This window comes from Aulonocara sp. 'chitande type north' Nkhata Bay, linkage group LG1 (assembly GCF_057382095.1).
Source record: "Aulonocara sp. 'chitande type north' Nkhata Bay isolate Kocher_YH1m ecotype deep benthic linkage group LG1, A_spYH_male_GT1.1, whole genome shotgun sequence".
In the NCBI taxonomy this organism is placed as follows: Eukaryota; Metazoa; Chordata; class Actinopteri; order Cichliformes; family Cichlidae; genus Aulonocara; species Aulonocara sp. 'chitande type north' Nkhata Bay.
This window is the reverse complement of record NC_141344.1, coordinates 42,728,086-42,854,088: the sequence shown is the minus strand read 5'-3', so window position 1 is coordinate 42,854,088 and position 126,003 is coordinate 42,728,086. Positions and strand designations below refer to the sequence as shown.

The 126,003-nt window shown below is 42.3% G+C and overlaps 12 protein-coding genes across 17 annotated transcripts in view; 10 read left to right on the top strand and 2 right to left on the bottom strand.

Moving 5' to 3' along the window:
- Positions 1-29,951: 29,951 nt before the first annotated feature.
- Positions 29,952-33,671, top strand: LOC147339656 (uncharacterized). The gene is made up of 2 exons (XM_086297352.1): positions 29,952-30,779; positions 31,795-33,671. The coding sequence occupies exons 1-2, from the start codon at positions 30,688-30,690 to the stop codon at positions 32,798-32,800; spliced, it is 1,098 nt and encodes a 365-aa protein (XP_086153478.1). The 5' UTR covers positions 29,952-30,687; the 3' UTR covers positions 32,801-33,671.
- On the top strand, positions 33,663-38,739 carry LOC147339655 (uncharacterized). Its single transcript, XM_086297347.1, has 2 exons — positions 33,663-35,847; positions 36,863-38,739. The coding sequence occupies exons 1-2, from the start codon at positions 35,756-35,758 to the stop codon at positions 37,866-37,868; spliced, it is 1,098 nt and encodes a 365-aa protein (XP_086153473.1). The 5' UTR covers positions 33,663-35,755; the 3' UTR covers positions 37,869-38,739.
- LOC147339654 (uncharacterized) lies at positions 38,731-43,809 on the top strand. The gene is made up of 2 exons (XM_086297339.1): positions 38,731-40,915; positions 41,931-43,809. The coding sequence occupies exons 1-2, from the start codon at positions 40,824-40,826 to the stop codon at positions 42,934-42,936; spliced, it is 1,098 nt and encodes a 365-aa protein (XP_086153465.1). The 5' UTR covers positions 38,731-40,823; the 3' UTR covers positions 42,937-43,809.
- Positions 43,801-48,516, top strand: LOC147339653 (uncharacterized). The gene is made up of 2 exons (XM_086297356.1): positions 43,801-45,985; positions 47,001-48,516. The coding sequence occupies exons 1-2, from the start codon at positions 45,894-45,896 to the stop codon at positions 48,004-48,006; spliced, it is 1,098 nt and encodes a 365-aa protein (XP_086153482.1). The 5' UTR covers positions 43,801-45,893; the 3' UTR covers positions 48,007-48,516.
- A 5,417-nt stretch (positions 48,517-53,933) lies between these two features.
- Positions 53,934-59,010, top strand: LOC147339652 (uncharacterized). The gene is made up of 2 exons (XM_086297322.1): positions 53,934-56,118; positions 57,134-59,010. The coding sequence occupies exons 1-2, from the start codon at positions 56,027-56,029 to the stop codon at positions 58,137-58,139; spliced, it is 1,098 nt and encodes a 365-aa protein (XP_086153448.1). The 5' UTR covers positions 53,934-56,026; the 3' UTR covers positions 58,140-59,010.
- LOC147339651 (uncharacterized) lies at positions 59,002-64,078 on the top strand. Its single transcript, XM_086297307.1, has 2 exons — positions 59,002-61,186; positions 62,202-64,078. The coding sequence occupies exons 1-2, from the start codon at positions 61,095-61,097 to the stop codon at positions 63,205-63,207; spliced, it is 1,098 nt and encodes a 365-aa protein (XP_086153433.1). The 5' UTR covers positions 59,002-61,094; the 3' UTR covers positions 63,208-64,078.
- LOC147339650 (uncharacterized) lies at positions 64,070-69,145 on the top strand. Its single transcript, XM_086297293.1, has 2 exons — positions 64,070-66,254; positions 67,270-69,145. Exons 1-2 carry the CDS (start codon positions 66,163-66,165, stop codon positions 68,273-68,275), a joined length of 1,098 nt encoding a protein of 365 aa, XP_086153419.1. The 5' UTR covers positions 64,070-66,162; the 3' UTR covers positions 68,276-69,145.
- On the top strand, positions 69,137-74,216 carry LOC147339649 (uncharacterized). Its single transcript, XM_086297284.1, has 2 exons — positions 69,137-71,321; positions 72,337-74,216. The coding sequence occupies exons 1-2, from the start codon at positions 71,230-71,232 to the stop codon at positions 73,340-73,342; spliced, it is 1,098 nt and encodes a 365-aa protein (XP_086153410.1). The 5' UTR covers positions 69,137-71,229; the 3' UTR covers positions 73,343-74,216.
- LOC147339648 (uncharacterized) lies at positions 74,208-79,289 on the top strand. Its single transcript, XM_086297333.1, has 2 exons — positions 74,208-76,392; positions 77,408-79,289. Exons 1-2 carry the CDS (start codon positions 76,301-76,303, stop codon positions 78,411-78,413), a joined length of 1,098 nt encoding a protein of 365 aa, XP_086153459.1. The 5' UTR covers positions 74,208-76,300; the 3' UTR covers positions 78,414-79,289.
- Positions 79,290-86,917: 7,628 nt separating this feature from the next.
- On the top strand, positions 86,918-89,139 carry LOC147339647 (uncharacterized). The gene has a single exon (XM_086300074.1). The coding sequence runs from the start codon at positions 87,319-87,321 to the stop codon at positions 89,068-89,070; it is 1,752 nt and encodes a 583-aa protein (XP_086156200.1). The 5' UTR covers positions 86,918-87,318; the 3' UTR covers positions 89,071-89,139.
- Positions 89,140-93,322: 4,183 nt separating this feature from the next.
- Positions 93,323-95,262, bottom strand: LOC147339646 (uncharacterized). Its single transcript, XM_086300061.1, has 2 exons — positions 94,436-95,262; positions 93,323-93,763 (listed from the first exon to the last, which is right to left on the bottom strand). Exons 1-2 carry the CDS (start codon positions 94,877-94,879, stop codon positions 93,443-93,445), a joined length of 765 nt encoding a protein of 254 aa, XP_086156187.1. The 5' UTR covers positions 94,880-95,262; the 3' UTR covers positions 93,323-93,442.
- Positions 95,263-120,347: 25,085 nt separating this feature from the next.
- The window catches only part of celf1 (cugbp, Elav-like family member 1), a 48,888-nt gene continuing 43,232 nt past the window's right edge, over positions 120,348-126,003 (bottom strand). For all 6 annotated transcript variants that reach the window (XM_086297217.1, XM_086297236.1, XM_086297201.1 and 3 more), the window contains one exon: positions 120,348-121,113. The gene's annotated coding sequence lies outside the window, so the exon portion shown is untranslated. The remainder of the gene's footprint in view (positions 121,114-126,003) is intronic.

Genomic DNA, 126,003 nt, shown 5'->3' with positions numbered 1-126,003 from the left:
GAAACGCACTTTGTTCTCCCATGGAAGGCTAAATTGGATAATTGAACCAGGGAGTGAGGAACTTACGCTTCCCACTTTTATTTAAACCTTTTTAAACGCAAATCAGCGGGAATAAGCAAGTTAGCCCTCCCGACTGAGAGTTTTAATATAGAGTTGGGAATAAGCAAGTCTAGCCCTCCCTACTCATATTTCTTAAAGGTTTTTTTAGTGGGATGAAGCAGAATTAGCCCTCCCGGTTTTTAAGATTAACCTCTGGGGGAGAGGAGGAGAGATTTTTATTCTTTTAGCCCTTTTAATTTTCTGGATTTTAAGAGGGGAACTCCAATGTTTTTTTACCTGTAATATATCCTGTATGGCATAAAGAGTTTGCAGCGTGTGTATGAACCATAGTCAACTACGACCTCCACAAAAACGAGACTGTGTGAAGGAGCAACAGTAAGAAGAGACTTGGTTCAGAGACACTTAAAAAGTACACCACCCTGCTCACAGACCCTGGAACAGCAAATAAAGACTATTCTAACAAGATCCAGTGGAAAGCCTAACCGCAGATGTAAAGGCAGGTGAGTTCCCCGGTAAGACTTTTTAATCTTGGAATCCAGAATGATGAGGGTTTTAGGAGAAGGCTCAAAGACTGGTCTGGGAGGGGAGGTGAGGCCTGGGGGAGACAGGGACATATGTTTTGACGTTCTAATAGGAATTTTAAACCAAGTGGGCTGCTAACATATAACACATAGTTTGAATATGGTCAGGTGTTGTTTTAATTTTTATGGTTTGAGGAGAAGGGAGGGAAGGAAAATAATGAGGGTGGGATTAAGTGGATTGTGTTTTAAATAGATCGCTTTATTGAAGAGATTTTTTGGTCTTATTGGTCTCTTTTAACTTTGTTCTTTTTATCTGGCCTGGCTCGACAGGGACATCCACTCCACATGACAGGATATATAGCTACAGCCGAAACAGGCAGTACATTGGGGAGATGATGAGAAATGGCCCAAACTGGGCCAATGCGGTCCACATAGGAGTAAATACTTCATGTGACTGCACAGATCCCCATTCATTTTAATATATCAGTAAAAAGTGAGGCTTGATTTGAGGCGGCGTAGTTTAAAGTAACACTGCTGCCAATGAAAAAAATCATATCACATAGTCATGTGGAGGCATAGGTTAGTTAAAATGGATGCACTTGGGAGCGGGCTGGATACTTTTAAGGATGAAAAATTAGCTGACCTTAGGACCACCCAGGATGAAGAGAATTTTAATATAAATGTCATCCTGTGGGTTCTTAGTATTTGTTAGCTTCATTGAGCTGGTCTTTTAAATCCACTTCGGATAGCCTGGCGGTCAGTGGAATGGCCTCGGTTTTTATTTTTTTTATTATAATTCCCTGGGTAAATGTTATGTTTAGCTCATTTATGTAAATTTTAACATTGTGAGAGGGGGAATAGGTTGTGCTTTTCGGTTTTTTAGGTATTATTATTTATTTATTTTTTATAGTAGATCCAACCCAAACAAGGGGATCAAGAAATATACTGATATGTCAGCAGATCTTCCTTAGCCTCCAAAAAATGTACTAACAGGATGTGTAAATAAAAGTTTTGAAAAATAATTGATTGTGTTTGCTGGTTTCCACAACAGCTGCATGTATTATTATATTTACTAATTCCAAAAATTAAATTAATTTCTTATATAAACGGGTGAGATTTCCCCTATGGAGGTGTGGGAGGGTCTGTTCACATGTTAGTTTTTAATTAAGCCTATTTTTTATTAAGACCTGAGCACTTTTAGCCATTTCCCTGGATAAACATAATCAAACAGGGATTATATATTGGAGAGGACAAGCACTTATACAACACTATAAGATCACAAGGAGATTGAGGGTCCAGTCAACCGCTAGGACCGTGCAACCTAGCTCCAGGTGGAGACAACAAAGACACAATCTCCTAATACCTAACCAGCCTGTGCCAGTGGTTTGTTATGCTGGACCCCTCCGGACGTTGATCTGAAATAAAGTGTGGAATGAACTTAAATTGAGAAAGTGCTTTGTGGACCTTGGACTTTGATGGATACAGGCTATCCTATATAAGGACATGATTGAAATGATATGAGCTACAATGTAAACCCTTGATGTGTGGAAATCAGATTCTGATAACCTGACCTGGACATAAGGCCCTGACCTTAACCATGAGAGGGCCGTGATATGAACCCTGACCCAGGATCAGTTGCCCTAAACATAACCCGTGAGGGTGGGAGCCCTAACCTTAATTTTAAGATGGGCTATGCTTAAATGTTATGAACAATCATGTAAGCCTCTCACTGGCTGCCAGGCAGGTCCTCAGAAGAGGGTGGAATTCCTTCCCTCCTCCTCCTCCTTTTAACTTGATCTTAATAAAGGTTTTAATTGAGGATATATTGTTTTAAACAGCTTTTATTTTATTTTTTAGAATTTACATCTGTCCTTTTCTTATGTGTTTTGAAATGTATTTTATAGCCTGTGGATAATAGAACGTACATGATTAAGAAAGTGATTGTGAATGCACCATGGGAGGAACACGATCATGTGACCCGGTGCGACCTATCCTGAGGAGGGCCCACACAGGTGGGCGTCCCTCAGAGAATCATTTAAACTGTTGTTTTGTCTCTCCTGGCCTCACTTGCGCTGTTCCCTCTGAAGAAGCGAGAGTATCGCGAAACGTAAGGGATGCCTCTCAGACCGGCATGAGCAAGGATTTTTACCTCCCCCAGAACAAGGTGATTGAGATCTTAATAGCCTTTTTTAGCCTTAGTTTTTAGTGGGAGTGAAACGCACTTTGTTCTCCCATGGAAGGCTAAATTGGATAATTGAACCAGGGAGTGAGGAACTTACGCTTCCCACTTTTATTTAAACCTTTTTAAACGCAAATCAGCGGGAATAAGCAAGTTAGCCCTCCCGACTGAGAGTTTTAATATAGAGTTGGGAATAAGCAAGTCTAGCCCTCCCTACTCATATTTCTTAAAGGTTTTTTTAGTGGGATGAAGCAGAATTAGCCCTCCCGGTTTTTAAGATTAACCTCTGGGGGAGAGGAGGAGAGATTTTTATTCTTTTAGCCCTTTTAATTTTCTGGATTTTAAGAGGGGAACTCCAATGTTTTTTTACCTGTAATATATCCTGTATGGCATAAAGAGTTTGCAGCGTGTGTATGAACCATAGTCAACTACGACCTCCACAAAAACGAGACTGTGTGAAGGAGCAACAGTAAGAAGAGACTTGGTTCAGAGACACTTAAAAAGTACACCACCCTGCTCACAGACCCTGGAACAGCAAATAAAGACTATTCTAACAAGATCCAGTGGAAAGCCTAACCGCAGATGTAAAGGCAGGTGAGTTCCCCGGTAAGACTTTTTAATCTTGGAATCCAGAATGATGAGGGTTTTAGGAGAAGGCTCAAAGACTGGTCTGGGAGGGGAGGTGAGGCCTGGGGGAGACAGGGACATATGTTTTGACGTTCTAATAGGAATTTTAAACCAAGTGGGCTGCTAACATATAACACATAGTTTGAATATGGTCAGGTGTTGTTTTAATTTTTATGGTTTGAGGAGAAGGGAGGGAAGGAAAATAATGAGGGTGGGATTAAGTGGATTGTGTTTTAAATAGATCGCTTTATTGAAGAGATTTTTTGGTCTTATTGGTCTCTTTTAACTTTGTTCTTTTTATCTGGCCTGGCTCGACAGGGACATCCACTCCACATGACAGGATATATAGCTACAGCCGAAACAGGCAGTACATTGGGGAGATGATGAGAAATGGCCCAAACTGGGCCAATGCGGTCCACATAGGAGTAAATACTTCATGTGACTGCACAGATCCCCATTCATTTTAATATATCAGTAAAAAGTGAGGCTTGATTTGAGGCGGCGTAGTTTAAAGTAACACTGCTGCCAATGAAAAAAATCATATCACATAGTCATGTGGAGGCATAGGTTAGTTAAAATGGATGCACTTGGGAGCGGGCTGGATACTTTTAAGGATGAAAAATTAGCTGACCTTAGGACCACCCAGGATGAAGAGAATTTTAATATAAATGTCATCCTGTGGGTTCTTAGTATTTGTTAGCTTCATTGAGCTGGTCTTTTAAATCCACTTCGGATAGCCTGGCGGTCAGTGGAATGGCCTCGGTTTTTATTTTTTTTATTATAATTCCCTGGGTAAATGTTATGTTTAGCTCATTTATGTAAATTTTAACATTGTGAGAGGGGGAATAGGTTGTGCTTTTCGGTTTTTTAGGTATTATTATTTATTTATTTTTTATAGTAGATCCAACCCAAACAAGGGGATCAAGAAATATACTGATATGTCAGCAGATCTTCCTTAGCCTCCAAAAAATGTACTAACAGGATGTGTAAATAAAAGTTTTGAAAAATAATTGATTGTGTTTGCTGGTTTCCACAACAGCTGCATGTATTATTATATTTACTAATTCCAAAAATTAAATTAATTTCTTATATAAACGGGTGAGATTTCCCCTATGGAGGTGTGGGAGGGTCTGTTCACATGTTAGTTTTTAATTAAGCCTATTTTTTATTAAGACCTGAGCACTTTTAGCCATTTCCCTGGATAAACATAATCAAACAGGGATTATATATTGGAGAGGACAAGCACTTATACAACACTATAAGATCACAAGGAGATTGAGGGTCCAGTCAACCGCTAGGACCGTGCAACCTAGCTCCAGGTGGAGACAACAAAGACACAATCTCCTAATACCTAACCAGCCTGTGCCAGTGGTTTGTTATGCTGGACCCCTCCGGACGTTGATCTGAAATAAAGTGTGGAATGAACTTAAATTGAGAAAGTGCTTTGTGGACCTTGGACTTTGATGGATACAGGCTATCCTATATAAGGACATGATTGAAATGATATGAGCTACAATGTAAACCCTTGATGTGTGGAAATCAGATTCTGATAACCTGACCTGGACATAAGGCCCTGACCTTAACCATGAGAGGGCCGTGATATGAACCCTGACCCAGGATCAGTTGCCCTAAACATAACCCGTGAGGGTGGGAGCCCTAACCTTAATTTTAAGATGGGCTATGCTTAAATGTTATGAACAATCATGTAAGCCTCTCACTGGCTGCCAGGCAGGTCCTCAGAAGAGGGTGGAATTCCTTCCCTCCTCCTCCTCCTTTTAACTTGATCTTAATAAAGGTTTTAATTGAGGATATATTGTTTTAAACAGCTTTTATTTTATTTTTTAGAATTTACATCTGTCCTTTTCTTATGTGTTTTGAAATGTATTTTATAGCCTGTGGATAATAGAACGTACATGATTAAGAAAGTGATTGTGAATGCACCATGGGAGGAACACGATCATGTGACCCGGTGCGACCTATCCTGAGGAGGGCCCACACAGGTGGGCGTCCCTCAGAGAATCATTTAAACTGTTGTTTTGTCTCTCCTGGCCTCACTTGCGCTGTTCCCTCTGAAGAAGCGAGAGTATCGCGAAACGTAAGGGATGCCTCTCAGACCGGCATGAGCAAGGATTTTTACCTCCCCCAGAACAAGGTGATTGAGATCTTAATAGCCTTTTTTAGCCTTAGTTTTTAGTGGGAGTGAAACGCACTTTGTTCTCCCATGGAAGGCTAAATTGGATAATTGAACCAGGGAGTGAGGAACTTACGCTTCCCACTTTTATTTAAACCTTTTTAAACGCAAATCAGCGGGAATAAGCAAGTTAGCCCTCCCGACTGAGAGTTTTAATATAGAGTTGGGAATAAGCAAGTCTAGCCCTCCCTACTCATATTTCTTAAAGGTTTTTTTAGTGGGATGAAGCAGAATTAGCCCTCCCGGTTTTTAAGATTAACCTCTGGGGGAGAGGAGGAGAGATTTTTATTCTTTTAGCCCTTTTAATTTTCTGGATTTTAAGAGGGGAACTCCAATGTTTTTTTACCTGTAATATATCCTGTATGGCATAAAGAGTTTGCAGCGTGTGTATGAACCATAGTCAACTACGACCTCCACAAAAACGAGACTGTGTGAAGGAGCAACAGTAAGAAGAGACTTGGTTCAGAGACACTTAAAAAGTACACCACCCTGCTCACAGACCCTGGAACAGCAAATAAAGACTATTCTAACAAGATCCAGTGGAAAGCCTAACCGCAGATGTAAAGGCAGGTGAGTTCCCCGGTAAGACTTTTTAATCTTGGAATCCAGAATGATGAGGGTTTTAGGAGAAGGCTCAAAGACTGGTCTGGGAGGGGAGGTGAGGCCTGGGGGAGACAGGGACATATGTTTTGACGTTCTAATAGGAATTTTAAACCAAGTGGGCTGCTAACATATAACACATAGTTTGAATATGGTCAGGTGTTGTTTTAATTTTTATGGTTTGAGGAGAAGGGAGGGAAGGAAAATAATGAGGGTGGGATTAAGTGGATTGTGTTTTAAATAGATCGCTTTATTGAAGAGATTTTTTGGTCTTATTGGTCTCTTTTAACTTTGTTCTTTTTATCTGGCCTGGCTCGACAGGGACATCCACTCCACATGACAGGATATATAGCTACAGCCGAAACAGGCAGTACATTGGGGAGATGATGAGAAATGGCCCAAACTGGGCCAATGCGGTCCACATAGGAGTAAATACTTCATGTGACTGCACAGATCCCCATTCATTTTAATATATCAGTAAAAAGTGAGGCTTGATTTGAGGCGGCGTAGTTTAAAGTAACACTGCTGCCAATGAAAAAAATCATATCACATAGTCATGTGGAGGCATAGGTTAGTTAAAATGGATGCACTTGGGAGCGGGCTGGATACTTTTAAGGATGAAAAATTAGCTGACCTTAGGACCACCCAGGATGAAGAGAATTTTAATATAAATGTCATCCTGTGGGTTCTTAGTATTTGTTAGCTTCATTGAGCTGGTCTTTTAAATCCACTTCGGATAGCCTGGCGGTCAGTGGAATGGCCTCGGTTTTTATTTTTTTTATTATAATTCCCTGGGTAAATGTTATGTTTAGCTCATTTATGTAAATTTTAACATTGTGAGAGGGGGAATAGGTTGTGCTTTTCGGTTTTTTAGGTATTATTATTTATTTATTTTTTATAGTAGATCCAACCCAAACAAGGGGATCAAGAAATATACTGATATGTCAGCAGATCTTCCTTAGCCTCCAAAAAATGTACTAACAGGATGTGTAAATAAAAGTTTTGAAAAATAATTGATTGTGTTTGCTGGTTTCCACAACAGCTGCATGTATTATTATATTTACTAATTCCAAAAATTAAATTAATTTCTTATATAAACGGGTGAGATTTCCCCTATGGAGGTGTGGGAGGGTCTGTTCACATGTTAGTTTTTAATTAAGCCTATTTTTTATTAAGACCTGAGCACTTTTAGCCATTTCCCTGGATAAACATAATCAAACAGGGATTATATATTGGAGAGGACAAGCACTTATACAACACTATAAGATCACAAGGAGATTGAGGGTCCAGTCAACCGCTAGGACCGTGCAACCTAGCTCCAGGTGGAGACAACAAAGACACAATCTCCTAATACCTAACCAGCCTGTGCCAGTGGTTTGTTATGCTGGACCCCTCCGGACGTTGATCTGAAATAAAGTGTGGAATGAACTTAAATTGAGAAAGTGCTTTGTGGACCTTGGACTTTGATGGATACAGGCTATCCTATATAAGGACATGATTGAAATGATATGAGCTACAATGTAAACCCTTGATGTGTGGAAATCAGATTCTGATAACCTGACCTGGACATAAGGCCCTGACCTTAACCATGAGAGGGCCGTGATATGAACCCTGACCCAGGATCAGTTGCCCTAAACATAACCCGTGAGGGTGGGAGCCCTAACCTTAATTTTAAGATGGGCTATGCTTAAATGTTATGAACAATCATGTAAGCCTCTCACTGGCTGCCAGGCAGGTCCTCAGAAGAGGGTGGAATTCCTTCCCTCCTCCTCCTCCTTTTAACTTGATCTTAATAAAGGTTTTAATTGAGGATATATTGTTTTAAACAGCTTTTATTTTATTTTTTAGAATTTACATCTGTCCTTTTCTTATGTGTTTTGAAATGTATTTTATAGCCTGTGGATAATAGAACGTACATGATTAAGAAAGTGATTGTGAATGCACCATGGGAGGAACACGATCATGTGACCCGGTGCGACCTATCCTGAGGAGGGCCCACACAGGTGGGCGTCCCTCAGAGAATCATTTAAACTGTTGTTTTGTCTCTCCTGGCCTCACTTGCGCTGTTCCCTCTGAAGAAGCGAGAGTATCGCGAAACGTAAGGGATGCCTCTCAGACCGGCATGAGCAAGGATTTTTACCTCCCCCAGAACAAGGTGATTGAGATCTTAATAGCCTTTTTTAGCCTTAGTTTTTAGTGGGAGTGAAACGCACTTTGTTCTCCCATGGAAGGCTAAATTGGATAATTGAACCAGGGAGTGAGGAACTTACGCTTCCCACTTTTATTTAAACCTTTTTAAACGCAAATCAGCGGGAATAAGCAAGTTAGCCCTCCCGACTGAGAGTTTTAATATAGAGTTGGGAATAAGCAAGTCTAGCCCTCCCTACTCATATTTCTTAAAGGTTTTTTTAGTGGGATGAAGCAGAATTAGCCCTCCCGGTTTTTAAGATTAACCTCTGGGGGAGAGGAGGAGAGATTTTTATTCTTTTAGCCCTTTTAATTTTCTGGATTTTAAGAGGGGAACTCCAATGTTTTTTTACCTGTAATATATCCTGTATGGCATAAAGAGTTTGCAGCGTGTGTATGAACCATAGTCAACTACGACCTCCACAAAAACGAGACTGTGTGAAGGAGCAACAGTAAGAAGAGACTTGGTTCAGAGACACTTAAAAAGTACACCACCCTGCTCACAGACCCTGGAACAGCAAATAAAGACTATTCTAACAAGATCCAGTGGAAAGCCTAACCGCAGATGTAAAGGCAGGTGAGTTCCCCGGTAAGACTTTTTAATCTTGGAATCCAGAATGATGAGGGTTTTAGGAGAAGGCTCAAAGACTGGTCTGGGAGGGGAGGTGAGGCCTGGGGGAGACAGGGACATATGTTTTGACGTTCTAATAGGAATTTTAAACCAAGTGGGCTGCTAACATATAACACATAGTTTGAATATGGTCAGGTGTTGTTTTAATTTTTATGGTTTGAGGAGAAGGGAGGGAAGGAAAATAATGAGGGTGGGATTAAGTGGATTGTGTTTTAAATAGATCGCTTTATTGAAGAGATTTTTTGGTCTTATTGGTCTCTTTTAACTTTGTTCTTTTTATCTGGCCTGGCTCGACAGGGACATCCACTCCACATGACAGGATATATAGCTACAGCCGAAACAGGCAGTACATTGGGGAGATGATGAGAAATGGCCCAAACTGGGCCAATGCGGTCCACATAGGAGTAAATACTTCATGTGACTGCACAGATCCCCATTCATTTTAATATATCAGTAAAAAGTGAGGCTTGATTTGAGGCGGCGTAGTTTAAAGTAACACTGCTGCCAATGAAAAAAATCATATCACATAGTCATGTGGAGGCATAGGTTAGTTAAAATGGATGCACTTGGGAGCGGGCTGGATACTTTTAAGGATGAAAAATTAGCTGACCTTAGGACCACCCAGGATGAAGAGAATTTTAATATAAATGTCATCCTGTGGGTTCTTAGTATTTGTTAGCTTCATTGAGCTGGTCTTTTAAATCCACTTCGGATAGCCTGGCGGTCAGTGGAATGGCCTCGGTTTTTATTTTTTTTATTATAATTCCCTGGGTAAATGTTATGTTTAGCTCATTTATGTAAATTTTAACATTGTGAGAGGGGGAATAGGTTGTGCTTTTCGGTTTTTTAGGTATTATTATTTATTTATTTTTTATAGTAGATCCAACCCAAACAAGGGGATCAAGAAATATACTGATATGTCAGCAGATCTTCCTTAGCCTCCAAAAAATGTACTAACAGGATGTGTAAATAAAAGTTTTGAAAAATAATTGATTGTGTTTGCTGGTTTCCACAACAGCTGCATGTATTATTATATTTACTAATTCCAAAAATTAAATTAATTTCTTATATAAACGGGTGAGATTTCCCCTATGGAGGTGTGGGAGGGTCTGTTCACATGTTAGTTTTTAATTAAGCCTATTTTTTATTAAGACCTGAGCACTTTTAGCCATTTCCCTGGATAAACATAATCAAACAGGGATTATATATTGGAGAGGACAAGCACTTATACAACACTATAAGATCACAAGGAGATTGAGGGTCCAGTCAACCGCTAGGACCGTGCAACCTAGCTCCAGGTGGAGACAACAAAGACACAATCTCCTAATACCTAACCAGCCTGTGCCAGTGGTTTGTTATGCTGGACCCCTCCGGACGTTGATCTGAAATAAAGTGTGGAATGAACTTAAATTGAGAAAGTGCTTTGTGGACCTTGGACTTTGATGGATACAGGCTATCCTATATAAGGACATGATTGAAATGATATGAGCTACAATGTAAACCCTTGATGTGTGGAAATCAGATTCTGATAACCTGACCTGGACATAAGGCCCTGACCTTAACCATGAGAGGGCCGTGATATGAACCCTGACCCAGGATCAGTTGCCCTAAACATAACCCGTGAGGGTGGGAGCCCTAACCTTAATTTTAAGATGGGCTATGCTTAAATGTTATGAACAATCATGTAAGCCTCTCACTGGCTGCCAGGCAGGTCCTCAGAAGAGGGTGGAATTCCTTCCCTCCTCCTCCTCCTTTTAACTTGATCTTAATAAAGGTTTTAATTGAGGATATATTGTTTTAAACAGCTTTTATTTTATTTTTTAGAATTTACATCTGTCCTTTTCTTATGTGTTTTGAAATGTATTTTATAGCCTGTGGATAATAGAACGTACATGATTAAGAAAGTGATTGTGAATGCACCATGGGAGGAACACGATCATGTGACCCGGTGCGACCTATCCTGAGGAGGGCCCACACAGGTGGGCGTCCCTCAGAGAATCATTTAAACTGTTGTTTTGTCTCTCCTGGCCTCACTTGCGCTGTTCCCTCTGAAGAAGCGAGAGTATCGCGAAACGTAAGGGATGCCTCTCAGACCGGCATGAGCAAGGATTTTTACCTCCCCCAGAACAAGGTGATTGAGATCTTAATAGCCTTTTTTAGCCTTAGTTTTTAGTGGGAGTGAAACGCACTTTGTTCTCCCATGGAAGGCTAAATTGGATAATTGAACCAGGGAGTGAGGAACTTACGCTTCCCACTTTTATTTAAACCTTTTTAAACGCAAATCAGCGGGAATAAGCAAGTTAGCCCTCCCGACTGAGAGTTTTAATATAGAGTTGGGAATAAGCAAGTCTAGCCCTCCCTACTCATATTTCTTAAAGGTTTTTTTAGTGGGATGAAGCAGAATTAGCCCTCCCGGTTTTTAAGATTAACCTCTGGGGGAGAGGAGGAGAGATTTTTATTCTTTTAGCCCTTTTAATTTTCTGGATTTTAAGAGGGGAACTCCAATGTTTTTTTACCTGTAATATATCCTGTATGGCATAAAGAGTTTGCAGCGTGTGTATGAACCATAGTCAACTACGACCTCCACAAAAACGAGACTGTGTGAAGGAGCAACAGTAAGAAGAGACTTGGTTCAGAGACACTTAAAAAGTACACCACCCTGCTCACAGACCCTGGAACAGCAAATAAAGACTATTCTAACAAGATCCAGTGGAAAGCCTAACCGCAGATGTAAAGGCAGGTGAGTTCCCCGGTAAGACTTTTTAATCTTGGAATCCAGAATGATGAGGGTTTTAGGAGAAGGCTCAAAGACTGGTCTGGGAGGGGAGGTGAGGCCTGGGGGAGACAGGGACATATGTTTTGACGTTCTAATAGGAATTTTAAACCAAGTGGGCTGCTAACATATAACACATAGTTTGAATATGGTCAGGTGTTGTTTTAATTTTTATGGTTTGAGGAGAAGGGAGGGAAGGAAAATAATGAGGGTGGGATTAAGTGGATTGTGTTTTAAATAGATCGCTTTATTGAAGAGATTTTTTGGTCTTATTGGTCTCTTTTAACTTTGTTCTTTTTATCTGGCCTGGCTCGACAGGGACATCCACTCCACATGACAGGATATATAGCTACAGCCGAAACAGGCAGTACATTGGGGAGATGATGAGAAATGGCCCAAACTGGGCCAATGCGGTCCACATAGGAGTAAATACTTCATGTGACTGCACAGATCCCCATTCATTTTAATATATCAGTAAAAAGTGAGGCTTGATTTGAGGCGGCGTAGTTTAAAGTAACACTGCTGCCAATGAAAAAAATCATATCACATAGTCATGTGGAGGCATAGGTTAGTTAAAATGGATGCACTTGGGAGCGGGCTGGATACTTTTAAGGATGAAAAATTAGCTGACCTTAGGACCACCCAGGATGAAGAGAATTTTAATATAAATGTCATCCTGTGGGTTCTTAGTATTTGTTAGCTTCATTGAGCTGGTCTTTTAAATCCACTTCGGATAGCCTGGCGGTCAGTGGAATGGCCTCGGTTTTTATTTTTTTTATTATAATTCCCTGGGTAAATGTTATGTTTAGCTCATTTATGTAAATTTTAACATTGTGAGAGGGGGAATAGGTTGTGCTTTTCGGTTTTTTAGGTATTATTATTTATTTATTTTTTATAGTAGATCCAACCCAAACAAGGGGATCAAGAAATATACTGATATGTCAGCAGATCTTCCTTAGCCTCCAAAAAATGTACTAACAGGATGTGTAAATAAAAGTTTTGAAAAATAATTGATTGTGTTTGCTGGTTTCCACAACAGCTGCATGTATTATTATATTTACTAATTCCAAAAATTAAATTAATTTCTTATATAAACGGGTGAGATTTCCCCTATGGAGGTGTGGGAGGGTCTGTTCACATGTTAGTTTTTAATTAAGCCTATTTTTTATTAAGACCTGAGCACTTTTAGCCATTTCCCTGGATAAACATAATCAAACAGGGATTATATATTGGAGAGGACAAGCACTTATACAACACTATAAGATCACAAGGAGATTGAGGGTCCAGTCAACCGCTAGGACCGTGCAACCTAGCTCCAGGTGGAGACAACAAAGACACAATCTCCTAATACCTAACCAGCCTGTGCCAGTGGTTTGTTATGCTGGACCCCTCCGGACGTTGATCTGAAATAAAGTGTGGAATGAACTTAAATTGAGAAAGTGCTTTGTGGACCTTGGACTTTGATGGATACAGGCTATCCTATATAAGGACATGATTGAAATGATATGAGCTACAATGTAAACCCTTGATGTGTGGAAATCAGATTCTGATAACCTGACCTGGACATAAGGCCCTGACCTTAACCATGAGAGGGCCGTGATATGAACCCTGACCCAGGATCAGTTGCCCTAAACATAACCCGTGAGGGTGGGAGCCCTAACCTTAATTTTAAGATGGGCTATGCTTAAATGTTATGAACAATCATGTAAGCCTCTCACTGGCTGCCAGGCAGGTCCTCAGAAGAGGGTGGAATTCCTTCCCTCCTCCTCCTCCTTTTAACTTGATCTTAATAAAGGTTTTAATTGAGGATATATTGTTTTAAACAGCTTTTATTTTATTTTTTAGAATTTACATCTGTCCTTTTCTTATGTGTTTTGAAATGTATTTTATAGCCTGTGGATAATAGAACGTACATGATTAAGAAAGTGATTGTGAATGCACCATGGGAGGAACACGATCATGTGACCCGGTGCGACCTATCCTGAGGAGGGCCCACACAGGTGGGCGTCCCTCAGAGAATCATTTAAACTGTTGTTTTGTCTCTCCTGGCCTCACTTGCGCTGTTCCCTCTGAAGAAGCGAGAGTATCGCGAAACGTAAGGGATGCCTCTCAGACCGGCATGAGCAAGGATTTTTACCTCCCCCAGAACAAGGTGATTGAGATCTTAATAGCCTTTTTTAGCCTTAGTTTTTAGTGGGAGTGAAACGCACTTTGTTCTCCCATGGAAGGCTAAATTGGATAATTGAACCAGGGAGTGAGGAACTTACGCTTCCCACTTTTATTTAAACCTTTTTAAACGCAAATCAGCGGGAATAAGCAAGTTAGCCCTCCCGACTGAGAGTTTTAATATAGAGTTGGGAATAAGCAAGTCTAGCCCTCCCTACTCATATTTCTTAAAGGTTTTTTTAGTGGGATGAAGCAGAATTAGCCCTCCCGGTTTTTAAGATTAACCTCTGGGGGAGAGGAGGAGAGATTTTTATTCTTTTAGCCCTTTTAATTTTCTGGATTTTAAGAGGGGAACTCCAATGTTTTTTTACCTGTAATATATCCTGTATGGCATAAAGAGTTTGCAGCGTGTGTATGAACCATAGTCAACTACGACCTCCACAAAAACGAGACTGTGTGAAGGAGCAACAGTAAGAAGAGACTTGGTTCAGAGACACTTAAAAAGTACACCACCCTGCTCACAGACCCTGGAACAGCAAATAAAGACTATTCTAACAAGATCCAGTGGAAAGCCTAACCGCAGATGTAAAGGCAGGTGAGTTCCCCGGTAAGACTTTTTAATCTTGGAATCCAGAATGATGAGGGTTTTAGGAGAAGGCTCAAAGACTGGTCTGGGAGGGGAGGTGAGGCCTGGGGGAGACAGGGACATATGTTTTGACGTTCTAATAGGAATTTTAAACCAAGTGGGCTGCTAACATATAACACATAGTTTGAATATGGTCAGGTGTTGTTTTAATTTTTATGGTTTGAGGAGAAGGGAGGGAAGGAAAATAATGAGGGTGGGATTAAGTGGATTGTGTTTTAAATAGATCGCTTTATTGAAGAGATTTTTTGGTCTTATTGGTCTCTTTTAACTTTGTTCTTTTTATCTGGCCTGGCTCGACAGGGACATCCACTCCACATGACAGGATATATAGCTACAGCCGAAACAGGCAGTACATTGGGGAGATGATGAGAAATGGCCCAAACTGGGCCAATGCGGTCCACATAGGAGTAAATACTTCATGTGACTGCACAGATCCCCATTCATTTTAATATATCAGTAAAAAGTGAGGCTTGATTTGAGGCGGCGTAGTTTAAAGTAACACTGCTGCCAATGAAAAAAATCATATCACATAGTCATGTGGAGGCATAGGTTAGTTAAAATGGATGCACTTGGGAGCGGGCTGGATACTTTTAAGGATGAAAAATTAGCTGACCTTAGGACCACCCAGGATGAAGAGAATTTTAATATAAATGTCATCCTGTGGGTTCTTAGTATTTGTTAGCTTCATTGAGCTGGTCTTTTAAATCCACTTCGGATAGCCTGGCGGTCAGTGGAATGGCCTCGGTTTTTATTTTTTTTATTATAATTCCCTGGGTAAATGTTATGTTTAGCTCATTTATGTAAATTTTAACATTGTGAGAGGGGGAATAGGTTGTGCTTTTCGGTTTTTTAGGTATTATTATTTATTTATTTTTTATAGTAGATCCAACCCAAACAAGGGGATCAAGAAATATACTGATATGTCAGCAGATCTTCCTTAGCCTCCAAAAAATGTACTAACAGGATGTGTAAATAAAAGTTTTGAAAAATAATTGATTGTGTTTGCTGGTTTCCACAACAGCTGCATGTATTATTATATTTACTAATTCCAAAAATTAAATTAATTTCTTATATAAACGGGTGAGATTTCCCCTATGGAGGTGTGGGAGGGTCTGTTCACATGTTAGTTTTTAATTAAGCCTATTTTTTATTAAGACCTGAGCACTTTTAGCCATTTCCCTGGATAAACATAATCAAACAGGGATTATATATTGGAGAGGACAAGCACTTATACAACACTATAAGATCACAAGGAGATTGAGGGTCCAGTCAACCGCTAGGACCGTGCAACCTAGCTCCAGGTGGAGACAACAAAGACACAATCTCCTAATACCTAACCAGCCTGTGCCAGTGGTTTGTTATGCTGGACCCCTCCGGACGTTGATCTGAAATAAAGTGTGGAATGAACTTAAATTGAGAAAGTGCTTTGTGGACCTTGGACTTTGATGGATACAGGCTATCCTATATAAGGACATGATTGAAATGATATGAGCTACAATGTAAACCCTTGATGTGTGGAAATCAGATTCTGATAACCTGACCTGGACATAAGGCCCTGACCTTAACCATGAGAGGGCCGTGATATGAACCCTGACCCAGGATCAGTTGCCCTAAACATAACCCGTGAGGGTGGGAGCCCTAACCTTAATTTTAAGATGGGCTATGCTTAAATGTTATGAACAATCATGTAAGCCTCTCACTGGCTGCCAGGCAGGTCCTCAGAAGAGGGTGGAATTCCTTCCCTCCTCCTCCTCCTTTTAACTTGATCTTAATAAAGGTTTTAATTGAGGATATATTGTTTTAAACAGCTTTTATTTTATTTTTTAGAATTTACATCTGTCCTTTTCTTATGTGTTTTGAAATGTATTTTATAGCCTGTGGATAATAGAACGTACATGATTAAGAAAGTGATTGTGAATGCACCATGGGAGGAACACGATCATGTGACCCGGTGCGACCTATCCTGAGGAGGGCCCACACAGGTGGGCGTCCCTCAGAGAATCATTTAAACTGTTGTTTTGTCTCTCCTGGCCTCACTTGCGCTGTTCCCTCTGAAGAAGCGAGAGTATCGCGAAACGTAAGGGATGCCTCTCAGACCGGCATGAGCAAGGATTTTTACCTCCCCCAGAACAAGGTGATTGAGATCTTAATAGCCTTTTTTAGCCTTAGTTTTTAGTGGGAGTGAAACGCACTTTGTTCTCCCATGGAAGGCTAAATTGGATAATTGAACCAGGGAGTGAGGAACTTACGCTTCCCACTTTTATTTAAACCTTTTTAAACGCAAATCAGCGGGAATAAGCAAGTTAGCCCTCCCGACTGAGAGTTTTAATATAGAGTTGGGAATAAGCAAGTCTAGCCCTCCCTACTCATATTTCTTAAAGGTTTTTTTAGTGGGATGAAGCAGAATTAGCCCTCCCGGTTTTTAAGATTAACCTCTGGGGGAGAGGAGGAGAGATTTTTATTCTTTTAGCCCTTTTAATTTTCTGGATTTTAAGAGGGGAACTCCAATGTTTTTTTACCTGTAATATATCCTGTATGGCATAAAGAGTTTGCAGCGTGTGTATGAACCATAGTCAACTACGACCTCCACAAAAACGAGACTGTGTGAAGGAGCAACAGTAAGAAGAGACTTGGTTCAGAGACACTTAAAAAGTACACCACCCTGCTCACAGACCCTGGAACAGCAAATAAAGACTATTCTAACAAGATCCAGTGGAAAGCCTAACCGCAGATGTAAAGGCAGGTGAGTTCCCCGGTAAGACTTTTTAATCTTGGAATCCAGAATGATGAGGGTTTTAGGAGAAGGCTCAAAGACTGGTCTGGGAGGGGAGGTGAGGCCTGGGGGAGACAGGGACATATGTTTTGACGTTCTAATAGGAATTTTAAACCAAGTGGGCTGCTAACATATAACACATAGTTTGAATATGGTCAGGTGTTGTTTTAATTTTTATGGTTTGAGGAGAAGGGAGGGAAGGAAAATAATGAGGGTGGGATTAAGTGGATTGTGTTTTAAATAGATCGCTTTATTGAAGAGATTTTTTGGTCTTATTGGTCTCTTTTAACTTTGTTCTTTTTATCTGGCCTGGCTCGACAGGGACATCCACTCCACATGACAGGATATATAGCTACAGCCGAAACAGGCAGTACATTGGGGAGATGATGAGAAATGGCCCAAACTGGGCCAATGCGGTCCACATAGGAGTAAATACTTCATGTGACTGCACAGATCCCCATTCATTTTAATATATCAGTAAAAAGTGAGGCTTGATTTGAGGCGGCGTAGTTTAAAGTAACACTGCTGCCAATGAAAAAAATCATATCACATAGTCATGTGGAGGCATAGGTTAGTTAAAATGGATGCACTTGGGAGCGGGCTGGATACTTTTAAGGATGAAAAATTAGCTGACCTTAGGACCACCCAGGATGAAGAGAATTTTAATATAAATGTCATCCTGTGGGTTCTTAGTATTTGTTAGCTTCATTGAGCTGGTCTTTTAAATCCACTTCGGATAGCCTGGCGGTCAGTGGAATGGCCTCGGTTTTTATTTTTTTTATTATAATTCCCTGGGTAAATGTTATGTTTAGCTCATTTATGTAAATTTTAACATTGTGAGAGGGGGAATAGGTTGTGCTTTTCGGTTTTTTAGGTATTATTATTTATTTATTTTTTATAGTAGATCCAACCCAAACAAGGGGATCAAGAAATATACTGATATGTCAGCAGATCTTCCTTAGCCTCCAAAAAATGTACTAACAGGATGTGTAAATAAAAGTTTTGAAAAATAATTGATTGTGTTTGCTGGTTTCCACAACAGCTGCATGTATTATTATATTTACTAATTCCAAAAATTAAATTAATTTCTTATATAAACGGGTGAGATTTCCCCTATGGAGGTGTGGGAGGGTCTGTTCACATGTTAGTTTTTAATTAAGCCTATTTTTTATTAAGACCTGAGCACTTTTAGCCATTTCCCTGGATAAACATAATCAAACAGGGATTATATATTGGAGAGGACAAGCACTTATACAACACTATAAGATCACAAGGAGATTGAGGGTCCAGTCAACCGCTAGGACCGTGCAACCTAGCTCCAGGTGGAGACAACAAAGACACAATCTCCTAATACCTAACCAGCCTGTGCCAGTGGTTTGTTATGCTGGACCCCTCCGGACGTTGATCTGAAATAAAGTGTGGAATGAACTTAAATTGAGAAAGTGCTTTGTGGACCTTGGACTTTGATGGATACAGGCTATCCTATATAAGGACATGATTGAAATGATATGAGCTACAATGTAAACCCTTGATGTGTGGAAATCAGATTCTGATAACCTGACCTGGACATAAGGCCCTGACCTTAACCATGAGAGGGCCGTGATATGAACCCTGACCCAGGATCAGTTGCCCTAAACATAACCCGTGAGGGTGGGAGCCCTAACCTTAATTTTAAGATGGGCTATGCTTAAATGTTATGAACAATCATGTAAGCCTCTCACTGGCTGCCAGGCAGGTCCTCAGAAGAGGGTGGAATTCCTTCCCTCCTCCTCCTCCTTTTAACTTGATCTTAATAAAGGTTTTAATTGAGGATATATTGTTTTAAACAGCTTTTATTTTATTTTTTAGAATTTACATCTGTCCTTTTCTTATGTGTTTTGAAATGTATTTTATAGCCTGTGGATAATAGAACGTACATGATTAAGAAAGTGATTGTGAATGCACCATGGGAGGAACACGATCATGTGACCCGGTGCGACCTATCCTGAGGAGGGCCCACACAGGTGGGCGTCCCTCAGAGAATCATTTAAACTGTTGTTTTGTCTCTCCTGGCCTCACTTGCGCTGTTCCCTCTGAAGAAGCGAGAGTATCGCGAAACGTAAGGGATGCCTCTCAGACCGGCATGAGCAAGGATTTTTACCTCCCCCAGAACAAGGTGATTGAGATCTTAATAGCCTTTTTTAGCCTTAGTTTTTAGTGGGAGTGAAACGCACTTTGTTCTCCCATGGAAGGCTAAATTGGATAATTGAACCAGGGAGTGAGGAACTTACGCTTCCCACTTTTATTTAAACCTTTTTAAACGCAAATCAGCGGGAATAAGCAAGTTAGCCCTCCCGACTGAGAGTTTTAATATAGAGTTGGGAATAAGCAAGTCTAGCCCTCCCTACTCATATTTCTTAAAGGTTTTTTTAGTGGGATGAAGCAGAATTAGCCCTCCCGGTTTTTAAGATTAACCTCTGGGGGAGAGGAGGAGAGATTTTTATTCTTTTAGCCCTTTTAATTTTCTGGATTTTAAGAGGGGAACTCCAATGTTTTTTTACCTGTAATATATCCTGTATGGCATAAAGAGTTTGCAGCGTGTGTATGAACCATAGTCAACTACGACCTCCACAAAAACGAGACTGTGTGAAGGAGCAACAGTAAGAAGAGACTTGGTTCAGAGACACTTAAAAAGTACACCACCCTGCTCACAGACCCTGGAACAGCAAATAAAGACTATTCTAACAAGATCCAGTGGAAAGCCTAACCGCAGATGTAAAGGCAGGTGAGTTCCCCGGTAAGACTTTTTAATCTTGGAATCCAGAATGATGAGGGTTTTAGGAGAAGGCTCAAAGACTGGTCTGGGAGGGGAGGTGAGGCCTGGGGGAGACAGGGACATATGTTTTGACGTTCTAATAGGAATTTTAAACCAAGTGGGCTGCTAACATATAACACATAGTTTGAATATGGTCAGGTGTTGTTTTAATTTTTATGGTTTGAGGAGAAGGGAGGGAAGGAAAATAATGAGGGTGGGATTAAGTGGATTGTGTTTTAAATAGATCGCTTTATTGAAGAGATTTTTTGGTCTTATTGGTCTCTTTTAACTTTGTTCTTTTTATCTGGCCTGGCTCGACAGGGACATCCACTCCACATGACAGGATATATAGCTACAGCCGAAACAGGCAGTACATTGGGGAGATGATGAGAAATGGCCCAAACTGGGCCAATGCGGTCCACATAGGAGTAAATACTTCATGTGACTGCACAGATCCCCATTCATTTTAATATATCAGTAAAAAGTGAGGCTTGATTTGAGGCGGCGTAGTTTAAAGTAACACTGCTGCCAATGAAAAAAATCATATCACATAGTCATGTGGAGGCATAGGTTAGTTAAAATGGATGCACTTGGGAGCGGGCTGGATACTTTTAAGGATGAAAAATTAGCTGACCTTAGGACCACCCAGGATGAAGAGAATTTTAATATAAATGTCATCCTGTGGGTTCTTAGTATTTGTTAGCTTCATTGAGCTGGTCTTTTAAATCCACTTCGGATAGCCTGGCGGTCAGTGGAATGGCCTCGGTTTTTATTTTTTTTATTATAATTCCCTGGGTAAATGTTATGTTTAGCTCATTTATGTAAATTTTAACATTGTGAGAGGGGGAATAGGTTGTGCTTTTCGGTTTTTTAGGTATTATTATTTATTTATTTTTTATAGTAGATCCAACCCAAACAAGGGGATCAAGAAATATACTGATATGTCAGCAGATCTTCCTTAGCCTCCAAAAAATGTACTAACAGGATGTGTAAATAAAAGTTTTGAAAAATAATTGATTGTGTTTGCTGGTTTCCACAACAGCTGCATGTATTATTATATTTACTAATTCCAAAAATTAAATTAATTTCTTATATAAACGGGTGAGATTTCCCCTATGGAGGTGTGGGAGGGTCTGTTCACATGTTAGTTTTTAATTAAGCCTATTTTTTATTAAGACCTGAGCACTTTTAGCCATTTCCCTGGATAAACATAATCAAACAGGGATTATATATTGGAGAGGACAAGCACTTATACAACACTATAAGATCACAAGGAGATTGAGGGTCCAGTCAACCGCTAGGACCGTGCAACCTAGCTCCAGGTGGAGACAACAAAGACACAATCTCCTAATACCTAACCAGCCTGTGCCAGTGGTTTGTTATGCTGGACCCCTCCGGACGTTGATCTGAAATAAAGTGTGGAATGAACTTAAATTGAGAAAGTGCTTTGTGGACCTTGGACTTTGATGGATACAGGCTATCCTATATAAGGACATGATTGAAATGATATGAGCTACAATGTAAACCCTTGATGTGTGGAAATCAGATTCTGATAACCTGACCTGGACATAAGGCCCTGACCTTAACCATGAGAGGGCCGTGATATGAACCCTGACCCAGGATCAGTTGCCCTAAACATAACCCGTGAGGGTGGGAGCCCTAACCTTAATTTTAAGATGGGCTATGCTTAAATGTTATGAACAATCATGTAAGCCTCTCACTGGCTGCCAGGCAGGTCCTCAGAAGAGGGTGGAATTCCTTCCCTCCTCCTCCTCCTTTTAACTTGATCTTAATAAAGGTTTTAATTGAGGATATATTGTTTTAAACAGCTTTTATTTTATTTTTTAGAATTTACATCTGTCCTTTTCTTATGTGTTTTGAAATGTATTTTATAGCCTGTGGATAATAGAACGTACATGATTAAGAAAGTGATTGTGAATGCACCATGGGAGGAACACGATCATGTGACCCGGTGCGACCTATCCTGAGGAGGGCCCACACAGGTGGGCGTCCCTCAGAGAATCATTTAAACTGTTGTTTTGTCTCTCCTGGCCTCACTTGCGCTGTTCCCTCTGAAGAAGCGAGAGTATCGCGAAACGTAAGGGATGCCTCTCAGACCGGCATGAGCAAGGATTTTTACCTCCCCCAGAACAAGGTGATTGAGATCTTAATAGCCTTTTTTAGCCTTAGTTTTTAGTGGGAGTGAAACGCACTTTGTTCTCCCATGGAAGGCTAAATTGGATAATTGAACCAGGGAGTGAGGAACTTACGCTTCCCACTTTTATTTAAACCTTTTTAAACGCAAATCAGCGGGAATAAGCAAGTTAGCCCTCCCGACTGAGAGTTTTAATATAGAGTTGGGAATAAGCAAGTCTAGCCCTCCCTACTCATATTTCTTAAAGGTTTTTTTAGTGGGATGAAGCAGAATTAGCCCTCCCGGTTTTTAAGATTAACCTCTGGGGGAGAGGAGGAGAGATTTTTATTCTTTTAGCCCTTTTAATTTTCTGGATTTTAAGAGGGGAACTCCAATGTTTTTTTACCTGTAATATATCCTGTATGGCATAAAGAGTTTGCAGCGTGTGTATGAACCATAGTCAACTACGACCTCCACAAAAACGAGACTGTGTGAAGGAGCAACAGTAAGAAGAGACTTGGTTCAGAGACACTTAAAAAGTACACCACCCTGCTCACAGACCCTGGAACAGCAAATAAAGACTATTCTAACAAGATCCAGTGGAAAGCCTAACCGCAGATGTAAAGGCAGGTGAGTTCCCCGGTAAGACTTTTTAATCTTGGAATCCAGAATGATGAGGGTTTTAGGAGAAGGCTCAAAGACTGGTCTGGGAGGGGAGGTGAGGCCTGGGGGAGACAGGGACATATGTTTTGACGTTCTAATAGGAATTTTAAACCAAGTGGGCTGCTAACATATAACACATAGTTTGAATATGGTCAGGTGTTGTTTTAATTTTTATGGTTTGAGGAGAAGGGAGGGAAGGAAAATAATGAGGGTGGGATTAAGTGGATTGTGTTTTAAATAGATCGCTTTATTGAAGAGATTTTTTGGTCTTATTGGTCTCTTTTAACTTTGTTCTTTTTATCTGGCCTGGCTCGACAGGGACATCCACTCCACATGACAGGATATATAGCTACAGCCGAAACAGGCAGTACATTGGGGAGATGATGAGAAATGGCCCAAACTGGGCCAATGCGGTCCACATAGGAGTAAATACTTCATGTGACTGCACAGATCCCCATTCATTTTAATATATCAGTAAAAAGTGAGGCTTGATTTGAGGCGGCGTAGTTTAAAGTAACACTGCTGCCAATGAAAAAAATCATATCACATAGTCATGTGGAGGCATAGGTTAGTTAAAATGGATGCACTTGGGAGCGGGCTGGATACTTTTAAGGATGAAAAATTAGCTGACCTTAGGACCACCCAGGATGAAGAGAATTTTAATATAAATGTCATCCTGTGGGTTCTTAGTATTTGTTAGCTTCATTGAGCTGGTCTTTTAAATCCACTTCGGATAGCCTGGCGGTCAGTGGAATGGCCTCGGTTTTTATTTTTTTTATTATAATTCCCTGGGTAAATGTTATGTTTAGCTCATTTATGTAAATTTTAACATTGTGAGAGGGGGAATAGGTTGTGCTTTTCGGTTTTTTAGGTATTATTATTTATTTATTTTTTATAGTAGATCCAACCCAAACAAGGGGATCAAGAAATATACTGATATGTCAGCAGATCTTCCTTAGCCTCCAAAAAATGTACTAACAGGATGTGTAAATAAAAGTTTTGAAAAATAATTGATTGTGTTTGCTGGTTTCCACAACAGCTGCATGTATTATTATATTTACTAATTCCAAAAATTAAATTAATTTCTTATATAAACGGGTGAGATTTCCCCTATGGAGGTGTGGGAGGGTCTGTTCACATGTTAGTTTTTAATTAAGCCTATTTTTTATTAAGACCTGAGCACTTTTAGCCATTTCCCTGGATAAACATAATCAAACAGGGATTATATATTGGAGAGGACAAGCACTTATACAACACTATAAGATCACAAGGAGATTGAGGGTCCAGTCAACCGCTAGGACCGTGCAACCTAGCTCCAGGTGGAGACAACAAAGACACAATCTCCTAATACCTAACCAGCCTGTGCCAGTGGTTTGTTATGCTGGACCCCTCCGGACGTTGATCTGAAATAAAGTGTGGAATGAACTTAAATTGAGAAAGTGCTTTGTGGACCTTGGACTTTGATGGATACAGGCTATCCTATATAAGGACATGATTGAAATGATATGAGCTACAATGTAAACCCTTGATGTGTGGAAATCAGATTCTGATAACCTGACCTGGACATAAGGCCCTGACCTTAACCATGAGAGGGCCGTGATATGAACCCTGACCCAGGATCAGTTGCCCTAAACATAACCCGTGAGGGTGGGAGCCCTAACCTTAATTTTAAGATGGGCTATGCTTAAATGTTATGAACAATCATGTAAGCCTCTCACTGGCTGCCAGGCAGGTCCTCAGAAGAGGGTGGAATTCCTTCCCTCCTCCTCCTCCTTTTAACTTGATCTTAATAAAGGTTTTAATTGAGGATATATTGTTTTAAACAGCTTTTATTTTATTTTTTAGAATTTACATCTGTCCTTTTCTTATGTGTTTTGAAATGTATTTTATAGCCTGTGGATAATAGAACGTACATGATTAAGAAAGTGATTGTGAATGCACCATGGGAGGAACACGATCATGTGACCCGGTGCGACCTATCCTGAGGAGGGCCCACACAGGTGGGCGTCCCTCAGAGAATCATTTAAACTGTTGTTTTGTCTCTCCTGGCCTCACTTGCGCTGTTCCCTCTGAAGAAGCGAGAGTATCGCGAAACGTAAGGGATGCCTCTCAGACCGGCATGAGCAAGGATTTTTACCTCCCCCAGAACAAGGTGATTGAGATCTTAATAGCCTTTTTTAGCCTTAGTTTTTAGTGGGAGTGAAACGCACTTTGTTCTCCCATGGAAGGCTAAATTGGATAATTGAACCAGGGAGTGAGGAACTTACGCTTCCCACTTTTATTTAAACCTTTTTAAACGCAAATCAGCGGGAATAAGCAAGTTAGCCCTCCCGACTGAGAGTTTTAATATAGAGTTGGGAATAAGCAAGTCTAGCCCTCCCTACTCATATTTCTTAAAGGTTTTTTTAGTGGGATGAAGCAGAATTAGCCCTCCCGGTTTTTAAGATTAACCTCTGGGGGAGAGGAGGAGAGATTTTTATTCTTTTAGCCCTTTTAATTTTCTGGATTTTAAGAGGGGAACTCCAATGTTTTTTTACCTGTAATATATCCTGTATGGCATAAAGAGTTTGCAGCGTGTGTATGAACCATAGTCAACTACGACCTCCACAAAAACGAGACTGTGTGAAGGAGCAACAGTAAGAAGAGACTTGGTTCAGAGACACTTAAAAAGTACACCACCCTGCTCACAGACCCTGGAACAGCAAATAAAGACTATTCTAACAAGATCCAGTGGAAAGCCTAACCGCAGATGTAAAGGCAGGTGAGTTCCCCGGTAAGACTTTTTAATCTTGGAATCCAGAATGATGAGGGTTTTAGGAGAAGGCTCAAAGACTGGTCTGGGAGGGGAGGTGAGGCCTGGGGGAGACAGGGACATATGTTTTGACGTTCTAATAGGAATTTTAAACCAAGTGGGCTGCTAACATATAACACATAGTTTGAATATGGTCAGGTGTTGTTTTAATTTTTATGGTTTGAGGAGAAGGGAGGGAAGGAAAATAATGAGGGTGGGATTAAGTGGATTGTGTTTTAAATAGATCGCTTTATTGAAGAGATTTTTTGGTCTTATTGGTCTCTTTTAACTTTGTTCTTTTTATCTGGCCTGGCTCGACAGGGACATCCACTCCACATGACAGGATATATAGCTACAGCCGAAACAGGCAGTACATTGGGGAGATGATGAGAAATGGCCCAAACTGGGCCAATGCGGTCCACATAGGAGTAAATACTTCATGTGACTGCACAGATCCCCATTCATTTTAATATATCAGTAAAAAGTGAGGCTTGATTTGAGGCGGCGTAGTTTAAAGTAACACTGCTGCCAATGAAAAAAATCATATCACATAGTCATGTGGAGGCATAGGTTAGTTAAAATGGATGCACTTGGGAGCGGGCTGGATACTTTTAAGGATGAAAAATTAGCTGACCTTAGGACCACCCAGGATGAAGAGAATTTTAATATAAATGTCATCCTGTGGGTTCTTAGTATTTGTTAGCTTCATTGAGCTGGTCTTTTAAATCCACTTCGGATAGCCTGGCGGTCAGTGGAATGGCCTCGGTTTTTATTTTTTTTATTATAATTCCCTGGGTAAATGTTATGTTTAGCTCATTTATGTAAATTTTAACATTGTGAGAGGGGGAATAGGTTGTGCTTTTCGGTTTTTTAGGTATTATTATTTATTTATTTTTTATAGTAGATCCAACCCAAACAAGGGGATCAAGAAATATACTGATATGTCAGCAGATCTTCCTTAGCCTCCAAAAAATGTACTAACAGGATGTGTAAATAAAAGTTTTGAAAAATAATTGATTGTGTTTGCTGGTTTCCACAACAGCTGCATGTATTATTATATTTACTAATTCCAAAAATTAAATTAATTTCTTATATAAACGGGTGAGATTTCCCCTATGGAGGTGTGGGAGGGTCTGTTCACATGTTAGTTTTTAATTAAGCCTATTTTTTATTAAGACCTGAGCACTTTTAGCCATTTCCCTGGATAAACATAATCAAACAGGGATTATATATTGGAGAGGACAAGCACTTATACAACACTATAAGATCACAAGGAGATTGAGGGTCCAGTCAACCGCTAGGACCGTGCAACCTAGCTCCAGGTGGAGACAACAAAGACACAATCTCCTAATACCTAACCAGCCTGTGCCAGTGGTTTGTTATGCTGGACCCCTCCGGACGTTGATCTGAAATAAAGTGTGGAATGAACTTAAATTGAGAAAGTGCTTTGTGGACCTTGGACTTTGATGGATACAGGCTATCCTATATAAGGACATGATTGAAATGATATGAGCTACAATGTAAACCCTTGATGTGTGGAAATCAGATTCTGATAACCTGACCTGGACATAAGGCCCTGACCTTAACCATGAGAGGGCCGTGATATGAACCCTGACCCAGGATCAGTTGCCCTAAACATAACCCGTGAGGGTGGGAGCCCTAACCTTAATTTTAAGATGGGCTATGCTTAAATGTTATGAACAATCATGTAAGCCTCTCACTGGCTGCCAGGCAGGTCCTCAGAAGAGGGTGGAATTCCTTCCCTCCTCCTCCTCCTTTTAACTTGATCTTAATAAAGGTTTTAATTGAGGATATATTGTTTTAAACAGCTTTTATTTTATTTTTTAGAATTTACATCTGTCCTTTTCTTATGTGTTTTGAAATGTATTTTATAGCCTGTGGATAATAGAACGTACATGATTAAGAAAGTGATTGTGAATGCACCATGGGAGGAACACGATCATGTGACCCGGTGCGACCTATCCTGAGGAGGGCCCACACAGGTGGGCGTCCCTCAGAGAATCATTTAAACTGTTGTTTTGTCTCTCCTGGCCTCACTTGCGCTGTTCCCTCTGAAGAAGCGAGAGTATCGCGAAACGTAAGGGATGCCTCTCAGACCGGCATGAGCAAGGATTTTTACCTCCCCCAGAACAAGGTGATTGAGATCTTAATAGCCTTTTTTAGCCTTAGTTTTTAGTGGGAGTGAAACGCACTTTGTTCTCCCATGGAAGGCTAAATTGGATAATTGAACCAGGGAGTGAGGAACTTACGCTTCCCACTTTTATTTAAACCTTTTTAAACGCAAATCAGCGGGAATAAGCAAGTTAGCCCTCCCGACTGAGAGTTTTAATATAGAGTTGGGAATAAGCAAGTCTAGCCCTCCCTACTCATATTTCTTAAAGGTTTTTTTAGTGGGATGAAGCAGAATTAGCCCTCCCGGTTTTTAAGATTAACCTCTGGGGGAGAGGAGGAGAGATTTTTATTCTTTTAGCCCTTTTAATTTTCTGGATTTTAAGAGGGGAACTCCAATGTTTTTTTACCTGTAATATATCCTGTATGGCATAAAGAGTTTGCAGCGTGTGTATGAACCATAGTCAACTACGACCTCCACAAAAACGAGACTGTGTGAAGGAGCAACAGTAAGAAGAGACTTGGTTCAGAGACACTTAAAAAGTACACCACCCTGCTCACAGACCCTGGAACAGCAAATAAAGACTATTCTAACAAGATCCAGTGGAAAGCCTAACCGCAGATGTAAAGGCAGGTGAGTTCCCCGGTAAGACTTTTTAATCTTGGAATCCAGAATGATGAGGGTTTTAGGAGAAGGCTCAAAGACTGGTCTGGGAGGGGAGGTGAGGCCTGGGGGAGACAGGGACATATGTTTTGACGTTCTAATAGGAATTTTAAACCAAGTGGGCTGCTAACATATAACACATAGTTTGAATATGGTCAGGTGTTGTTTTAATTTTTATGGTTTGAGGAGAAGGGAGGGAAGGAAAATAATGAGGGTGGGATTAAGTGGATTGTGTTTTAAATAGATCGCTTTATTGAAGAGATTTTTTGGTCTTATTGGTCTCTTTTAACTTTGTTCTTTTTATCTGGCCTGGCTCGACAGGGACATCCACTCCACATGACAGGATATATAGCTACAGCCGAAACAGGCAGTACATTGGGGAGATGATGAGAAATGGCCCAAACTGGGCCAATGCGGTCCACATAGGAGTAAATACTTCATGTGACTGCACAGATCCCCATTCATTTTAATATATCAGTAAAAAGTGAGGCTTGATTTGAGGCGGCGTAGTTTAAAGTAACACTGCTGCCAATGAAAAAAATCATATCACATAGTCATGTGGAGGCATAGGTTAGTTAAAATGGATGCACTTGGGAGCGGGCTGGATACTTTTAAGGATGAAAAATTAGCTGACCTTAGGACCACCCAGGATGAAGAGAATTTTAATATAAATGTCATCCTGTGGGTTCTTAGTATTTGTTAGCTTCATTGAGCTGGTCTTTTAAATCCACTTCGGATAGCCTGGCGGTCAGTGGAATGGCCTCGGTTTTTATTTTTTTTATTATAATTCCCTGGGTAAATGTTATGTTTAGCTCATTTATGTAAATTTTAACATTGTGAGAGGGGGAATAGGTTGTGCTTTTCGGTTTTTTAGGTATTATTATTTATTTATTTTTTATAGTAGATCCAACCCAAACAAGGGGATCAAGAAATATACTGATATGTCAGCAGATCTTCCTTAGCCTCCAAAAAATGTACTAACAGGATGTGTAAATAAAAGTTTTGAAAAATAATTGATTGTGTTTGCTGGTTTCCACAACAGCTGCATGTATTATTATATTTACTAATTCCAAAAATTAAATTAATTTCTTATATAAACGGGTGAGATTTCCCCTATGGAGGTGTGGGAGGGTCTGTTCACATGTTAGTTTTTAATTAAGCCTATTTTTTATTAAGACCTGAGCACTTTTAGCCATTTCCCTGGATAAACATAATCAAACAGGGATTATATATTGGAGAGGACAAGCACTTATACAACACTATAAGATCACAAGGAGATTGAGGGTCCAGTCAACCGCTAGGACCGTGCAACCTAGCTCCAGGTGGAGACAACAAAGACACAATCTCCTAATACCTAACCCTAACCCTAACCCTAACCCTAACTATCCTCAGCAGGAGGATGTGTCAATCATAAAAATTATTAATAATAATTTTATGGCTTTGAATTGTATTGTCATGGGTTTTGTTTTTATATTTTTTTACATTTTTCTATGGTTAATTTTATTCTTTTTTTTATCAATTTCATATGATATTTTAAATGGGTTTTTTTATTCTCATTTTTTATCTTGTTGTTGTTTTTTTAGAGAGAGGCCTGGACACCTTTTATTATTGGGGAGGGATTTGGTGACATGAAACCCATGTGACCTATGATTACCAATCCTGGGAGGGGCCCAGGACTTGGGCATCTCCCAGGAAATGTGTTTAAATGCCTCGCTCCTTCCGGACACCTAGTAGCATGTATCCCTCTGAAGAAGCGGTAACTCCGCGAAACGTCAGGGACGCTAGACCAAACTTATTGGAAGAAAGGCGACTTTTTTAGCCCTTCCAGAAATGGGCGACAAGTAACTTTGTTTAGCCCAGTCACATGAAAGACTATTTTAATTGACAAACTTTTTACAACTGTAAAGTGGGGAGTTTTTATTCGCCTGTAGCAAAGTGACCGTGAACTCTAAACGGGTAGTGAGAGGTGGCGTTGGATCTGAGCGAGGCATCGGTTTGTGCACCTAAACCCTCTTGTCTTTTGAGTCTTCACCGACCAACAGACACTGACGCGGGGACGCCCGTGGTCGGTGGGACTACCATATTTTTCGGGTCCAGGATGGAGGCACACCGGTCGGAAACGCCACGACTGCCAGAAAACGACATGCAGGATGGCGGATGGACGTTTCCACGCCACCAGCGAAGAGCACGGAGGAGGCAGAGATCACTGAGCCTGAACCGAGTGGTCCAACAAACACAAAGAAACTCAGGTGAGCTCCCCACTGACAAATATAAGGTACAAAACAATAACTTTGAAACCTTAGGTGAAAGTTTGTCTGGTGATGGTCTGGCTACGCATGCTGGGGGTCGGGAGGGGACGAGGCACGGGGAGGGATGGGGTCGCCCGAACATGAGACGTGTCAGACAACAAGGAGGACAAGATGCTCCCGCACCAAAGCGTGCACTTGATGCCGACACAAGGAAGAGTGCGAAGAATATATTTAAATTAATACGGACAGTACACCATAAAAGTGTGATTGTAGAGGCACGCGACACGGGCTTATACCCCAGGGGTATGATAAAACAGGTGTCCAGGCTCTCTAGTTTTATAAAACCGGCTGTGCCCACAGAACAAGTTAGGAGGCAACTTGATCAAAACACAGACTCTTGGATGTCTAAAAATTTAGATATTCTTTATGATCATTATGCCACTATCATTGAATCTTTAAAAGAAACTAGAAAGACTGAGGTGTCATTTCAGGTGGCAAAGACGTGGGCTTTTAAAAGATACGGGGCTCGCTTACGTGTTTCTACAATGTCAACAGTTGAAACTCTGCTTAAATCGTCAGGGGAAGAGGGTGGAGGGAGGGCCCGTTCGGAGGCCGGCCACACACGGGAACAGAACACAGTACAGAGGGGGGGAAGATCGGGGGTAATGCCGATTGATCTGAGAGATGATAATGAATTTCCGCCCTTACCTACAGTGGTTAAAAACCAGACTGCTAGCAGCAGTAATATACAAAATGTTTCCTATCAGAAAAACCTATCGTTGGGAAAAAGGAAAACTATTGTAGAAGAGCTGAATGAGCTTCAGACTGTGAATGCCCGTGCGCCGGCCACCGCGGGAGCTCTCCCGAAGGGGAGAAATGGAGATGGGGGGAAGACGGGAGAGGGTGGGAGTAGGGTGGAGACAACAGCCAGAATTAGATCAAACGTGGTGGTTGATTTAGATGAAACCGATGACATTCTGCCTGCCTCTTTGTGCTCTCCCCCTGTGCGTCCTAGAAATATTGTGCGCTGTGACTTGCCCTTAACGGCCGCGAACAGGTTGACATCTGAGCCTGCCACCCCTTCAGTTTCCTGCTCCACGTCTCGCGCAGGAGACCGGACGAATGGTCCGGACCCTATAATGAAACAACAAAAGCGAGTAAAAATCCAAACCTCTGCTAAAACAGGTGACAAGGTAGTGGGTGAAATGACGATTGAGGCCCTGCAACAGCAGGAGCCGGCGGGAAACCTGAGCAGTGACTCATTGGACCGCACTGATCCCCACTATTATAATATTAAGAGTAATTTTCACCTGAATGAGGAGGATAATGAGAGCGAGGGCTCGGTGGCAGAATTTAAAACCGTGCGGCAAATAAAGCAGAGGGAGTCTCATAGCGGGCGCGGGCTTACGGGAAAGGGAGAGCCGGTCGGGGCGGAGGCGGAGACGAGGGGCGCAGAGGGGGGTTACCATACACCTACTTACCATCGGGCGAGACCTAGTAGGAAATTACAGGATTGGAGAATCAAAGTTGATAAACCGGTAGTTTTCTTGGGGGACTCCAATCTAAATAGAATACCCCCCTTCGAGAATGATCAGATTCAGGTGGAGAGCTACCCGGGTGCGAACTTTTACCATTTCTTCAACCTGTTGGAAATGACGCCGGTGTGTGAAATTGCGGAAATGGTGATCTTGTCTGTAGGCCTTAATAATAAGGATCAGGACCCTCAGAAAACCTCAATTAAACAACTACGAAAGGTGGTGAATGGGGCGAAAGCCGTGTTTCCGAATGCGGACATTTTTGTAGCCCACATTCACTTTTCCAGATCACTATCCAAACTCCAACAGTCAAATCTCACTATGATCAATAACTTCATCAGTACACATTATAATTATTTACCGTGTATACCTCAACAATACTTCCATACCACAGCTGATGGCATTCATTGGACGAGTGAGACGGCTAAAAGTATCTTTGACAGCTGGTGTGAAGGCCTGCGACTCAGCGTGGGTCTTACGATGTAGTATTAGGGGCTAATGTATGTGGGGGGAATTTGGGCCTGTTTGGGAGCGCGCTTGCAGCAACACCGGCATGCCACACGGGCAGATCAGCTGCGCTCCACAGTGGCCACTCACTTCAGGGAACGCACAGAGGAGGCCCTGAGCATCGTGAGCCTACAGGCCAACCCGGGCTGGTCGGTCGGTCAGCGGAGTAGGATGGAGAGAGTTTTGATGTCAGGATGTTATTGTCATCTTTAAATATTTCTTTTGTGGGTGTAGAATTTTTAGTACAATTGGTATTTCTTTGATGTTGTCAATATTAAATATATGCAGTATATGGTTTGGAATAATTAATTAAGACTCCAATGTCTGAGGGAGGGAGAATCCTTAGAATTACAGGTCAGGCTTTGAAAGTATGGTGAGAAATAAAGAAAGCTCAAAAAGAAAAAATGGTCTGGAAACCTGTTGTTTGTTTCATAACATAGAAGTTCTGTGAACAGATCATATTTGTATTTCTAAGCAAAATGTCACCGAAAAAAAAAAAAAAAAAAAAAAAAAAAAAAAAAAAAAAAAATATACAAAGACTACTTGTCAATATTGAGTATGTTTCCCTGATTGCCATAAGTCCCCATGACAGAACTGCATGGAGGTTGTTTTGAACAGAGTGTAACACTAACAGTGTGAGGTTTCATTATAATTACTAACTGCATGGAAGTGTGATTATTGTTGAAAATGAATAAGAAAATCAAAAACGATAAAAAACCCTTTCTCTTGGAGGTCACATCCCCTCCAGGGAATCATGGGAGAAATATGGCTTTGGGACCTTTTTTAGTACTGGTGACAGTGCTGGAACTTTCAATGAGTCTGCCTTATGGCCTGGGGGGAATAAAGACATTGGGGGATGGTTTTTATGATTGACAACATATGGAAGAAGGTACAAGACGCACCCAAGAAGAAGAGGAGTATGCTGGAGAGAAGGAGAAGAGCGGAGTAAGTGGAGATGGGATGCTTCAGTAATTCCTAGGACCGTGCACCAAAGTTTGAATTAAAAAACATCTAAGCTATAGTTTCCTAATACCTAACTAGCCTGTGCCAGGAATTTGTATCTGACATCCATCCACGATTCCTAAAAGGACCTCTTAGTAAACAGACTGACTACTCCTTGAAACATAAAACAGCATCTCCTTGGGACAAATGGAGATTACTGAGTTTATTGAATTGTTTTTTTTCAAAAAGATCTAATAATCTGAATTTAACAATTTCTTTATTCGTATCTTCATTGTGTATAACATGTGGGATAAGCCTACCCAGGCCACTGGATCCTAAACTTAACCATTTTGCCTTAAAGAAAGAGTCCCTAGAATGTGGATAATTTGGAGGATGGTCTTAACTAGACACATGGCCCTAAACCTAACCACTTTGGCTTGGCAGATATTATTAGAAATGGAGAATTAAAAGGGAAGATGACCCTGCCCAGGCCGCATGACCCTATAATTAACCTCTTGGGGGAAATATTAACAGTTGATAACTGCATTTGGGAAACTTAAACCCTAAGTGGGAAGTTAATATCTAAAAATGCCAAGCATTTGGGTTGAGGTGGCCATGAAATAAGACTTAATTTGTCCTCTTATCTATGTTGAGGCCTCTGCTGACCGACTGACCGTTTACCTGATTTCGTTATAGTGATGTCTTCCCCCCATCATTTACTGGGGAGTATAATGGCTGTCCTAGTGCAATAGGAAAAAGCAGCCTTTCAAGTTGTGGTTTTCGTGGATTGCTTGTTCAATTACTCTTAAAAGCCATTCTTAATATTGGATTCTTATTATTATGGGTTGTCTTACATAGCCTTTTTAGTTTTGGAATGAAGGTGAATATGGGTTGATTGTTTATTTAGTTTTTGCAGATTTTTTTATGTATTTTCTTTTTCCTTTCTTTCCCTGTTTTTCACGTTCCTGCTCCGGATGTTACCCGTTGTCGGGTTCTCCCCCTGGTCCGCGACAGCCCTAAGACTCCCTCCGGACCCCACTCCCTTACCTAGTTTTTTATTATAATTTTCCTTTCCATCCCCATTTGATTATATTTGTCTTAACTTTAGCTTTGTTCTTTTTCATCCCTCTTGCTTTTCAGAGATATTTTTTTGTGTTCACCTTCTTTCTTAAAAAATAAGGTCTTTTTTTATATATGTATACATATATTTTATTAAACTATCCTCAGCAGGAGGATGTGTCAATCATAAAAATTATTAATAATAATTTTATGGCTTTGAATTGTATTGTCATGGGTTTTGTTTTTATATTTTTTTACATTTTTCTATGGTTAATTTTATCCTTTTTTTTATCAATTTCATATGATATTTTAAATGGGTTTTTTTATTCTCATTTTTTATCTTGTTGTTGTTTTTTTAGAGAGAGGCCTGGACACCTTTTATTATTGGGGAGGGATTTGGTGACATGAAACCCATGTGACCTATGATTACCAATCCTGGGAGGGGCCCAGGACTTGGGCATCTCCCAGGAAATGTGTTTAAATGCCTCGCTCCTTCCGGACACCTAGTAGCATGTATCCCTCTGAAGAAGCGGTAACTCCGCGAAACGTCAGGGACGCTAGACCAAACTTATTGGAAGAAAGGCGACTTTTTTAGCCCTTCCAGAAATGGGCGACAAGTAACTTTGTTTAGCCCAGTCACATGAAAGACTATTTTAATTGACAAACTTTTTACAACTGTAAAGTGGGGAGTTTTTATTCGCCTGTAGCAAAGTGACCGTGAACTCTAAACGGGTAGTGAGAGGTGGCGTTGGATCTGAGCGAGGCATCGGTTTGTGCACCTAAACCCTCTTGTCTTTTGAGTCTTCACCGACCAACAGACACTGACGCGGGGACGCCCGTGGTCGGTGGGACTACCATATTTTTCGGGTCCAGGATGGAGGCACACCGGTCGGAAACGCCACGACTGCCAGAAAACGACATGCAGGATGGCGGATGGACGTTTCCACGCCACCAGCGAAGAGCACGGAGGAGGCAGAGATCACTGAGCCTGAACCGAGTGGTCCAACAAACACAAAGAAACTCAGGTGAGCTCCCCACTGACAAATATAAGGTACAAAACAATAACTTTGAAACCTTAGGTGAAAGTTTGTCTGGTGATGGTCTGGCTACGCATGCTGGGGGTCGGGAGGGGACGAGGCACGGGGAGGGATGGGGTCGCCCGAACATGAGACGTGTCAGACAACAAGGAGGACAAGATGCTCCCGCACCAAAGCGTGCACTTGATGCCGACACAAGGAAGAGTGCGAAGAATATATTTAAATTAATACGGACAGTACACCATAAAAGTGTGATTGTAGAGGCACGCGACACGGGCTTATACCCCAGGGGTATGATAAAACAGGTGTCCAGGCTCTCTAGTTTTATAAAACCGGCTGTGCCCACAGAACAAGTTAGGAGGCAACTTGATCAAAACACAGACTCTTGGATGTCTAAAAATTTAGATATTCTTTATGATCATTATGCCACTATCATTGAATCTTTAAAAGAAACTAGAAAGACTGAGGTGTCATTTCAGGTGGCAAAGACGTGGGCTTTTAAAAGATACGGGGCTCGCTTACGTGTTTCTACAATGTCAACAGTTGAAACTCTGCTTAAATCGTCAGGGGAAGAGGGTGGAGGGAGGGCCCGTTCGGAGGCCGGCCACACACGGGAACAGAACACAGTACAGAGGGGGGGAAGATCGGGGGTAATGCCGATTGATCTGAGAGATGATAATGAATTTCCGCCCTTACCTACAGTGGTTAAAAACCAGACTGCTAGCAGCAGTAATATACAAAATGTTTCCTATCAGAAAAACCTATCGTTGGGAAAAAGGAAAACTATTGTAGAAGAGCTGAATGAGCTTCAGACTGTGAATGCCCGTGCGCCGGCCACCGCGGGAGCTCTCCCGAAGGGGAGAAATGGAGATGGGGGGAAGACGGGAGAGGGTGGGAGTAGGGTGGAGACAACAGCCAGAATTAGATCAAACGTGGTGGTTGATTTAGATGAAACCGATGACATTCTGCCTGCCTCTTTGTGCTCTCCCCCTGTGCGTCCTAGAAATATTGTGCGCTGTGACTTGCCCTTAACGGCCGCGAACAGGTTGACATCTGAGCCTGCCACCCCTTCAGTTTCCTGCTCCACGTCTCGCGCAGGAGACCGGACGAATGGTCCGGACCCTATAATGAAACAACAAAAGCGAGTAAAAATCCAAACCTCTGCTAAAACAGGTGACAAGGTAGTGGGTGAAATGACGATTGAGGCCCTGCAACAGCAGGAGCCGGCGGGAAACCTGAGCAGTGACTCATTGGACCGCACTGATCCCCACTATTATAATATTAAGAGTAATTTTCACCTGAATGAGGAGGATAATGAGAGCGAGGGCTCGGTGGCAGAATTTAAAACCGTGCGGCAAATAAAGCAGAGGGAGTCTCATAGCGGGCGCGGGCTTACGGGAAAGGGAGAGCCGGTCGGGGCGGAGGCGGAGACGAGGGGCGCAGAGGGGGGTTACCATACACCTACTTACCATCGGGCGAGACCTAGTAGGAAATTACAGGATTGGAGAATCAAAGTTGATAAACCGGTAGTTTTCTTGGGGGACTCCAATCTAAATAGAATACCCCCCTTCGAGAATGATCAGATTCAGGTGGAGAGCTACCCGGGTGCGAACTTTTACCATTTCTTCAACCTGTTGGAAATGACGCCGGTGTGTGAAATTGCGGAAATGGTGATCTTGTCTGTAGGCCTTAATAATAAGGATCAGGACCCTCAGAAAACCTCAATTAAACAACTACGAAAGGTGGTGAATGGGGCGAAAGCCGTGTTTCCGAATGCGGACATTTTTGTAGCCCACATTCACTTTTCCAGATCACTATCCAAACTCCAACAGTCAAATCTCACTATGATCAATAACTTCATCAGTACACATTATAATTATTTACCGTGTATACCTCAACAATACTTCCATACCACAGCTGATGGCATTCATTGGACGAGTGAGACGGCTAAAAGTATCTTTGACAGCTGGTGTGAAGGCCTGCGACTCAGCGTGGGTCTTACGATGTAGTATTAGGGGCTAATGTATGTGGGGGGAATTTGGGCCTGTTTGGGAGCGCGCTTGCAGCAACACCGGCATGCCACACGGGCAGATCAGCTGCGCTCCACAGTGGCCACTCACTTCAGGGAACGCACAGAGGAGGCCCTGAGCATCGTGAGCCTACAGGCCAACCCGGGCTGGTCGGTCGGTCAGCGGAGTAGGATGGAGAGAGTTTTGATGTCAGGATGTTATTGTCATCTTTAAATATTTCTTTTGTGGGTGTAGAATTTTTAGTACAATTGGTATTTCTTTGATGTTGTCAATATTAAATATATGCAGTATATGGTTTGGAATAATTAATTAAGACTCCAATGTCTGAGGGAGGGAGAATCCTTAGAATTACAGGTCAGGCTTTGAAAGTATGGTGAGAAATAAAGAAAGCTCAAAAAGAAAAAATGGTCTGGAAACCTGTTGTTTGTTTCATAACATAGAAGTTCTGTGAACAGATCATATTTGTATTTCTAAGCAAAATGTCACCGAAAAAAAAAAAAAAAAAAAAAAAAAAAAAAAAAAAAAAAAATATACAAAGACTACTTGTCAATATTGAGTATGTTTCCCTGATTGCCATAAGTCCCCATGACAGAACTGCATGGAGGTTGTTTTGAACAGAGTGTAACACTAACAGTGTGAGGTTTCATTATAATTACTAACTGCATGGAAGTGTGATTATTGTTGAAAATGAATAAGAAAATCAAAAACGATAAAAAACCCTTTCTCTTGGAGGTCACATCCCCTCCAGGGAATCATGGGAGAAATATGGCTTTGGGACCTTTTTTAGTACTGGTGACAGTGCTGGAACTTTCAATGAGTCTGCCTTATGGCCTGGGGGGAATAAAGACATTGGGGGATGGTTTTTATGATTGACAACATATGGAAGAAGGTACAAGACGCACCCAAGAAGAAGAGGAGTATGCTGGAGAGAAGGAGAAGAGCGGAGTAAGTGGAGATGGGATGCTTCAGTAATTCCTAGGACCGTGCACCAAAGTTTGAATTAAAAAACATCTAAGCTATAGTTTCCTAATACCTAACTAGCCTGTGCCAGGAATTTGTATCTGACATCCATCCACGATTCCTAAAAGGACCTCTTAGTAAACAGACTGACTACTCCTTGAAACATAAAACAGCATCTCCTTGGGACAAATGGAGATTACTGAGTTTATTGAATTGTTTTTTTTCAAAAAGATCTAATAATCTGAATTTAACAATTTCTTTATTCGTATCTTCATTGTGTATAACATGTGGGATAAGCCTACCCAGGCCACTGGATCCTAAACTTAACCATTTTGCCTTAAAGAAAGAGTCCCTAGAATGTGGATAATTTGGAGGATGGTCTTAACTAGACACATGGCCCTAAACCTAACCACTTTGGCTTGGCAGATATTATTAGAAATGGAGAATTAAAAGGGAAGATGACCCTGCCCAGGCCGCATGACCCTATAATTAACCTCTTGGGGGAAATATTAACAGTTGATAACTGCATTTGGGAAACTTAAACCCTAAGTGGGAAGTTAATATCTAAAAATGCCAAGCATTTGGGTTGAGGTGGCCATGAAATAAGACTTAATTTGTCCTCTTATCTATGTTGAGGCCTCTGCTGACCGACTGACCGTTTACCTGATTTCGTTATAGTGATGTCTTCCCCCCATCATTTACTGGGGAGTATAATGGCTGTCCTAGTGCAATAGGAAAAAGCAGCCTTTCAAGTTGTGGTTTTCGTGGATTGCTTGTTCAATTACTCTTAAAAGCCATTCTTAATATTGGATTCTTATTATTATGGGTTGTCTTACATAGCCTTTTTAGTTTTGGAATGAAGGTGAATATGGGTTGATTGTTTATTTAGTTTTTGCAGATTTTTTTATGTATTTTCTTTTTCCTTTCTTTCCCTGTTTTTCACGTTCCTGCTCCGGATGTTACCCGTTGTCGGGTTCTCCCCCTGGTCCGCGACAGCCCTAAGACTCCCTCCGGACCCCACTCCCTTACCTAGTTTTTTATTATAATTTTCCTTTCCATCCCCATTTGATTATATTTGTCTTAACTTTAGCTTTGTTCTTTTTCATCCCTCTTGCTTTTCAGAGATATTTTTTTGTGTTCACCTTCTTTCTTAAAAAATAAGGTCTTTTTTTATATATGTATACATATATTTTATTAAACTATCCTCAGCAGGAGGATGTGTCAATCATAAAAATTATTAATAATAATTTTATGGCTTTGAATTGTATTGTCATGGGTTTTGTTTTTATATTTTTTTACATTTTTCTATGGTTAATTTTATCCTTTTTTTTATCAATTTCATATGATATTTTAAATGGGTTTTTTTATTCTCATTTTTTATCTTGTTGTTGTTTTTTTAGAGAGAGGCCTGGACACCTTTTATTATTGGGGAGGGATTTGGTGACATGAAACCCATGTGACCTATGATTACCAATCCTGGGAGGGGCCCAGGACTTGGGCATCTCCCAGGAAATGTGTTTAAATGCCTCGCTCCTTCCGGACACCTAGTAGCATGTATCCCTCTGAAGAAGCGGTAACTCCGCGAAACGTCAGGGACGCTAGACCAAACTTATTGGAAGAAAGGCGACTTTTTTAGCCCTTCCAGAAATGGGCGACAAGTAACTTTGTTTAGCCCAGTCACATGAAAGACTATTTTAATTGACAAACTTTTTACAACTGTAAAGTGGGGAGTTTTTATTCGCCTGTAGCAAAGTGACCGTGAACTCTAAACGGGTAGTGAGAGGTGGCGTTGGATCTGAGCGAGGCATCGGTTTGTGCACCTAAACCCTCTTGTCTTTTGAGTCTTCACCGACCAACAGACACTGACGCGGGGACGCCCGTGGTCGGTGGGACTACCATATTTTTCGGGTCCAGGATGGAGGCACACCGGTCGGAAACGCCACGACTGCCAGAAAACGACATGCAGGATGGCGGATGGACGTTTCCACGCCACCAGCGAAGAGCACGGAGGAGGCAGAGATCACTGAGCCTGAACCGAGTGGTCCAACAAACACAAAGAAACTCAGGTGAGCTCCCCACTGACAAATATAAGGTACAAAACAATAACTTTGAAACCTTAGGTGAAAGTTTGTCTGGTGATGGTCTGGCTACGCATGCTGGGGGTCGGGAGGGGACGAGGCACGGGGAGGGATGGGGTCGCCCGAACATGAGACGTGTCAGACAACAAGGAGGACAAGATGCTCCCGCACCAAAGCGTGCACTTGATGCCGACACAAGGAAGAGTGCGAAGAATATATTTAAATTAATACGGACAGTACACCATAAAAGTGTGATTGTAGAGGCACGCGACACGGGCTTATACCCCAGGGGTATGATAAAACAGGTGTCCAGGCTCTCTAGTTTTATAAAACCGGCTGTGCCCACAGAACAAGTTAGGAGGCAACTTGATCAAAACACAGACTCTTGGATGTCTAAAAATTTAGATATTCTTTATGATCATTATGCCACTATCATTGAATCTTTAAAAGAAACTAGAAAGACTGAGGTGTCATTTCAGGTGGCAAAGACGTGGGCTTTTAAAAGATACGGGGCTCGCTTACGTGTTTCTACAATGTCAACAGTTGAAACTCTGCTTAAATCGTCAGGGGAAGAGGGTGGAGGGAGGGCCCGTTCGGAGGCCGGCCACACACGGGAACAGAACACAGTACAGAGGGGGGGAAGATCGGGGGTAATGCCGATTGATCTGAGAGATGATAATGAATTTCCGCCCTTACCTACAGTGGTTAAAAACCAGACTGCTAGCAGCAGTAATATACAAAATGTTTCCTATCAGAAAAACCTATCGTTGGGAAAAAGGAAAACTATTGTAGAAGAGCTGAATGAGCTTCAGACTGTGAATGCCCGTGCGCCGGCCACCGCGGGAGCTCTCCCGAAGGGGAGAAATGGAGATGGGGGGAAGACGGGAGAGGGTGGGAGTAGGGTGGAGACAACAGCCAGAATTAGATCAAACGTGGTGGTTGATTTAGATGAAACCGATGACATTCTGCCTGCCTCTTTGTGCTCTCCCCCTGTGCGTCCTAGAAATATTGTGCGCTGTGACTTGCCCTTAACGGCCGCGAACAGGTTGACATCTGAGCCTGCCACCCCTTCAGTTTCCTGCTCCACGTCTCGCGCAGGAGACCGGACGAATGGTCCGGACCCTATAATGAAACAACAAAAGCGAGTAAAAATCCAAACCTCTGCTAAAACAGGTGACAAGGTAGTGGGTGAAATGACGATTGAGGCCCTGCAACAGCAGGAGCCGGCGGGAAACCTGAGCAGTGACTCATTGGACCGCACTGATCCCCACTATTATAATATTAAGAGTAATTTTCACCTGAATGAGGAGGATAATGAGAGCGAGGGCTCGGTGGCAGAATTTAAAACCGTGCGGCAAATAAAGCAGAGGGAGTCTCATAGCGGGCGCGGGCTTACGGGAAAGGGAGAGCCGGTCGGGGCGGAGGCGGAGACGAGGGGCGCAGAGGGGGGTTACCATACACCTACTTACCATCGGGCGAGACCTAGTAGGAAATTACAGGATTGGAGAATCAAAGTTGATAAACCGGTAGTTTTCTTGGGGGACTCCAATCTAAATAGAATACCCCCCTTCGAGAATGATCAGATTCAGGTGGAGAGCTACCCGGGTGCGAACTTTTACCATTTCTTCAACCTGTTGGAAATGACGCCGGTGTGTGAAATTGCGGAAATGGTGATCTTGTCTGTAGGCCTTAATAATAAGGATCAGGACCCTCAGAAAACCTCAATTAAACAACTACGAAAGGTGGTGAATGGGGCGAAAGCCGTGTTTCCGAATGCGGACATTTTTGTAGCCCACATTCACTTTTCCAGATCACTATCCAAACTCCAACAGTCAAATCTCACTATGATCAATAACTTCATCAGTACACATTATAATTATTTACCGTGTATACCTCAACAATACTTCCATACCACAGCTGATGGCATTCATTGGACGAGTGAGACGGCTAAAAGTATCTTTGACAGCTGGTGTGAAGGCCTGCGACTCAGCGTGGGTCTTACGATGTAGTATTAGGGGCTAATGTATGTGGGGGGAATTTGGGCCTGTTTGGGAGCGCGCTTGCAGCAACACCGGCATGCCACACGGGCAGATCAGCTGCGCTCCACAGTGGCCACTCACTTCAGGGAACGCACAGAGGAGGCCCTGAGCATCGTGAGCCTACAGGCCAACCCGGGCTGGTCGGTCGGTCAGCGGAGTAGGATGGAGAGAGTTTTGATGTCAGGATGTTATTGTCATCTTTAAATATTTCTTTTGTGGGTGTAGAATTTTTAGTACAATTGGTATTTCTTTGATGTTGTCAATATTAAATATATGCAGTATATGGTTTGGAATAATTAATTAAGACTCCAATGTCTGAGGGAGGGAGAATCCTTAGAATTACAGGTCAGGCTTTGAAAGTATGGTGAGAAATAAAGAAAGCTCAAAAAGAAAAAATGGTCTGGAAACCTGTTGTTTGTTTCATAACATAGAAGTTCTGTGAACAGATCATATTTGTATTTCTAAGCAAAATGTCACCGAAAAAAAAAAAAAAAAAAAAAAAAAAAAAAAAAAAAAAAAAAATATACAAAGACTACTTGTCAATATTGAGTATGTTTCCCTGATTGCCATAAGTCCCCATGACAGAACTGCATGGAGGTTGTTTTGAACAGAGTGTAACACTAACAGTGTGAGGTTTCATTATAATTACTAACTGCATGGAAGTGTGATTATTGTTGAAAATGAATAAGAAAATCAAAAACGATAAAAAACCCTTTCTCTTGGAGGTCACATCCCCTCCAGGGAATCATGGGAGAAATATGGCTTTGGGACCTTTTTTAGTACTGGTGACAGTGCTGGAACTTTCAATGAGTCTGCCTTATGGCCTGGGGGGAATAAAGACATTGGGGGATGGTTTTTATGATTGACAACATATGGAAGAAGGTACAAGACGCACCCAAGAAGAAGAGGAGTATGCTGGAGAGAAGGAGAAGAGCGGAGTAAGTGGAGATGGGATGCTTCAGTAATTCCTAGGACCGTGCACCAAAGTTTGAATTAAAAAACATCTAAGCTATAGTTTCCTAATACCTAACTAGCCTGTGCCAGGAATTTGTATCTGACATCCATCCACGATTCCTAAAAGGACCTCTTAGTAAACAGACTGACTACTCCTTGAAACATAAAACAGCATCTCCTTGGGACAAATGGAGATTACTGAGTTTATTGAATTGTTTTTTTTCAAAAAGATCTAATAATCTGAATTTAACAATTTCTTTATTCGTATCTTCATTGTGTATAACATGTGGGATAAGCCTACCCAGGCCACTGGATCCTAAACTTAACCATTTTGCCTTAAAGAAAGAGTCCCTAGAATGTGGATAATTTGGAGGATGGTCTTAACTAGACACATGGCCCTAAACCTAACCACTTTGGCTTGGCAGATATTATTAGAAATGGAGAATTAAAAGGGAAGATGACCCTGCCCAGGCCGCATGACCCTATAATTAACCTCTTGGGGGAAATATTAACAGTTGATAACTGCATTTGGGAAACTTAAACCCTAAGTGGGAAGTTAATATCTAAAAATGCCAAGCATTTGGGTTGAGGTGGCCATGAAATAAGACTTAATTTGTCCTCTTATCTATGTTGAGGCCTCTGCTGACCGACTGACCGTTTACCTGATTTCGTTATAGTGATGTCTTCCCCCCATCATTTACTGGGGAGTATAATGGCTGTCCTAGTGCAATAGGAAAAAGCAGCCTTTCAAGTTGTGGTTTTCGTGGATTGCTTGTTCAATTACTCTTAAAAGCCATTCTTAATATTGGATTCTTATTATTATGGGTTGTCTTACATAGCCTTTTTAGTTTTGGAATGAAGGTGAATATGGGTTGATTGTTTATTTAGTTTTTGCAGATTTTTTTATGTATTTTCTTTTTCCTTTCTTTCCCTGTTTTTCACGTTCCTGCTCCGGATGTTACCCGTTGTCGGGTTCTCCCCCTGGTCCGCGACAGCCCTAAGACTCCCTCCGGACCCCACTCCCTTACCTAGTTTTTTATTATAATTTTCCTTTCCATCCCCATTTGATTATATTTGTCTTAACTTTAGCTTTGTTCTTTTTCATCCCTCTTGCTTTTCAGAGATATTTTTTTGTGTTCACCTTCTTTCTTAAAAAATAAGGTCTTTTTTTATATATGTATACATATATTTTATTAAACTATCCTCAGCAGGAGGATGTGTCAATCATAAAAATTATTAATAATAATTTTATGGCTTTGAATTGTATTGTCATGGGTTTTGTTTTTATATTTTTTTACATTTTTCTATGGTTAATTTTATCCTTTTTTTTATCAATTTCATATGATATTTTAAATGGGTTTTTTTATTCTCATTTTTTATCTTGTTGTTGTTTTTTTAGAGAGAGGCCTGGACACCTTTTATTATTGGGGAGGGATTTGGTGACATGAAACCCATGTGACCTATGATTACCAATCCTGGGAGGGGCCCAGGACTTGGGCATCTCCCAGGAAATGTGTTTAAATGCCTCGCTCCTTCCGGACACCTAGTAGCATGTATCCCTCTGAAGAAGCGGTAACTCCGCGAAACGTCAGGGACGCTAGACCAAACTTATTGGAAGAAAGGCGACTTTTTTAGCCCTTCCAGAAATGGGCGACAAGTAACTTTGTTTAGCCCAGTCACATGAAAGACTATTTTAATTGACAAACTTTTTACAACTGTAAAGTGGGGAGTTTTTATTCGCCTGTAGCAAAGTGACCGTGAACTCTAAACGGGTAGTGAGAGGTGGCGTTGGATCTGAGCGAGGCATCGGTTTGTGCACCTAAACCCTCTTGTCTTTTGAGTCTTCACCGACCAACAGACACTGACGCGGGGACGCCCGTGGTCGGTGGGACTACCATATTTTTCGGGTCCAGGATGGAGGCACACCGGTCGGAAACGCCACGACTGCCAGAAAACGACATGCAGGATGGCGGATGGACGTTTCCACGCCACCAGCGAAGAGCACGGAGGAGGCAGAGATCACTGAGCCTGAACCGAGTGGTCCAACAAACACAAAGAAACTCAGGTGAGCTCCCCACTGACAAATATAAGGTACAAAACAATAACTTTGAAACCTTAGGTGAAAGTTTGTCTGGTGATGGTCTGGCTACGCATGCTGGGGGTCGGGAGGGGACGAGGCACGGGGAGGGATGGGGTCGCCCGAACATGAGACGTGTCAGACAACAAGGAGGACAAGATGCTCCCGCACCAAAGCGTGCACTTGATGCCGACACAAGGAAGAGTGCGAAGAATATATTTAAATTAATACGGACAGTACACCATAAAAGTGTGATTGTAGAGGCACGCGACACGGGCTTATACCCCAGGGGTATGATAAAACAGGTGTCCAGGCTCTCTAGTTTTATAAAACCGGCTGTGCCCACAGAACAAGTTAGGAGGCAACTTGATCAAAACACAGACTCTTGGATGTCTAAAAATTTAGATATTCTTTATGATCATTATGCCACTATCATTGAATCTTTAAAAGAAACTAGAAAGACTGAGGTGTCATTTCAGGTGGCAAAGACGTGGGCTTTTAAAAGATACGGGGCTCGCTTACGTGTTTCTACAATGTCAACAGTTGAAACTCTGCTTAAATCGTCAGGGGAAGAGGGTGGAGGGAGGGCCCGTTCGGAGGCCGGCCACACACGGGAACAGAACACAGTACAGAGGGGGGGAAGATCGGGGGTAATGCCGATTGATCTGAGAGATGATAATGAATTTCCGCCCTTACCTACAGTGGTTAAAAACCAGACTGCTAGCAGCAGTAATATACAAAATGTTTCCTATCAGAAAAACCTATCGTTGGGAAAAAGGAAAACTATTGTAGAAGAGCTGAATGAGCTTCAGACTGTGAATGCCCGTGCGCCGGCCACCGCGGGAGCTCTCCCGAAGGGGAGAAATGGAGATGGGGGGAAGACGGGAGAGGGTGGGAGTAGGGTGGAGACAACAGCCAGAATTAGATCAAACGTGGTGGTTGATTTAGATGAAACCGATGACATTCTGCCTGCCTCTTTGTGCTCTCCCCCTGTGCGTCCTAGAAATATTGTGCGCTGTGACTTGCCCTTAACGGCCGCGAACAGGTTGACATCTGAGCCTGCCACCCCTTCAGTTTCCTGCTCCACGTCTCGCGCAGGAGACCGGACGAATGGTCCGGACCCTATAATGAAACAACAAAAGCGAGTAAAAATCCAAACCTCTGCTAAAACAGGTGACAAGGTAGTGGGTGAAATGACGATTGAGGCCCTGCAACAGCAGGAGCCGGCGGGAAACCTGAGCAGTGACTCATTGGACCGCACTGATCCCCACTATTATAATATTAAGAGTAATTTTCACCTGAATGAGGAGGATAATGAGAGCGAGGGCTCGGTGGCAGAATTTAAAACCGTGCGGCAAATAAAGCAGAGGGAGTCTCATAGCGGGCGCGGGCTTACGGGAAAGGGAGAGCCGGTCGGGGCGGAGGCGGAGACGAGGGGCGCAGAGGGGGGTTACCATACACCTACTTACCATCGGGCGAGACCTAGTAGGAAATTACAGGATTGGAGAATCAAAGTTGATAAACCGGTAGTTTTCTTGGGGGACTCCAATCTAAATAGAATACCCCCCTTCGAGAATGATCAGATTCAGGTGGAGAGCTACCCGGGTGCGAACTTTTACCATTTCTTCAACCTGTTGGAAATGACGCCGGTGTGTGAAATTGCGGAAATGGTGATCTTGTCTGTAGGCCTTAATAATAAGGATCAGGACCCTCAGAAAACCTCAATTAAACAACTACGAAAGGTGGTGAATGGGGCGAAAGCCGTGTTTCCGAATGCGGACATTTTTGTAGCCCACATTCACTTTTCCAGATCACTATCCAAACTCCAACAGTCAAATCTCACTATGATCAATAACTTCATCAGTACACATTATAATTATTTACCGTGTATACCTCAACAATACTTCCATACCACAGCTGATGGCATTCATTGGACGAGTGAGACGGCTAAAAGTATCTTTGACAGCTGGTGTGAAGGCCTGCGACTCAGCGTGGGTCTTACGATGTAGTATTAGGGGCTAATGTATGTGGGGGGAATTTGGGCCTGTTTGGGAGCGCGCTTGCAGCAACACCGGCATGCCACACGGGCAGATCAGCTGCGCTCCACAGTGGCCACTCACTTCAGGGAACGCACAGAGGAGGCCCTGAGCATCGTGAGCCTACAGGCCAACCCGGGCTGGTCGGTCGGTCAGCGGAGTAGGATGGAGAGAGTTTTGATGTCAGGATGTTATTGTCATCTTTAAATATTTCTTTTGTGGGTGTAGAATTTTTAGTACAATTGGTATTTCTTTGATGTTGTCAATATTAAATATATGCAGTATATGGTTTGGAATAATTAATTAAGACTCCAATGTCTGAGGGAGGGAGAATCCTTAGAATTACAGGTCAGGCTTTGAAAGTATGGTGAGAAATAAAGAAAGCTCAAAAAGAAAAAATGGTCTGGAAACCTGTTGTTTGTTTCATAACATAGAAGTTCTGTGAACAGATCATATTTGTATTTCTAAGCAAAATGTCACCGAAAAAAAAAAAAATATACAAAGACTACTTGTCAATATTGAGTATGTTTCCCTGATTGCCATAAGTCCCCATGACAGAACTGCATGGAGGTTGTTTTGAACAGAGTGTAACACTAACAGTGTGAGGTTTCATTATAATTACTAACTGCATGGAAGTGTGATTATTGTTGAAAATGAATAAGAAAATCAAAAACGATAAAAAACCCTTTCTCTTGGAGGTCACATCCCCTCCAGGGAATCATGGGAGAAATATGGCTTTGGGACCTTTTTTAGTACTGGTGACAGTGCTGGAACTTTCAATGAGTCTGCCTTATGGCCTGGGGGGAATAAAGACATTGGGGGATGGTTTTTATGATTGACAACATATGGAAGAAGGTACAAGACGCACCCAAGAAGAAGAGGAGTATGCTGGAGAGAAGGAGAAGAGCGGAGTAAGTGGAGATGGGATGCTTCAGTAATTCCTAGGACCGTGCACCAAAGTTTGAATTAAAAAACATCTAAGCTATAGTTTCCTAATACCTAACTAGCCTGTGCCAGGAATTTGTATCTGACATCCATCCACGATTCCTAAAAGGACCTCTTAGTAAACAGACTGACTACTCCTTGAAACATAAAACAGCATCTCCTTGGGACAAATGGAGATTACTGAGTTTATTGAATTGTTTTTTTTCAAAAAGATCTAATAATCTGAATTTAACAATTTCTTTATTCGTATCTTCATTGTGTATAACATGTGGGATAAGCCTACCCAGGCCACTGGATCCTAAACTTAACCATTTTGCCTTAAAGAAAGAGTCCCTAGAATGTGGATAATTTGGAGGATGGTCTTAACTAGACACATGGCCCTAAACCTAACCACTTTGGCTTGGCAGATATTATTAGAAATGGAGAATTAAAAGGGAAGATGACCCTGCCCAGGCCGCATGACCCTATAATTAACCTCTTGGGGGAAATATTAACAGTTGATAACTGCATTTGGGAAACTTAAACCCTAAGTGGGAAGTTAATATCTAAAAATGCCAAGCATTTGGGTTGAGGTGGCCATGAAATAAGACTTAATTTGTCCTCTTATCTATGTTGAGGCCTCTGCTGACCGACTGACCGTTTACCTGATTTCGTTATAGTGATGTCTTCCCCCCATCATTTACTGGGGAGTATAATGGCTGTCCTAGTGCAATAGGAAAAAGCAGCCTTTCAAGTTGTGGTTTTCGTGGATTGCTTGTTCAATTACTCTTAAAAGCCATTCTTAATATTGGATTCTTATTATTATGGGTTGTCTTACATAGCCTTTTTAGTTTTGGAATGAAGGTGAATATGGGTTGATTGTTTATTTAGTTTTTGCAGATTTTTTTATGTATTTTCTTTTTCCTTTCTTTCCCTGTTTTTCACGTTCCTGCTCCGGATGTTACCCGTTGTCGGGTTCTCCCCCTGGTCCGCGACAGCCCTAAGACTCCCTCCGGACCCCACTCCCTTACCTAGTTTTTTATTATAATTTTCCTTTCCATCCCCATTTGATTATATTTGTCTTAACTTTAGCTTTGTTCTTTTTCATCCCTCTTGCTTTTCAGAGATATTTTTTTGTGTTCACCTTCTTTCTTAAAAAATAAGGTCTTTTTTTATATATGTATACATATATTTTATTAAACTATCCTCAGCAGGAGGATGTGTCAATCATAAAAATTATTAATAATAATTTTATGGCTTTGAATTGTATTGTCATGGGTTTTGTTTTTATATTTTTTTACATTTTTCTATGGTTAATTTTATTCTTTTTTTTATCAATTTCATATGATATTTTAAATGGGTTTTTTTATTCTCATTTTTTATCTTGTTGTTGTTTTTTTAGAGAGAGGCCTGGACACCTTTTATTATTGGGGAGGGATTTGGTGACATGAAACCCATGTGACCTATGATTACCAATCCTGGGAGGGGCCCAGGACTTGGGCATCTCCCAGGAAATGTGTTTAAATGCCTCGCTCCTTCCGGACACCTAGTAGCATGTATCCCTCTGAAGAAGCGGTAACTCCGCGAAACGTCAGGGACGCTAGACCAAACTTATTGGAAGAAAGGCGACTTTTTTAGCCCTTCCAGAAATGGGCGACAAGTAACTTTGTTTAGCCCAGTCACATGAAAGACTATTTTAATTGACAAACTTTTTACAACTGTAAAGTGGGGAGTTTTTATTCGCCTGTAGCAAAGTGACCGTGAACTCTAAACGGGTAGTGAGAGGTGGCGTTGGATCTGAGCGAGGCATCGGTTTGTGCACCTAAACCCTCTTGTCTTTTGAGTCTTCACCGACCAACAGACACTGACGCGGGGACGCCCGTGGTCGGTGGGACTACCATATTTTTCGGGTCCAGGATGGAGGCACACCGGTCGGAAACGCCACGACTGCCAGAAAACGACATGCAGGATGGCGGATGGACGTTTCCACGCCACCAGCGAAGAGCACGGAGGAGGCAGAGATCACTGAGCCTGAACCGAGTGGTCCAACAAACACAAAGAAACTCAGGTGAGCTCCCCACTGACAAATATAAGGTACAAAACAATAACTTTGAAACCTTAGGTGAAAGTTTGTCTGGTGATGGTCTGGCTACGCATGCTGGGGGTCGGGAGGGGACGAGGCACGGGGAGGGATGGGGTCGCCCGAACATGAGACGTGTCAGACAACAAGGAGGACAAGATGCTCCCGCACCAAAGCGTGCACTTGATGCCGACACAAGGAAGAGTGCGAAGAATATATTTAAATTAATACGGACAGTACACCATAAAAGTGTGATTGTAGAGGCACGCGACACGGGCTTATACCCCAGGGGTATGATAAAACAGGTGTCCAGGCTCTCTAGTTTTATAAAACCGGCTGTGCCCACAGAACAAGTTAGGAGGCAACTTGATCAAAACACAGACTCTTGGATGTCTAAAAATTTAGATATTCTTTATGATCATTATGCCACTATCATTGAATCTTTAAAAGAAACTAGAAAGACTGAGGTGTCATTTCAGGTGGCAAAGACGTGGGCTTTTAAAAGATACGGGGCTCGCTTACGTGTTTCTACAATGTCAACAGTTGAAACTCTGCTTAAATCGTCAGGGGAAGAGGGTGGAGGGAGGGCCCGTTCGGAGGCCGGCCACACACGGGAACAGAACACAGTACAGAGGGGGGGAAGATCGGGGGTAATGCCGATTGATCTGAGAGATGATAATGAATTTCCGCCCTTACCTACAGTGGTTAAAAACCAGACTGCTAGCAGCAGTAATATACAAAATGTTTCCTATCAGAAAAACCTATCGTTGGGAAAAAGGAAAACTATTGTAGAAGAGCTGAATGAGCTTCAGACTGTGAATGCCCGTGCGCCGGCCACCGCGGGAGCTCTCCCGAAGGGGAGAAATGGAGATGGGGGGAAGACGGGAGAGGGTGGGAGTAGGGTGGAGACAACAGCCAGAATTAGATCAAACGTGGTGGTTGATTTAGATGAAACCGATGACATTCTGCCTGCCTCTTTGTGCTCTCCCCCTGTGCGTCCTAGAAATATTGTGCGCTGTGACTTGCCCTTAACGGCCGCGAACAGGTTGACATCTGAGCCTGCCACCCCTTCAGTTTCCTGCTCCACGTCTCGCGCAGGAGACCGGACGAATGGTCCGGACCCTATAATGAAACAACAAAAGCGAGTAAAAATCCAAACCTCTGCTAAAACAGGTGACAAGGTAGTGGGTGAAATGACGATTGAGGCCCTGCAACAGCAGGAGCCGGCGGGAAACCTGAGCAGTGACTCATTGGACCGCACTGATCCCCACTATTATAATATTAAGAGTAATTTTCACCTGAATGAGGAGGATAATGAGAGCGAGGGCTCGGTGGCAGAATTTAAAACCGTGCGGCAAATAAAGCAGAGGGAGTCTCATAGCGGGCGCGGGCTTACGGGAAAGGGAGAGCCGGTCGGGGCGGAGGCGGAGACGAGGGGCGCAGAGGGGGGTTACCATACACCTACTTACCATCGGGCGAGACCTAGTAGGAAATTACAGGATTGGAGAATCAAAGTTGATAAACCGGTAGTTTTCTTGGGGGACTCCAATCTAAATAGAATACCCCCCTTCGAGAATGATCAGATTCAGGTGGAGAGCTACCCGGGTGCGAACTTTTACCATTTCTTCAACCTGTTGGAAATGACGCCGGTGTGTGAAATTGCGGAAATGGTGATCTTGTCTGTAGGCCTTAATAATAAGGATCAGGACCCTCAGAAAACCTCAATTAAACAACTACGAAAGGTGGTGAATGGGGCGAAAGCCGTGTTTCCGAATGCGGACATTTTTGTAGCCCACATTCACTTTTCCAGATCACTATCCAAACTCCAACAGTCAAATCTCACTATGATCAATAACTTCAAATCTCACTATGATCAATAACTTCATCAGTACACATTATAATTATTTACCGTGTATACCTCAACAATACTTCCATACCACAGCTGATGGCATTCATTGGACGAGTGAGACGGCTAAAAGTATCTTTGACAGCTGGTGTGAAGGCCTGCGACTCAGCGTGGGTCTTACGATGTAGTATTAGGGGCTAATGTATGTGGGGGGAATTTGGGCCTGTTTGGGAGCGCGCTTGCAGCAACACCGGCATGCCACACGGGCAGATCAGCTGCGCTCCACAGTGGCCACTCACTTCAGGGAACGCACAGAGGAGGCCCTGAGCATCGTGAGCCTACAGGCCAACCCGGGCTGGTCGGTCGGTCAGCGGAGTAGGATGGAGAGAGTTTTGATGTCAGGATGTTATTGTCATCTTTAAATATTTCTTTTGTGGGTGTAGAATTTTTAGTACAATTGGTATTTCTTTGATGTTGTCAATATTAAATATATGCAGTATATGGTTTGGAATAATTAATTAAGACTCCAATGTCTGAGGGAGGGAGAATCCTTAGAATTACAGGTCAGGCTTTGAAAGTATGGTGAGAAATAAAGAAAGCTCAAAAAGAAAAAATGGTCTGGAAACCTGTTGTTTGTTTCATAACATAGAAGTTCTGTGAACAGATCATATTTGTATTTCTAAGCAAAATGTCACCGAAAAAAAAAAAAAAAAAAAAAAAAAAAAATAAATAAATAAATATACAAAGACTACTTGTCAATATTGAGTATGTTTCCCTGATTGCCATAAGTCCCCATGACAGAACTGCATGGAGGTTGTTTTGAACAGAGTGTAACACTAACAGTGTGAGGTTTCATTATAATTACTAACTGCATGGAAGTGTGATTATTGTTGAAAATGAATAAGAAAATCAAAAACGATAAAAAACCCTTTCTCTTGGAGGTCACATCCCCTCCAGGGAATCATGGGAGAAATATGGCTTTGGGACCTTTTTTAGTACTGGTGACAGTGCTGGAACTTTCAATGAGTCTGCCTTATGGCCTGGGGGGAATAAAGACATTGGGGGATGGTTTTTATGATTGACAACATATGGAAGAAGGTACAAGACGCACCCAAGAAGAAGAGGAGTATGCTGGAGAGAAGGAGAAGAGCGGAGTAAGTGGAGATGGGATGCTTCAGTAATTCCTAGGACCGTGCACCAAAGTTTGAATTAAAAAACATCTAAGCTATAGTTTCCTAATACCTAACTAGCCTGTGCCAGGAATTTGTATCTGACATCCATCCACGATTCCTAAAAGGACCTCTTAGTAAACAGACTGACTACTCCTTGAAACATAAAACAGCATCTCCTTGGGACAAATGGAGATTACTGAGTTTATTGAATTGTTTTTTTTCAAAAAGATCTAATAATCTGAATTTAACAATTTCTTTATTCGTATCTTCATTGTGTATAACATGTGGGATAAGCCTACCCAGGCCACTGGATCCTAAACTTAACCATTTTGCCTTAAAGAAAGAGTCCCTAGAATGTGGATAATTTGGAGGATGGTCTTAACTAGACACATGGCCCTAAACCTAACCACTTTGGCTTGGCAGATATTATTAGAAATGGAGAATTAAAAGGGAAGATGACCCTGCCCAGGCCGCATGACCCTATAATTAACCTCTTGGGGGAAATATTAACAGTTGATAACTGCATTTGGGAAACTTAAACCCTAAGTGGGAAGTTAATATCTAAAAATGCCAAGCATTTGGGTTGAGGTGGCCATGAAATAAGACTTAATTTGTCCTCTTATCTATGTTGAGGCCTCTGCTGACCGACTGACCGTTTACCTGATTTCGTTATAGTGATGTCTTCCCCCCATCATTTACTGGGGAGTATAATGGCTGTCCTAGTGCAATAGGAAAAAGCAGCCTTTCAAGTTGTGGTTTTCGTGGATTGCTTGTTCAATTACTCTTAAAAGCCATTCTTAATATTGGATTCTTATTATTATGGGTTGTCTTACATAGCCTTTTTAGTTTTGGAATGAAGGTGAATATGGGTTGATTGTTTATTTAGTTTTTGCAGATTTTTTTATGTATTTTCTTTTTCCTTTCTTTCCCTGTTTTTCACGTTCCTGCTCCGGATGTTACCCGTTGTCGGGTTCTCCCCCTGGTCCGCGACAGCCCTAAGACTCCCTCCGGACCCCACTCCCTTACCTAGTTTTTTATTATAATTTTCCTTTCCATCCCCATTTGATTATATTTGTCTTAACTTTAGCTTTGTTCTTTTTCATCCCTCTTGCTTTTCAGAGATATTTTTTTGTGTTCACCTTCTTTCTTAAAAAATAAGGTCTTTTTTTATATATGTATACATATATTTTATTAAACTATCCTCAGCAGGAGGATGTGTCAATCATAAAAATTATTAATAATAATTTTATGGCTTTGAATTGTATTGTCATGGGTTTTGTTTTTATATTTTTTTACATTTTTCTATGGTTAATTTTATCCTTTTTTTTATCAATTTCATATGATATTTTAAATGGGTTTTTTTATTCTCATTTTTTATCTTGTTGTTGTTTTTTTAGAGAGAGGCCTGGACACCTTTTATTATTGGGGAGGGATTTGGTGACATGAAACCCATGTGACCTATGATTACCAATCCTGGGAGGGGCCCAGGACTTGGGCATCTCCCAGGAAATGTGTTTAAATGCCTCGCTCCTTCCGGACACCTAGTAGCATGTATCCCTCTGAAGAAGCGGTAACTCCGCGAAACGTCAGGGACGCTAGACCAAACTTATTGGAAGAAAGGCGACTTTTTTAGCCCTTCCAGAAATGGGCGACAAGTAACTTTGTTTAGCCCAGTCACATGAAAGACTATTTTAATTGACAAACTTTTTACAACTGTAAAGTGGGGAGTTTTTATTCGCCTGTAGCAAAGTGACCGTGAACTCTAAACGGGTAGTGAGAGGTGGCGTTGGATCTGAGCGAGGCATCGGTTTGTGCACCTAAACCCTCTTGTCTTTTGAGTCTTCACCGACCAACAGACACTGACGCGGGGACGCCCGTGGTCGGTGGGACTACCATATTTTTCGGGTCCAGGATGGAGGCACACCGGTCGGAAACGCCACGACTGCCAGAAAACGACATGCAGGATGGCGGATGGACGTTTCCACGCCACCAGCGAAGAGCACGGAGGAGGCAGAGATCACTGAGCCTGAACCGAGTGGTCCAACAAACACAAAGAAACTCAGGTGAGCTCCCCACTGACAAATATAAGGTACAAAACAATAACTTTGAAACCTTAGGTGAAAGTTTGTCTGGTGATGGTCTGGCTACGCATGCTGGGGGTCGGGAGGGGACGAGGCACGGGGAGGGATGGGGTCGCCCGAACATGAGACGTGTCAGACAACAAGGAGGACAAGATGCTCCCGCACCAAAGCGTGCACTTGATGCCGACACAAGGAAGAGTGCGAAGAATATATTTAAATTAATACGGACAGTACACCATAAAAGTGTGATTGTAGAGGCACGCGACACGGGCTTATACCCCAGGGGTATGATAAAACAGGTGTCCAGGCTCTCTAGTTTTATAAAACCGGCTGTGCCCACAGAACAAGTTAGGAGGCAACTTGATCAAAACACAGACTCTTGGATGTCTAAAAATTTAGATATTCTTTATGATCATTATGCCACTATCATTGAATCTTTAAAAGAAACTAGAAAGACTGAGGTGTCATTTCAGGTGGCAAAGACGTGGGCTTTTAAAAGATACGGGGCTCGCTTACGTGTTTCTACAATGTCAACAGTTGAAACTCTGCTTAAATCGTCAGGGGAAGAGGGTGGAGGGAGGGCCCGTTCGGAGGCCGGCCACACACGGGAACAGAACACAGTACAGAGGGGGGGAAGATCGGGGGTAATGCCGATTGATCTGAGAGATGATAATGAATTTCCGCCCTTACCTACAGTGGTTAAAAACCAGACTGCTAGCAGCAGTAATATACAAAATGTTTCCTATCAGAAAAACCTATCGTTGGGAAAAAGGAAAACTATTGTAGAAGAGCTGAATGAGCTTCAGACTGTGAATGCCCGTGCGCCGGCCACCGCGGGAGCTCTCCCGAAGGGGAGAAATGGAGATGGGGGGAAGACGGGAGAGGGTGGGAGTAGGGTGGAGACAACAGCCAGAATTAGATCAAACGTGGTGGTTGATTTAGATGAAACCGATGACATTCTGCCTGCCTCTTTGTGCTCTCCCCCTGTGCGTCCTAGAAATATTGTGCGCTGTGACTTGCCCTTAACGGCCGCGAACAGGTTGACATCTGAGCCTGCCACCCCTTCAGTTTCCTGCTCCACGTCTCGCGCAGGAGACCGGACGAATGGTCCGGACCCTATAATGAAACAACAAAAGCGAGTAAAAATCCAAACCTCTGCTAAAACAGGTGACAAGGTAGTGGGTGAAATGACGATTGAGGCCCTGCAACAGCAGGAGCCGGCGGGAAACCTGAGCAGTGACTCATTGGACCGCACTGATCCCCACTATTATAATATTAAGAGTAATTTTCACCTGAATGAGGAGGATAATGAGAGCGAGGGCTCGGTGGCAGAATTTAAAACCGTGCGGCAAATAAAGCAGAGGGAGTCTCATAGCGGGCGCGGGCTTACGGGAAAGGGAGAGCCGGTCGGGGCGGAGGCGGAGACGAGGGGCGCAGAGGGGGGTTACCATACACCTACTTACCATCGGGCGAGACCTAGTAGGAAATTACAGGATTGGAGAATCAAAGTTGATAAACCGGTAGTTTTCTTGGGGGACTCCAATCTAAATAGAATACCCCCCTTCGAGAATGATCAGATTCAGGTGGAGAGCTACCCGGGTGCGAACTTTTACCATTTCTTCAACCTGTTGGAAATGACGCCGGTGTGTGAAATTGCGGAAATGGTGATCTTGTCTGTAGGCCTTAATAATAAGGATCAGGACCCTCAGAAAACCTCAATTAAACAACTACGAAAGGTGGTGAATGGGGCGAAAGCCGTGTTTCCGAATGCGGACATTTTTGTAGCCCACATTCACTTTTCCAGATCACTATCCAAACTCCAACAGTCAAATCTCACTATGATCAATAACTTCATCAGTACACATTATAATTATTTACCGTGTATACCTCAACAATACTTCCATACCACAGCTGATGGCATTCATTGGACGAGTGAGACGGCTAAAAGTATCTTTGACAGCTGGTGTGAAGGCCTGCGACTCAGCGTGGGTCTTACGATGTAGTATTAGGGGCTAATGTATGTGGGGGGAATTTGGGCCTGTTTGGGAGCGCGCTTGCAGCAACACCGGCATGCCACACGGGCAGATCAGCTGCGCTCCACAGTGGCCACTCACTTCAGGGAACGCACAGAGGAGGCCCTGAGCATCGTGAGCCTACAGGCCAACCCGGGCTGGTCGGTCGGTCAGCGGAGTAGGATGGAGAGAGTTTTGATGTCAGGATGTTATTGTCATCTTTAAATATTTCTTTTGTGGGTGTAGAATTTTTAGTACAATTGGTATTTCTTTGATGTTGTCAATATTAAATATATGCAGTATATGGTTTGGAATAATTAATTAAGACTCCAATGTCTGAGGGAGGGAGAATCCTTAGAATTACAGGTCAGGCTTTGAAAGTATGGTGAGAAATAAAGAAAGCTCAAAAAGAAAAAATGGTCTGGAAACCTGTTGTTTGTTTCATAACATAGAAGTTCTGTGAACAGATCATATTTGTATTTCTAAGCAAAATGTCACCGAAAAAAAAAAAAAAAAAAAAAAAAAAAAAAAAAAAAAAAAATATACAAAGACTACTTGTCAATATTGAGTATGTTTCCCTGATTGCCATAAGTCCCCATGACAGAACTGCATGGAGGTTGTTTTGAACAGAGTGTAACACTAACAGTGTGAGGTTTCATTATAATTACTAACTGCATGGAAGTGTGATTATTGTTGAAAATGAATAAGAAAATCAAAAACGATAAAAAACCCTTTCTCTTGGAGGTCACATCCCCTCCAGGGAATCATGGGAGAAATATGGCTTTGGGACCTTTTTTAGTACTGGTGACAGTGCTGGAACTTTCAATGAGTCTGCCTTATGGCCTGGGGGGAATAAAGACATTGGGGGATGGTTTTTATGATTGACAACATATGGAAGAAGGTACAAGACGCACCCAAGAAGAAGAGGAGTATGCTGGAGAGAAGGAGAAGAGCGGAGTAAGTGGAGATGGGATGCTTCAGTAATTCCTAGGACCGTGCACCAAAGTTTGAATTAAAAAACATCTAAGCTATAGTTTCCTAATACCTAACTAGCCTGTGCCAGGAATTTGTATCTGACATCCATCCACGATTCCTAAAAGGACCTCTTAGTAAACAGACTGACTACTCCTTGAAACATAAAACAGCATCTCCTTGGGACAAATGGAGATTACTGAGTTTATTGAATTGTTTTTTTTCAAAAAGATCTAATAATCTGAATTTAACAATTTCTTTATTCGTATCTTCATTGTGTATAACATGTGGGATAAGCCTACCCAGGCCACTGGATCCTAAACTTAACCATTTTGCCTTAAAGAAAGAGTCCCTAGAATGTGGATAATTTGGAGGATGGTCTTAACTAGACACATGGCCCTAAACCTAACCACTTTGGCTTGGCAGATATTATTAGAAATGGAGAATTAAAAGGGAAGATGACCCTGCCCAGGCCGCATGACCCTATAATTAACCTCTTGGGGGAAATATTAACAGTTGATAACTGCATTTGGGAAACTTAAACCCTAAGTGGGAAGTTAATATCTAAAAATGCCAAGCATTTGGGTTGAGGTGGCCATGAAATAAGACTTAATTTGTCCTCTTATCTATGTTGAGGCCTCTGCTGACCGACTGACCGTTTACCTGATTTCGTTATAGTGATGTCTTCCCCCCATCATTTACTGGGGAGTATAATGGCTGTCCTAGTGCAATAGGAAAAAGCAGCCTTTCAAGTTGTGGTTTTCGTGGATTGCTTGTTCAATTACTCTTAAAAGCCATTCTTAATATTGGATTCTTATTATTATGGGTTGTCTTACATAGCCTTTTTAGTTTTGGAATGAAGGTGAATATGGGTTGATTGTTTATTTAGTTTTTGCAGATTTTTTTATGTATTTTCTTTTTCCTTTCTTTCCCTGTTTTTCACGTTCCTGCTCCGGATGTTACCCGTTGTCGGGTTCTCCCCCTGGTCCGCGACAGCCCTAAGACTCCCTCCGGACCCCACTCCCTTACCTAGTTTTTTATTATAATTTTCCTTTCCATCCCCATTTGATTATATTTGTCTTAACTTTAGCTTTGTTCTTTTTCATCCCTCTTGCTTTTCAGAGATATTTTTTTGTGTTCACCTTCTTTCTTAAAAAATAAGGTCTTTTTTTATATATGTATACATATATTTTATTAAACTATCCTCAGCAGGAGGATGTGTCAATCATAAAAATTATTAATAATAATTTTATGGCTTTGAATTGTATTGTCATGGGTTTTGTTTTTATATTTTTTTACATTTTTCTATGGTTAATTTTATCCTTTTTTTTATCAATTTCATATGATATTTTAAATGGGTTTTTTTATTCTCATTTTTTATCTTGTTGTTGTTTTTTTAGAGAGAGGCCTGGACACCTTTTATTATTGGGGAGGGATTTGGTGACATGAAACCCATGTGACCTATGATTACCAATCCTGGGAGGGGCCCAGGACTTGGGCATCTCCCAGGAAATGTGTTTAAATGCCTCGCTCCTTCCGGACACCTAGTAGCATGTATCCCTCTGAAGAAGCGGTAACTCCGCGAAACGTCAGGGACGCTAGACCAAACTTATTGGAAGAAAGGCGACTTTTTTAGCCCTTCCAGAAATGGGCGACAAGTAACTTTGTTTAGCCCAGTCACATGAAAGACTATTTTAATTGACAAACTTTTTACAACTGTAAAGTGGGGAGTTTTTATTCGCCTGTAGCAAAGTGACCGTGAACTCTAAACGGGTAGTGAGAGGTGGCGTTGGATCTGAGCGAGGCATCGGTTTGTGCACCTAAACCCTCTTGTCTTTTGAGTCTTCACCGACCAACAGACACTGACGCGGGGACGCCCGTGGTCGGTGGGACTACCATATTTTTCGGGTCCAGGATGGAGGCACACCGGTCGGAAACGCCACGACTGCCAGAAAACGACATGCAGGATGGCGGATGGACGTTTCCACGCCACCAGCGAAGAGCACGGAGGAGGCAGAGATCACTGAGCCTGAACCGAGTGGTCCAACAAACACAAAGAAACTCAGGTGAGCTCCCCACTGACAAATATAAGGTACAAAACAATAACTTTGAAACCTTAGGTGAAAGTTTGTCTGGTGATGGTCTGGCTACGCATGCTGGGGGTCGGGAGGGGACGAGGCACGGGGAGGGATGGGGTCGCCCGAACATGAGACGTGTCAGACAACAAGGAGGACAAGATGCTCCCGCACCAAAGCGTGCACTTGATGCCGACACAAGGAAGAGTGCGAAGAATATATTTAAATTAATACGGACAGTACACCATAAAAGTGTGATTGTAGAGGCACGCGACACGGGCTTATACCCCAGGGGTATGATAAAACAGGTGTCCAGGCTCTCTAGTTTTATAAAACCGGCTGTGCCCACAGAACAAGTTAGGAGGCAACTTGATCAAAACACAGACTCTTGGATGTCTAAAAATTTAGATATTCTTTATGATCATTATGCCACTATCATTGAATCTTTAAAAGAAACTAGAAAGACTGAGGTGTCATTTCAGGTGGCAAAGACGTGGGCTTTTAAAAGATACGGGGCTCGCTTACGTGTTTCTACAATGTCAACAGTTGAAACTCTGCTTAAATCGTCAGGGGAAGAGGGTGGAGGGAGGGCCCGTTCGGAGGCCGGCCACACACGGGAACAGAACACAGTACAGAGGGGGGGAAGATCGGGGGTAATGCCGATTGATCTGAGAGATGATAATGAATTTCCGCCCTTACCTACAGTGGTTAAAAACCAGACTGCTAGCAGCAGTAATATACAAAATGTTTCCTATCAGAAAAACCTATCGTTGGGAAAAAGGAAAACTATTGTAGAAGAGCTGAATGAGCTTCAGACTGTGAATGCCCGTGCGCCGGCCACCGCGGGAGCTCTCCCGAAGGGGAGAAATGGAGATGGGGGGAAGACGGGAGAGGGTGGGAGTAGGGTGGAGACAACAGCCAGAATTAGATCAAACGTGGTGGTTGATTTAGATGAAACCGATGACATTCTGCCTGCCTCTTTGTGCTCTCCCCCTGTGCGTCCTAGAAATATTGTGCGCTGTGACTTGCCCTTAACGGCCGCGAACAGGTTGACATCTGAGCCTGCCACCCCTTCAGTTTCCTGCTCCACGTCTCGCGCAGGAGACCGGACGAATGGTCCGGACCCTATAATGAAACAACAAAAGCGAGTAAAAATCCAAACCTCTGCTAAAACAGGTGACAAGGTAGTGGGTGAAATGACGATTGAGGCCCTGCAACAGCAGGAGCCGGCGGGAAACCTGAGCAGTGACTCATTGGACCGCACTGATCCCCACTATTATAATATTAAGAGTAATTTTCACCTGAATGAGGAGGATAATGAGAGCGAGGGCTCGGTGGCAGAATTTAAAACCGTGCGGCAAATAAAGCAGAGGGAGTCTCATAGCGGGCGCGGGCTTACGGGAAAGGGAGAGCCGGTCGGGGCGGAGGCGGAGACGAGGGGCGCAGAGGGGGGTTACCATACACCTACTTACCATCGGGCGAGACCTAGTAGGAAATTACAGGATTGGAGAATCAAAGTTGATAAACCGGTAGTTTTCTTGGGGGACTCCAATCTAAATAGAATACCCCCCTTCGAGAATGATCAGATTCAGGTGGAGAGCTACCCGGGTGCGAACTTTTACCATTTCTTCAACCTGTTGGAAATGACGCCGGTGTGTGAAATTGCGGAAATGGTGATCTTGTCTGTAGGCCTTAATAATAAGGATCAGGACCCTCAGAAAACCTCAATTAAACAACTACGAAAGGTGGTGAATGGGGCGAAAGCCGTGTTTCCGAATGCGGACATTTTTGTAGCCCACATTCACTTTTCCAGATCACTATCCAAACTCCAACAGTCAAATCTCACTATGATCAATAACTTCATCAGTACACATTATAATTATTTACCGTGTATACCTCAACAATACTTCCATACCACAGCTGATGGCATTCATTGGACGAGTGAGACGGCTAAAAGTATCTTTGACAGCTGGTGTGAAGGCCTGCGACTCAGCGTGGGTCTTACGATGTAGTATTAGGGGCTAATGTATGTGGGGGGAATTTGGGCCTGTTTGGGAGCGCGCTTGCAGCAACACCGGCATGCCACACGGGCAGATCAGCTGCGCTCCACAGTGGCCACTCACTTCAGGGAACGCACAGAGGAGGCCCTGAGCATCGTGAGCCTACAGGCCAACCCGGGCTGGTCGGTCGGTCAGCGGAGTAGGATGGAGAGAGTTTTGATGTCAGGATGTTATTGTCATCTTTAAATATTTCTTTTGTGGGTGTAGAATTTTTAGTACAATTGGTATTTCTTTGATGTTGTCAATATTAAATATATGCAGTATATGGTTTGGAATAATTAATTAAGACTCCAATGTCTGAGGGAGGGAGAATCCTTAGAATTACAGGTCAGGCTTTGAAAGTATGGTGAGAAATAAAGAAAGCTCAAAAAGAAAAAATGGTCTGGAAACCTGTTGTTTGTTTCATAACATAGAAGTTCTGTGAACAGATCATATTTGTATTTCTAAGCAAAATGTCACCGAAAAAAAAAAAAAAAAAAAAAAAAAAAAAAAAAAAAAAAAATATACAAAGACTACTTGTCAATATTGAGTATGTTTCCCTGATTGCCATAAGTCCCCATGACAGAACTGCATGGAGGTTGTTTTGAACAGAGTGTAACACTAACAGTGTGAGGTTTCATTATAATTACTAACTGCATGGAAGTGTGATTATTGTTGAAAATGAATAAGAAAATCAAAAACGATAAAAAACCCTTTCTCTTGGAGGTCACATCCCCTCCAGGGAATCATGGGAGAAATATGGCTTTGGGACCTTTTTTAGTACTGGTGACAGTGCTGGAACTTTCAATGAGTCTGCCTTATGGCCTGGGGGGAATAAAGACATTGGGGGATGGTTTTTATGATTGACAACATATGGAAGAAGGTACAAGACGCACCCAAGAAGAAGAGGAGTATGCTGGAGAGAAGGAGAAGAGCGGAGTAAGTGGAGATGGGATGCTTCAGTAATTCCTAGGACCGTGCACCAAAGTTTGAATTAAAAAACATCTAAGCTATAGTTTCCTAATACCTAACTAGCCTGTGCCAGGAATTTGTATCTGACATCCATCCACGATTCCTAAAAGGACCTCTTAGTAAACAGACTGACTACTCCTTGAAACATAAAACAGCATCTCCTTGGGACAAATGGAGATTACTGAGTTTATTGAATTGTTTTTTTTCAAAAAGATCTAATAATCTGAATTTAACAATTTCTTTATTCGTATCTTCATTGTGTATAACATGTGGGATAAGCCTACCCAGGCCACTGGATCCTAAACTTAACCATTTTGCCTTAAAGAAAGAGTCCCTAGAATGTGGATAATTTGGAGGATGGTCTTAACTAGACACATGGCCCTAAACCTAACCACTTTGGCTTGGCAGATATTATTAGAAATGGAGAATTAAAAGGGAAGATGACCCTGCCCAGGCCGCATGACCCTATAATTAACCTCTTGGGGGAAATATTAACAGTTGATAACTGCATTTGGGAAACTTAAACCCTAAGTGGGAAGTTAATATCTAAAAATGCCAAGCATTTGGGTTGAGGTGGCCATGAAATAAGACTTAATTTGTCCTCTTATCTATGTTGAGGCCTCTGCTGACCGACTGACCGTTTACCTGATTTCGTTATAGTGATGTCTTCCCCCCATCATTTACTGGGGAGTATAATGGCTGTCCTAGTGCAATAGGAAAAAGCAGCCTTTCAAGTTGTGGTTTTCGTGGATTGCTTGTTCAATTACTCTTAAAAGCCATTCTTAATATTGGATTCTTATTATTATGGGTTGTCTTACATAGCCTTTTTAGTTTTGGAATGAAGGTGAATATGGGTTGATTGTTTATTTAGTTTTTGCAGATTTTTTTATGTATTTTCTTTTTCCTTTCTTTCCCTGTTTTTCACGTTCCTGCTCCGGATGTTACCCGTTGTCGGGTTCTCCCCCTGGTCCGCGACAGCCCTAAGACTCCCTCCGGACCCCACTCCCTTACCTAGTTTTTTATTATAATTTTCCTTTCCATCCCCATTTGATTATATTTGTCTTAACTTTAGCTTTGTTCTTTTTCATCCCTCTTGCTTTTCAGAGATATTTTTTTGTGTTCACCTTCTTTCTTAAAAAATAAGGTCTTTTTTTATATATGTATACATATATTTTATTAAACTATCCTCAGCAGGAGGATGTGTCAATCATAAAAATTATTAATAATAATTTTATGGCTTTGAATTGTATTGTCATGGGTTTTGTTTTTATATTTTTTTACATTTTTCTATGGTTAATTTTATCCTTTTTTTTATCAATTTCATATGATATTTTAAATGGGTTTTTTTATTCTCATTTTTTATCTTGTTGTTGTTTTTTTAGAGAGAGGCCTGGACACCTTTTATTATTGGGGAGGGATTTGGTGACATGAAACCCATGTGACCTATGATTACCAATCCTGGGAGGGGCCCAGGACTTGGGCATCTCCCAGGAAATGTGTTTAAATGCCTCGCTCCTTCCGGACACCTAGTAGCATGTATCCCTCTGAAGAAGCGGTAACTCCGCGAAACGTCAGGGACGCTAGACCAAACTTATTGGAAGAAAGGCGACTTTTTTAGCCCTTCCAGAAATGGGCGACAAGTAACTTTGTTTAGCCCAGTCACATGAAAGACTATTTTAATTGACAAACTTTTTACAACTGTAAAGTGGGGAGTTTTTATTCGCCTGTAGCAAAGTGACCGTGAACTCTAAACGGGTAGTGAGAGGTGGCGTTGGATCTGAGCGAGGCATCGGTTTGTGCACCTAAACCCTCTTGTCTTTTGAGTCTTCACCGACCAACAGACACTGACGCGGGGACGCCCGTGGTCGGTGGGACTACCATATTTTTCGGGTCCAGGATGGAGGCACACCGGTCGGAAACGCCACGACTGCCAGAAAACGACATGCAGGATGGCGGATGGACGTTTCCACGCCACCAGCGAAGAGCACGGAGGAGGCAGAGATCACTGAGCCTGAACCGAGTGGTCCAACAAACACAAAGAAACTCAGGTGAGCTCCCCACTGACAAATATAAGGTACAAAACAATAACTTTGAAACCTTAGGTGAAAGTTTGTCTGGTGATGGTCTGGCTACGCATGCTGGGGGTCGGGAGGGGACGAGGCACGGGGAGGGATGGGGTCGCCCGAACATGAGACGTGTCAGACAACAAGGAGGACAAGATGCTCCCGCACCAAAGCGTGCACTTGATGCCGACACAAGGAAGAGTGCGAAGAATATATTTAAATTAATACGGACAGTACACCATAAAAGTGTGATTGTAGAGGCACGCGACACGGGCTTATACCCCAGGGGTATGATAAAACAGGTGTCCAGGCTCTCTAGTTTTATAAAACCGGCTGTGCCCACAGAACAAGTTAGGAGGCAACTTGATCAAAACACAGACTCTTGGATGTCTAAAAATTTAGATATTCTTTATGATCATTATGCCACTATCATTGAATCTTTAAAAGAAACTAGAAAGACTGAGGTGTCATTTCAGGTGGCAAAGACGTGGGCTTTTAAAAGATACGGGGCTCGCTTACGTGTTTCTACAATGTCAACAGTTGAAACTCTGCTTAAATCGTCAGGGGAAGAGGGTGGAGGGAGGGCCCGTTCGGAGGCCGGCCACACACGGGAACAGAACACAGTACAGAGGGGGGGAAGATCGGGGGTAATGCCGATTGATCTGAGAGATGATAATGAATTTCCGCCCTTACCTACAGTGGTTAAAAACCAGACTGCTAGCAGCAGTAATATACAAAATGTTTCCTATCAGAAAAACCTATCGTTGGGAAAAAGGAAAACTATTGTAGAAGAGCTGAATGAGCTTCAGACTGTGAATGCCCGTGCGCCGGCCACCGCGGGAGCTCTCCCGAAGGGGAGAAATGGAGATGGGGGGAAGACGGGAGAGGGTGGGAGTAGGGTGGAGACAACAGCCAGAATTAGATCAAACGTGGTGGTTGATTTAGATGAAACCGATGACATTCTGCCTGCCTCTTTGTGCTCTCCCCCTGTGCGTCCTAGAAATATTGTGCGCTGTGACTTGCCCTTAACGGCCGCGAACAGGTTGACATCTGAGCCTGCCACCCCTTCAGTTTCCTGCTCCACGTCTCGCGCAGGAGACCGGACGAATGGTCCGGACCCTATAATGAAACAACAAAAGCGAGTAAAAATCCAAACCTCTGCTAAAACAGGTGACAAGGTAGTGGGTGAAATGACGATTGAGGCCCTGCAACAGCAGGAGCCGGCGGGAAACCTGAGCAGTGACTCATTGGACCGCACTGATCCCCACTATTATAATATTAAGAGTAATTTTCACCTGAATGAGGAGGATAATGAGAGCGAGGGCTCGGTGGCAGAATTTAAAACCGTGCGGCAAATAAAGCAGAGGGAGTCTCATAGCGGGCGCGGGCTTACGGGAAAGGGAGAGCCGGTCGGGGCGGAGGCGGAGACGAGGGGCGCAGAGGGGGGTTACCATACACCTACTTACCATCGGGCGAGACCTAGTAGGAAATTACAGGATTGGAGAATCAAAGTTGATAAACCGGTAGTTTTCTTGGGGGACTCCAATCTAAATAGAATACCCCCCTTCGAGAATGATCAGATTCAGGTGGAGAGCTACCCGGGTGCGAACTTTTACCATTTCTTCAACCTGTTGGAAATGACGCCGGTGTGTGAAATTGCGGAAATGGTGATCTTGTCTGTAGGCCTTAATAATAAGGATCAGGACCCTCAGAAAACCTCAATTAAACAACTACGAAAGGTGGTGAATGGGGCGAAAGCCGTGTTTCCGAATGCGGACATTTTTGTAGCCCACATTCACTTTTCCAGATCACTATCCAAACTCCAACAGTCAAATCTCACTATGATCAATAACTTCATCAGTACACATTATAATTATTTACCGTGTATACCTCAACAATACTTCCATACCACAGCTGATGGCATTCATTGGACGAGTGAGACGGCTAAAAGTATCTTTGACAGCTGGTGTGAAGGCCTGCGACTCAGCGTGGGTCTTACGATGTAGTATTAGGGGCTAATGTATGTGGGGGGAATTTGGGCCTGTTTGGGAGCGCGCTTGCAGCAACACCGGCATGCCACACGGGCAGATCAGCTGCGCTCCACAGTGGCCACTCACTTCAGGGAACGCACAGAGGAGGCCCTGAGCATCGTGAGCCTACAGGCCAACCCGGGCTGGTCGGTCGGTCAGCGGAGTAGGATGGAGAGAGTTTTGATGTCAGGATGTTATTGTCATCTTTAAATATTTCTTTTGTGGGTGTAGAATTTTTAGTACAATTGGTATTTCTTTGATGTTGTCAATATTAAATATATGCAGTATATGGTTTGGAATAATTAATTAAGACTCCAATGTCTGAGGGAGGGAGAATCCTTAGAATTACAGGTCAGGCTTTGAAAGTATGGTGAGAAATAAAGAAAGCTCAAAAAGAAAAAATGGTCTGGAAACCTGTTGTTTGTTTCATAACATAGAAGTTCTGTGAACAGATCATATTTGTATTTCTAAGCAAAATGTCACCGAAAAAAAAAAAAAAAAAAAAAAAAAAAAAAAAAAAAAAAATATACAAAGACTACTTGTCAATATTGAGTATGTTTCCCTGATTGCCATAAGTCCCCATGACAGAACTGCATGGAGGTTGTTTTGAACAGAGTGTAACACTAACAGTGTGAGGTTTCATTATAATTACTAACTGCATGGAAGTGTGATTATTGTTGAAAATGAATAAGAAAATCAAAAACGATAAAAAACCCTTTCTCTTGGAGGTCACATCCCCTCCAGGGAATCATGGGAGAAATATGGCTTTGGGACCTTTTTTAGTACTGGTGACAGTGCTGGAACTTTCAATGAGTCTGCCTTATGGCCTGGGGGGAATAAAGACATTGGGGGATGGTTTTTATGATTGACAACATATGGAAGAAGGTACAAGACGCACCCAAGAAGAAGAGGAGTATGCTGGAGAGAAGGAGAAGAGCGGAGTAAGTGGAGATGGGATGCTTCAGTAATTCCTAGGACCGTGCACCAAAGTTTGAATTAAAAAACATCTAAGCTATAGTTTCCTAATACCTAACTAGCCTGTGCCAGGAATTTGTATCTGACATCCATCCACGATTCCTAAAAGGACCTCTTAGTAAACAGACTGACTACTCCTTGAAACATAAAACAGCATCTCCTTGGGACAAATGGAGATTACTGAGTTTATTGAATTGTTTTTTTTCAAAAAGATCTAATAATCTGAATTTAACAATTTCTTTATTCGTATCTTCATTGTGTATAACATGTGGGATAAGCCTACCCAGGCCACTGGATCCTAAACTTAACCATTTTGCCTTAAAGAAAGAGTCCCTAGAATGTGGATAATTTGGAGGATGGTCTTAACTAGACACATGGCCCTAAACCTAACCACTTTGGCTTGGCAGATATTATTAGAAATGGAGAATTAAAAGGGAAGATGACCCTGCCCAGGCCGCATGACCCTATAATTAACCTCTTGGGGGAAATATTAACAGTTGATAACTGCATTTGGGAAACTTAAACCCTAAGTGGGAAGTTAATATCTAAAAATGCCAAGCATTTGGGTTGAGGTGGCCATGAAATAAGACTTAATTTGTCCTCTTATCTATGTTGAGGCCTCTGCTGACCGACTGACCGTTTACCTGATTTCGTTATAGTGATGTCTTCCCCCCATCATTTACTGGGGAGTATAATGGCTGTCCTAGTGCAATAGGAAAAAGCAGCCTTTCAAGTTGTGGTTTTCGTGGATTGCTTGTTCAATTACTCTTAAAAGCCATTCTTAATATTGGATTCTTATTATTATGGGTTGTCTTACATAGCCTTTTTAGTTTTGGAATGAAGGTGAATATGGGTTGATTGTTTATTTAGTTTTTGCAGATTTTTTTATGTATTTTCTTTTTCCTTTCTTTCCCTGTTTTTCACGTTCCTGCTCCGGATGTTACCCGTTGTCGGGTTCTCCCCCTGGTCCGCGACAGCCCTAAGACTCCCTCCGGACCCCACTCCCTTACCTAGTTTTTTATTATAATTTTCCTTTCCATCCCCATTTGATTATATTTGTCTTAACTTTAGCTTTGTTCTTTTTCATCCCTCTTGCTTTTCAGAGATATTTTTTTGTGTTCACCTTCTTTCTTAAAAAATAAGGTCTTTTTTTATATATGTATACATATATTTTATTAAACTATCCTCAGCAGGAGGATGTGTCAATCATAAAAATTATTAATAATAATTTTATGGCTTTGAATTGTATTGTCATGGGTTTTGTTTTTATATTTTTTTACATTTTTCTATGGTTAATTTTATCCTTTTTTTTATCAATTTCATATGATATTTTAAATGGGTTTTTTTATTCTCATTTTTTATCTTGTTGTTGTTTTTTTAGAGAGAGGCCTGGACACCTTTTATTATTGGGGAGGGATTTGGTGACATGAAACCCATGTGACCTATGATTACCAATCCTGGGAGGGGCCCAGGACTTGGGCATCTCCCAGGAAATGTGTTTAAATGCCTCGCTCCTTCCGGACACCTAGTAGCATGTATCCCTCTGAAGAAGCGGTAACTCCGCGAAACGTCAGGGACGCTAGACCAAACTTATTGGAAGAAAGGCGACTTTTTTAGCCCTTCCAGAAATGGGCGACAAGTAACTTTGTTTAGCCCAGTCACATGAAAGACTATTTTAATTGACAAACTTTTTACAACTGTAAAGTGGGGAGTTTTTATTCGCCTGTAGCAAAGTGACCGTGAACTCTAAACGGGTAGTGAGAGGTGGCGTTGGATCTGAGCGAGGCATCGGTTTGTGCACCTAAACCCTCTTGTCTTTTGAGTCTTCACCGACCAACAGACACTGACGCGGGGACGCCCGTGGTCGGTGGGACTACCATATTTTTCGGGTCCAGGATGGAGGCACACCGGTCGGAAACGCCACGACTGCCAGAAAACGACATGCAGGATGGCGGATGGACGTTTCCACGCCACCAGCGAAGAGCACGGAGGAGGCAGAGATCACTGAGCCTGAACCGAGTGGTCCAACAAACACAAAGAAACTCAGGTGAGCTCCCCACTGACAAATATAAGGTACAAAACAATAACTTTGAAACCTTAGGTGAAAGTTTGTCTGGTGATGGTCTGGCTACGCATGCTGGGGGTCGGGAGGGGACGAGGCACGGGGAGGGATGGGGTCGCCCGAACATGAGACGTGTCAGACAACAAGGAGGACAAGATGCTCCCGCACCAAAGCGTGCACTTGATGCCGACACAAGGAAGAGTGCGAAGAATATATTTAAATTAATACGGACAGTACACCATAAAAGTGTGATTGTAGAGGCACGCGACACGGGCTTATACCCCAGGGGTATGATAAAACAGGTGTCCAGGCTCTCTAGTTTTATAAAACCGGCTGTGCCCACAGAACAAGTTAGGAGGCAACTTGATCAAAACACAGACTCTTGGATGTCTAAAAATTTAGATATTCTTTATGATCATTATGCCACTATCATTGAATCTTTAAAAGAAACTAGAAAGACTGAGGTGTCATTTCAGGTGGCAAAGACGTGGGCTTTTAAAAGATACGGGGCTCGCTTACGTGTTTCTACAATGTCAACAGTTGAAACTCTGCTTAAATCGTCAGGGGAAGAGGGTGGAGGGAGGGCCCGTTCGGAGGCCGGCCACACACGGGAACAGAACACAGTACAGAGGGGGGGAAGATCGGGGGTAATGCCGATTGATCTGAGAGATGATAATGAATTTCCGCCCTTACCTACAGTGGTTAAAAACCAGACTGCTAGCAGCAGTAATATACAAAATGTTTCCTATCAGAAAAACCTATCGTTGGGAAAAAGGAAAACTATTGTAGAAGAGCTGAATGAGCTTCAGACTGTGAATGCCCGTGCGCCGGCCACCGCGGGAGCTCTCCCGAAGGGGAGAAATGGAGATGGGGGGAAGACGGGAGAGGGTGGGAGTAGGGTGGAGACAACAGCCAGAATTAGATCAAACGTGGTGGTTGATTTAGATGAAACCGATGACATTCTGCCTGCCTCTTTGTGCTCTCCCCCTGTGCGTCCTAGAAATATTGTGCGCTGTGACTTGCCCTTAACGGCCGCGAACAGGTTGACATCTGAGCCTGCCACCCCTTCAGTTTCCTGCTCCACGTCTCGCGCAGGAGACCGGACGAATGGTCCGGACCCTATAATGAAACAACAAAAGCGAGTAAAAATCCAAACCTCTGCTAAAACAGGTGACAAGGTAGTGGGTGAAATGACGATTGAGGCCCTGCAACAGCAGGAGCCGGCGGGAAACCTGAGCAGTGACTCATTGGACCGCACTGATCCCCACTATTATAATATTAAGAGTAATTTTCACCTGAATGAGGAGGATAATGAGAGCGAGGGCTCGGTGGCAGAATTTAAAACCGTGCGGCAAATAAAGCAGAGGGAGTCTCATAGCGGGCGCGGGCTTACGGGAAAGGGAGAGCCGGTCGGGGCGGAGGCGGAGACGAGGGGCGCAGAGGGGGGTTACCATACACCTACTTACCATCGGGCGAGACCTAGTAGGAAATTACAGGATTGGAGAATCAAAGTTGATAAACCGGTAGTTTTCTTGGGGGACTCCAATCTAAATAGAATACCCCCCTTCGAGAATGATCAGATTCAGGTGGAGAGCTACCCGGGTGCGAACTTTTACCATTTCTTCAACCTGTTGGAAATGACGCCGGTGTGTGAAATTGCGGAAATGGTGATCTTGTCTGTAGGCCTTAATAATAAGGATCAGGACCCTCAGAAAACCTCAATTAAACAACTACGAAAGGTGGTGAATGGGGCGAAAGCCGTGTTTCCGAATGCGGACATTTTTGTAGCCCACATTCACTTTTCCAGATCACTATCCAAACTCCAACAGTCAAATCTCACTATGATCAATAACTTCATCAGTACACATTATAATTATTTACCGTGTATACCTCAACAATACTTCCATACCACAGCTGATGGCATTCATTGGACGAGTGAGACGGCTAAAAGTATCTTTGACAGCTGGTGTGAAGGCCTGCGACTCAGCGTGGGTCTTACGATGTAGTATTAGGGGCTAATGTATGTGGGGGGAATTTGGGCCTGTTTGGGAGCGCGCTTGCAGCAACACCGGCATGCCACACGGGCAGATCAGCTGCGCTCCACAGTGGCCACTCACTTCAGGGAACGCACAGAGGAGGCCCTGAGCATCGTGAGCCTACAGGCCAACCCGGGCTGGTCGGTCGGTCAGCGGAGTAGGATGGAGAGAGTTTTGATGTCAGGATGTTATTGTCATCTTTAAATATTTCTTTTGTGGGTGTAGAATTTTTAGTACAATTGGTATTTCTTTGATGTTGTCAATATTAAATATATGCAGTATATGGTTTGGAATAATTAATTAAGACTCCAATGTCTGAGGGAGGGAGAATCCTTAGAATTACAGGTCAGGCTTTGAAAGTATGGTGAGAAATAAAGAAAGCTCAAAAAGAAAAAATGGTCTGGAAACCTGTTGTTTGTTTCATAACATAGAAGTTCTGTGAACAGATCATATTTGTATTTCTAAGCAAAATGTCACCGAAAAAAAAAAAAAAAAAAAAAAAAAAAAAAAAAAAAAAAAAAAATATACAAAGACTACTTGTCAATATTGAGTATGTTTCCCTGATTGCCATAAGTCCCCATGACAGAACTGCATGGAGGTTGTTTTGAACAGAGTGTAACACTAACAGTGTGAGGTTTCATTATAATTACTAACTGCATGGAAGTGTGATTATTGTTGAAAATGAATAAGAAAATCAAAAACGATAAAAAACCCTTTCTCTTGGAGGTCACATCCCCTCCAGGGAATCATGGGAGAAATATGGCTTTGGGACCTTTTTTAGTACTGGTGACAGTGCTGGAACTTTCAATGAGTCTGCCTTATGGCCTGGGGGGAATAAAGACATTGGGGGATGGTTTTTATGATTGACAACATATGGAAGAAGGTACAAGACGCACCCAAGAAGAAGAGGAGTATGCTGGAGAGAAGGAGAAGAGCGGAGTAAGTGGAGATGGGATGCTTCAGTAATTCCTAGGACCGTGCACCAAAGTTTGAATTAAAAAACATCTAAGCTATAGTTTCCTAATACCTAACTAGCCTGTGCCAGGAATTTGTATCTGACATCCATCCACGATTCCTAAAAGGACCTCTTAGTAAACAGACTGACTACTCCTTGAAACATAAAACAGCATCTCCTTGGGACAAATGGAGATTACTGAGTTTATTGAATTGTTTTTTTTCAAAAAGATCTAATAATCTGAATTTAACAATTTCTTTATTCGTATCTTCATTGTGTATAACATGTGGGATAAGCCTACCCAGGCCACTGGATCCTAAACTTAACCATTTTGCCTTAAAGAAAGAGTCCCTAGAATGTGGATAATTTGGAGGATGGTCTTAACTAGACACATGGCCCTAAACCTAACCACTTTGGCTTGGCAGATATTATTAGAAATGGAGAATTAAAAGGGAAGATGACCCTGCCCAGGCCGCATGACCCTATAATTAACCTCTTGGGGGAAATATTAACAGTTGATAACTGCATTTGGGAAACTTAAACCCTAAGTGGGAAGTTAATATCTAAAAATGCCAAGCATTTGGGTTGAGGTGGCCATGAAATAAGACTTAATTTGTCCTCTTATCTATGTTGAGGCCTCTGCTGACCGACTGACCGTTTACCTGATTTCGTTATAGTGATGTCTTCCCCCCATCATTTACTGGGGAGTATAATGGCTGTCCTAGTGCAATAGGAAAAAGCAGCCTTTCAAGTTGTGGTTTTCGTGGATTGCTTGTTCAATTACTCTTAAAAGCCATTCTTAATATTGGATTCTTATTATTATGGGTTGTCTTACATAGCCTTTTTAGTTTTGGAATGAAGGTGAATATGGGTTGATTGTTTATTTAGTTTTTGCAGATTTTTTTATGTATTTTCTTTTTCCTTTCTTTCCCTGTTTTTCACGTTCCTGCTCCGGATGTTACCCGTTGTCGGGTTCTCCCCCTGGTCCGCGACAGCCCTAAGACTCCCTCCGGACCCCACTCCCTTACCTAGTTTTTTATTATAATTTTCCTTTCCATCCCCATTTGATTATATTTGTCTTAACTTTAGCTTTGTTCTTTTTCATCCCTCTTGCTTTTCAGAGATATTTTTTTGTGTTCACCTTCTTTCTTAAAAAATAAGGTCTTTTTTTATATATGTATACATATATTTTATTAAACTATCCTCAGCAGGAGGATGTGTCAATCATAAAAATTATTAATAATAATTTTATGGCTTTGAATTGTATTGTCATGGGTTTTGTTTTTATATTTTTTTACATTTTTCTATGGTTAATTTTATCCTTTTTTTTATCAATTTCATATGATATTTTAAATGGGTTTTTTTATTCTCATTTTTTATCTTGTTGTTGTTTTTTTAGAGAGAGGCCTGGACACCTTTTATTATTGGGGAGGGATTTGGTGACATGAAACCCATGTGACCTATGATTACCAATCCTGGGAGGGGCCCAGGACTTGGGCATCTCCCAGGAAATGTGTTTAAATGCCTCGCTCCTTCCGGACACCTAGTAGCATGTATCCCTCTGAAGAAGCGGTAACTCCGCGAAACGTCAGGGACGCTAGACCAAACTTATTGGAAGAAAGGCGACTTTTTTAGCCCTTCCAGAAATGGGCGACAAGTAACTTTGTTTAGCCCAGTCACATGAAAGACTATTTTAATTGACAAACTTTTTACAACTGTAAAGTGGGGAGTTTTTATTCGCCTGTAGCAAAGTGACCGTGAACTCTAAACGGGTAGTGAGAGGTGGCGTTGGATCTGAGCGAGGCATCGGTTTGTGCACCTAAACCCTCTTGTCTTTTGAGTCTTCACCGACCAACAGACACTGACGCGGGGACGCCCGTGGTCGGTGGGACTACCATATTTTTCGGGTCCAGGATGGAGGCACACCGGTCGGAAACGCCACGACTGCCAGAAAACGACATGCAGGATGGCGGATGGACGTTTCCACGCCACCAGCGAAGAGCACGGAGGAGGCAGAGATCACTGAGCCTGAACCGAGTGGTCCAACAAACACAAAGAAACTCAGGTGAGCTCCCCACTGACAAATATAAGGTACAAAACAATAACTTTGAAACCTTAGGTGAAAGTTTGTCTGGTGATGGTCTGGCTACGCATGCTGGGGGTCGGGAGGGGACGAGGCACGGGGAGGGATGGGGTCGCCCGAACATGAGACGTGTCAGACAACAAGGAGGACAAGATGCTCCCGCACCAAAGCGTGCACTTGATGCCGACACAAGGAAGAGTGCGAAGAATATATTTAAATTAATACGGACAGTACACCATAAAAGTGTGATTGTAGAGGCACGCGACACGGGCTTATACCCCAGGGGTATGATAAAACAGGTGTCCAGGCTCTCTAGTTTTATAAAACCGGCTGTGCCCACAGAACAAGTTAGGAGGCAACTTGATCAAAACACAGACTCTTGGATGTCTAAAAATTTAGATATTCTTTATGATCATTATGCCACTATCATTGAATCTTTAAAAGAAACTAGAAAGACTGAGGTGTCATTTCAGGTGGCAAAGACGTGGGCTTTTAAAAGATACGGGGCTCGCTTACGTGTTTCTACAATGTCAACAGTTGAAACTCTGCTTAAATCGTCAGGGGAAGAGGGTGGAGGGAGGGCCCGTTCGGAGGCCGGCCACACACGGGAACAGAACACAGTACAGAGGGGGGGAAGATCGGGGGTAATGCCGATTGATCTGAGAGATGATAATGAATTTCCGCCCTTACCTACAGTGGTTAAAAACCAGACTGCTAGCAGCAGTAATATACAAAATGTTTCCTATCAGAAAAACCTATCGTTGGGAAAAAGGAAAACTATTGTAGAAGAGCTGAATGAGCTTCAGACTGTGAATGCCCGTGCGCCGGCCACCGCGGGAGCTCTCCCGAAGGGGAGAAATGGAGATGGGGGGAAGACGGGAGAGGGTGGGAGTAGGGTGGAGACAACAGCCAGAATTAGATCAAACGTGGTGGTTGATTTAGATGAAACCGATGACATTCTGCCTGCCTCTTTGTGCTCTCCCCCTGTGCGTCCTAGAAATATTGTGCGCTGTGACTTGCCCTTAACGGCCGCGAACAGGTTGACATCTGAGCCTGCCACCCCTTCAGTTTCCTGCTCCACGTCTCGCGCAGGAGACCGGACGAATGGTCCGGACCCTATAATGAAACAACAAAAGCGAGTAAAAATCCAAACCTCTGCTAAAACAGGTGACAAGGTAGTGGGTGAAATGACGATTGAGGCCCTGCAACAGCAGGAGCCGGCGGGAAACCTGAGCAGTGACTCATTGGACCGCACTGATCCCCACTATTATAATATTAAGAGTAATTTTCACCTGAATGAGGAGGATAATGAGAGCGAGGGCTCGGTGGCAGAATTTAAAACCGTGCGGCAAATAAAGCAGAGGGAGTCTCATAGCGGGCGCGGGCTTACGGGAAAGGGAGAGCCGGTCGGGGCGGAGGCGGAGACGAGGGGCGCAGAGGGGGGTTACCATACACCTACTTACCATCGGGCGAGACCTAGTAGGAAATTACAGGATTGGAGAATCAAAGTTGATAAACCGGTAGTTTTCTTGGGGGACTCCAATCTAAATAGAATACCCCCCTTCGAGAATGATCAGATTCAGGTGGAGAGCTACCCGGGTGCGAACTTTTACCATTTCTTCAACCTGTTGGAAATGACGCCGGTGTGTGAAATTGCGGAAATGGTGATCTTGTCTGTAGGCCTTAATAATAAGGATCAGGACCCTCAGAAAACCTCAATTAAACAACTACGAAAGGTGGTGAATGGGGCGAAAGCCGTGTTTCCGAATGCGGACATTTTTGTAGCCCACATTCACTTTTCCAGATCACTATCCAAACTCCAACAGTCAAATCTCACTATGATCAATAACTTCATCAGTACACATTATAATTATTTACCGTGTATACCTCAACAATACTTCCATACCACAGCTGATGGCATTCATTGGACGAGTGAGACGGCTAAAAGTATCTTTGACAGCTGGTGTGAAGGCCTGCGACTCAGCGTGGGTCTTACGATGTAGTATTAGGGGCTAATGTATGTGGGGGGAATTTGGGCCTGTTTGGGAGCGCGCTTGCAGCAACACCGGCATGCCACACGGGCAGATCAGCTGCGCTCCACAGTGGCCACTCACTTCAGGGAACGCACAGAGGAGGCCCTGAGCATCGTGAGCCTACAGGCCAACCCGAGCTGGTCGGTCGGTCAGCGGAGTAGGATGGAGAGAGTTTTGATGTCAGGATGTTATTGTCATCTTTAAATATTTCTTTTGTGGGTGTAGAATTTTTAGTACAATTGGTATTTCTTTGATGTTGTCAATATTAAATATATGCAGTATATGGTTTGGAATAATTAATTAAGACTCCAATGTCTGAGGGAGGGAGAATCCTTAGAATTACAGGTCAGGCTTTGAAAGTATGGTGAGAAATAAAGAAAGCTCAAAAAGAAAAAATGGTCTGGAAACCTGTTGTTTGTTTCATAACATAGAAGTTCTGTGAACAGATCATATTTGTATTTCTAAGCAAAATGTCACCGAAAAAAAAAAAAAAAAAAAAAAAAAAAAAAAAAAAAAAAAAAAAAATATACAAAGACTACTTGTCAATATTGAGTATGTTTCCCTGATTGCCATAAGTCCCCATGACAGAACTGCATGGAGGTTGTTTTGAACAGAGTGTAACACTAACAGTGTGAGGTTTCATTATAATTACTAACTGCATGGAAGTGTGATTATTGTTGAAAATGAATAAGAAAATCAAAAACGATAAAAAACCCTTTCTCTTGGAGGTCACATCCCCTCCAGGGAATCATGGGAGAAATATGGCTTTGGGACCTTTTTTAGTACTGGTGACAGTGCTGGAACTTTCAATGAGTCTGCCTTATGGCCTGGGGGGAATAAAGACATTGGGGGATGGTTTTTATGATTGACAACATATGGAAGAAGGTACAAGACGCACCCAAGAAGAAGAGGAGTATGCTGGAGAGAAGGAGAAGAGCGGAGTAAGTGGAGATGGGATGCTTCAGTAATTCCTAGGACCGTGCACCAAAGTTTGAATTAAAAAACATCTAAGCTATAGTTTCCTAATACCTAACCCTAACCCCCTAACCCTAACCCTAACCCCTAACCCTAACCCTACCCTAACCCTGACCCTGGAACAGCAAATAAAGACTATTCTAACAAGATCCAGTGGAAAGCCTAACCGCAGATGTAAAGGCAGGTGAGTTCCCCGGTAAGACTTTTTAATCTTGGAATCCAGAATGATGAGGGTTTTAGGAGAAGGCTCAAAGACTGGTCTGGGAGGGGAGGTGAGGCCTGGGGGAGACAGGGACATATGTTTTGACGTTCTAATAGGAATTTTAAACCAAGTGGGCTGCTAACATATAACACATAGTTTGAATATGGTCAGGTGTTGTTTTAATTTTTATGGTTTGAGGAGAAGGGAGGGAAGGAAAATAATGAGGGTGGGATTAAGTGGATTGTGTTTTAAATAGATCGCTTTATTGAAGAGATTTTTTGGTCTTATTGGTCTCTTTTAACTTTGTTCTTTTTATCTGGCCTGGCTCGACAGGGACATCCACTCCACATGACAGGATATATAGCTACAGCCGAAACAGGCAGTACATTGGGGAGATGATGAGAAATGGCCCAAACTGGGCCAATGCGGTCCACATAGGAGTAAATACTTCATGTGACTGCACAGATCCCCATTCATTTTAATATATCAGTAAAAAGTGAGGCTTGATTTGAGGCGGCGTAGTTTAAAGTAACACTGCTGCCAATGAAAAAAATCATATCACATAGTCATGTGGAGGCATAGGTTAGTTAAAATGGATGCACTTGGGAGCGGGCTGGATACTTTTAAGGATGAAAAATTAGCTGACCTTAGGACCACCCAGGATGAAGAGAATTTTAATATAAATGTCATCCTGTGGGTTTTTAGTATTTGTTAGCTTCATTGAGCTGGTCTTTTAAATCCACTTCGGATAGCCTGGCGGTCAGTGGAATGGCCTCGGTTTTTATTTTTATTATAATTCCCTGGGTAAATGTTATGTTTAGCTCATTTATGTAAATTTTAACATTGTGAGAGGGGGAATAGGTTGTGCTTTTCGGTTTTTTTAGGTATTATTATTTATTTATTTTTTATAGTAGATCCAACCCAAACAAGGGGATCAAGAAATATACTGATATGTCAGCAGATCTTCCTTAGCCTCCAAAAAATGTACTAACAGGATGTGTAAATAAAAGTTTTGAAAAATAATTGATTGTGTTTGCTGGTTTCCACAACAGCTGCATGTATTATTATATTTACTAATTCCAAAAATTAAATTAATTTCTTATATAAACGGGTGAGATTTCCCCTATGGAGGTGTGGGAGGGTCTGTTCACATGTTAGTTTTTAATTAAGCCTATTTTTTATTAAGACCTGAGCACTTTTAGCCATTTCCCTGGATAAACATAATCAAACAGGGATTATATATTGGAGAGGACAAGCACTTATACAACACTATAAGATCACAAGGAGATTGAGGGTCCAGTCAACCGCTAGGACCGTGCAACCTAGCTCCAGGTGGAGACAACAAAGACACAATCTCCTAATACCTAACCCTAACCCCCCTAACCCTAACCCTAACCCTTCTATTTCAGGTTCTTAGATGACATCATAGGGGCGTGGCCCCATGGTGAACATAAATTCACTGAATTTATCAACATCCTGAATAGTCATCATCCCTCCATTAAAGTCAAATATGAAATACATCCAATACAGGTCAACTTCTTGGACACGACAGTATTTTTAGAACAACTGGGTCAAAATCTGAAAATTTCCACTAAGGTTTATTTTAAACCTACAGATTGCCATGCTCTCTTGCACAAGAGCAGCTACCATCCCAAACACACCTTCAAGGGTATCATAAAGTCCCAAATCATTAGGTTCTATAGAATTTCTTCAAAGGAATCAGATCTTCAGGAGGCAATCGGCATATTGTTCCGGAGCCTCAGGAAGAGGGGATATTCTAGTAGGTTCCTTAGAACAATTAAGAGCAGCACCCTTGCTGGACTAAACTCTAATACAATGAGGGGAAATCAGACTCAAAATCAGATACAACAGGGAGAACAGAACAGACTTATGCCACTAGTTACCACTTACTCGCGTTCTTATCTACCATTGCATCATCAACTCAAAACAAATTTTAAGAAATACACCTCTGGTTTGACACGACTCCAAGACTGCAGAGTGATTTCAGCCCACAGGAGGAACAAGAATCTGAGAGATATGCTCGTTAGGGCCAAGTTGCCAGAACAGATGAGACGTATAAGATCGGGGAAACCCAATCATTGGGCCTTTAAACCGAAACGGTTCTTGTATAATCCTTATGGGAAAATAGGGGCACCCATCTTACAGAGAATGTCCCTAAACACGAGCAACATCGTTTATTGCATCTGTTGCGAAGAATGCTGTTTACTCTATGTGGGTGAAACAGGTCAAACTCTGTTGGAGAGGTTAAAACAACATATCTACAATATTGAGAGGAATGGACTGGACACTCCACTAGTATTGCATTTCCAAATTCACACATTACAACATCTGAGTATAACGGGACTTCAAACCTGTGCGACATGGACGGAGGGCCAGAGGAGGAGATATGAGAGATTGTGGATTTCCAGACTGCGAACTCAACATCCACGGGGCCTGAACGCAGTCTGAATCGCTCCCTCTCAATTGTATTGACAATTATTGCTGTTTTGTGAGACTCTTGACATGACAATAAAAGCTGGAGAGGTACATGCTGGGGCAAAAAAATGAATATTGTGTCTTTAATTAAATTTTTCTTCCTCTAATGAGAGTGATAATAGACTGGTTTGCCACAAGGGGTGAGACATGAGTGACAGTGACCAGGCAGCTGTTGCCAGTGCACCGGACTCACAACAGTGACTGTACAAGATCAATAGGCCCCTAACCTAACCCTAACCTTATCTTTGATGCCCAGCCCTGAATTCAATCCTGACCCTAACCACCTTGAACCCTATATTGGTTTGACCCTTGACCCCAAAAACCCTCTTCTCCTTCCCCCCCCCCCCCCCCTCCCCTTTCTCCCTCTCCCTCACCCTTTTCTCTCGCTCTCCCTCCCTCCCTCCTCCCCTCCCTCCCCATCTGGAGGCCTCATGCTCAGGATGCTAAAACAATCCCTTTTCAGGGCACCAAATCGGGGACATGGTTCCTTGAGCCGGGAGCAAGGATGGCCTGTGCATTGGGACCCAATCGGGCCCCCACCTTACCTTCTCCTAACCAGCCACAATCCTGGCCCTAATCCTAGCCCCATCCATGGTGCAGCCCTAACCTTAACCTCAAGGAACAGAACCCTAAGTAAAATTCAAAATGAAGGCCAAGAGACAAAGAAATAAACAAAAATGACGGCCATGTATGAAATTAGGAAAGGAGGGTATGTAAACCAAAGGAAAGGAAGCAGGAATTAGGAGTAAAAGGAAACAGAAGGCAAAGCAAGGGTAGGAAAGGAGAAAGGAAAGGAAAAGGATAGGGTTAAGCCAAAGAAAGTAGAGTAAGAAAACTAAAAAGAAAACCAAAAAAGGAAAAACACAAAGCACCGTAGGGAGGAGTCAAAAAAGCCTATAAAAGGAGGGGCAGAGAGAAGTCTCCTTTATTTGAATTTGGCCACTGATGCATGAGCACAGCCTGAAGAAGGCACAACACTGCCGAAAGCTAGCGCAAGCCATGCATCACTAAAAATGTTTTGTTTGTTGTTTTAGTTTGTTATTTTAGTTTGTTATTTTTGGGGGAGGTTTATTTAAATTTTATTCATTTTCATGTTTCTTAACGGCCTAAAAACTAATTTAAAACCTAAGATTGGGAATTCATAAAAACAACACGGAGACAAAAATCATTGGGAAAATAGAAAATTTATTATAAACACCGTAAAAACAATTAAAAACAATTGACAACCTAAAAGAAAAAGGAAAAATTAGAACAATTTGGTTAATAAAACAATTAAAATGTGGTACTTACCTGAGAAGCCTAATTAAGGACGGTACTTACCTGAATTTGGACCTGGAGAGTGACGGACACGGAAGACGGGGTGGCGATAACGTGGTGGGCCGCGGGAAGGGTCACGGTATGGCCCGTGCACCACTCCTGCCCTCCTCGTGCAGGGAGGAGTTTCATTCCCCTTCCTTAACCATTTTTAACCCTATGTTGGAATTGTAAACCTCATGTCCAGGATACTAACATAATCCCTTTTTCAGGGCACCAAGTTTGGGTCATGGTTCCTTGAGCCGGGAGCAGGGATGGCCTGTGCATTGAGACCCGATTGCCTTCGGCAATCGAGCCCTCATCTTACCTTCTCCTAACCGCCTAGAGCCCTATTTGGACGTTGGGCCCTAACTTCAACCCCCATTTTCTTCTGGCCTTAAACCTAACCTCTGGATTTCCTAAGCCTGGGAGTCTTCTCTCACCCCCGTTCTCTGCAGCCTGCTGGAGCAGGGGGGCTAGGAGGAGTTGGCCATCCGACTGCGGTCTGGGGTGTGGGGCCTCCCTGCTGCTGCGGAGTCGGGGCGGTCTGCCTCTCCCCACCGCAGGGAAAAGGGTAACACCACCTGGGTCTGGGTGCAGTTCCCCCCTCCAGGGGCAAGGGTACCTAGACCCGGTTCGTAGAGTACGCTTGGGGAGTGTGATCGTGTGTACAGCGTCTCTTTTTGTCTGTCTCCACGTTGGATGAGTGTGGAGTAAGTGCATATGAGAGCATGAGGGTGGGAATGGATGTTTGTATCTGTGTGTCAGGTTGGGTATCAGACGCCACCTCTCTGGGGACATCTCAGGCCCTCCAAGGTTTGGAGGCCTATCTCCACCCACCACCACTTCCCCTGCCAGTGGCGGACTCCCTCAGGTGTCGGTGCGTTGGTGATTCTTTGTGTCCGGGGGTGGGCGTCCAGGTACACACCGGCTCACTCCTTGGCGGCCGCTTATCGGGGCCTGGAGCCTGGGGCTCGCTCGGGCCACTTCGGAGGTGGGGTGCCCCCGGCCTCTCGGCCTGGGGCTCGGTCACTCAGGCACGGCTGGCTGCCGGCGGAGCTCACGGGCGTGTCACTGCAACTCCCCCTGGCTTCTGCTCCGCGGCTGCTGAGTGAGCCCTCATCTGGGACTCTCCTCAGCTCTTACTGGGACAGTGGTGCGGCTGCCCCTCTGTTGGTCTTCCTTGGTCTCTTGTGTTCTGGGGGCCTCTGGATGGCTGGAGTTTTGATCTCCTCCATACCTGCTTCATACCCTGGAGGACGGGGCTGTGGCTCCCCACACTCCCTAGCAGATCGTTACATGGAGAAACCTTTGGAATGCAAGCATGCTGATCCACACAGGTATGCACACAGGTGTACACACGGGTATTCACAGACGCGGACTACAGCTTTCTTGGCTGCTGCCTAGAAGCACATTGTGCGCTGTCTATCTTGCGTGCTGCACAATATCGTTTATTATTTAGTATCTACTGATATCTACTGCTAGCTAGTTTATTATGATGGTGCTGTTTTTTTTTATTATGTTGCTCTTTGTTGTTTGCTTTCTCTTCTGTTTTTTTTCTCCATACAGGTGACCCAGGTGTTTTGTTTTTTTTGTTTGCTTTTTTTTTTCTTTCTTTTTTTTCTTTCTTCCCCCCCTTCTCACCGTCTCTTCTCCCCTTTGGTTTTCTTTCTCTCCCTCTCTTCATTCTTTCTCCCTGTCCTATCCCCCAGTCATGTCTGTCCCGTACGGAAGAGGATTAGGGCCACTGGAAAAAAAAAAAGAATTCTGACTTTAATCTCAGAATTCTGAGAATAAAGTCAGAATTCTGACTTCATTCTCAGAATTCTGACTTTATTCTCAGAATTCTGACTTTTTTCTCAGAATTTTGAGGTGGGCACCTGCAGGCTTCCAGCTTCAGTGACAGAGATGTGTCCAGTTTGGCAGGTGGAGAACTAATTCACTAAATATGGTGGATATAAGTGACTTTTTGCGTGGCCGAGGGGTCCCCGAAGATGCTATTTTATTAATGGAAGAGCAGAAGGTGAGTAACAAAAAGAGCAATAGTTTGGTGTCTCCTATTTTTACAGGAAAACAGTTACAGTACAGTTACGGTTAGCTGTTAGCATGCTTGTTAGCTTATAATGTTATATAGGAATGAACGTGTTTCACGATGTTACAGTATACTAGGTGAATTGACGTTTTAACTGTTGTTGATCGCAGGATCATCCCAGATGGGTTCGTTGCATTTTATTTTATTGTTCTACTATTTCAGAGTTTTTCAAGGCAGTTAAGCGGAGCTGTGTTACAGATGCTAGCCGCCTGCCAATATCACTGATATATTTGATGTGTACAAGTAAGTTACACTTAGTACAGCGGAGGGGAGAAGCTGTAACGAATGTTTATGCGGATATTTCACTCAGAAAAATGGGTGGCGTTCATACACAGCCACCGACACAGCCCCGGTTGTTGTTCTGACGGTGGCCGACTGACGATCCCCTCACAACATGTTAGCTAACACAAGCTAATGTAGTGCATGTAACTGTGTATACGTTAGTGGTACAGTGTCGGAAGAAATGAGCAAACTGTTTATAATGTCAGAATGAAATCATCTTTCTCCTATATATAAAAGTGCTGGCTGAGGAGCGCTGCCGTGTTGAACTTTGACCTCGGAGTGACGTGACGTTTGTTCGCACAACCAATAGAAGTGCAGAAAGTCGCAAATCAGGCATATTGTTCGCATAAACACAAAAATAAATAAATAAATAACGAAATAATCCCGATATTGTGCCAAAGACTGATTTACAATGTTACTTTGTGTTCTATGTGTAATACCTTTGCTTAAATGACTAAATGGACTGTGTATTTATGACTCTGCGTTATAGTCTTACATACATAAGTAACATTCATATGTACAGATAAAAATGTACAGAGATATGTACACAAGCGTGTACACAAAAGTCTACTGCTGATCGAGCTGCTCAGTGGTCGTACAGTCTCATGCAGAGAGCGTGGAGGTGTTGTCCATGGTGGATGTTAGCTTAGACAACATCCTCTCCTCCCCAGTCTGCTCAATGGACTTTAGCAGACCGCTAAAGCTGGCCCTCCCGACCAGTTTGTTAAGTTTCCCCCTGTCCCTCTCTGCCATTCCACCACTCCAGCAGACCACAACATAAAAGACAGCAGACGCCACCACAGTGTCGTAGAACATCCTTAGAAGACGTACTACCTACATCATAACCAATCAAGTCCCACTTTTTTTTAAATACAGAAGAGGATTTATTATTTACTGAAAGGCTATGCCTTAGTTTGCTTCTTTCATTATTGTGTTTTGCCCTGCATAAAATAGATAGCTTTTCTGATAACTACAGTCAATACTCTCCTACTGGCATTAGTGGTGACCTAAGAGGCTTAACTACAGAATAATATTGCTTTGCAGTGTAAATGTTGCAGAAAATGACTGTCTTTTCTTTCTTCTTGTGTGCAGATTGACTGTGACGTCTGTTACGTTTTGGTGTTGTCGGTGTGTTGTTTTTGGCGTGACTGTTATGTGTTTCCTGTTTTACTTTGAAAGTCTGTGTTATCTTAGTGTTTTCAGTTTACGTTTCCCTGTCTCGTCAGTTCTAATTTGCCCCAGCTGTGTTTCCCTCCTGTTGTCCATTTTCCTGATTGCTCCCTCTATGTATTTAAACCCTGTGTTTCAGTGTGTCATGGTCGCGATCTCCCCCGTGTTGTAAATAGTTTGGTGTTTTGTTGTAAATAAATAGTTTGTTGTAAATAGCTGTAAAATAGATTTGTCGATACTTTCGTTTTGGGATTTTGGTGGTGAGCTTTAGTGGGGTTTTTTTGTGTTTTTTTTTTCTTTATTTTTACTTTTTTTCGTGTTGCACTCCGGTTGCCTAGGCCGGGGTGTAACACGTCATAGCGCTGATGGATGACGCAACTTTGGCAAACTACATTCCCTCGTACGGAGACCGAATTGCCCTCTTCAATTTCTGCAAAAGCAAGCAACCACTGTCAAAAAGAAAACTAGGACTTCTGCAAAAACTTCGTGAGAAAATGAAAACCAGAAAAGAAAGTCCAAAGGAGAACACTTCACATACAGATGCAGGAATAAGACAGACAAAGAAGCAAAAAGCAACACGCAATGTTGAGATAGGATGGATACACAGTGATGGAAAAATAGCCAAACAGGTGAGAGCGAAGCAGGGAGGTGGCACTAGAAAAATTCAAATGGCCACTGATGCTGGATTAAAAGATATTCTTCAGGAAGGAAAGAAACTTTTTTTTCCTAATGGCATATCTCCTAAGGGATGTGAAACAGATTTTAAGTTTGAGGTTTGGGACTTTAAACAGAACCACCTTACTGATGATACCTGCCAGTCTATTGGCAATATGTATGAGGCAGCGAGACTGACAATGTTACGCTTCTACATTGCAACAAAACCAAAAGATCCTGAAGAAGATGCCAGCGAGACATCTGAAGTGGTGTTTGTCTCAGAAAGCAGTGGCAGTGATATTAATCCATTGCAAGTGGGGGAAGTCAGGGGTAATTTTGATGAAGTCATCGCTGGTTCAGAAATTTTAGATGATCCAGAAATTACTTTTGGTCCAATTTTTGATGCTGAAGAAGATACAGAAGACACATTAGTCTATGAGGGTTTTCTTGTACCCCTCAGTCCACCTAATTCAGAGAACATAATAACAATCACCATACGTCATACTGACACTTTACATGACATGATTACTGCTTTCTCTGATGAGGAGATTTTGACCAAAACACTGAATGTGAAGCGCATACTTCCAGACAACACAGAAGAACCAGGCACTGGATCAGGAATACTAAGAGATGTACTCACATGCTTCTGGCATGAATTTTATGAGCGATGCACCCTAGGTGCAACCGTTAAAGTGCCATTCATTCGCCATGATTTTCCTGCTGAAAAATGGAAGGCAGTTGGGCGAATACTCCTGAAAGGTTACCAAGAATGTCAGTATTTTCCAAATAAACTTGCAATCCCTTTTCTGGAACAAGTGCTTTTCAGTGGTGTTTACAGTGATCTTAAAGCACACTTTCTACAGTTTGCCAGCAGCCAAGAATGTGATGTTTTGATGGAAGCAGTAAAAGATTTCTCTGCAGTTGACTTGGATGATCTTGTGGAAGTTCTTGACAGTTATGGCTGTAGAAAAAGAATCACTGCTGAGACTCTTCCTACAATCCTTGATGAAATAGCACACAAAGAGCTTGTCCAAAAACCAATGTTTGTTATTGACTGCTGGCGGGAGATCATCGACCCCCATATCTCCCTCAGTCCGGAGGGACTGACCAAGTTATTCTCTGAACTGCAACCAACTTCAAAAAAAGTGTGCCAGCTGCTGAAATTTGCTGTGGATTTGACTCCACAACAAAAAGAAGTGAAAAATCATCTCAAAAGATTCATCAGAGAGCTGGATAACATTAAACTTCAGAAATTTATGCGTTTCTGCACCGGATCTGACCTTATAGTAACAAACAGTATTTATGTGGAATTTCAAGATATGACAGAGTTTACAAGAAGACCAGTCGGACGCACGTGTGGGAATGTTCTGCAGCTAGCTAACAGCTATGAAAACTTCCCAGATTTTCGTTCTGAATTTAATGCAGTTCTTGAAAGTAATGTCTGGGTGATGGACATTGTTTAGACTCTCACAGCAATGCGCTACATTTGAACTGCTCATGCACACTAGAGCATAACTGTAAAGAGATGTTAGGAATATGTATTTTTATGTATTTTGAACTTATACAGTATACTTATTTTAATTAGAGAGAAGTTTCTCATCTCTGTTAGAAGCCTAGTTTTGGCTAATATTTCATTTTCTTTTATCATTTTGAGTTTTACATAATACAGTCACAAAACAAAACGAACAGGTACACTGTTTACTACCATATCCAGAGCTGTCTTCACCAAATCCAAGCTTTCCAGCTGTAAGACAGAAACCTTCAGCAAAAGCATGAAGAAAGATTACTAAAGATCTATAAACTATAATTAAACTGCTCTTAAACGTTCTTTAATGCACCATGTGTGGTGTGAGAGCTCAGCACAGTCAAATACTTTTGTAAGTAATTAGTAGTAAGACTAATTCATTCAGATGGTATTTTCTTATTAGGTCAGGGCTAAAACTGAACATAGTTATAACGTAAACGTAATGCTGTTATGCAACACTGTATTGTAAAAGGAATAAGTACAATTTTATACTTTAGCATTTGTCATGTCTGAAAACATTTTGCTCTACAGTATATGCAATTTTTAGTTAAGGTAGGTTAAGGTATCAAAGTTTGGCATTTGTTGTTGATTACAAAGGTTCCATTTAAAGTTGGTGAAAATTCCAGTATTTTCTTAATGTCATATTGTTTCTAAGCATACCTGTTATTCATCCATCAAATTGATTCAAGCTGCTTAAAGGATTCAGTCTGTTTTGAAGACGGTTATTCATTACTGAGATCAGAAATAAACACTGTACACTTCAGTGCAGTGGTCAAGTACTGTGATTATTCAGGCATCCTTTTGTAATGCCAAATTGTCATGTTCTCAGATATAGTATTAATCTTAACACCTGAAAAAATGTCTTGTTACTGCCAGAAATTATGCATTTTTATTTGTATGCATGTATGTTCTCAGTAATTCACACTTGTTTTTATTTCTATACCATAGATGACACTGAAGGAATATGTGATACCACAATAGCCAGTGTTCATGGCCTTTACAGTAAGTCACTGATGTATACTGATGCATAACAAGACTGTATGAGATCTATAAGTTTGTTTTAAAAGTTGAGTCATTCTTGTTACAGGGCAGCTTATACGGTTATGAGTTTTAGCCATGTTATTGGCATTGGCAAGAACAGGTTTCTTGTAAACTTTTTCCAATAAAATGTTACTGTACACAGTACATTTGTATTGTTGTTTTGAATATGTTCATCAAACTCCATATCTATTTGAACATGCCAGAATTCAAGAGACTGCCACACATGAGCTCAGTAACATGGAAGAATACCATTTATTTTTAATTTCAAATATTTCATAAAGATACACAAATATAAATGTAAAACATGTTGCACTTAATGGGACAATAACTTGGTTCCACTTGCAGGAACTGTTTTGTTGCATTGTTGCTGGGATACTACAAATAAAAGTCAAAATATTTTTGGTATGTTTCTTATAATTTTAGGATTCATATCATAAAGGAGCCTTGTATACAACAGCTAACACTGAATCAGTATAGCAATGATTCATGGTCATTTTACATGAAAACCAGCTAAAATATCTTACAACTAACAGAAGTGAAATACATTAATAATTAAGTGATGGATCTTCATATGGGTAAATGATTATAATAGCTTTGCTTTAATATAATTGCACTAAAAGCTCCCCAAAAGGCATAACGACTTTAAATATTAAGAATGATACGTTTATAGAAACATGCTGTTGTCAAGACCTAGAATTGTTAATGCTACTATGGTTTGCTGAAACATACCACAGATAACCCGGGCACTTAGCATATCATATGCTGGTGCCTGGGTTTCCATCCATGAATATTAAGAGTAAAGGTTGATACAGAAAACAATGAGCAGGGAGCTGGTCAGTTTATATTTTATATACTATGCACATGTCTGGCAACAAAACACAGAAATTTATATTGCAATTTACTGGCAGGCAGGTTTACACCACTTATGATTCAATCAAAAATATAACATTTGTAAATGCAGTTTAATGTATGGCCTTTTAAAAGGATTGACATGTGTTTCATAACTGATTGATAATATCACAATATTCAGCTTTTTCAAGTAATATATAAACATTTCTGTTTAATGGTAGTCAAATCAAATCAAATCAAATCACTTTTATTGTCACATCACATGTGCAGGTACATTGGTACAGCACATGTGAGTGAAATTCTTGTGTGCGAGCTTCACAAGCAACAGAGTTGTGCAAAATACAGTAATGTAAACAAGCAAAATACAAGAATGGCTACATCTGAAACTAATAAATATATGTACAATATATAATAGTATATGCATTTCTGGATGTGTATACTAAATATTTTCCTACGTGTGTGTGTGTGTGTGTGTGTGTGTGTGTGTGTGTGTGTGTGTGTGTGTGTGTGTGTACACACATATTTTACAAATTAAATAGAGTAAACAATAAGTAGAATATTTAAAATAAATAAAATAAAATATACAGAGTGAGAGATGTGCAAAACAGTGGCATTACTGTACAGTATGGAGTGCATAATGTTAAAGTTCCAGTAGTGAAGCTGAGGTGTCTATGACGTGTTCAGCAGTCTGATGGCCTGGTGGAAGAAGCTGTCTCTCAGTCTGCTGGTACGGGACCGGATGCTGCAGAACCTCCTTCCTGATGAAAGTAGTCTGAACAGTTTATGGCTGGGGTGACTGGAGTCCTTGATGATCCTCCCCGCTTTCCTCAGGCAGCGCTTCCTGTAGATGTCTTGGAGGGAGGGAAGCTCACCTCCAATTATCCGTTCAGAGCACCGCACTACTCGCTGGAGAGCTTTGCAGTTGTAGGCGGTGCTGTTGCCATACCAGGTGGTGATGCATCCAGTGAGGATGCTCTCAATGGCACAGTGATAGAAGGTCCTGAGGATGCGGGGGCTCATGCCGAATCTTTTCAGTCTCCTGAGAAAGAAGAGGCGCTGCTGCGCCTTCTTCACTGTTTTGTTTGTGTGTACTGACCATGTAAGATCCTCAGCCAGGTGTACGCCAAGGAACTGGAAGCTGCTCACTCTCTCCACAGCAGCGCGGTTGATGGTGATGGGGGTGTGTACTTCTCTGCACCTCCGGAAGTCCACTATCAACTCCTTTGTCTTTGCGACGTTGAGGGTGAGATGGTTGTCTTGACACCAGTGGGTCAGGGCGCTGACCTCCTCCCTGTAAGCCGTCTCATCACCGTTGGTGATAAGACCCACCACTGTAGTGTCGTCCGCAAACTTCACAATGATGTTGGAGTTGTTAGTGGCCGTGCAGTCGTAGGTGTAGAGTGAGTACAGGAGAGGGCTCAGTACACACCCCTGTGGAGCACCAGTGTTCAGTGTGACGGGGGATGAGGTGATGCTGCCCAGTCTGACCACTTGGCGTCTGTCAGACAGGAAGCTAAGGATCCAGCTGCAGAGGGAGCTGCTCAGTCCTAGATCCTGCAGTTTCCTGTCCAGCTTCGAGGGAACGATGGTATTGAATGCTGAGCTGTAATCTACAAACAGCATTCTCACATACGTGTCTCTCTTCTCCAGGTGTGACAGGGCAGTGTGTAGTGTCAGGGCTATGGCATCATCAGTGGACCTGTTGTGGCGGTATGCGAACTGTAGAGGGTCCAGTGAGTCGGGTAGTGCAGAGCAGATGAAGTCCCTGACCAGCTTCTCGAAGCATTTGCTTACGATGGGGGTCAGGGCTACAGGTCGCCAGTCGTTCAATGAGGAGATGGTGGAGGATTTGAGTACAGGGACGATGGTGGCCATTTTGAAGCAGGCTGGGACTACAGACAGAGAGAGGGAAAGGTTGAAGATGTGCGTGAACACTCCAGCCAGCTGAGCCGCGCATGACTTGAGGACGCGGCCGGGAATCCCGTCTGGACCAGTAGCTTTGCGTGCGTTCACCTTCCTGAAGCACTTCCGCACATCCTCCTCAGACACAGTGTGCGCACTGACGTCATCCGCGGTGCGCGGATGTGAATGTAGAAAAACAATCAAATTGGGGGGGGGGGGGGGGGATACCAACCAAACTGTATTTATTACTATGATCAACATAAAATGATACTAGTTGGTGCTGACCTCCTATCAGCACTCTGAATTTACATTACAGCAGAAATAAACAGCAATATTCTGAGAGAATGACCTGAAAAATGGCATGTTCGGTCACACCTTAAAGATGTCTTTCATTTAATGCAGTGCAGAAATACCTGCATAAAAGGTACCTGTAAGACATGGCACCTACTATCAAATCACGTTATCAAGATAAAGAGAAATATTTTGTATTTATTTGTACATTTACACACTGAAGTTCCTTAAATACTTTGCAGTATTTCTTCTCTTAACCTAATATACAGATCCGCAGCACCAAGTGGATCTCCTGGGGCATCCCATTCATTTTCTACCATAAGCAGACAACACAGTTCAAAGACTGTTTCATCACAGGGGTGTTGACCTTTTGGGCTACACTCTTCCATACACAAAGTGATATCCTCCATAGAAATAGGCTTCAGTCTATCCTCAGCACTGTGCAGCTCTGGAAATGAGTACATTACTACTGGTCGACCCGATGCTGCACTACCACTTGGCCGGATTTTGTGCGCGTTCCATGTGTTCACAACTTCATCAAGTTCATCCTACATGAAAAACAACACAATATAAGTACCGGTATATGAAACAGACCATGTACCAGTAGATTTAGCCAAAGTTGAGGCTTATTAACTCATTAATCAACAGACATAGAAACTGACCTCTAATTAATGTAAAACCAAGCAGCAACAACAAAAGAGCACTTTCACTAAACAGCACATGGACACAGAATGGTGCTGCATGATTCTGCTGTTGAATAGATAGCCCAACACTTTATACTCAGTGTGCAATGATTCTACAATATATTTTCAATAGAGAATTAACCAAATGATAGGATTGCTTTCTGAAACCGTGCCCAAAGGACCACTAGGTAACAGACTCCATAGTAATTTAAACCATGTGGCAATAAAAAAAAAATGCTCCATGCACCTGTGCTGAGAAAGGTGCAGTTACTTCCACTGATAACATGAATACAATTCCATCAAAGTATTAAAATGGAATCCCAAAAAGTTGATTCTGTTCATCTGGATGTAGCGTTTTCAGTGTGAGAAATGTTCTGTCAAAAAACATTCCTTACCTGGCTGATTGAGCATGCATCAAGACATATTAAAATGGAAATAAAATTCATATTTAATTTAAAGAAAAAAAATGTTATAACCATATTTATATTTTCTATTTATGCAGCTAAGACATTACATAGCATGAGCACATGCTTTTACCTGAATAAGATTGAGAAAGCAGAATTGGATAAGACTTTTGTCCAAAAAATCCCCTGTGAAGTGGCCATCATCCTGAAAAGTTTGAAATAAGTTCATCCAAAATTGTGCACTCTGTTTGCGTAGGGTAGCCCACCATCCTTCTATACGTTGGTTGGCCGTACTTCTTCCGTAAAGGAAACTTTTCTCACCTGCAAAACTGTCTGTGTGGTTTCTCTGTAAAAACATCTGCATTTGTTCGACACAACCATTTTCGGTACCTCGGTCAGCACGTAACCTTTCTGGACATCCGCTGATGCATGAAACTGTTTTCAGAAAATAACTTGCAATCAATTTAGGGTCATTGTTTGTAGTATAAGCCTCCATCCATAAAACATAGCGGCTAAAACCATCTATGCAGCCACTGATAGCAATACCATATGGTTTCAACTTGTCATAGCCATCCATGTGCCAGAGAGCATTTGGCCCTCTGCAGCTGTACTGTCGTCTTCTCAACCGTCGAGCTCATCTCAGTTCCACACCTTGAGGGTCAACCAATTTGATTATGCATCTTACAGTATCTTGTGACACCACAAATCCATGTTGAATTGCACGTAGATGTAGCCAACGATAACCTTGCATCTGTCCATTTGTCATGATCTCTTGTTGGACAAAGGCTAGCACTTCCTCCAAGTTTGATTGATTCTTCCTTCTAAAAAGCCCAAGTCTTTTACAAATTCTCTTTAGAGTTCGAACACTTATAATTGTCTGATGACTATGTGCTAAAATTGAAAGTATTTCTTTGTTACTGAAAGAAAGTCTGAAATACAGTCTTATTAAGTCATCCAAATCTGACATGTCTGTCACGGTCGCAGTGGCAGACCGTGTGGAGAGTGTGTTGAGGACCCAGGTGCGAACACAAGTGAGGATACAGGGGTGCACTTAAACAAAAGCGAGCCTTTTATTGTGGCTGATGATCAGGAAAGAAACAAACAAGAATGAGGGCAGCACAAGAGCAGTAACTAAACAAATCTAAACTGGGAACAAACTATGCTATGGCTGGTGATACAAAAGACTGGGCATGGAAACACGCAGGGTGGGAACACAGGCGACGCGACACAGACTGTAAGAAACACAGAGACTAAATACACATGAGGGATGATCAGGGGAAGTGGCCACACATGGGAACGCCGCTGACACACATGAACTTAACGATAGGACAGGAGGAGTGAAACTGAATACACTGACAGTGAATGCAGGCCTTCAAAGTAAAACAGGAAACATGAGACATGAACGGGGGAGACGTAGTACAGGGGGAGGTGACAGACGCGACAGCATGAACTTGACAATACAAGACACACGGACATAAACACACGAAGGGCAAGGGAGGCTTGATACAAGGGTAACATAACTACAAAAGGACTGGACTACCTTAAAGAACCTAAACAAACAATAAACATCAAAATAGGTTAAGCACAAAACACTGGGTCGCACGACCCAGGACCATGACAATGTCAGCCACTGTTTCTCTCACTTTGAGAGGTGAACTTTTTGCAGAAGTCCTAGTTTTCTTTTTGACAGTGGTTGCTTGCTTTTGCAGAAATTGAAGAGGGCAAATCGGTCTCCGTACGAGGGAATGTAGTTTGCCAAAGTTGCGTCATCCATCAGTGCTATGAAGTCACAGTCAATCTGCACACAAGAAGAAAGAAAAGACAGTCATTTTCTGCAACATTTACACTGCCAAGCAATATTACGGTTAAGCCTCTTAGGTCACTGCTAATGCCAGTAGGAGAGTATTGACTGTAGCTGTCAGAAAAGCTATCTATTTTATGCAGGGCGAAACACAATAATGAAAGAAGCAAACTAAGGCATAGCCTTTCGGTAAATAATAAATCCTCTTCTGTATTTAAAAAAAGCAGGACTTGATTGGTTATGATGTAGGTAGTACGTCTTCTAAGGATGTTCTACGACACTGTGGTGGCGTCTGCTGTCTTTTATGTTGTGGTCTGCTGGAGTGGTGGAATGGCAACGGACAACACCTCCACGCTCTCTGCATGAGACTGTACGACCACTGAGCAGCTCAATTAGCAGTAGACTTTTGTGTACACGCTTGTGTACATATCTCTGTGCATTTTTATCTGTACATATGAATGTTACTTATGTATGTAAGACTATAACGCAGAGTCATAAATACACAGTCCATTTAGTCATTTAAGCAAAGGTATTACACATAGAACACAAAGTAACATTGTAAATCAGTCTTTGGCACAATATCGGGATTATTTCGTTATTTATTTATTTATTTTTGTGTTTATGCGAACAATATGCCTGATTTGCGACTTTCTGCACTTCTATTGGTTGTGCGAACAAACCTCACGTCACTCCGAGGTCAAAGTTCAACACGGCAGCGCTCCTCAGCCAGCACTTTTATATATAGGAGAAAGATGATTTCATTCTGACATTATAAACAGTTTGCTCATTTCTTCCGACACTGTACCACTAACGTATACACAGTTACATGCACTACATTAGTTTGTGTTAGCTAACATGTTGTGAGGGGATCGTCAGTCGGCCACCGTCAGAACAACAACCGGGGCTGTGTCGGTGGCTGTGTATGAACGCCACCCATTTTTCTGAGTGAAATATCCGCATAAACATTCGTTACAGCTTCTCCCCTCCGCTGTACTAAGTGTAACTTACTTGTACACATCAAATATATCAGTGATATTGGCAGGCGGCTAGCATCTGTAACACAGGGGCAGGGATAGCTCATTAGGTAGAGTGGTGGCCCCATGATCGGAAGGTCGGGGGTTCGACTCCACTGAACGGCTACCCTGAGGTACCCCTGAGCAAGGTACTGCCCTACACACTGCTCCCCGGGCGCTGCACTGGTGGCTGCCCACTGCTTCACTGGGTGAATGGGTTAAATGCAGAGGAACTATTTCCCTATGGGGACTAACACATACACTTTACTTTACAGCTCCGCTTAACTGCCTTGAAAAACTCTGAAATAGTAGAACAATAAAATAAAATGCAACGAACCCATCTGGGATGATCCTGCGATCAACAACAGTTAAAACGTCAATTCACCTAGTATACTGTAACATCGTGAAACACGTTCATTCCTATATAACATTATAAGCTAACAAGCATGCTAACCGTAACTGTACCGTAATTGTTTTCCTGTAGAAATAGGAGACACCAAACTATTTCTCTTTTTGTTACTCACCTTCTGCTCTTCCATTAATAAAATAACATCTTCGGGGACCCCTCGGCCACGCAAAAAATCACTTATATCCACCATATTTAGTGAATTAGTTCTCCACCTGCCAAACTGGACACATCTCTGTCACTGAAGCTGGAAGCCTGCAGGTGCCCACCTCAAAATTCTGAGATAAAAGTCAGAATTCTGACTTTAATCTCAGAATTCTGAGATAAAAGTCAGAATTCTGAGAATAAAGTCAGAATTCTTTTCTTTTTTTTCCAGTGGCCCTAATCCTCTTCCCTAGTCCCGTTTATAGCAACTGAAAATAAAATAAATTCATAATTATAATAAAGGTCAATCAAATGGACCAATATGGCAAGGCCATGATGATCCACTTGGTAAAATAAATCCGCTTGGCATCTTTCTTGGCCTTAAGACAGCAATTCTGATGGCTAAAGATCCAAACGCGACACAAAAAAAGAAAATAAGAAGAAAAGAAGAAAAAAAAAAGAATACCAAGGAAAAAATAACACTTAAAGAATTATTGCAACCGTCGAATATATCAGACAGTAGGCTACTGGGGGGAGCTAACATAAGAGTTATGAGTTATAAGATATAATCCAAGTCGTAACATTGCTGTATGGAGCTGCAGATTTGGTTGCAGGTTAACATAGCTGGACAGACCATTGGGCAGCCCGGTGGGCTGATGCCTTTTTTTAAATTTTTTTTCTAACGGCATGAACAATGAGAGGTGGTGGACTGGCCAGATGCTGGTTGATGTGTAAAAATAACTCAGTTGTTTGGTGGTGGCTATGGCAGAGCTTCCACAGAGGCCAGCTGGTGTATGAGGGAAGAGAAGGCAGGAGGAGAGACCCGAGGCGGCCGCCAGTCCGAGTGTCAGGTGAACTGAACTTCAGGTAAGAAGTTATGACCTGCAGTCTATCTGGGTCAGATATAAACCAAGTTTAGCTGGAGTTTATTTTCGTTGTGCTGACTTTTTACAGTCAGTTACAATAACTCGTACTGCGTGAGCTAGCATGACGGAGTTTCTATACAGCTGGGTGGTGCTATGATGTTACTGATAGTGAACTTTATTCATAAGGTTAGTTAGTAGAGTTTCCAACGGCTCCTTAAAAATGGAATGGTCCCTCATTCAGAGAAAATATTACGTGTTTTGATTTGAGCTGAGAAGAGACGCAGTTTGTCCCGGACTTCAGCTACAATGAAAAAGACACAAAGTTTGGAGTTATTCTGTGTCTTTGCTGCACAGCTGCCTCTTCTTCTCTCATCCTCTCCCCTCCCTCTCCTGTCGCTACTTCAATCATGAAACTGATCAATGATCAGCTGATCAGCTTTTCTCTCTTGTTTGTTGATCGCCCACTTTGCGCCAGAAAGAAGAAACCAGCGGATGTCGTGCTAAACAACAGCAGCACGTTTAAGCTTGATCAGCTGTTGTTAGAATTTATTTAATATTAATTTCTAGTATCAGCTGATGTTGGCTGGAGCCACAGCTGTAAAGCTGCTGGTCATGATGTCTGTTTAGATATGTGGTGAGAGGGAAACATGAAGATGAAACCAGGAGATGTCCTTACTGAACCATCGGAGCTGAACAGGTGATGGAGAAACAGGTTTACCTTTTAGGTGACATGAATGAGTTGAAGTTATGAACTGTTTCTGAGAGACAAATAACACCAGGATCCTTTTCTAAGCAGCTGACAGCTGGTAACTGTGCAGGGGCGGGTCTAGCAAAGTTTTGCCAGGGGGCCAGGTAGGGCATTAACAGGGAGAGGGGGCACAAAGAAATACTTTTCTTTCTTATTATCATTTAAAATATCTAGCTTTTATTAACCCTTTAAAGCCGGTCAGAGCAGCACGCTCCGTTTTGCGTAACTATTTTGTAAATCCCTGTAGAACCGGAACCACATAAGCTAGCGCAATCATTTTCTTTGCATATGAAACCGGAGGAGTTGTACTTACATCTGATGCCATCAGCTTGTCCTCGGTCACGGTTTCCTTCCACATAAAGCTTTGCAAAAATTGCATAAAAAGCTCTTGCAGGAACAAAAACATAATATTCCAGAAACAGGCTTTGCCGATCTGATCAGCTGTTCGTAACACTTCCCACAGTGAAACAGACGTCAGTGCAAACGATCGCATGTCCGCCATTTCCTGCCCTAAACCGGAAGTGACGTCACTTTCGCGGAAAATGTCGTTTTTTACTTGTAGGCTTCAAAAGCCTATACTGGTGTTTTTATAAGTCATGTTTGACTTTATGCTTCTCTGAATAGTTTCTGGGATGCTTAGAACTTGAATTGCACTGCTGGAAATAGTTTATTTTGATGCACATGCGGTTTTCTTTGTAAATTTGCATCATAGAATTGTTTTTCCTTTTTCCTGCAGTATATAAAAATTGGTGTATTTCAAAAATAAAACTATGAAGACACTCAAAATAAATTTCCTGTTCCTGTTTCCTGCATACATATTATTAAAATATGGGCTATATCAGTTGTATTGATGTATAGCAACTTGAAATGCTCCCAAAAATGGCACTACAGCATATAAAAATATAAAGTACTGTAAGCTCTGGCGGACTTGGTTCTATGGTAGGTCTTAAATGGTAAATGGCCTGTATTTGTATAGCGCTTTTCTAGTCCCTAAGGACCCCAAAGCGCTTTACATATCCAGTCATCCACCCATTCACACACACATTCACACACTGGTGATGGCAGCTACAATGTAGCCACAGCCACCCTGGGGCGCACTGACAGAGGCGAGGCTGCCGGACACTGGCGCCACCGGGCCCTCTGACCACCACCAGTAGGCAACAGGTGAAGTGTCTTGCCCAAGGACACAACGACCGAGACTGTCCAAGCCGGGGCTCGAACCGGCAACCTTCCGATTACAAAGCGAGGGTTAAATAATTATCTGAATCTTACAACCAAAGTTTTTATCTGATGTAAAATGTATAGAAATCATACATATACCAATAAGACTGTACATCACTGTCACAACAGCATTTGTTTTCATTCAAAGGCTTTATGGCTTTAATACCTGGTGGGCCGGTCTGTAGTGAAAATGCCCAATTTTTTGTCCCAGTCCAGCCCTGCAGGTTAATACTGGCAGTGTCACCATGCCAGCTGACTGGATTTCATCATCAGCCAGTGTTGCTCTTTATACATCAATGTTACCAAAGTTTACCCTAAGGCAGCAGAGAAAGTATTTACTTGCTTTCAGGTTTCATTCAAATGTTAGTCTTTTCATTTGTTTCCCCACTTTTTTTCCTGTTTCAAAATCAAACACCAGTTTGTGAGAAGATTATCTTCTTTTTTTTAATCTGCCTTTTTTAAATAGGCAGATAAAGTTAACATAATAATAAACACTGACAGAGCACTGATTGTATCTCTTGTACTTTATCAACGCAGTATCTAAAAACTTTGCACCGTAGTGGTTAAAATCTCATTCTAATAAGAGTTAAAAGCGCATTCGGTTATTAGGTTTATAGGGTTATTGAATTATGGTTAACAGTTGGCAGATTTTTTTTAACATTATCTGCCAATTACATCTGCCACCCTTCTCCAAATCTGTGCCCCTACCTGGCCCCCCCAACAAAAATTTTCTAGACACGCCACTGGGCCAGGCGGCCCAGTCCAGGTTTTTTCTGCTGTCTTTTTCATGCCTGTATGTCCACTCAGCCACAGTCCTTATTCAATCTGCAGGCAATTACTCTCAGAAGTGGAGGTCACAGTGGAGGCGTCGGAGGGCGGAAGGCGGCCCCTCAGTGTCTCTCCTCTTCTGAGATTGTGTAAAAAACACAAGTCAATGTGGTTTTACAGACACTAGTGCTAAAAAAACATACTGATTCAACCTCTTTACTCAAATAAAAGTGAAAAAGTGAAATACTGCATGTCTCAGCTGTACTAATTTACTGTTAATTTAGTTAGCTATAAGCCTCAGATGAGCACGGACCTTTTAGATATTACATTCTTATTGGTTCAGTACTATATTCGGACACAGCTTCCTATCCTCCCTTCCTTCCTCCCAGCTACCCTTTAGATGAATAGATTTGTTTTAACATTAAATACTTATTCTTTAAATCAGCGGTCCCCAACCCCCGGGCCTCGGTCGTTTGGTACCGGGCCACGAGAGTTGAGGCTCAGGTGTGAAATGTGTGGTTTTCAGGGTTTTTATCGGTTTCCAGCGTTATTTTGTTATCGTTTTTATCGTTAACTCGGTTTTCCTAGCTTTTTTCACGTGTGTTATGAATAAATCTTTTTTTCGGTACCGGTACTGGTTTTACTCTGTTGTATTTATCCGCGACACCTTAAGGCCGGTCTGTGAAAATATTGTTGGGTATAAACCGGTCCGTGGCGCAAAAAAGGTTGGGGACCGCTGCTTTAAATAATGTTTCCTTTTATAAAAGTAGGATAATGAAAAAACATTTATCATAAAATGTATTATTGACACATGTTTGTGGCAATTAATATGTGAATCAACTAAATGGGGCGGGGGGGGGGGCCCAACTGGTCTTAAACTAAGTGTTGGGTCTGTGTTTCCACAAGCCCCGCTAATTCTAGAGACTTATTCATCATGAAGAAAACAAGACAGTCGATCGATCGATTAGTTGCGCAAGGGAGGCCTCGTCTGTGTCCACCACGAAAATAACCCCCAGATCTGACCTCCTCCTGCTACCTTTTATTGAGAGACAGTTCACACAAAACACGTCAGAACAAAGCCACGCCCCCTTGGTTCTAAGACAAAGCATTTTATGTATATGTGTGAACTTCTGTAAGAGTGTGTGTGTGTGTGTGTGTGTGTGTGTGTGTGTGTGTGTGTGTCAGACTTCCTGCTGACCAAAGGTGGTCAGGATCAAAGGAATGGCTTTGATCCTACTGCTTAAACTAAGACTGTACAAATTTAAGAAACACAATGGCAACATTCAACAATTAGACTTAACATTTCCCTCCTTTTTGTCATTGTATACTTAAATTTCAACTTATGCACCCTTTGTTTGGACAGTGTCAGTGTAGATTTCATTCATACACAGTAAACTACATCCTATACCTAAACAAATCAATGTCAACAGTCCAAAAACAGGAATTAATATTTTCAAAAGAAGATGCCACCAAGGACCAGACAGTAACCAAGCTATCCAGCCTTGTGGGGGATCTACTCCTGTCGTGCGATTCATTATGTATTTCTTCAAGTAAACAACTGAATGTCAACAGTCGAACAAGAAGAATCATCATTCTCAAAAATCATATGTCACTACAATCCAACTGTATACAGACATAAGCATTTAAACGCATCAGTTGACTTCATTGTTTGTCCATGTGGCTCTCAGCTAGCTTCAAAGCTGCAGCCTGGTCAACACCCTTCTTTATGACTCCTATCAACCCCCCAAATCTTCTCACTGTAGGCATCCTGTGGGGGTTAGAGTCAACTGGTGAATTATCTGCATTTACAACTCTTCTCCTGTCCTGTTGTCACCACAGAAAAAGCTTTGTAAAGGAAATTGGATCAAGCTGTTTTGATCTTCTTGGCTCAAAACCTCAAGTGTTCATGATGTACAGTGGGGCAAAACAGTATTTAGTCAGCCACCGATTGTGCAAGTTCCCCCACTTAAAATGATGACAGAGGTCAGTAATTTGCACCAGAGGTACTCTTCAACTGTGAGAGACAGAATGTGAAAAAAAAATCCATGAATCCACATGGTAGGATTTGTAAAGAATTTATTCGTAAATCAGGGTGGAAAATAAGTATTTGGTCAATAACAAAAATACAACTCAATACTTTGTAACATAACCTTTGTTGGCAATAACAGAGGTCAAACGTTTACTATAGGTCTTTACCAGGTTTGCACACACAGTAGCTGGTATTTTGGCCCATTCCTCCATGCAGATCTTCTCGAGAGCAGTGATGTTTTGGGGCTGTCGCCGAGCAACACGGACTTTCAACTCCCGCCACAGATTTTCTATGGGGTTGAGGTCTGGAGACTGGCTAGGCCACTCCAGGACTTTCAAATGCTTCTTACGGAGCCACTCCTTTGTTGCCCGGGCGGTGTGTTTTGGATCATTGTCATGTTGGAAGACCCAGCCTCATTTCATCTTCAAAGTTCTCACTGATGGAAGGAGGTTTTGGCTCAAAATCTCACGATACATGGCCCCATTCATTCTGTCCTTAACACGGATCAGTCGTCCTGTCCCCTTGGCAGAAAAACAGCCCCATAGCATGATGTTTCCACCCCCATGCTTCACAGTAGGTATGGTGTTCTTGGGATGCAACTCGGTATTCTTCTTCCTCCAAACACGACGAGTTGAGTTTATACCAAAAAGTTCTACTTTGGTTTCATCTGACCACATGACATTCTCCCAATCCTCTGCTGTATCATCCATGTGCTCTCTGGCAAACTTCAGACGGGCCTGGACATGCACTGGCTTCAGCAGCGGAACACGTCTGGCACTGCGGGATTTGATTCCCTGCCGTTGTAGTGTGTTACTGATGGTGACCTTTGTTACTTTGGTCCCAGCTCTCTGCAGGTCATTCACCAGGTCCCCCCGTGTGGTTCTGGGATCTTTGCTCACCGTTCTCATGATCATTTTGACCCCACGGGATGAGATCTTGCGTGGAGCCCCAGATCGAGGGAGATTATCAGTGGTCTTGTATGTCTTCCATTTTCTGATGATTGCTCCCACAGTTGATTTTTTCACACCAAGCTGCTTGCCTATTGTAGATTCACTCTTCCCAGTCTGGTGCAGGTCTACAATACTTTTCCTGGTGTCCTTCGAAAGCTCTTTGGTCTTGGCCATGGCGGAGTTTGGAGTCTGACTGTTTGAGGCTGTGGACAGGTGTCTTTTATACAGATGATGAGTTCAAACAGGTGCCATTCATACAGGTAACGAGTGGGGGACAGAAAAGCTTCTTACAGAAGACGTTACAGGTCTGTGAGAGCCAGAGATTTTCCATGTTTGAGGTGACCAAATACTTATTTTCCACCCTGATTTACGAATAAATTCTTTACAAATCCTACCATGTGAATTCATGGATTTTTTTTTCACATTCTGTCTCTCACAGTTGAAGTGTACCTCTGGTGCAAATTACTGACCTCTGTCATCATTTTAAGTGGGGGAACTTGCACAATCGGTGGCTGACTAAATACTTTTTTGCCCCACTGTAAATGTAGACAAAAGGCTTCTCTGTTTACATCCTTCTTGCAGAAGACAAAAGAATAGGTGATTTTGCACAAATTCCATGATAAATCTCCAACTTGGTCTAATCCATTGTCCTTCATACACATAGGCATTTGGCCTGTTTCCAGTTCGTTTAACTGTTCACTGTCCTGCAGCAAGTCAGATACTTGGAGTCAGACTAGCAGGTCTGTCGTACCAGAGCAGTTCACCTTCCCGGCTACTGGTGAATCAACCTTCCATTCAGGTTCAGAGGAGTTGAAAAGTCAGCACTGTTCCTGGATGTGTTGCTAAGGCAACCAAACAAACTGTCTCACTCTCAGTGATGCTATATGGCCACAGTCCAGAAGAATGTGTAGCCAGTGGCATCACAGGCATAACCATTGGTCTCGGTCTTTATGTGAGTGGTTGTGTTCTTAAACTGCCACCAGTAGTTGTTGAAAACCCATGCGGCACTGGGTGTGGTTTGCTCTGTCCCAGTGCGCTCCCTGTCATCCCACTCTGGGTCCACAGGCTCAAGAAGATGCACAGCACATTCCCAGCCATTCTGATGAGTACCTGTGGCTCAGTTGGTTTCTTCACCGGATTGAGACAAGGGGCCCTGGAGGCTTTCTCCCCCCCCCCCCCCCCCCCCCCCCCTTTGTACCCGGTCTTCCTGCCACTTACTTCGAGCTGGCCTGGATGTGTGTCACCTTCTTGCAGTGCGCTTGATGTATCCAAGTGTTTCTTCCAGCAATCTTCACTGCTGTGGTTGTTGTCAGCAGCACCCAATAGGAACCTTCCACCATGGACTGGACCAGCACTTCCTCTCCATGGCCTTATCAACATCCAATCTCCAGACTTCAGATTCTGCTCCTGCGGAGAAACAGAATCATCTGGCAGATCATTTGTTCTCAAGACTTCTTTACTTTTAAACATTTCAAGCATCTAATCTGCTAATATGCTCTCTCTTCTGCTTTTCTATCATCACTACAGAAGACTAGAACTCTAAATGCTCTAACATATATAATCTCAAAGAGTCAGACCGTTCTCTGTTGGAGTAATCCTCATGTACATCTTAACTAATTCTATACAGTCTAACTATGTCCTGCCTGTCTTCCTAAGTCTTAACTTTACTGTTCTATTAGTTCTCTCTGCCTGCAAATTTTTTTTAAAGTATTTAATAATCCTAGAGTGAGTATAACGGCTGCTCATCACCCTCCTGTTGAGACATGGTATAGCCCATGGCTCAAAATAGCAGCAGTCTTATACAAATTATTAGGCAGTATTGGTTTATCACACAGATAATAAACACCAACCTGCAAGCTTGCTCCCTCTGTAAGTCAACTGCTTTCCTGCCGTAGGTGAGTGGCCCTATATGTCTGCTGATGTTGTACTGCTAAAATGTTAACACCATGTTTAACTAAAGCTGCCTCTTTTGCGATCTTATCTGCAAAAACTTTCCCTAATGCAACTGGATCTTTCCCTCACATGTGTGCTGCACATCTACATACGGCAGTTCCACTGTTTAATAACACTGCCTCCAGCAGAGTTTGGTGTGTTCTACAGGTTTCCCTGTCGAAGTTGTCACACCTCGTTTCACTCACTGCACTACAAAGAAATGTACAGTAGCAAATGCATACTGGCTATCAGGGTGTATTGTCTCTGTGCAGCTTTACACATTTCCATTAAGGCTAGCATCTCTGCTGCTCAAGCAAATATGAAGCATGCTAGTTGTCCTACATAGATAACTCTCTCTCACTGTCTGCTACAGTAAAACCTGTTCTAGTCTGTCCCTCTGCTGTCGTAAAACTCAAATCATCAACAAACCAAACCTTTCCCTCAACGAGTGGCACATCTATTAAGTCATCCCTCGGCTTACACTTCTTCTCCTCGCGCTCTCTACTCTCATGAGAAGTGCCCTCTTCTTTCGTTGGCAAAAAGGGTTGGACAGATTCAGAATTGTGCACCACTTTATGGTAATATGTGTGGTTGTGAGAGTAACAGTAACATTAAAGACAAGTGTCTTGTAGGTGACAGAAATGTAAGTTTAGTCTGCAGTAGTAAACATCTACCTCGTGTGGAACTAACACTGTCAAAAGGTTAAATAAACTATTTCCTGAAACATTGTACAGCTTAAGGTGCTGCACATACTGATCTCACGCATGGAGGTAAAGCACGAGCAACCAGAGCTAATCTTTTAGGATAGTAAGTTACTGGCTTCACTTGTGGAAAAAGTGCTGTTAGTTATTTTACAGTCACCTGGCATTTGTGCTGTTCACAGAACCACAAGTCCTCCTCTGCGCTGTCACTTTTTGGAGCTTGGCACGCTCCCTCAGGTTCCATTTTCCAACGCTGCTGAAGATTTAAGGCAGAGCACGTCATACACCTTAGTTGTCTTCCTCAACGTCGAAACTCTTTCATCTTATTTAAGATTTGCTGTGCAAAGTCTCCTTGTGATGATCTCCTCGTGACAATCCTTTGGAAGCACAGTAGCACAGCTCTCTGCGCTGAAGGTGATTTCTGATCCTCCTGAAGACTCTCTCCAGGCCTCAGCTTCCATCTTGTTGTCATGAACCGAAGTTCCGAGCGCAGGCAGGACCCAGTAGCAGAACACACACACTAGGGTATGAGTGAATAAAGAAAGTAATTTTTATTGAAACTAAAGGTGTCCCGTGAGGGTAGCCAGAAAAACAACGGATGAAACCAGACGAAACCGAGGGACCGCACAGGGAACGCCGAGAGCGGGGCTGTGAGAGGGGTGATAGCCGGGCCGAGTGAACCAGAGGGGGGGGGTGGAGCTCCAAAAGGGGTCGAGACGGCGAAGCTGAATGTGAACCAAATCACAGGTGGACAGGCAGGTGGCTCGAAAAAAAACACGCCGAGTTGTGATCGCTGAGAGGCGACTACGGACTGGCGTGGAGCAGCAGGTAGGGCAGGATTAAATAGTCCACCTGGTGATCGCCTGGGATGGGATGCAGGTGTGGGGTTAGCAGCCACGCTCGTGGGCGTGGACATCCCAGCAGCACCCCGGACGCCGGGCCGCGGACCATGACACTTGTGGACAATCCTCTGAGTCACTCCTTCTCGTCGTGGCACCTCACGACATCTACAAATTGAAAAATGACACTCCTCTCGCCACACGGCTTTCGCCATGTGTCACCTCCCCAATGAGACATGTACAAGAATGTTGCACAGTCTCCCTAAAACAATCTCCAGGGTTTGTCCCTTGGAGCAGCTTCACTCCAAGCTGTAACCCTGTGTAAAAACATTAGTCAGCACTTAAATGTTCAGCTTGTTTAACTCCCAGCTCCTGTATCCTAGAAGACAAAGTCTTAAAGTTAAAGCAACTTCACATTTGCAACTAACTGCAGCTCGTAAGTGTAATAAAGTATTCAGCATCACAGAGACAAGTATCATTGCAGGTTTATTCTAAACTTATTAAACTCCTACTTTTCCCCATAATTTCCTTAAGTTTGTCACTCACCATGAGCCCAACAGTGTGGTCAGATAATGAGCTCTATGTAACTATTCTGTAACCACTGCACATCTGTTCAATTGTCACTTGTCTGTCTGTGCTGAATCCTTTACAAGCACTCTTAAAGAAAAACAAACATTAGCCAAACACACGGTTCGTCCTGGTTGTCAGGTGTCGGCCATCCAGATTCCAGAGGAGCTGTGAAAAGTCATAAAGTTAACACTCGCTGTGGAAAAAGTAACAATGGTCTCATCACAGTATGTCTCAAACTGTATTAATTTCTCCCCTGTAACATTCACATTCTCTCCAACATTCTCTCAACAACACAGTGTAATTTCATCATCAACATATAGCCTGTAACTACAGTTTCCTTCATACAAAATCTCAGTAATCCTGTGCTAGAAAAATATATTAAATCAAATCACATGATTAACCATCTGCTGTAAAAAGAAATGTAAATGTTAGCGCTGCGCAGGTGTATACACTCTTTCTCACAGTAATCTCTGTGAGTAACACAAGGTAGTGAATAACACACCCATGGTAAATTCGCAGACACAGAAAATTTTAAACTAAAAAGGTTAAATTTTCAGAGTTCACATAGTCATGTGACCCAAATTTTCACCTGTGGTCTCCTTCTGCTCCTGCAACAGAGATACATCCACACCTTTGTCAGGTGGGGGTTAACGTCACACAATGGTGTTATTTTAAAATTCTTACTCATTCACTCAGTGATTCCTTCTTTTGCTGATTGTGGAAATTATCGTCGCATTCGTTTCCACCCTCAGCAAAACGACATCATTTCAAAAAGAAAAAGAATTTAGACTGGATTTCCTCGTTGAATCCTTTTGGACAGGAACTTGTTTCCTAATTGTCCCAAATAAGTGGCTTTCTCCTGAGCCCATTTTAATTTTGGAGAAGCTCACTTTGCAACAGTTTTCTCGACGACGCTTCGGTTCTAATTGTGCAGATCTGCTCAAACAAAGATCATCAAACAAAACTTTCAGTGCACCATGAAAGTAACAAAAGAAAATAAAGAAAATAAAGGAAAGCAAAGGAAAGAAAGGCCTTGTTTAAGTCATGACACGTGTTCTTCATGCCAGGGGGATAAATCATAACAACCCAATTGGCAGGCTCAACTTAGTAACAAAAGACAAATCAACAGCCAGTTTAATCTCAAACATTCATCCAATCAGCCATACACACAACATACAGCATAACCCTGTTGTCTCATCACATAATAAGTTTCTTCTCATGTAACTAAATGTGTGCCATGTTAAAACTTCTTCACACACCAGAAACTCACAATCAGCTCACTCAACTCACTCATTTAAGACCTCTCATCAGCATTCTGTTTTCTCCTTTATGATGCAACCATCTGTCCTCCTATAATATTCAGTCCACTAGTCTATGTATCACTTTCATCTTACTAGTGACTTGGACAAGATGACAAACAGAATCTCATGCTTAAGATGCTGTCTGGTCTTCATGAGTATCATTGTATGTGTATATGCATGTTGTCACGGTCTGGCTGGCAGACCGTGGGGATGTGGGGAAAGGAGGACCCAAAACGCAGACTCTGCGATGCAAACAGTGCTCTTTATTTACAGTGAAAAGGCTGTAAATACAATAACTCCCCGTTGCTCCCTCGAACCCCGTGTGCGTGCTTCCCTCCGATATCGTGCTCCCCGCTGTTGTGTTTCCGCACCCCTGTGCGTGCTGCCTCTCCGGACCACTCCTCCTCCTGTAGGGAAACCAGAGACGCAGCCGTCAACACTAACCCTCGGCGGGCATATACGCACAGCACAGACCTAAGCTAACACACACTGACTTGGTAAGATAACTCAATGATCCCGCGTCGGTGGGAGCTCCAAGACTCTCCTAAGTAGCTCCCCCGACGAGCCCTGATCAGCGGCAGGTGTGTGGCTTCGGGTGTGGCCAGTCCCTCCGCAGGGCCACACCCCTCAGGCCTGCAGGTGGCCGAGCTCCATCCTCCAGGCACACCCGCAGACATACACACCCATACCTCGCCTAAACATATGAGTGGGACACAGACTAACACAGCACAGAGAAACACACATATGTACACGCACAGAGAAGGGGAAACGACACCAAAAATACATAATAATAATACACAGGTCCATGACTGCCCAGGGATCCTGGGTCGCCCAGTCCCAGGACCCTGACACATGTAGGGTTAGTATAGTTAATGCATTTTCTGTATGTTTTTGTGTTCATCTCTCATCAAATTTTCATTATTCTCATCACTGCTTAAAACAACACACATCTCTCTCTGTTTGTTGTTGTTTTTTAACTGTACTTTTCTCCAAAACAGAAAGTAGCATTACAGCTGTTTCAGACTGAGACACACCAAACACTCTTCATGCTATCATTCATCCACACAAATATTTTATTTCTTTTTGTCCACTGGGCAGGTGATCTGCAGAATCACATCTGCCCCAGCTGGATACCTTTTCACACACACCGTGATGTCAGACACGCTCACACTCGCTTCTGCTTAGAGCACAATTTCACTTCATTCGTCAACAATCTACACACCACGTGCGTCCCAATAAATACTTTGCAGTGTATTTCATCCACTTTCAAGGCAGACTTACTCAGTTTATTCTCCATTACAAGACAACAATCAGACTCACTCACGCAGACCACGTCTGGCCCGCACACACACAACATAGGCCTATCGCTTGCGTCTGCACGCACAGCTCTCGTGGACCTGCGTCCTAAATGCACAGTCCAACGCACTCCCGTGCTTGCGTGAAACCACGCAGCTACGGAGCCGTTTCTTTAGTAGCCTGCGACCTTCCTGCATGGCTGGCGCACTCCCGTACCTGCGAGAAACCACACGGTCACGTAGCTGCTCTCTATTGTTTTAGGTTCGCGTGAAACCACGCAACCAGCGCTCCCCTGGACCCGCGTCTGCACGCACAGTCTCAGTGACGCACAAGGCCTTTTCTACTCACTGTTCGTGTTGTTTCCGTTCATGGGAAGAATCTCTGGATCCCGTCAATCGCCATCCATCCTGAGGGAAGTTCAGACGCAAGGGTCCCAGACGCTGGCTGCTAGTAGACTGCGGTGGAGTCATGCAATGTGTTAGGTTCTGGCTCCGAAGGACCAAATAAATGTTGGGTCTAAACTCAGACCCCGCTGTATCCAGGACTTATTCCCATGAAAGAAAAACAAGGCAACAGCGATCGATCGATTCACTTGCAAGGGGGGCCTCGTTGATGTCTACCACGAAATGACCCCAAATCCGGCCTCCTCTTGCTGCCTTTTATTGAGAAACAGTTCACACAAAACACATCACAGCAAAGCAACGCCCATGTGGTTCTAAGACAAGGCATTGTATGTCTTGAACTAAGACTGTACAAATTTAAGAAACACAATGGCAACATTCAACAATTTGGCGACATGAACACTGCCTCCTCCTAGGAGAAGGTACGATGGAAGTAGGTCCTGCTAAAGCTGAGGCTGGCATGGCATTGAAAGAGGGAACTGGTCGAGGTAGAGGAAATAAAGCGCTTGTCCGCTGCTGCAGCAACATGAGTGTGGAGACAGATGAGAGACTGAATGTAGCCAGCAGGGCTGGGGTGATTCAACCCGCATGCTGGGCAGCTGCTGCTGTGGCGATGATTGCAAAGTAGAGGAGATCGTGGTTGTAACAAAGTTCTTTGACTCTTTGGTAAACAGTCCAAGAACCTTGGGTTGGCCGTGGTTATCTGGGCCAGCTGACCCCAAATAGACTCCTGCTTCCCTGCAGAGGAAATCATTCAAGATAAGCAGCCACCAAGGAGTGAGCCGGTGTGTACCTGGGTGCCCATCCCCGGACACAAAGAACCACCAACGCACCGATGTCTTCTGAGGGCGTCTGCCACTGGCAGGGGAAGTGGTGGGGGGAGATAGGCCTCCATACCTTAGAGGGCCTGAGATGTCCCCAGAGAGGCCCTGCATGTGTGGGTGATTGTGGTGGAGCGGGAAGAGGGAGGCAGCTGGAGATGGGGAGGGAAGGAAGGGTGGCTCCTCCCTGGGGCCAGCTCCCCCGCTGACCCCAGTAGGCACCTCCATACTCCGCAACCCGCAAGGGAAAGGGGGCCCAGGCCCATCCGGACTGGGGCCCAGAACAGCAGCGCCGCCCGGCCCCACAGAGCCCAGGACAGCCTACCTGACCCCACTACAGAGAAAACTGCACCCACCCCACCATCCACTCATCTTCCAGACTACACAAGACAATAGACGCCCAGGCTGAGATCTTCCTCCACCTCTCCTGTATCTCCCCCTCCTGCAGAGTGAGTTCCTAAAGAGAGGAGAGCTCCTGCAAGGTGTAACAACGTCCCCCACCAGTTGAAGTGCCCCCCAGGTGGCTCGATGCATTGGCAGCACCCTGCGCCAGGGCTGGGCCCCCATACATCCACCCACCCACAACCCCAGCAACATACCAACCAGGACCCAAGCCCCCGAGGCCCAGCAAGGGCCCAGAGACGGAGCACCCCAGAACCGGACCCACCCAGGGGCAGCCAGGCTACCAGGTCAGTAACCCACGTCCATCAGCACAGACCCTCCCCTAGCCCCGCTGCACGCAGCTGCACGCAGCTGCACGAGGAAACCATCACCTAAGAGCCAACAGAGCCCTTAATAGGCCATGACTGCTACCCCGGGTTGAGCCCCCCAAGGAAGATGCTCCTGGGAACCCCCCGACGCCCTAAGCCTGTCTCTACCCCCACACCAATCACAACAGCGAAGGTGGGACCAAACTATGAGAGTTCATGAGGACTGTTTTCTTGGCTATGCATAGGGCAGTGAGAACCATATGGGCTATATTCTTTTCTGAAGTGACATTATCTAAGCTGCCCAACAAACACACTAAGGGGGAAGTTGGAATGTTACACTTCAGACACTTTGATAAGTCTTCACATATCTCGCGCCAAAACTTCTGAACTGGTGGACAGAACCAAAGAGCGTGGATATAATTGTCCGGTGAGTTGGTTTGGCAGTGTGAGCAGTTGTTGGTAGACGTAAAGCCCATCTTGAACATCCGATGACCTGTATAGTGCACTCTATGTAATATTTTGTATTGAATTAATTGAAGACTGGGATTTCTAATTAGATGAAAGGTTTTTAAGCAAATCTGAGACCAGAAGTTTTGGTCTAAGTTAACTGATAAATCCGCTTCCCATTTTGCAATAGGAAGTGATATTGATTCATCTGTTTTAGAAAGCATTCTGTATATTTTGGATAGTAATTTGGGGGTTTTAAGAGTAAGAAACTGAACCACACTTGGTGGTGTTTGTAGTTCAACTTGACCCGGTTTAAATTTCTTTTTTACTATGGATTTAATTTGTTGATATTCTAAAAATCTTTTCTTGTTGATCCCATATTGTGTAACTAGTCTGTCAAATGGAATAAATTCTGTTCCTTCTAGTATATGTTCTAAATATTTGATTCCTTTACCACTCCAATCTGAAAAGTTTATCATATTATTGTTTTGTAATATGTCAGGGTTGTTCCAGATAGGTGTACGTTTGCATGGGATTAATGAAGACTCCGTCAATTTTAGAAACTCCCACCATGCTGTCAGAGAAGAGCTGATGTTGATGCTTTTGAGGCATTCTTGTCGTTGGATGTTTGAGCTGATAAATGGTAGATCTGAAGGTTGAGCATTAAAAAAACATGAAACATCTTGACATGAAAAACCCGAAACATGACTAGAAACAACAGACAACCTGACAAAGACTGAATGAAAACACACAGACTAAATACAGGAGGTGATCAGAGGAAGGGGAAACAGCTGATTAAAATGAACATAACGTCACAGAGAAAAGTAAAACTAAACACAATAAATATGGGACACCAGACCGCTTCAAAATAAAATAGGAAACATATTGAGACACAGAAACAACATGAGCTTGACAACATAGCACACGCAGACATAAAACACATGAAGGGCGAGGGAGACTTAAACACAGGGGAACTATAACAGGGCAATATGTCTGTGAAGGTTCTCAGTCATCCAGGTCATCGTAGTCAAAGGAGCTTGCAAAGAAAGAGGAGTGAAAGAAGCCATCTATGTCCATTGTGGGCGACCATCTTTGAACAGAGGCGGGGGTTTACGACACCAACTCTCTGCCATCTATAATCCAGTTTTGAGATCCCTTCCCAGACGCCTTAACGCCCACTCACATCCTGGGCCAGCTGACCTCAGGAATTCGCATGATAAGGTGGGGCCAGGTTTCACAATGAACACACCCGAAACTCTGGCTGATTGGGACCCACACCCAGTTTCACACCTTGGCTCAGGCGATTAGAGGATCATCAGGGGGTCCTTTTGTCCCTCTGTGGGGGGTCACTCCCACTAGGTTTATATCTGGGACTCTCCACCATTTGACCTTAGAACTGAAGAAGCTTCTCGGATGAGAGGTGAAACGTCTTCAAGCAACTTAAAGAAGTCCAGACGCTTTTCTTTGCAAGCTCCTTTGACTATAACAGGGCAACATAGGCAAAATAAGAAATTAACTAATAAACTTAGACATAAACCATAAACGTCAAAATATATTAAAACTCAAAATGCTGGGTTAGATGACCCAGGATCGTGACACAACTACAGCCTTCCCTGGACATAATACATTCCACTAATCTCTAGGCAGCCTATCCTTGAAGCTCAGGTCCTCTACCATAGGCCTAGGAGCTTGAGGGTCCTGTGTAGTATCCTGCACTCTTCTGGACATAGATCTCCGATTTTGTTCCTCGAATCTGCTGGAGCCACTCGCTGAGCTTGGGAATCACCATACCTAATTTTCCAGTGTTCCTCCTTCCTGATATTGCTGTCATTCGGAACCGCTACATCGATCACTACGACCGTCTACCACCACTATGTCCAGTTGGTTAGCCACCACCATTTTGTCTGTCTGTATCTGGAAGTCCCACAGGATCTTTCATTCTCCACCACCCTTGGTGGTTCCATGATGGTTCCTCCTCTGAGCTACTAGTTGTTTCGCTGTCAATGTGGATGTCACCCTCACCCTATTCATGTAACAGTTAGTCATGTATCAGTCATCGCTGATACACCATCAATTATTGTCTTTGTTACTATCAGTTATAAAAATGGCAAATCCAGTCAGAAGAGTGGTAGAATTAGTGTCAAATCAAAACTCTGCCATCACCACTGAGTAAACCATTTTCCCCATTCTTATTTATACACTGTGCAGACTGAAGGTGTCCTGTGGCATCAGACACCAAGACATTGGTAGCAGATTTAAGCACTTTTAAGTATTGGAATTTGGACGATTGGGTTTGCATAGAAAGACTTGTTTTTTCCAACATCCCACAGATGCTCTATGAGATTAATGTCTTTCCAACCACTTTGTCTATAAAGCTTCATGGGATACAAAAGGCCTACCTTTATCAATGTCCCTACATGGTCAATATTTCCTGCTTCCAACACCTTGCTGGATAAAAAAAGAAAGGAAAGAAAAATAGATGGTGATGAAGAAGAAATACTTTATTAATCCCAGTACGATCTGATACACCAAGCTACAGGTACCTTGGTGTTCATCTGAACAATAGACTGGACTGGATTCATAACTCAGACGCCCTCTACAGGAAAGGGCAGAGCAGGCTGTACCTGCTGCGGAGACTCAGGTCGTTTGGAGTGGAGGGCCCACTCCTGAAGAAATTCTATGACTCTGTTGTGGCTTCTGCTATCTTTTATGGCGTGGTCTGCTGGGGCGGCAGCATCTCTGCTGGGGACAGGAAGAGACTGAACAGGGTGATCCGAAGGGCCAGCTCTGTTCTAGGATGCCCTCTGGACCCAGTGGAGGTGGTGAGTGACAGGAGAACGGCGGCTAAGCTGTCATCCCTGATGGACAACATCTCCCACCCCATGCAGCAGACTGTGACAGCACTGAGCAGCTCCTTCAGTGGGAGACTGCGGCACCCACGGTGTGGGACGGAGAGATTTCGCAGGTCTTTCCTCCCCACTGCTGTCAGACTCCACAACAAAGACTTTAACTGATCAAGCACACACATCCATACATATGCAATAATACTAAGTGCAATAATCCTTTCTGTCATCGTTGTATTTTACTCAGTTGTATATAGTATTTGTATTTGTATTCTATTTTTATCTTATTGTATATTTATTTTATTGTATTCTACTGTATATAGTATTTTATTCTATTCTGTACAGTTGTGTACTGTATTTATTCTTATTGTATTCTAATTTTTGCGTCATAACTTTTGCACTGTCCACTTCCTGCTGTGACAAAACAAATTTCCCACGTGTGGGACTAATAAAGGTTATCTTATCTTATCTTATCTTATCTTATATCCTTGTGTTGGTGTTGTTCCCACATCATCATAATAAAGGTTCAACATTGCAAGTGACCAATCACATTGTTGTGATGTCATACTTTTGCAAGCCAAGCGATTCATTCACAGTGTTGGTCAAGTTACTTGAAAAAAGTAATCAGTAACTAATTACTGATTACTTCCCCCAAAAAGTAATCCCGTTACTTTACTGATTACTTATTTTCAAAAGTAATTAGTTACTTAGTTACTTTTTAAAAACACGATTTACAACCTGAAGAGGTGATAAAGCGATAGATCTGTCAGCCCAATTCTACTTTTTCTGCATAATCCATCATACAAAATGTAATCAAATGGAAAAGTCTCTTTTTAAAACTTGTTTTATTAGTTTTAATCTTTTAAGTTTATGCATCAAGCAAAAATTTAATTATATGCAACATTCTCTGACTGAAAGAAATTTGCTTAACATTTAAACCTATTTTCTGCACATTCCAGCACATTTTTTTTTTGTGTGTGTGTGTTTACACTCAGTCTTTCAAATAGATGCAAGTAAAACACAGCAGAAAATAAATAAAATCAAAGACTAGCGGTCCTTTTGCTCTATTTTCACCTGTAAAGCAGGAGTTGGGTAGGCGGAGGTTTACCCTGGTGCAGGTGTGCCGCGGTCAGTGGAAGAGTCCGCGAGTTTCTCTGTGAATTTCCCATTACGTCGTAGCGCACTCGGTGCTTGCTTGGAAGTTTGGGGGGGGGGGGGTGTTTGGCTGTAAAAAGAAGTTTTCTTCCCATGCACAAACGGATGCTAATGTTTTTTTTTTCACTTTTTTGGAATCAAACTCAAAGTAAGGTCAGTACTTCCACGCTTTAAACGTTGCACGCTCATACTCTCTCCCGCACTCAATATATTGGTCGTGTCCAAATTCATGGGCTGCATCCTCCTGAGGCCGCATTTGTAGACCGATCACGTCACAGTGACGCGCCGAAGGCTGTCCAAATTCGTAGACTCCTCCGAATGCAGCCGACAAATGCGTCCTCCTTTTCCCCGAATTTGAAGGATGGGTCGGGTGTGTCCGTCGTGGCATACCATATCCCAGAATTCATAGCGCGGCCCAGCCAAACTCCAGTTTCCAACAATGGCGGCCGCTACTAAGTTTTAAAATTACTCATACTAATCTTTCTGGGTCACAAAATAAACTTTTAACATATTTTCAGGCGAGAAAGTAGCTGTGTAAACATCAAATATCTGCTCGGTTTATCAAGACATCGCATATTTGCAAAAGTGCTTCGACGTTTTCGGAGACATTTGCTACCCACCAGCTCGATAGCTAGCCGGGAGCTCGAGGGTCACTGATGCGGCCGAGAACGGCACAACTCCCGGCACATCATTTTCAGATCACCGCGGACTTTCGCTGCTCAGGTTAAACGTGATATATAAGTCACTTAGACAACCTAAAAATGTTATTGTTGGGCTTTTTTCTGTGTTTTGTTTGTTCGTGAGTCAATCGGTTTGGCTGAGATTAAAGTTATTAGATTAGATAAAATAAAACTTTATTAATCCCCCGGGTGGGTTCCTCCTTGGTTTTTACACAGCTGACTAAACGTCAAACAGAAAACTGATTAAACAGAAGTATGAGACAGTTGAGAATTTACGCCAGTGTCCTGTTATATTTTAGATAGCAAGGAGCAGACGGCCGAGTTTATTGAACTCCACCGAGACAGCGGTGACGCTAATCAGAAGGCTAGACCGTCCAATTTCACGGCCGTTTACTTCCGGCCTACCCGACCTTCTGAGGACCCGGCCCACGTAGACCGCGAAGGCCGGGTCCTCAGGAGGATGCAGCCCATGAATTTGGACACGACCGATATCTACTGTTGATCTGCACACAGCTGTTGTCAAGAACGTCGCACTTGCTTACGTCACTGTCGTGAGACATTCTCACAAAAAAATCATGGTTTTAGTAACGCAGTAACGCAGCGTTCCTACGGGAAAGTAACGGTAATCTAATTACCGTTTTTGCAATAGTAATCCCTTACTTTACTCGTTACTTGAAAAAAGTAATCAGATTACATCTCTGTTCATTCATGAAATTCCAATGTTGCAAGGACAATATGTATAATGCTTACCGTTTATTAAAGAACAGTATCCTGAAATGCAAAGAGTTCAAATTGATGGATCGGCGGACAAAGGCGGTTTCTTTCAAGTTAAGTAGATTTTATTTTTTTAAGGCACTTTTTTCCGAAGTCGCAAAAGTATGACGTCACAACAATGTGATTGGTCACTTGCAATGTTGAACCTGGAACAACATTTATTATGATGATGTGGGAACAACACCGACACATAGTTTTTTCGTTAAAGTAGTACGCATTGGTTTATAATGTTGTGGCCGACTGGTGTATTGTGAGAAATGCAATGCTGAATGTAATAGTTGAGAACACCTGGAATTGGGCAGGGCAATATGGCCAAAAATATTTATCACAATATAATTTAAAAATTTGCGATAATGATATAACTGACTATATTATTGATGCAAGACAAAATACTTTACTCTACAACTTTATTAGTCCAAAAAAACCCATCAATTTATTTTCATTTAAACAAGCAGCTGTTTTTTTATCTGCATTAAAGCTATATAAAAATGTAAGAGTGCAAATGCTAATTCCTTGCTGACAGTTTAACCAAAAGACATTTCCAGTGGAAATGGGCTGACATATCCTGAGCCTAACCATGTATAATATCCACAAAAGTTAAAAAGAGGTGCTTTGCAACATGAAACTATAAGGCGCATTAAGCAAAATTTAAAACTCAAGGCTATCAGTCACGCAGTAGAACATGGGAATAGAGCAGCTGCAAGAGAATTTAAAACAGTCAGATAAGTCTAACTTTACTCAACTCATTCTTCTTGCTTCAATCACTTCTGTACCATTGATTCATTAATACTGAATTCTCTCGCAGCTGCTCTATTCCCATGTTCTACTGCGTGACTGATAGCCTTGAGTTTAAAATTCGCTTCATAAGCATGTCTCTTAACAGGTGCCATTTTGGAGTCCTTACACACACACAATACGGTAATATTATGTTGAAGCACAGTATGTATTACTGTGAGGCTCCTGACTACAGTAGCCGTAATGCTCTGACAAGCGGTGGGGCTTTGTAGCTTACCAAAGTCATACAAAAACATTCTTTGATAGATTTTTGAGCGCTGTGTGCCACATAAAATCAGTTGGAGGTCAGTAAGCAGAACCAGAATTCATACATAAGGCGTACCGGATTATAAGGTGCACTGTCAAAGAGAGCCTTATAGTCTGAAAAATACGGTAATAACGACAGCCCGCTTGCATGTTCTACAAAGGAAAAAAAAGTGCTTTGGTGGCTTTCTGATGGACGAAAACCAAACCAGTTCCACATCACTGAAGTTGCATTTCTACAAACCAATTCTGGTTCATCTGTTTCATTCAATGATCCGCTTTTGCCCTTCTCATTCTCCGTCACTCCCATGCTTTTTCCGTCATGTGTGTATGAAAACAAAAGCATTGTGCATGCGCGTTTTACTCATAATCTATTGCAATATTTCATTTTCTTATCATTGCCTAACATTGTACCGGTATTATCATGAAACGTATAATATGGCCCAGCCCTACCTGGAGCAATACTGATCCATTAGTCAAGGAAACGAACTGCAGCCCATATAAATGTGGGTCTGTAGGGTCTACGGACTGCATTTGGTAAAAACACCTCAAATCAAAAGTCCTGAAAAGGAGGAATACTGATTGCGCAAAACATTTGGCACAAGTTTATTTTTTTTAACTTAGCAAACTTAACAAACATATTCATTTTTTTTGATATTTTTTTCAAAAGTTTCAGTGTAGTTAATAAAACTAAAACAGGCCTGACAAAATATTCTCCTCTATATCCGATTATCTGCAGAAACAAGAGTAAAACAGCATCATGTGCTTTGAGACAATAAGTCAAAAGAAAAAAAACATTTTTACAATTATGAATGTTTCCTCCTCATATCACTCAAAAGGGAACTCCAGAGGAGAAGGAATTGCACAAGTACAACAACATGTCATCACCAATTTCTTTGACTTTTTTCTTTTCTTTTTCTTTTTTTTAATAAGGCACACACGAGCACTCACATACAACATAATCTAAAGAGATTAGCTGCTTTTCCACAAAAAACATAACAAAACCAAAAAAGAGAGGCACTGGAAAAATTGCTCCATCGTACAGTCAATAAAAACAAACTAGAGACTCTTATTAAACTGAATTGTTTTTTAATTGAGTGGTTATTTTACTTATTCTAGAAAAATAGATTTTCTTTTGCTTGTAATAAATTTTAACATTCAAAAATGCTCAGAGGCAACCTTTCTAGTGCCTATTTTGGCAGCACATAGGACATAGGAAACAACAAAACCTTTTGGGCAATCAACGTCAACTACAACGTCAAATGTGAAATTGGAAGCACCAGTGAAGCGCAGTAGACAAGGACTGGACGATGAGCTGTGACGCCACACCAACATGCTAGGGCAAACAGGAAGAGATCTAGAAAAACAAAGAAAAAAAATGCACAACAGGGAGACAAACCTTGGTTACACAGTAATGGAACACAGACAGGAGAGAGAAAAGAAACTGACAATAATCACATTTATCATGGTGCTTTACTAAAGTCTAAAAACTCAGTAGCCATTTTCAGGGACAGAGTGAGGATGATGAGCATGTTACTAGAAACTGAGGTGGATGACAACAGCAGATTCACACATATAGAACAGCTATAAATGTGGTGCCAGCACAAAATCAGTGACAACATGCAAACAAACACAGCTAATCATGTAAGGAGACCACAGGGTGTTACGGAGGTAGTACCTTTTTAAGCCTCATCTTTAACATTTTAGTACCTGATGTAACATGCTGCACACATCTTCTATTAAAATCAGCTAACTGGAAAGTGGAACTGATGATGTTCAACATTCATTTAAGTGCATCTGGAAATCTGCATTACTTTAAAAACTTAGAACAAATGTTTGTTGAGACAGGTAGTAGTGGAGGGCAAATCGATCCAAATATCGATTGTATCGATGCCAAGTCGGCATCTGTATCGGATCGATACTGGCCTGGTGAGATCGATTCTTTACTTTAAGTTCTGCTTGTTTGCAATGCTGTGGTTTCGGCAAAGACAAAACAGCCAGGTCGCTGGACTCGCCGCTGCTGTGTCAGCTCCACCTCACCCCTCTTGTGTTTAGATGTTGGGCCGTCACGTGACATGGCTTAGACGCTTTGGGGGTTGTTGTTGTTTACATATTATTTATATTTTCACCAGTTGTTTTTTTTGTTGTTGGGAATTTTAATTGTAATTTTTGTATTATTATTTCTCAACAGTACTTGTTTGTTTTAATTTGTTAACTGGTTTGCGTTCACTTTTTAATTAAAGATTTTTCTAAAAAAAAAAAAAAAAGTGATAATATTAATTTTATATTAGCATTTTCTATTTAATTATTTAATCTATTTAATTATAAACTTTGTCCAAATTATGTCCTGGGTTTTAGCTATTTTAATAATAAAAAACTATAATCACAAAAAACACTTAAAGTCAAGGTAATTAATTGAGATTTAGCAATTCAATGACGCATCCACCTTATTTGTTGAAAAGTATCGGTACGAGTGATACTGGCCCGTATTTCCTTGGTATGGGATTGATACCAAAATATGCAGTATCGCACACCACTAACAGTTAGTGGTTTTATTCATAGGGATGTAGCCAAATTCCTTCGTTAGTCTGCCTGACTATCGATCCCGCTTATCAACTCTTGCAATTTTGAAACTGAAACCAGCTGATTTCAGTTCATGTGTCGTCGGAGGAAAATAGTGGCACAGCTCCAGCGTGGACATGGACATTTCTTTTATTTTTATTGCTCAAAAGTACGAGAAGTGGAGACTGCTCCAGGACAGAAACAACTCTGAACACAACTTGGGCTCTTCACAAGCATCTGCATAGACAGCATCTAAAACTAAGTTGGGTTATGTTAAAGCTGAGTAAAATGCCGACCACAGCCCAGGGCAGTGATAAAGTGAGCTGTCATTTGTGGCAAAGCCAGCCGCTGCTGAACTTCAACAGGTACCAAACTGTTTCTAAAGTAGAATCACTGTGGTGGTCGCTTTGAAGTCTCTTTGTGCTGGTTTTCATCTTTATTTGGTGTTGCTGGCTTTGGTGTTTATACCTAAATACTAAGAGAACAATCATGTGTGTCCTGTCAATTCCTCTCTCTATTTATTCATTTGAAGATTCAAGAACGTTGAACATTAATTTCCGTAAAATATGAAAATGTAACTGCATCTGTCCTGTGAGTGCTCAGGCCTATCTTTCTGTCACAGTTCTTAATTACCCTAGCCATGAGCACAGTTTTAATCCAGACTAATTGAATAAGGCCTTCTTGAAACATTTTAGTAAAAATTATTAAGATGGATGTGACATTCACATTAATTATACCTCTGGATCAAGTTAGGCATGATTTCCATGCCTTTATTGGAATAAACTAGTTATCTTGCATTGTTTCTGATAGTTCAGTTTCTAATTTACTCAGCGTTATAAAGTCTGGTATTTGCATAGTGCTAAACTAACACTGGATGAACTGATTGTAGAAGCCCATACTCCTAACTGCTATAGATTCAAATAGCTGTTCAAAAACTATTCTAATCAAACCAGTGAACCATATGTCTGTGTAGGTTCTTAGTCATCCAGGTCATGCACAAGGGCAACCTAGACAATATTTGGCAGGTGATTTAAATTTTTTAAATAAATAAAAAAAATTTTCAATTAATGACTGAGAGCCCAGAGTATTATCACATTGTGTGAGGTCTGATCTCTCATACGTTAAGGGCCCTCTCCTCAAAGGACACATTCAGATAGATCCTTTTAAGACGAAAGAGCTAAACAAATGGGGACGAAAAATGGAGTGAAATGAGGCACGTCCAGTTCTTTTATAAGGTTACATTCTCAATACATAGTTAACTGCCACCATGTAAATGCATACAATACATCAATGTACTTTTATTATAGATTTGTATTTTGACAATAACACATACTCGTGTCCCCCAGGCTCTCTGCCTTATTATTTACAAATAATAGGCATGACTTTAAAATGCCAAGTCTTAGCCTTTCATTTGAGAATTCAGTAATATACTGTAATATATACCTAGTCCAATTAGACAGTACATGACAGTCCTAAAGGACAGAGCCCAGGGAACACAAAGATGTGTAAGTGCCCAAACAGTTACTCTCTAGGGCAGGAGTAGGGAACCTAGAACTGCAGGACACCGGCTCTCGAGGCCTGGAGTTCCCTACCCCTGCTCTAGGACGTAACTTATAGCAGAAAAGCTGATCAAGCTATGCTAACAAATGTTTTTCCTTTAATATGGAACTTCCTTGTCTTGAAAGACTTTAAACACTGATGAAATACGTGGGTACCCTGGATGTATTAATACTCCCCATGGTAGCCCCTCTGCAAATAATTCAGTTTTGAACGTATCCTTGGTATTATTTTTCAATTATTATTAATATTCTAGCAAAAGTATCGGATGGATCCTTCATATACAGCTCGTGCCACAATGTCATGTAATACACACCAGCAAAAGGAAACAACGTTCAACAGGCAAGTCTAGGACACACACCAAGAGATGAAGTGAGGTGGCAGATTCCACATTTTCTTCATAATTTCCCATCAGATAAATATTTAGACAATAATAGTTCCCCAAGACTTACAGAAAGTATAAAATCTCTATGAAAATAGAAAAAGCATTACGATTAAAATATATATCTCGACATTTATCTTCCTTCCTAGCTCTATGTACAACGAAACATGCAAAAAACAAAAACACAATATAATTTCCTGGCATTTCAGAGAGCTGCCAGGACAATCTTGCACAATATATAGAAAGTCTCTAGCCCTTGAGGTCAGCTAGCTGATAGCTATCATGAAAAGGGAGGGCTGGTGGAAAACTAAACTAAAACAAAATGTAGTAATGAAAACCATCATGTTCACATTGCACAGAATTTTAAGCAACTGAAAGAAGTCATTCAACTTTGGATTTATTGTGAAAGTTGGGGTTATTGCTTGTTAAAGTTGACAGTTAAGCTTCATAGATCACATCAGCTCAGTCCCTGATGTTTCACCCAGGTTGATCTACATCTCAACTGCATGTTTTATTAAATGTACTGATTATACATGAAGTATAATTCCATATCAAGTATAATTGGTCATTGTTTCTACACTACACTACACTCACCCCCTGAGGCCTCTCAATTAGTGTTCACCATAAAACTGTTGCTGTTGACAAACAACAGATGTAATATAATCAAACATGAAAGTGACTCGATTACGGCTATGTCCACACGTACCCGGGTATTTTTGAAAACGCAGATTTTTCTATGCGTTTGCACCTTTCGTCCACACGTAAACGCCGTTTTTGGTCACTGAAAACTGAGATTTTTAAAAACTCCGGCCAGGGTGGATATTTTTGAAAACTCCGTTTTTGCATTTACGTGTGGACGAGAAAAACTGAGAAAATGCAGAAAACGCAGCGTCAAAGGTGTGCGCCTTTGACGTCACACTGTGCGCCACGTTATTGTTTCGGTGAAATTAATTTCTACAATACTGTTAATTGTTCTCTCTGCAGTGTTTAAATGCTCACATATACACACAGTTACTGTCCCTCCACACATATGACTCGGTTCTGCTTCTATGCCCCAGCTTTGTTTACTTTTTCCCACCGAGGCTTCTAGACTTCTGATTGGCCAACATTTCTGCACGGTTAGGAATATATCGCCACCTGTTGCTTTGGCATGTTCATAGCAGCGTTTTCCTTCATTTCTCCCTTTACGTGTGGACGGGATTATTTTTTAAAACGAAAACGGAAAATCTGTGTTTTCAAAAATACCTGTGTACGTGTGGACGTAGCCTAAAAGTAATGCTAAAACGGAATACAGTCTTGCCAGCGCACAAAAATCACAGGTACTCTTTCAAAATGCCAGAGAAAAGGGTAGAACAACAACAGGCTTGTTAACTTTTGCAGAAATCAGTGATTTAACACACACGCATACACATGCGAAAACACTTAAGTCCAAATGCCAGTTGCACGTACTGGTGGTGCTCCACCTTGACAATCTGATCTTCTGTGCCTACCCTGACAAATAAGTCTGATAAACAATACAGGTGTCTATCACTATTTGGTCTCCATTTCAAGCGATAGCAGGGAAAACCACATCAAATAGAGATTTGTCTTTCCCATTTGCTGCCTGGTTTTTAACATTAAATGTGTCAAAGAGGAAGAAGGTGAACAGGAAGTGGCAACAGAGAGATTTGGCATCTGATAGTCAGCATGCAACATTTCTTGACAAATGACTCATATGTGTTACTTTCTACCACAGCAAACTAACAC

Coding starts and splice junctions, on each gene's coding strand:
- LOC147339656 (XM_086297352.1), top strand. CDS start 30,688: ATGGACGTTTCCACGCCACCAGCGAAGAGCACGGAGGAGGCAGAGATC. Junction 30,780..31,794: donor ACAAACACAAAGAAACTCAG/GTGAGCTCCCCA, acceptor TGTGCGTCCTAG/AAATATTGTGCGCTGTGACT.
- LOC147339655 (XM_086297347.1), top strand. CDS start 35,756: ATGGACGTTTCCACGCCACCAGCGAAGAGCACGGAGGAGGCAGAGATC. Junction 35,848..36,862: donor ACAAACACAAAGAAACTCAG/GTGAGCTCCCCA, acceptor TGTGCGTCCTAG/AAATATTGTGCGCTGTGACT.
- LOC147339654 (XM_086297339.1), top strand. CDS start 40,824: ATGGACGTTTCCACGCCACCAGCGAAGAGCACGGAGGAGGCAGAGATC. Junction 40,916..41,930: donor ACAAACACAAAGAAACTCAG/GTGAGCTCCCCA, acceptor TGTGCGTCCTAG/AAATATTGTGCGCTGTGACT.
- LOC147339653 (XM_086297356.1), top strand. CDS start 45,894: ATGGACGTTTCCACGCCACCAGCGAAGAGCACGGAGGAGGCAGAGATC. Junction 45,986..47,000: donor ACAAACACAAAGAAACTCAG/GTGAGCTCCCCA, acceptor TGTGCGTCCTAG/AAATATTGTGCGCTGTGACT.
- LOC147339652 (XM_086297322.1), top strand. CDS start 56,027: ATGGACGTTTCCACGCCACCAGCGAAGAGCACGGAGGAGGCAGAGATC. Junction 56,119..57,133: donor ACAAACACAAAGAAACTCAG/GTGAGCTCCCCA, acceptor TGTGCGTCCTAG/AAATATTGTGCGCTGTGACT.
- LOC147339651 (XM_086297307.1), top strand. CDS start 61,095: ATGGACGTTTCCACGCCACCAGCGAAGAGCACGGAGGAGGCAGAGATC. Junction 61,187..62,201: donor ACAAACACAAAGAAACTCAG/GTGAGCTCCCCA, acceptor TGTGCGTCCTAG/AAATATTGTGCGCTGTGACT.
- LOC147339650 (XM_086297293.1), top strand. CDS start 66,163: ATGGACGTTTCCACGCCACCAGCGAAGAGCACGGAGGAGGCAGAGATC. Junction 66,255..67,269: donor ACAAACACAAAGAAACTCAG/GTGAGCTCCCCA, acceptor TGTGCGTCCTAG/AAATATTGTGCGCTGTGACT.
- LOC147339649 (XM_086297284.1), top strand. CDS start 71,230: ATGGACGTTTCCACGCCACCAGCGAAGAGCACGGAGGAGGCAGAGATC. Junction 71,322..72,336: donor ACAAACACAAAGAAACTCAG/GTGAGCTCCCCA, acceptor TGTGCGTCCTAG/AAATATTGTGCGCTGTGACT.
- LOC147339648 (XM_086297333.1), top strand. CDS start 76,301: ATGGACGTTTCCACGCCACCAGCGAAGAGCACGGAGGAGGCAGAGATC. Junction 76,393..77,407: donor ACAAACACAAAGAAACTCAG/GTGAGCTCCCCA, acceptor TGTGCGTCCTAG/AAATATTGTGCGCTGTGACT.
- LOC147339647 (XM_086300074.1), top strand. CDS start 87,319: ATGGATGACGCAACTTTGGCAAACTACATTCCCTCGTACGGAGACCGA.
- LOC147339646 (XM_086300061.1), bottom strand. CDS start 94,879: ATGGATGGCTATGACAAGTTGAAACCATATGGTATTGCTATCAGTGGC. Junction 93,764..94,435: donor GCTTTCTCAATCTTATTCAG/GTAAAAGCATGT, acceptor TTTTTCATGTAG/GATGAACTTGATGAAGTTGT.